Here is a 144,179-nt window from a genome sequence, read left to right on the forward strand (position 1 = left end):
TGGGTGTAATGGTCCCTGGGTAATGTATTCAAATGGATGTAATGTACCCAGGGTAATGTATACAAATAGGTGTAATGGCCCCTGGGTAATGTATACAAATAGGTGTAATGGACCCGGGATAATGTATACAAATGGGTGTAATGGACCCAGGGTAATGTATACAAATAGGTGTAATGGACCCAGGGTAATGTATACAAATAGGTGTAATGGCCCCTGGGTAATGTATACAAATGGGTGTAATGGTCCCTGGGTAATGTATACAAATAGATGTAATGGTCCCTGGGTAATGTATTCAAATGGATGTAATGTACCAAGGGTAATGTATACAAATGGGTGTAATGGTCCCTGGGTAATGTATACAAATAGATGTAATGGTCCCTGGGTAATGTATACAAATAGGTGTAATGAACCCAGGGTAATGTATACAAATATGTGTAATGGCCCCACGGTAATGTATACAAATAGGTGTAATGGCCCCTGGGTAATGTATACAAATAGGTATAATGGACCCGGGATAATGTATACAAATGGGTGTAATGGACCCAGGGTAATGTATACAAATATGTGTAATGGCCCCACGGTAATGTATACAAATAGGTGTAATGGCCCCTGGGTAATGTATACAAATAGGTATAATGGACCCGGGATAATGTATACAAATGGGTGTAATGGACCCAGGGTAATGTATACAAATAGGTGTAATGGTCCCTGGGTAAATTATACAAACGGGTGTAATGGTCCCTGTGTAATGTATTCAAATGGATGTAATGTACCCTGGGTAATGTATACAAATGGGTGTAATGGTCCCTGGGTAATGTATACAAATAGATGTAATGGTCCCTGGGAAATGTATTCAAATGGATGTAATGTACCCAGGGTAATGTATACAAATAGGTGTAATGAACCCAGGGTAATGTATACAAATATGTGTAATGGACCCAGGGTAATGTATACAAATAGGTGTAATGGACCCAGGGTAATGTATACAAATAGGTGTAATGAACCTAGGGTAATTTATACAAATGGGTGTAATGAACCCTGGGTAATGTATACAAATAGGTGTAATTGACACTTGGTAATGTATACAAATAGGTGTAATGTACCCAGGGTATTGTAAACAAAAAATGGGTGTAATGGACCCAGGGTAATGTATACAAATAGGTGTAATGGACCCAGGGTAATGTATACAATTAGGTGTAATGGACCCAGGGTAGTGTATACAAATATGTGTAATGGACCCAGGGTAATGTATACAATTAGGTTTAATGTACCCAGAGTAATGTATTCAAATGGGTGTAATGGACCCTGGGTAATGTATTCAAATAGGTGTAATGTACCCAGGGTATTGTAAACAAAAAATGGGTGTAATGGACCCAGGGTAATGTATACAAATAGGTGTAATGGACCCAGGGTAATGTATACAATTAGGTGTAATGGACCCAGGGTAGTGTATACAAATATGTGTAATGGACCCAGGGTAATGTATACAATTAGGTTTAATGTACCCAGAGTAATGTATTCAAATGGATGTAATGTACCCTGGGTAATGTATTCAATTAGGTGTAATGGACCCAGGGTAATGGACCCAGGGTAATGTATTCAAATGGATGTAAAGTACACAGTTGTTGATGGATCAAGCTCTTGGGGTGCTCAATCAAATCATTTAAATTATCTTCTAAGTTAGAAACTATCATTTTAGATGACAATTTATTCTTTATGTAATACATCTAAAAATCATACAAAATAACAAATTTACTTTACCTCCAACTAAAAATGGAAAAGTTGCTGGATAATTTTGTAAATCCTCGTAATCCACAAGACGATGTAGCTAGTATGCCTCTGACATGATGCTTTGTAAAAATGTCTATGTTCTGTAGACTCTAAACATCCTACAGTATTTAAGGGGTTAATGTGATCAACTAGCAAATTACCATGACTACCAATACAGTAATACTCTTACTGTTGTTCAAGTGATTATACAAAATATACATTTTCACCAAATTCTTTCCACTATTTTATTCAATTATGAAGGTGGAAAAAAATGAAGATGTTAAAAATGATAATTTCCTTTTTGTAATATAAATACATTCATATAAAAAAAAAGTATTGAGGAATGATTGAGGGGTAATATGGGCAAGGAAGAGAAGGGTAATTACAAGATAAACAATCATAATTCAGACAAACAAGAACTAGCACTGTACCACTGCTGAGAGTTTTTAGGTTTGAATTTTCAAGTAGAATATTTTATCTTTTACCGAGTATTATCCTAATTGTTATTCATACATCTATTAAAAAATCACCATCAGCTACAGTGTACTGTATTTTTGCGGTATTGGACTAGGTATTGACATTCTACCTCATAAGGACATAGAAATTCAAACTCAGAACATTGCATATACCATTTTCAAGATGTCAGTTAAGTTTCAGAGGCAAGCTCATAGAGAGAAAATACAGCTTACTCAGTGCTAGGAAACATACATCAAACGATTAAAAAATACTGATAATAAGAGAATATCACATCAAATGCATTCAGACAGTAAGTGACCACATCAACCTTTGCTTCTGTCTTCATGCACATGAATATTTATTTTTGAAGAAAATGATTTTCTCTACAAATTTTATTTTTGGACTCAATCCAACCCCAACCCAGTAGAAATTATGTCCAGCTCGTAATGAGTAAGAACTTTGATCTTATATGGATGTGTCTAAGCGTTAAATATTCAATGCCTGAAATTTTCATGACATCATGATCACTAACAAACTAAATCTTGGGATTGGAACAATTGTCACTATTCCCTGACTAAAGAACACTAGTTACAAAAAAACATTCTAACTGCAAAAAAATTTTGCGCTTTCCCCCAACTTGCGAAAATAGTTTTTAGAAAATTAAATTGGTTTACAGTATATTGATTGTATGTTTGCTCTCTGCGAATGATGCAGTAATAAGCACCTATGCTACTTACAAATCAACAAAGATGCTTTGAATAAAAACAATACAGATATATTTATTTACATAGCCCAGGGTAATGTCCTATTCATGAAATAAGAACCCCTCTTGCCATAAACAGAATGAAATCCTGCATTAACTTTTTAGTTAATAGTCTCGTTTATACTCTTTTCTTCAGAAGATTGGGTCAAAAATAGCCATATTTTTCAAATAAAAACTTTGGCTCCAAAATTAGGGTTCATTTCCAGAAATATTGAAGAATAGAAGAAAAAAGTGCAGAAAAATTTGAACGAGAAAGTCTGGTGGTGAAAAGGTTGAAATGGGACAGTCGCTGTGCAGCCCACATTCAAATTTCTTGTAAACAAATACTGTATTTTACATGAGGTGTAGATGTAGCCTGGGACTTTATCTAAGAAAGACGTAGTCTAGTCACGCCGAAGGTTTTCCAATCTGGCTTGTAAATCGGCATCAGCATCACAAACACCAGCAGCCTGGGGTTCTTTTGCAGCCCCCTCGGCTTGTGATATCTTTCCTCCAGTGCCAGGTAATCCTACAAATGCATGAATAAGAACACAAAAAAGTGGGTCAATTTCTTTTCAAAATGCAGCATGTTTTTCTAACAAAACCGGGAAAAATGATATTTTTAGGGTGTCCGCATGTGTAGAAAAATAGGGGGTTAGACTCAGAGTTAATTTTATTGCGCTGTTGTTAAAAAACATGTGCTTGGAGTAAAGAAAGCTGGTATCAACCCAAAGTACACATGTTAACCTTGAGATGAAAACAAGATTTACAGAATATAACAACGACCACATAGTAGATGAATAGGCTGTATAGGACCATTGCATTGCAATGCACTGCAATGTATGAACAGAATGCAGGTTCTGCCCATCGATAAAGTTTAACCTATGGATGAGAAATATTCACAAAGCAATCTTGTCCTCCATTTGTTAAGACATGTGAACAAGATCTAGAAGATCAAGTGAACATAGTGGGACTCACCTGCGAGGTCATCTGTAAGTTGTAAGCCAAGTTCATCTAAAACTTGTGAAACAATTGCATCACTGTGAGAAAAAATAAAAATATATTCTGTTAATATATTTTCAAAGGAGCAAGAAGAGAAAGCATCATATTTAATAAACCTTCAATTAAATCCATCTGTGTTAAATATTCATGTTAATCATAGCCCAATCTTATAAAAGCTTAGATTTAAGAGGAAACAAATGAATCTATCACTGTATAATTTCAGGATTATACAACAAAAGACATTTACGTTAGAGATCTCGGCACACGCTGAGATTCGGGACCGAAACGTGTGTGTGAATGGTCGGGACCAAGTCGGCACATGCCGCTGCAACACTTTTTTTCTTGCAATGCTACATCAACGTGAAAAAAATCTTCCTTGCCGTTCATCTGCATGATGACTCATAATAAATACCATAACAACAAATAGATATAATTTAAATATAACAATTATTAGTATAATTATTAATACCATTTTGAGCAGCTTTGAGTTAATACACTGTACACTCATTAATAATTGGAGAGTTGACTGTTACTATGGTAACCACTTACCTTTCTTCTTCATCATCCTCATCACCCATTGCGTCATCTATTGCATCGTTCATCATCTCCTCTTTCATGTCCATTATCTCCGACTGTTTTTCAAATTCCATCATTATTTTTTGTATCTGTGGAAGTTTGAGCTGCAAAATACAAAGACAGTGTGAAATATCACTGCCAATCTTAGGTTGTATTGACTTTCCCAAATAAATATTAAACACAGATGTAAAAGACGTGATGAAGTAAAAGTGTGCTGATTTTGTACAATTGTGATTCCTATCAGATTTGATGAGTGACTCGTGTTCACCACATATCCAATGTCAGGTAAACAAAAACAAAAAATTCAATTTTCAAAGAAATTCAAACAAGCGACCCATCGCCATTGTCATATAACTGTTTATTACAGATTTCAACAGTACACATTATTGGCAAGTAGTTTTCAAGAAGCAGTCGATAATATATTTTTTCTTGAAAAATACTCACTAAAATTAGAGAATCAAAGTTATTATCGCCACATATTTTATAGATACATAAATATCAAGAATCAAAACAATTAGGCAATTTTCAAAAAGACAACAAAAATAGCATTTTTACTAAAAAAATATATCCTTAAACATTCACTAAAAATAACAAAATGATAATATTGTAACAAAATATGAAAGCAATATAAAAAGATATTTATGAAAAGTTGATGACGTCCAGCCAGATAAACAGCAACTCCATAAACACAACATAAGGCTATTTGAGTGTTTTGTACTTTCACTGATTTTTGATGAGTTGAATGTAAAATTAAGAAAAAGTTATATTCGCTGGATTTTATTTTCACTGAATCATTCCTTCAGCGAAAATAGCGAAAATTTATTTGAAGCGAAAATAAAGTATTGTAAAATAAATGTAAAATTTTCACTGGGTTTAAACTTCACTGATTTAGCATTTCAGGCATATTTAGTGGGTTTTAAATTCACAGTTTTATCATTTAGATAATATGTTCTATGCTAAATTTTACATATTCACTGGGTTTTAATTTAGCACATTTTCCAGTCAGCGAAAAAAGCGAAATTAAAACCCAGTGAATAATTATCCCCTTTACAGTATTCTACAGTATACGGTACTAAAACACCACACAAACTGACAGAATTGGATATTTTTACAGAACGGTTCCCTGTACAAGTCAATATGAATTACAGTACTTACTTGTTTATTCATGGTCTGCATGGCTTTAGTAACGCCTTTCATAGCCTTCGCCATTTCATTATTCGACCTTAATGTCTGTACTTTGAGAGACACTGCCTGTATATTGGCTCTCATCATGATAAACTTTTTAACATATCTTCTCGTCCTCACCAAATCTTTCGCCATTATTTTAACAGCGTCCTATGGAATAAACATTAAATTGTTGACTTGTGCATGGAGAAAGTTGAACTAATTTTTACCATTTTGTTCAGTTTTGGGTTTCATACAACAAAGTGGTTGGATTGGGAATAATTATAATAAGAAGGTTATTATATGAGGATAGTATAAAGTATGCACTCAGACAGTACAGCATTGCAACAACATTGCTGATACTCAAATGCTCAACTGTCTTTGTGTATAGGCCCTGCCTTTTGAAAATGGACTGTGATTAAAATCACTTCAAAATGGTATGGATTGATAATTAGCATTGTTGGGTCTTGATTTGGACAAGTGATAGATGAGTGGACTTACTGTGGTATCCTCATACAATGTAATAACCCCCATATTATATTAATTTAGGTAAGTCCAGGTAAAAAAAAAAACTGTTTCTGCCTTGAAATTTCAAAATCATTCAAGAAGGCATTTTATTTTTCTAGAAGATATGGTGGATGCAACTGCCGAATACAAATCAAACAATGAAATAAGAGGCACTGTGAATTGCACTCAACTTATCACGATGACACTTACAAATATTGTATTTTTACCTAAAAAAATGTCCTGAGCGCTTTAGTTCTGTTGGCTAGTGGGCAGAAATTAGAATTTTCTTTCCCGGCCTAACTGTCTCAACCAGGATAATCAGATGGGTGCACAAAATTTAAAACATGTGTTACTGTTTTGGACTTGCATGCATGGCACAGTCCTCGTTAATTATCAAATTTAAGATATACATTTTTGTTTATGGTAGTTGAAACATAAACATGTCTGAGATCCAGAAGCTGATGCTTGATTATGATGAATTTTTAATATTGAAATGGTTGACATTCAGTCATTTTGTATCTGATCATCAAACAAGTACTTGTCCATATTGAGAGGTATTGCTTTGAAACAGCAATAATTAAAACAAAATGGCCACCAGTCGGCCATTTTGAATACATCTGCATACAATGTATCTATAACATAATGTATAATGAATATATAAAAATTGAACATAATTGGTCAAAGTAAATGTATGTCAGAAATATGGATCTAGAACCTCATTCATTAAAACAAAATGGCCACCAGTCGGCCATTTTGAAACCGATCTGAAAAAATAAATGACGTACATCAAGGTCCCATAATGTCCAATGTCCCAACAAAATCCATCTGTAAACAGCCGAGATCCGGTTCCAGAATGCCAGAAATGCTTGATTTCAGTACATCTTGAATCAGCCATCTTGAATCAGATCGTGAAACAAATTGATGTGCATATGTATGATATTATAATTGGTCCAGGCATGTCGAAGATATAGGTCCGGACGGACACACAGACACCGCACAGAGGTTATTAGGGACGAATAAAGAGAGAATGATGAGCTTTAGCTGCTCTGACATCACTAACTGTATTACATGACGATGTATAAGTTTGTGGCTCAAAAAATGTGTGAAATAGTAAAAAACACAAACCGACTAAAACAACAAATTCTCACCATCTCTCCCTGTTTCGCCATCTTTTTAATATCAGCGATAATTTTCTTTTCTTGCTGTTCCATCTTTCCCCTCTCCCTGTCAAGATCTCTCATTGCTCGATTCAGTGCCCTCTGGTTTTGCTTCAGGATCTGTTCCGGAGTCTTCCTACTCCCGAATAACCACTCCAACGGCATCTTATATTTTTAGATATTTGTTAATCTGAAATACTGGCAAAGAAATGGGGTATAAATAATTAGTCTTCGTACAACGTAAGTCAAAGTAACATTGCCAGGGTTGGGTAGCGAAGGGTGTGACTCACTGTCAGCAGTCTGTACTTAAGTTTTCTGTTTTAGTGCAACAAATAATTAACAATAAACGATATTTTGCTTTCATGTATTTGACTGGATAAATTATTTTCGTAATAATTAAAAAAAATTTAAAAATGACAAATCAGCTGTGATCGAATATCACTCGATGACTTCCTGAATCCTTGGTGTTGTTGTCATTATCGATTATTTTGAGCTGCCAGCTCGGCTCTTGCTCGGGTGAATTTTAATCACAACGTACCTATATCTGGCCAGATGATCCCCCAATTCACTAACGGTGTCCAAAAGCTGTACAGTAATATGATGGGTTTGATAAGCTCAAGAAATAACACGACCAGAAACGAAGATACCAATGTTTATGCTATCGAACGTCGGTGACGTCATGGTCATGAGCCTGTTCGTGTTTTCTTTACTCGTGAAACAAATAAAATTAAAAAAAAAAAGATTGGCGTGACACGTCTCTGTTAAAAAAAGTAGATAATTACAGCTTAATATTTATTTTCCTGTTTGTAATACATTCCTTAAAGTCAATGGCAGAGACGAAATTTAACACAGGCCCAGGGTTTGGCCTTTGGTTTCCCAATGACTTTTGACCCTAAAAGTGCGCCCTCAACGGTAAAATCGAGCAAAATCCTTAGCAACTGGGTCGTTTCCCAGATGTGCTTTTCCGTCCATCTTTTTATCTTTTAGGGCCTTTTATTTTAAACCTTTAAGTTGTAGAATTTTGCCATGTCATCTAGACAAAGCGGTGGATCAACCTTGTCGGGTAAGACTGTTTTTACCATTTGGTTATTGTAAGAGAGAAGCTGCATTCTCCGCTAAAGGGGTCACAAACAAGCATGTAAACAAACATGGCGGCCTCCATTGCGGAAAACTTACGATTGGGGACGGAACTCAAATATATCCATAAAATACATTATTTGTTCACGTTAAAAATATTCAAATAAGTTGATTCTCTGCCATCAGTTGTAGAAACCCATAAACCACAGACAAAATAATGTGTATTACAAATGTTATAAAAACAAATTAAATTTCATAATTTGGTTTTCCTTATTTTATAGTTGAATGTCAAAAAAAAAAAAAAAAAAGAACGTGGGACCTACTGTATAAGATGTTGAAATAGCTACATGTCATTTTAGCGAATTTGACTTGATGCCAGAATTAATAGTATCTTAATGTAGCTAAAATGTCAACAATTTCATTGTGAGAATATACATCATTTTAAATTAGTGACATCTTGAATTAGCACAATTGTGGATTAGCTAACATAATATGTTTTACAGTATGTAATATGGGGAAAATTGAAGATGAATGTGAGAAAGTCATTTGTTGATATGATCAAGCACATCACTAATTTTAAACGGGAACTGCTCAATCCCTGGGATTGCACCAAGTGCTCATGGTAATTTCAATTAATTCCGCCTCCATTCACTAAGTAAATTAATGCTTTTTTCTCTTCCCCTTCTGTCCCATTAATTCCCGAAAACTGGTGTAAACTTCCTTTGAAATGTATATGAAGATGCTTATTTGAATACAACAGTTTTTATAAACAAAGGAATTACAAACAGGGCAGACTGCTTTGTTACCAGTAAATAAACACATTACACCTCAAGGGTATGAAAAATATTAGTCATCTCATTATGCCAACAAAATATGCAAACTTGTATTTTAAACACACAGAATCACCCCTGACGCAAAAATACATTTTGAGCAATAATTAAGTATTTTTACAGTACTGTAAAATACTTTATTTTAGCTGGAATTAATTTTCTCTGAAAAGACTTTTTGGGTGTTTTGTATGGAATTGTTTTCACTGTTTTTTGACGAGTTGAATGTAAAATATGGGAAACAACGTATATTCGCTGGATTTTATTTTCACTGAATCATTCCTTCAGCGAAAATAGCAAAAATTAATTCCAAGTGACAATAAAGTATTTTACATTACATCACTCCTGCTTTATACACTCTAGGATCCAGTAATAGACAGCCTAATAACAGAGAAGAAGATGAAGCTGTGGGACCTGGTGGCAGTGGTATGGAGAGTGATGATGAGGTAAAAATTCACTTATTTCTGCAATATTAGCCACTTTACATATTTAATTGACATACAAGGCAGGAATTTACTTGTTGATTTACTTATTTGGACATGGTTTATTAATGCTCAGTGAAATTATTGAAACGTATACTGTGGAATACAGTGGCCCCTCGCTAAGTCGCGCCTCGGTAAGTCGCGAATCGGCTAAGTCGCGGGTACTTGGATGGCTCCCAAAATTTCTATTGTGTTTTGACAGCAGTTTTGAAGTACAAAGACTAATGTTTCGTGGCATAGTGTTTTTAACTAAGTTAAACCGTTAAAGAGGCAACTTAACACCCACTGTCCGTCAATTGCTGAGACGCAATGGGTGACGGCGGCCTTACTCAAGGTGTCAACAGGGGTGTCGAGTAGTGACCGTACGTACTTCTTGGCCGGTCCCATTTTGGTATACCTTTACAAAAACTCGCTACAATGAGTTGAATTCATAGAATTCTGATCTCTATTTCTCAATTGAGCAGCATGTCAAAGCGAAAGCTATACAGCCTGTTCGTACGCCATAAACTCACGGCGATCGACCGTGTCAAACCAAGTTAAGGGTTGCACGTGGTTGAGCCCACTATTCGTGGGTGGGTAAAAAATGAAAAGTAAATTTGTTTTCAAAGTTGACCAAGAGGCGGGACTGAACAGAAAAACAAGCGAAAGTGTCCGACAATGATGACACCGATAAAGCTGTTTACGTTTCTTTAAGAACGGTCTGCCGGAACTCCACTATCTGGTCCCATCACCCAATGCAAAGCATACAACTCAGATATGACGACTTTGAATTTAAGGCCAGTTCAGGGTGGTTCTTGCTATGGCAAAGAAGACACGCTATCGACACACGCAGTCTCAATCCAAGACGAAGCTCGATCTGGGAACATTGACGCTGTCGGAACTTTTCCCGAAAAACTGAGAGAAATTATCTATGAAGGTGGTTATTTTGACGAACATGTTTATAATTGCGATGAAACTGGTTTATTTTGGAAGCTGTTGCCGTCGAAGTCGCAAGCAACAGCAAGCGGCCCACATAATATCAGACCCAAACAAAATAATCAACGCAATGTTTACAGCAAACATAATCATGATTTTATTCGAATACTGCCTGACACATGTGATGATACATCAATTAACTAAACCGAGGGTTTATATGTGCTTTTTATATGTTTTTCAATGCACGACCTCCCTCTTTCACGACGTCCCTCGGTAAGTCGCGGCCCTCGATAAGTCGCGGTTTTTGCTTGGATCCCAACACCCGCGACTTAGCGAGGGGCCACTGTACTTTATTTTCGCTGGAATTAATTTTCGCTGAAAAGGTTTTTTGGGCGTTTTGTATGGAACTTATTTTCACTGATTTTTGATGAATTTAATGCGAAATATAGGAAAAAAAGTATATTCGCTGGATTTTATTTTCACAGAATCATCCATTCAGCGAAAATAGCGAAAATAAATTCCAAGCGAAAATAAAGTATTCTACAGTATATTGTTTATCATGCTACATTCGATTTATGCATGCATTGATTGCTGATACATGCAATTAAAAAAAAAATTCTCTTGATGAGCCTATTATCCTCAGACATGAATGGACTGATTGTATTACATGTTCACATGCATTGCTATTGTGATTCCAGATGCCTGACTTGTGGCCATTTTTATAGAAAATGCACCAAATCAGCCAATTCAATGAGAAATTCAATAAATGTGCCTTAGAATAAAAAGAAGAATTTCTGGAAATTTTGAACAATGCTAGGAAAATTGTTAGGGCAATTGTTGCAATTGCCCTCAATGCCTGGATGAAATTCAAACCCTGTCATAAAATTTCCTGCCACAATCTGAGTTAAATCTGAAGTAGATACATGTAAGAGTAGCTTTGGTTGTTTCTATTACACAGCCTCCAATGTACATTACTCTTAATCATGAGATACAATTCATGTTTAGTATGATTAGCAGCCAATCAGAGCATGTGTTACAGACATTCTCTGGTAGATGTGCCAGCCAATCAGAGCATGTGTTACAGACATTCTCTGGTAGATGTGCTCCAATTAATTGACATTCAGAAAGCTGCCTAAATTCATAGTCATGTAGTCAGATGAAGTTACCGATAGATGTTGCTGGGTATATTACATGTATACTCCTGGCTGTACATATACATGTATATTCAAAGAGAATTGAGCTTCAGACCTTGCTTTTTAAAACTGGCTGGAGAGCAAAAAATAGCTCTCCTGAAAAGTACTGAGGTACTGAGACGATTTATGCTCCCATTTAATTGTGTTGAAAAATAATTTTCCATTCAAAATTTGGCGTGGCTTTAAAAGAAATGTCTGGTCCTTCTGCTTACTTCCGGTTTTAATCAGATTGATCAATCCTGTACAAACTGACAGGGACTATACCATCTTGTTTAGCATGATGATATTTGTGTTTTCAGTATGACAGTGAGGAAGAGATGATCAAGCAACTTCAGATTGAAGAACAAAATAAATTTGAAATGCTTTGCGATGGTGTCCTTAACAGCATATCATTGGTTAACAACTCCATGGTAGAGGTAACATTATTTCAATTTTCTTTCTTTCTTTATATAAAGAATTATCATTCTTTATTGATATTGAATCTCAATTCAACTGCAATTTATTTCATACATTGAATATAATGGTAAGCATATTAATTAAAGTGAGGAGTTGTCACCTATGCAGACATATCTTGTTTTTTAACAAACAAGTGTCTACCCAAAGCCTTTGCATTTAAAGAGTGCATTGTTATCTCAGGTTTCAATTCCCGCGAGTGCACAGGTGACATCCCCTTTGATTTAATATTCAACTTTTTAAATTATTTAACCTATCATGAAAATGGATCTCAGACGTACATGCATGCTTTTAATTCAAACCTTCTAAATGTTGACCTTTTCATTCACCAATCTGAGAATAATTCATGGATTGATGTTAGTTATGACAATTTGTGACAAAAGTGACATAGTTTGTTGTAACCAAATCTCTATATATGTATAATTCTGGCAAATAAACTAGTGTAATAGTTAGTTAGTCCAGATACATACATGTACAACGTAGGTCATCATTTTGATGCATGTCTTTTTATTTATGAATCTGATTCAAAGTGGCTGACAAGCGGCCATTTGTCACGAATGCTATTCCAGAGCCATATCTCTGTATATATACCATAATGCAATAACCCTTAAGCACTGACTTGTAGCCATTCTAAAAATGCACCAAAATTATCTCTAAACCATTTTCATTATTCTTAAACTGAGATGGATTAGTATATGCTTCATAGTTGCTTATTAAGTATTTGTTTTAATTTTTGTTGTTGTTACATCTATGTAGTTCCTTGATGTAAAAGATGAGTTATTAAAGCATGCTTTGCCACCTGCATTGTTGGCGAAACTAACCATAGTGGCTGGAAAAATATATAGAAGGTATGTCACTTGATGGATGTCATAGAATCATAAATACATCTATTTGTTATTATGCTTTACTGTAAAGGGGTTAATTATTCACTGGGTTTTAATTTAGCTTATTTCGCTGACTGGGAAATGCGCTAAATTAAAACCCAGTGAATATGTAAAATTTAGCATAGAACACATTATCTAAATGACAAAACCGTGAATTTAAAATCCACTAAATATGCCTGAAATGGTAAATCAGCGAAATTTAAACCCAGTGAAAATTAGTCATTTTACAGTATTTTGTCTCAGTTTCTCACAGGCTTTTCAAGCTTAACGATTTAACCATGCTCGATTATCGAAATTTCTTGCTTGAGCTTTCTCAAAAATTATTTTTGACATTAAATTTAATCTTTTAATATTTCCAGTGTCATAGTTGAAAATAAAAGCATGATAATACAAACAAAGCACTTTGCATGAATGATGTATCAACTGCTGACATATTTTTCATTTTTAAGATTGGTGGTGTCATCTGTGTGTTTTCAGCATAAAATGATATGCATGTTCCAGGGCCACTGCATTCTACGAAATGCACCAGTTAGGTTTGGGGAAATAAAACAGACAATATCATCATGAATAAAAATGATACAATAACAAAAATGAATGCAGTGGCAAATTGGAATTGAAGTTGATTCTACACTTAGCTGTGACTTGATGTGATTTGTACACAGCACAACAGATTTAAACACTCCTGTGTCAGAAATGGTGCGATTAGTGAAAGTATACTCCGTACCATGGGAAGAGAAGAGTGCCGCTTTGAAGAAGTTACATTCAGATTATGAAAGTAAACACAAACAGTTGAATATTGCTGTGAGACGTCTTCAGCTCATTGATACACATGTGAGTACATTGTAACAATATGTGTAATATCAGAGGTACATTACTTGCGGTTTGCAACTACGTTGACATGATACCAAGATCCTGTTACAATCTCGCGCTCGCATAAGCGTTCCAACACAGAAAAATGCAAATGCGCATGCCCGAGGTAACTAGGATACTGGGATGTCCAGGTGGATCAAAATAGCTGCTTACGATATGACGGATTACGATAACTATATTTTCTGTATATTTTCGATGTATTACATTTTTTTACTATGAATGTGGTAATAAGTGTTTTATTGTTTTATTACAAACTGCCTATGTCATGTCAGAAAGTCGTAGCCTCAGTCTCGCTATCTACGAGAAGAGACTTGAATGGGATCCTGACATTATGTCACCATACAGTACTATGTGCGTTGCAAACCCCAAGTAATGTACCTCTGATAATATTTATATATTTTCAGAAATCCTGTGAAATCTTATACACACTGTGTAATTATTAATCTTGGTCACTGAGTCATATGAATCGATCTATAAAATCATCATTTTAATCCTTTGAGCATCAAAGTCAATTTCACCATACACAAAATAGTTTCATTTATTAGTCAGCTCTTTTTCACATGAAACGTTTCAAAAATTTCCAAATTTTTTATCAAAAAATAAGAGCAATGTCATATTTTGTCTGCTTGGTCCAAAATTAAGATTTGAATTCAGTGAAAATTACAGAAAAATGTGTGCAAATTCACGTGCCCAAATACAAGTGGGAAAACAATTTGGCATGCACGCAAAGGGTTGAATGCCATGGGAAGCATACAGTTCAGTGAACTGCTCATACAACAGTTGTTCATTTCTGTTTTGTTTCTAGTCCAAGAGAATGGAACGTGAGAAGAGAATTATGAACTGGGAGAAACTATTTGCCAAACTAACAAGCTCTAGAGGTCACGGAAGACGATGGAAATTTTTGATACAGACTTTTAGAGAAAAATCCAAAATGGGGTAAATATCGGTACCGGTACTACTTTTACCAGGACATGTATACCGTACATGTGAATAAAACCTACCAGTGTGGAAATAAAAAATATGAGGAATAGTAAAAATAGATTATTTGGGGTACAACCCTTCAAAGCTGGTTGGTTTTATTCATATTTTACTTTGTAGCACCTTAGTAGTCCTTTTTTTATTTAAGTTTGGTGTCTATACCTGCCCCTCTAAAGCTTTCTTAGAAACTATGTTTAACAAATTTTTACAACTTGATTAGCTGTTTATTGCGAGATCTTGTGTAATCCTAAACGAGCACAGCCCAAATATTTGACGCAAAAATCAAACAATTCAGTTAGTATAAATGCTGAACTTTCAGAGTGGAATATGACATTAAGATACCCGTAATTCATCAAAGTGTGTATAGCATTATTCCTACACAATGTCATTATTCCTACACAATGTTTTGACATCAACACTATGACTTTTGTTTGTCCTGTTTTTACGTTTGGTTTCACACACAACACAGGATTCTGCAGTGAACAGAAAATGGATGATTAACACAGTGACGTGAACCTAAAATACTACTTTATAATTTATCCTCTTAAGATTGGAGTATTTACAACAGTATATTGATAATATGGATAAAGAAGAAGAAGAAAAAAGTGATCACGAAACGGAAGAAGACAAGAAGGAAGTACAAAGTATGATAACTCAGTCAACGTCTGAAGATTTTAAAATTAGCTCAGTAAGTTGTCATGATGCATTAAATGAAATTTTAAAAGTTTTCACTATCATGCATCAAATCAAATTTTAAAAGTTGTCATCATAATAAATCATAACTATGTATTTATGTTAACAGGAATTCCTATAGAAATTGTTCCAAAAATATACATTTTTGTATTTTTACAGTCAATTTTTTTGTACTGGGCAAACAAAAAATGACATTTGTCCAAACCAATAATTATGTGATACTTTTCAAACAAAATGATAACCTCTACCGGGGTAATTTTTAGCTGTGTCATAATTTTTCCATTAGTTACAATGTGCCATAATTTTGAAATTGTTTTTAATTTTAGGATGAACTTGATTTAAGCAGTGATTCTGACATGTCAGATACCCCAAAGCCAACCAAAGGTGTACAGGATGACACCGATGACGAAAGTTTTGATGATGAAGATGAGAGTTCATCTCCAAATAAGGTAATAATAGATTCACAAAGAAACCTTTTATCAATTTTATTTTAAAATTGTCATTGGTTATGTAACAAAAATGTATTTTCTAGCTCAAATTGCATATTAAAAACAACATTTCTAAATTCCGAAGACTGTTTTTAACAATTTTACAATATACTGTGATGAACAGTGAAAACCAGGAAGAAGAGCCTTATCAGCCAATGAGCTAGTCATGTTAATGAGTACTGTATATGCACTCATTGGCTGTTCTGCCTAGCCTCCCTCTGTAGTGTTCTATTAACACTATTTGACAATGACTTACCTTAGTAGTTCTCGAACGCAAACGACCGCTGAGAGCGAGAGAGTCACAAGACTTCTGTTGCCCCTCAAATAGTGTTCCACTCCCCCTTGTCATTATGATAGCTGTTTTAACCTTTTCACCGCCAGACTTACTTGCCCAATTTGTCTGTACTTTTTTCTTATATTCTTCAATATTTCTGTAAATTAACCCCAATTTTGAAGCCAACAGACAAAATTTTAGTCAATTTTCAGTTTTTACTCAAAAAATGTGGCTATTTTTGTCTCAATCTTCTGAAGGAATCTGCAGACTATAAACCTGCCTACCGGTAGATGTATTTTGTAAATTTTTGATGAAAAGAGAGAACTGAACAATATTTGAGAGGAAAACACAAATCTTGTATCTTGCCTTTCAACCAGATCTCAGGTCATTCGCATCTAAGGTCTATTGCCATAGCAACCATTGTGCAAACATTGATCAGCGTTTGGTTTTCTATCTTTTATAGAAAGTGACTTTTCAAGAGAAAGGAAAGGGAGATGCAAACGGTGACGGTGAACATATTTATTTGCCTGCACCGAAACCCCCGACAGACGATAAGTGTATCTGGACACATGAACCAGAGTATGAGAAATATTTAAACATCCGGGTCTACAAACCATTGGGATTGGACCATCAACAGTTGAGATGTATGGTTTCTTTTGATAAAGTTATGAAAAAGACAGATGCATTTGAAGACCCTCAGACTGATGTTCTAGGTATGCCCCTCTCTAACTCTATCTTGTCGAAAAAATCATAGCACATTTAATCTTTTGTACTTTAATTCAATAAAAGTACGCCCTTTATGGCAAAAATGTGCATTTCCTATATACTGGGTGAATGGCAAAACTATATTAAGGTCTCTGACGAAAGAACTGCAATTTTCTATTCAAATCCGTGAATAAAAACAGTTGTCAAGTTTATTAGAAGTTACAATGAAATGATAACATATAACTGTGAGAGCTCTGTCATAAAAAAAATGATGAGGCAGAGAACAAATGGTGATAATGACCTGAATGTTATTTATTTTATCATATTAAACATTATTCATAATATACCGTACTTCCCTGAGTATAAGCCCCTCCCTGAGTATAAGCCCACCCCTCTGTTTTTAGACATTTAACAAGTTGAGGGCATCCCCGAGTATAGGCCCAGGGTGTTTTTACCGGCCGTCGACGACGGAACATAGTTCACACATTTTCTATTCTGCTATTTACTCGGGATGAACCCCGATGTTGCAATACTGAAATAATCCATATTTCTTTTGAGTAGTAGTTTTCCAAACGGCAAAAATGTGATCGTTAAATCGTGAAACCTGGTCATTGAACATCGTTTTATTTTTCCGAATAATCGTGTCCATGATTGAGTCTATCGTGAATGGGGTGTGAACGAGCAAACTATTCTTCGACATGACTTGTTGGCGACCGTGACAAGTTTAAATACTTCCTCCACCCTCAGTTTACCTTTGGAAAGATGCAAATCACCAGCTTTTAGGGAAAAAATCACCGTTTTTTGTCGAAATCAGATCGCATTTTAACATCGCGGTAATTCACTTCCGCATTGCGTTGAAAAAATTACTTCGTCAATAATCGGGAAACTTCGTCTGTACGACACACCATTTCGATTGGTTAACGAAAGACGTGACCTGTTAGGTCAAAGGAAGTTGTTCAGGTCAAACCATGATGAAAAACAGCATGGCGGAAATTTTACCGTTTTCCCACAGACCCTACCCATTTTTGCACTGTAAATTCAGACGGTTGGTAAACCGTATTGTAATAAAATGTGTGTATTTTTATGAACATGCTTATTTTTCATTGTAAAAAGTGTCGTTGAAATCAATGACGACTTGTTTCGCATTTTTTTTTCTCAAAAATACGTAATATTTCCCCTGAAACCAGCGCTGTAAACAAAAAATGTAATATGGATAATTTGTTGAGGTTGGGAAGATACAGTAGTTACAATTTTAAACCCACCAATAAATTATATTTTTTGAGGTGGTCCTCGAGTATAAGCCAACCCCCTAATTTTCCATATTTTCCATGTTCAGGCCCCTGAGCTTATACTCAGGGAAGTACGGTAGATAAAGTACCAGGTATATGTATTTACCGGTAATTTGTTTAACAATAAGGGAAACATTTTTTGAAACATGCCTTACTAATAGCAACTTTGATATCTAACTTTTAGCGTGTGAAGTCAGTACTCAATTTTAATATAGAAAGTGTTCTTTTTACACCCCCACCCTTAACTCTAACCCTACCCCTTCCCTCCAATGCTTCCCAGTTTAATTGTATATGACACTTATAGTCATCTGTAGTTATGGTTATGGGTGTGGGTACAAAAAGGGACTTTTTTCGTAAATAATTTAGATTGAATTGAGATCATTGAAAATTTATTTTACTATTTTCCAGATAGAAATGTCACCACACTCTTGTATTGGTGGTATTGAAGTGATTGCAACCCCCTCCCTTATGCATTTGTATCTTGAGAAACTTCAGAACATGTTTGGTTAGCACATGCAAAACACTGTGAATGCAATATGTATTCTAGTCCTGATACTATTCTATTTTGAATATCAAAAGTTCCTTGTATATTTCAAAAATATGATGAAGAAAAGTAACAGTGGTAGTGAATGACAATTTATTATGTAGTAATATGGTTTCACAGTAGTTTCAGTGATGTCATCCATGATATATACCCCTTAGCAGGCAATATATCGTGTCATGTGACTGCATTCCAACCAATCAGAGCATTCGTAACAGTAAAATATGATTATTCGTTCTTATAAAAATAATAATAACATTACCAAATTGTTTGTAGTTTCTGATTACACACCTTTATCAAAATTTATGTTGACAGTCATTTTCCAGCTTCATGCAATTTCTAAAATCTAATAAATGTACACTTGTACTATCAGCAGAAAACAAAGAAACAGTTGACAAGGAGGCACAAAAAGAAACCAAAGGAAAAAGCATGATTGGAAGCAAATCATCACCAAGTAAACAAACTGAAACTGATGAACACAAACCGGAAGTGCCTATTATGGAAACAACAGATCCAGATAAGTAAGCTCTTTTTATGATTTATTTTATCAGATATGCTGTAAAATTTTAGCGAATTGTGGTAAAATGACGTAATAGTGAAATGTTGATTTAGCGAATTTCTCCTGTCATTGTTGATTTCCTGTTTCACAATACTTGTCTGTCGCGTGCCAAAACAAATGCACAGTTATCACCTCAATAAAAATAAAGAAAAACCGTCAAGTCTAATTAGGAAGCACCCCAGATTTTTATGTTCCCGATTACTGTATACAAATCCCCAAGCCTTCGCTATTTTGAATTTATAATAAAGTTTTTAGCAACATCTTGAATTAGCGAATCAGTTCTCTCGCTAAATTTGCTGAAAAGACATGCTCGTGAAAAAGACATGTTTTACAGTACATTGTAAAATCAACAATTATTCACTGGAGTTTTTTGTTTTATTATCTAGTCAAATCATGATTTCTGAATTGAGTACAACACATTCAGAAATTTGTAGTTGCAGAATGCAGGATTTTAAACGCATTATAACTTCATCGTATTTTGCTGAAAGTAAGATATCATCAAATAAAATGATAAAGAGCAATTAAAAATCAGAGATATGACTTTTGACCAAGTATGATATGACAAAAATACATACTTTACGAGTATGCATTTAATTTCATTTTGTTGATAATTTGAGTTTTATCCCTGCCTTTAAGTTCATGAATTTAGCAGAGAAACAAATATTAAGTTCTTTAGTTATTTTACATGTTCACATGAATATAATTTGGCAACTTTTACTTTTGGAGAAAATACCAAAATTAAAACCCAGTGAATAATTAATCCATTCATTTCTGGTTAACCTTCACAAGTTGCTTCATTAAGTATACTATTATTGCCTTTTACTGTTATGCATGGTTCAGAATAGGAACACCTAAGGTATTTTGTTGGCAAGTGAATGTATGCATGTATTGAACAACAATGATAATATTTGCCATCCTGATGTCAGGCAAATGATTCCATATTTGGAAGTAATATACATTGTTCTTTTTGCATGTTAGGTTTTATCTTGTGACATTCCCTTTACCGGAGGAGACTGCATCAGGATTAGAAACACCTGTAGGAAACCCGGATGATAATTTGGGAATTGCAGTGCATCATGGGCAATATGATGAGATGTTAGCCATGACTACAATTGATAGATTTGATCTTGAGACATTGGTAAGATTGGTTGTTGTGATTTTAAAAATGAATGTGGTTATTATTTAAAAACACTGAATTTGTTTCCACATGGTGAACATTTAGAATTAAAAATTGGTAGAAGTAAAAACAACTAAGGTTTTGATTTCAATAACTAATTTGGTTACTTTCAGATTTTCAAATACATGTAGATAGTAATTCACGGAAACAAATTTGTGCCATACCAATCCACCATTAAAATTTTTGCTCACTTAACATTTGTCAGGATATACCAACGTATGATGTCGAGGATGAAATCGACAGCTTAGAGATTACACCGTTTCCTCTCAAGTCATTGAAGCCATCAAAGAGAGGACCTCAAAAAACAGGTCAAATGCCTCTGTCTGTCTACTATACAAGGAAACTGATACCAAGAACCTATGACAAAGAGTCTGGTGAGTGTAACTGTTGATTACTGTATCCAAGGCACAAATGGGATCCTTTAAGTTACCCTGTATGTGTGTATGTCTGTCCCATCGATACGTGTATCTAAAGAAACACTTCTCAGATTTCAAACAAATTTGGTGCATCTGTGTTCTAGGGTGATGCGCAGACTGGGGTATCTTTTGATTGATATCCAGTTGTAATTATGTGGTTTGTGTAATAGTAAGCACATATTTACATTGTTTATTGATTTTTCAAGAATCGCTTTATAGATTTCAGTGAAATGTGGTACATACGTGGTCTGGTTCTTTATGTTGCTGACAGACTTAAGTAACCGTTGTCTCATTCAGTGTGCATTCACATACAGTGTACAACCAATAGGTGATTTTCCGAACAATTGCGAGATCTTGCGAGATGCATGAAAGACGCGCGTCGAACGTCTGCCGCAAAAATCAAACGATTTGATTTTGAACTAGAATTTCTTTATTTCGCAGCTTACATTGACCGGCCGATCTTCGACAGAGGAATATTGCTTCCGAATACCCTCACTTAATCGAAATTGCCTATCATCAAATGTGGACAGCACATTATTAAGCATGGAAATGTCCCCGAAATACTTTCGCGTTTGTCGAATCCCACGCGATGTTTGACGTGACTACGACGCTATGACCTTTGTTTGTCCTGTTTTTTACGTTCGATTTCACACATAACGCGTGATTCTCGCAGTGTACGGAAAATGGTCTATTGATATCACATTCTTTGCAGTGTACTGTAAACTGCTTTGATTATGCAAGAGACAAGTTTTTGTGGATTTTGTGAGTGAAAATATTGATATTTTGTAGGAGTAAACATTTTTCTTGGGTCCTATTAGTATAACATTGAGTGTCAGCAACTTTTTGTTTTCACGAATGCCATAACATTCTATAACTGCAAGTTTCTAGTAGTAGGCAAATTATATGATTTACTGTATTAACCAGGGTGTTCCTAGAAGTCTTCAATATGTCTAATTTATAATAATATAAAATTTAAAGCCTTGAAATGTTTAAAATGTGAGAATATTTTTAATTATGTCTTATAAATATCTTTTAATAAAACAGATTTTGGCAATTCATAAATTTATGTTTGGGATTTGAAACCTAATTTTTTGTCTTATTGTGATCTTTTGAGGTGTGTTTTGTAAATGTGATCGTTTTAATATTTAAGTAACTATGCATGATTTACATGTTTGTTTCATATTTGTACCAGTTTTCTGCTAAAATAGGTAATTGTCTATAGTTTTTAAGGTTGATGAATACTGTTTCAGCAAAATATTTGGAAGTTACTGATTCCGATTGTTCATTGTTGTACATGTCTATTCTCAGTAGCGGACATCCAGACATTTTCACTGCCTGGCAACCACAGCCGGTGAAAGCAACAGTCAAACACTCTCAAAAAAAATTGGGCTAGTTATTGGGACAGTGTAACAAGATTACTCCTACATGTGCAACATATATAAGTTTCGATGTTCAGGATTGTCTCATATACATGTAGTTAAATTTGTGCTGTTTTCTACACTTTAGCTGATGGCTGTGGAGTTCCACAGCAGATTGAACAGATTCCATAGAAATACATGGTACAAAGGTGCGTTAAAAGCGAGTAAGCACCCTGATTTACCTTCTGTTCTCTTTTTTTTCCATATTTTTTTTTTTTTTTTAGAAACTGAGACTCTTCATGAAGTGATCAAAGAAGAAACTGGTATTGATGTGTACACTGTTGATTTAGATGAAATCCACACGTTTTTACAGCGAGGTCCTTTAGAAGATAGGTGTCTATCTGCTTTGTCATTGCAGTCATCAATAGGAAGTAAATTACAGGTAAAAGAAAATTGATCATGTCCACTGGGCCTGGTTAACTCCATACCGGTAGTAGTGCAAATAATTGCTATAATGTTATTATAAGGCTGGTCATACTAACCAGCGTTTGACCAGATTCCACACAAAGATGTTTGCTGATTCTAAACTTTTTGGATTTCGGCATTCCCATGATTTATCCTTGGAAGGAAAAGATGTATAATAATAATGTTATTACAAGAATACCAGACAGTGCGCCACGCATCGACCTCCACTGCGCGGCAGGTAATACTTCCACTGTACTATCTTAGTGCATACTTTGTGGTATCCTCGTAATACCGGTAACCTCATAGTATTGATTGTATCTTGTTGCAGAATATGGTACCCGTGGAGGATGTAGAAGCACTCCAAGAAAGACACAATGAAGAAATGATGATCCAACAAGAAGAGTACGAGTAAGTAACATCACTCCTGCCATCATCAAACACTCATAATCAAGTACAATATTATGATTAGGTTTTATGTAACTGTCCATATTAGTTATAAAAAAACAAAAACATTTTGCAACTGCTGGAATAACCCTTCACCAGAAAAGGGATGCGTTTCTGCAAATATGGTCAATCAAATGGCATGGTTTTATAACGGAAAATTATTTGCAATTTGAAGCACTTCAGTATGGGGGATATGACAATAGGGCTGTTATACTTTGTAAAAATTGAATTAGGGTTTATTTGTAATCTTACTCATTTTTATCCCCAACAAAGAAAACTCTTTTTTCGGAATGGGTAAGTATCTTAGTCTGTCACAAGTGAACTGCATTATTGCGTGGTATGTCTGGTGTTGCACAATATATCCATCGATGACACGATCACAACCGATCCCCATATACAGTAATGCAACATACGTTGTCTGCACTCTACCCTGTTACCATGGTAATGCACTCTTCCTTGTTACTATAGTGATGCAATTGGTGCAGCCTATTCCTTCCTCCATTTTGTAAATATTAATTAATTTAATTTGGGTAATACTGTCTACATTATATTCAGTGTATGGTATGGTATATATGACTTATTTGTAATAGCAAATAGTATGAATTTGCATAAAATAAAACAATTGTATATTTTTGTGACCAATATTACAAAGTTGTAAGTCCTGCTATACTAATTTTGTATTTTGCTAAAAATTCAGCTATATAATTATTATAAGATTGGGACCAGTGAGCCCTCTAGCAGGACAGATCAGAATGGAATTTATAAATTCAAGTTGAATTACTGTGGAATACTTTATTTTCACTTTAATTAATTTTTGCTGAAAAGGCTTTTTGGGCATTTTTTATTGAATTTACTTTAACTGATTTTTGATAAGTTTACTGTGAAATATAGGGAAAATAGTATATTTGCTGGATTTTATTTTCCCGGAATCATCCCTTCAGCGAAAATAGCGAAAATAAAGTATTCTACAGTAATTTGGTGACTGCTGGGGAAAGGTCTGCAAGGTAAAATCAAGGTTATATATGTCTGTAGGTGACTTCAAAATTTGTTTGTCATTGTTGCGTTTTATTGTGTTTAGAGGGCAGACTACATAGGGCATGCTCTTAGAGGTGCCAGTGTATTTCTCATCCTGTCAACAGAGGGTGCCGTCCTCACTCGAAGTGGTATCCAATGAGGAAATATACTTATTATGTTGATTCCTTCATTTTTGTAGGAGACGACTTAATGGCCTTGCTAGGAGTTTACAAGAAGTGCAAGAGGCACAGATTGCAGCGTTAACTGGCGGCGGCGGCGGCGGGGAAGGAATTACGATATTACATCCTTCTGTGAGTGGTGACTCCAAACCACAGTCTTCAGAAGGTGTGTATTTCAATGTACTTTGAGTCAGAGCACAGTTACTAGAAGAACGGTCAGAAATTCTATTGTTAGATATGCAAATTATTCTTTGACCTCTGGGTGTGAAGGTTAAAAGAATCATTTTCTAAACATTCTTCTAGTAAGCAAGGTCATAGTTAATATTCTACAATAATAATACCGTAGGTATTTAAATAAGTATAAATGTGGTCAGGTGATATTTACAGTTAATTTAATCATTATTCAATCATTAGGATTACAATATATTTTCAAATTTTCAGTTTTGTACTATGTGCAACCCATATTAAATCAACATAATAATGGTGTCAATGCACTTTCTCTGCCCAAAAATCACTCTCTTGGTTTTCTCCCATACTTTATTTTTTTATTAACTTTGCAGGTAGTCGAAGGAGTGCTAAAGGTGAAAGGTCACCATTTAATGGCTGGACTTCTCATACTCCAAGACCACCTGACAAACGAGATAAAGATGTCAAGTAAGTAATGAATGAATGAATGAATGAATGAATGTAGGAAACTAAGCATTGACAAGAACCAGTATACCGACACATTGATATTTACCGATCGCATGGCAGGTCAACTAGTATTAAGGAGAACATTGTTTATTAATTTATTGTGATAATGTTGCCAATAACCTGGAAACATACATGTCTATCTAATAACATAAGCAATGATCAATAGCATTTGTTTACACATTGTTATGGGTACTATTCTTTATAATGGTAATTATTTTTTGTTATTAGCATAATAGTGGTTCCCCCAGCAATTTTAATTACAGCGGTTTTAACATGTTTGGAATCAGAAATGACCTACTTGATCTTTCACGAAAACAGAAATTATTTATTTGTTGATTATTTCTATAGTAGCATAATTAAAACCAATTTAATTGGTTAACTGATATAAAAAAAATAAGTTATTTTATGGTGAACCATGTAAGAGCGATAGCAAAATATATTACAAGATCATTTCAGAAAAGACGAGAAAACATGTTTGTGTAGTACATTAGTCGATATTATATTTTACAAGCAATAATACATACAATATCTTTATTTGACATACACCCTCTATATGTGAGTACATATACATGACTCCAGTGACTTGTAAGTAAATTTTTATTTTCAAGCTATTATTTTATTAAATATTTTCTTATTGTCACACGCCACTTTAATAAACAATACTACGGTACTACTACTACTACTATGGTCCCAACAAGATGCAAATTAAATAGTAATAATATAAAAATTTTGAGAGAATGCAGTCCACAATATTTCTTTAAGGAATGATTTGATTGGCTATTAATCCCAGTTAACATGCAGGATGCACACTCTTTATAAGATATGTAAAAAGGTACACTGTCTTGGAATGTATATACTATTGTTTCACCGGGAATATCTCTCATTATTTACAGAACGCCAAGCGATTCCAGTAAATCAAAGTCCAAAGGAGGACGGGTCAGCCAGCCTTTGCCAAAATGGGGAAGTGACTTGCCAAAAGATGTAAGTATTTTGGCTGCTATATTCATTGCTTCTCCACCGCTCATATTTCATTAAAATATTATTACAGCATTGACTTCCTCCTTTAACAGGAAGTGATGTCATACCATGCATGGATGATATGAATACTGTAAATGCTTTGAAATAACTACACGTTATTTGACTCAATGCATAAATTACAAACAATTTCATTGTGAAAATATACCAGGTAGTTTTTTTAGTGAAATTATGAATTAGCTATAATAACTTACTAGCTAAAAAGACATATTTGACAGTATGTACCAGTTGTTGTACATTGCACTGTGAGGATGCTCGCCATATTAAAAATGTAAGACATGTATTACTATGAAGTGATAGAAATGTTCACTGTTAAAAACACTTCAACAACATTTTGTGGAAGTCACCATTATACCCCAGTGACATTTTACTGCTACTATATTTCCCAATTCACTAAATTGTATATTCATACATTATTACCTACTTAACTAAGAAAAATAATCTCCTTTGGAATCCTGATTGCACCGATAATAACAATCTCCTGAAGTAACATGTGATGTTTCTAGTTCTTTGAAAGGATGAGACAATTCCAGGAAGAGAGAATTCGCCATCAGCAAGAGCTGACAGCAAAGACGCAAGCAGAGATACAGGAACACATAGAACGACAAATGGCGGGACAGTATCGACTGGCTCAGTCTGCACCGGATGCACTGCTTTCAACTGACGGTATGTAATGTTTGAATTATTGATGTTGGTGTTTATGGTGTTAGATTATTCAAATACAGCATGGTTGATCAAAAGACAGTTTGATACCCATTGACTTTACTTTACCAAACGCTTCTTTTACATGTATATTTACCAAATTTTGTTATTTGAAAGAAAGGTGACACAACTTGGTTGTGAAAGGTGATTTTGATTCTTAGTGAACTCATACGAAAGATGAACCTACTTGTCCTTCACTGTTACCAATAGGTTGCCATGGTACCCAGCCAGTTATATATTCTCGTTTCTATTCTCAGTTCCATTTTACATAAATAGCATCTTGTCTTATTTAATTGGAAGAAACGATTCCAAATGAGGAGAGTGCATACTGTTACATTGAATGTTCATGAATCAGAAATGACTTAGACTGGCTGCACTATTCATAGTATCTTCAAAATAATTGTGATCTTCCAGTAAATATTTCACAAACACACAAAAAGTTCGTCATCTGAACAAGTAGACATTATGTAGTATAACTCCGTCACATGGTGTAATAAGGAAAGATTGAGGTCTGTGAATACAAGCAATTACAAACAAACATTCAGCAAAATACAATAATGAGTTTTACCCAGGCTAATTAACGTTATTGCAATGGTATCACACTACTGATTAATTTCATGTGTCTGTATTCCAATTTGATATTTTTTGCTTGAAATTTATTTAAGAGAAATAAGCAATAATATTATAATCCAGTGAAAGTATTCTTGCCCATATGATCGTCATGTAGTATTTGACAGATTAATTTACGTTTGCTGTTTTCACTAAAAATATAATTAAGTTAAAATAAAAAAAGTATTTTATAATATAATGAAGGCATTTACTATATCTAGCATGTAAGGTAACATACAGACTGGATTCCAGGCCAGGTCTTCCATGCATTGTGTGTATCCAAACTATGTATACATGTATATGGGACTAAATTGATTATGTTTGTGTATGTTGTACAGATGTATGTTTACCTGCTGTGTTTATGCCGACAAGAACAGGACAATTGTATAACCCACGGGCACATCACTACTTCCATGCATCAGGTAAAGCACTTCAGATTATAATCACAGTATGGTTGATCTTAGTGTGGTCGATTTAATAGTTTTGGGTAGTAGTAATGCTAGGTGGGAGCTTCCTCGGAAGCTGACTGGTGCTTTGTTACGTTTGCCACTTACTCATGTAGAATTTTCTTATAGTTTGTAAACTGAAAAATTATTTTATCCTGAGCTGGCAGCAATAATATTAAAAAAAAAACAGGATGACCTACCTCGCTTTTAAAATAATCTGTATGTTTACATTAAATTGATTGGTCCGACTGTTTATAGTTGTAAGTCTTTGCATTTAACCCCACAATTCCAGGAAAATGCTCAAAGTTTGTGAATGAGCAAATCCTCATTTGACAAGCACATGGAAATATGAAATTTACTCTTGATATCAAATCATCATTCTGTCATTTGTCACTGATAGTACAAGTGTACCCTATATGTATGTGACTTCACAGAGCCTTAAATCCTAAAATTTTGTAACTCATGTTTGTGCCAACAATGTTTATCATACAAGAAGTAGAGCTCACTTTCAGTGAAAATTTTCTGTGATACCATGATGTTGATGCATGCCCTGCTTTATACATGTTTTTTATTTTTTCAGGTTCGCTTGGTAGTTACAGATTAACGCAGCCACCGTCCATGTTCCAGTTACCACCATTACCAAATAAAAATGTATCCTTTGTCAGTTTGACTTGACTTGATTAACATCACAGGTTGCAGATTGATTTACCAATTTGTGCTGTTTCAAATACGTGCACTATAATAATAGTAATAACTAACTGGTATCTTTACAAATGTTAATTTTTAGTATATAGCACAATATTATAATGAATTATTTAAAAAAAAAAATTAATATCTTAACATTACACTCATGACTTCCATCCATCATCATGCATTGCCATGTTTAATTAGGATTCCATGTGATGCAAGCTACGATTTTAAAATACTTTGTCTGTGTACAATTGTGATAATATTCACATAGCTTTTGAATATTAAAGTACCACTGAACGAGGGTAAAATGTGATTCAGAGATCATCAAAAAGTTACTAAGCATTCAACCTGTACATCATCTGAAAACTTAGATGAAAAAACATCCTTAGAAAGTGTAGATAGCACAGAACTGAAAAAATGCTCAGAATTATTGGAACTTTTTTGGCATGAACTATTTTTGAAAAACATCTTGGAAATACCATTCAATACTGTAAACAAATTTATTTTCACTTGGAATTAATTTTCGCTATTTTTGCTGAAAAAATGATTCAGTGAAAGGAACTTATCATATGAGTGTCCGTCGTTGTCGTCGTCGCCGTCTGTTGTCGTCCATGTCAATGTTTTACTTTTTCGACTTCTTCTTGAAAACTACAAGCCTGAATGCTTTGATACTTGGTGTATATGTACCTTGGGTAGACCTCTCTTAGATTTGTTCACTTCATGATGATATCTTCAACTCTGTAATTTTGATGATTGTTTTTGTCATTTTTGGTGAAAAGTGATATTTTTGAATTCTTGTTGCTTCAGTTCTTAATTGAAATGTGCATTGCTAACAGCGCAGGTATCTCAGCCGACAGGCTGCTTGTTTACATTTAACTTGTCAAAAATCAGTGAAAATAAAGGTATATCAGCGAAAATTAATTCCAGCTAAAATAAAGTATTTTACAGTACCGGTAATTCAATATTTGGGACAGATGCTTTTCAGCATACTGTTGTTGAAGTGCCAGTGAATTAGTGTCACTAGTTGCGTAAAGACAAATCTCTGTGTCAGTGGCACATCATCACATCTCAGAGAGCATTTTTATCAAAGGTTTGTGTAAACTCAGTCTTATTATTTATTTCTTCCTTAACCATTTCATTGACAGAAACAAACAGCAGTAGATCTTTTTGACATCAGAAGAAACTTTCAGCCGAAGTCTGCCGAGTTTCTCACCAGTATACCACAGACTCCACCTACACAGTACTTTTCAATGTCTCAACCGATGACTCCACAAACCCCAGCACCAACAGTGGAACATTCTGCACCACCCACTGCAGATGCATATCAAAAAAGGTCTTCATCCGCGGCTGGTCTTTAGTCTCAGGGAAGGAAGGAGGGGAGGGGATGGTTGCAAGCAATTAAGAGGGTCACTTATTTAGTGGACGGAAGTCTAGATTTCAAATGTTGTATGGAATTTGTCTTTATGTCTATACTTTGAACTATTTGAACCCCAAAAGCAACATTTGCCTTTTTTACGAAATATTCATTTTTTTCAAAGATTTTGATTAAGACTTGTAAAAATACATAGAAATGTTGCACTAAGATTTTGGTGGGAAGGATTATAATGTTCATAAAGCCGGTGTAACGTCTAAGCTAGAAAGATTGGGTTTTTGTTTCTGTTAAGTTCTGATCAAATCATGGCATAACATATATGCATATTTATAATTTAATATTAATTATTGATTTTAATGAAAGGTCATACTATACTGGACTGAAGGGTCAATTAAGCCTTTGAGAAGCGTCAGTAAACAACTTTTGAAAAACTGATCACGAAATTACCCTACTCATGTATTGTAGAATCAGAGGTACATTAGAAAACATTAGAAGTCTTAATCAAGTATAAATGTCATCACAGGCTGAAGATGTATGATAAACCGTTTGTTATTTGCTATTTGATTATTATTATCATTATAGAATAAATTTGTAGTGTGTCCTAGGATTCTTGAGTACAAGAAAATCTCACGAATTTCACTGACTCACGGAATTTTCAAAAATAGGTCTCACAAAAAAAATAAAAGCGGTATACTGTGGTTTTTACTAGACAACTTGTAGTATATGATTTGCATTATTATGTCTTCTCAGCATTCTCAGCAGAAACGAAAAAAAATCGCCATGCTTTTAATAATCTTATTGGATTAGCTTCATGGTACAAAAATGTTCTTTGTCTTAATTTTTTAACAATCTGTTTTTGTGATTGCCATTTTCAAAAGCCAAATTATATACAATTTACAAAGAATAAGAATTCTTATTTCCATTTTAAGGAAGATTTTTATTTTTTCAGAATTATCTGAATTGTATATTCCCTCTGTTTATTGTACTTATTGCCACCAAAATAGCATAATTTTAATATAAATGAAGTGTTAAATAACTTGTAACAAATTACATAATATACATACAGTATAATTTAAATATGTAGATTATTTATCAATGTATACAAGGGAAGGTCTGGGAATCTGAATATCGTATCGTATATACATGTATTCCAGTAACCTGCAACCTAATTAAGTGACTCTCTATAAATAGCGCCCTCTGTGCCAAAACTATAAACTCGTTTTGTTTTTACTGAATTATTTCTAGTAGTAAATGTTTATACATGTACCATAGAAGAGAATTAGACAAGAAGTCTAACTTCGAAGGAAATTATCATTCAGGGTAATGAGTAAATTATACATATATTTATGTCATTCAAAAAGTGTGCCACATTTACTACCTTTTTTTAACTGTAAATATTTCTTTTTGTATATACATGTACTCCAATTGTGAATTGTTAAGAATATAAATAAACTTTGTCAAATTTCTTGAATGCAAAATGTTCAAACTTTGCAAGATTAAATGATGGTAGTCGTCGTGCCGCACATGTGTGATATTTTTGTTGATAAACATTGATTTTTCCACAATCCTATGTGCTCTCGTAGTGAAAATCGCATGTATGGGATTTGACCTGGGTGTTACCTGAACTAGAAGCTACGGTAATTACCGCCGGTGACTCGTTGAACCGTTCCAATCACCAAAGAAATTACGTATTTAAAGCTTGGGAACAACTCAATTTGTCTGCGCAACATTCAAAGTCTCCACCTTTGCTCATATATGAGACCCATATCTCATGCATGTGCCGTGCGAAGACCACCGTCCTTTAATTAAACAATGATACTGCTTTGCATATCTACATCAACAGTCAACAAAAGATAGTAAACTGTTTTAAAAAAGTAACATGAACTTGTGTATTGCGAATTAGCATCCAAAACACTAATAATTAGTGAAAACAAAGAATTGTGCTTTATAATTTGTTTTCAATTCTTTTCATAAAAAATCCCTCTTTTTCATTTTATCATTAAAAAAAATAAAATACCCACCGGAGGCGTGCTTCAAAACTATTTGTCTAGCGCCCTCGGTGACAAACCTCTCGCATTATGTCATTACTGTACCAGAATCATAAATAATTATTTTAAACCGTTTTTTTGTGGTTACAATAACTAAAACTGTTTTATCAGATCTTTTTCAATTAGGAGAAAAATAAGTAAAAAAAATCATGACCAAATAATGATTACTGATCAACTAGAATAATGAAATCTAAATACTGTAAAATACTTTTTTTAGCTGGAATTAATTTTTGCGGAAAAGGCCTTTTTGAGTGTTTTATATGAAATTCATTTTCACTGATTTTGATGAGTTGAATATGAAATAAAGGAAAAAAGTTATGTCCACTAGATTTGATTTTCACTGAATCATCCCAGTCAGCGAAAATAGCAAAATTAGATGTAATTCTAAGCGAAAATGAAGTATTTTACAGTAGATATCAAAAACACTAAAATGAAGACCATGTTTTAAAAAAACGGGCTACATGATTTCTGGTCCAAATTGTTTGGATGCACATAAAAGCTGCAAGAGGTAGAATATAAATACATCGTTTTTGTCTGGAAGCATTGTCATCCTATAGACCTCACATTGATTGCAGGGTTTATGGTTGATGGTAAACTGTAGACGTCTTTGACCGTCATTTACCTCATGATGGAGGTTACATGTACGTCAGAACGTATCTCGTATAAATCTATCATGAACAGTTGCACTGTGAAGTGAGGGGAAGACTCGTGTATGTAGACCCGGACAGTTATCAATCTAAGATGTAGGTGATTGCACCCGGTCTGAGGATACATGTTATGATTCCAAATTGCTCCTCTTCCGAATTACTACGTACGTTACGAACCGCGTTATTCAAATCAGAGCCAAGTCATTAATTAATTTTCTTTAAGGGCGTAATAAAAGCTCTATTCTATTCTATTCTATTCTATTCTATTCTATTCTATTCTATTCTATTCTATTCTATTCTATTCTATTCTATTCTATTCTATTCTATTCTATTCTATTCTATGGTCACATTGCTCATCTGAGATTGAATGATTGTCCTTGATTTAGTTTCCTTCGTATCGTCTAAGTGTGATGTCACCGTGACAGTTCGAAGAAAACAACGTGTACTGTCAGTGAATGCATGCCAGACAGTAACCGCAGCCTGGCAGTCAGCGCGGTCATCCAAGTTGTCACTGAAAGTGGTCGAAGCTAACTCATAATGAACCGGGATAATGAGGGGGGTAGCTGGTACTGGTTACAGGAAATAAAACCGGCATTTTAGGTTTTTTACAAGAAATAAAATGGAAGTTCCATTTTTACAGTAACAAAAATAGGTTTTTACACTTTACAGATAAAGCAAATTCCTAATTACATTTTTATAATATTTTTGACAATTTACATTATTACGAAAATAAAAACAATTGATTGCAGCTTACGAAAATACACCTTGCCGATAATCAATAATCTTTTTGGGGAAAAAAAACAAAAAAAACAAATTACTATTCATTGTTTGACTATAGAGGGCAGGTATGTTAACTGAAGCATCACCATTATATATCGAGTTGCTGTGAGGAACGGCGAGGGGCCAATGTTTGTCTTGAACGAGATTTACAGAGATCAACATATTCTGGCTTGCAAGTAGATAACATTCCTGACAAATCAATCGCAACGACCCAGTAATGCAGGTGATCAAATACCACCAAATGACTTCATAGAAAGTGACGTGTACAGTTTCTCGACTTCGTAGAAAACCGGAAGTTCCTTGTTGTTGTGATTAGGTAGTGACCTCGGTCACTCAGACGTGTTTTCCCAGTATGCTATTTTGAGTAGCTGCTCTTTGAGACCATCTCACGGAAGATTTATTTGTTCCACAGCATGTGAATTGTTTCTACATAGACACTGTTTACGCTTGAGATTGAATGTAACGTTATTGTCGAACGCACCCGCCCAAGATTTAACTTTTCTGCGAGTGCGACGAACGTGGATTTTCCAGGAGTTATACTTTTATTGCGTATGAACGGAATAGAATTGCGTGACAAAGTACTTGTAGATCACTGAATACTAGTAGATAGCCTCTGTGGACCAAATGCCGATGGGTGAGTATATGGATTAAATTCTTTCACTTCCACGGTAACACACGGAACTGTTTTTGTCCCGCATCTATGAATAATTGCATGTACGTCACTAGTGCGCAACAAACAAAACAAAACACCGTACAATGTGGACCATAGCTACAAAGTGCGGCACGTCGCGTCGATCAGGTGTCTCCCTGGCTCGATGTAGCGACACAACTGTTCAAAGAAACGTTACATTATTATTGTGTGTGTGTAATTTTTTAACAATAAGCACATACTCATCGACCTCATCGTTGTTAAGCTAATACTACGTATCTAAACATATTGCCTTTTAAGAATATTTCACGTGTATGCGAAGGTACATGTAAAGTTCGGTATACAATACGCCCACATTGTCTAATATAAATTTGCTCAGCACGTTTTTCGACCATGTAATTGTCAAAAATACCAGAAATCACACATGTTTGCACTTCAAGTTTAACAACATCACATTGATCTTATGTATTTAAATTATATTGAATATATAAACGACATTATTCCTTATTAATTTTATTCGCATAACAATGAGTTGTACACTTGTCAAATGAAAACTCTGGCAGATCTTGATTGTCTAGGTAATGTATGTACAATGAGTCACTTTTCTAGATGATCACAGATTTAGTAACCATGACTACACTCTCACATGCTTGCTTCAGATTTTCTTCGTCACTTGTTTCTTGTCGTATAATTTCTGTAAGCTGCTTTAGTTTTGCGAGAATAAATTTTGAGAGAAACTTTTAATTGAGGTCAGTCGCAGAAACAACATTTTGAAGATGTGCAGGAATTTTAATTTGAAAACACATTCTATGATTTCTGAGATAGTAGCATAGAAGAAATTATTTTAATTTGAAAACACATTCTATGATTTCTGAGATAGTAGCATAGGAGAAATTATTTTAATTTGAAAACATTCTATGATTTCTGAGATAGTAGCATAGGAGAAATTATTTTAATTTGAAAACACATTCTATGATTTCTGAGATAGTAGCATAGGAGAAATTATTTTAATTTGAAAACACATTCTATGATTTCTGAGATAGTAGCATAGAAGAAATTATTTTAATTTGAAAACACATTCTATGATTTCTGAGATAGTAGCATAGGAGAAATTATTTTAATTTGAAAACACATTCTATGATTTCTGAGATAGTAGCATAGAAGAAATTATTTTAATTTGAAAACACATTCTATGATTTCTGAGGTAGTAGCATAGAAGAAATTATTTTAATTTGAAAACACATTCTATGATTTCTGAGATAGTAGCATAGGAGAAATTATTTTAATTTGAAAACACATTCTATGATTTCTGAGATAGTAGCATAGGAGAAATTATTTTAATTTGAAAACACATTCTATGATTTCTGAGATAGTAGCATAGAAGAAATTATTTTAATTTTTAATTTAGTTCTTTACAGATTATTTCATTATTTTGAACTTTTATACAAAGAGAAAAAAACAATTTTTCACAAGTGAACCGGCCATGTAAACATTTTTTCCGTTAGAATACTATTATGTTTATCTCAAAAAAATTTTGTTTGTGACCCCAGTTGTTTATCACTATGACCTTATACATGATGTGTATATCAATATATACGTATATTATATTCACAATGCATCAGTAATTCCCAATAACTTTCATAAAAATGCAGAAATAATCCTGAAAAATATAATATCTTACTTGGTTTCAGTGTCATTATTTTGAATAATTTGTATATTAGCATTTAAATGCATATAATTGTACATCATAATTTTCATTTAAATGGCCATAAATAAAAAAAAATTTAAACTGACACTATTGTTTTTAAAATTCAAGCGTGACATGTTCAACCAGACGTAAAATCCTTCGAGAGGGAACAGAACTTCAAATTTCATGAATGCATCTATTGTAATACATTGTATAGGAATGCATCAGTATTCAGAAAACACACAATTTTAAAACTTAGTCTAATTCCTCAGGCTAACTGAAAATTCTAACAGAAATATATTTTTTAATTAAGGGGTTGGAGATTTAAAACCCCCAAAAATTTAAAAACCCTACACAGGAGAAAAAAAAACAAATTTGATATAAGCAAACCGCAAAATCTTTACTTTAATATCATTCACGACAAAACTTTAGCTTATCGTAAAGAAAATCAAATAATTTGTGTAGTTTTTTCCACTATCTCTTCTGCAAGAGTTTAAGTCAACTCCAAATCCAAAGTAGTGACCTTCACAGCGTGTGAAATTGGAGCCTTGAAATCCCAGTGAGATACTGTAAAATTACTAATTTTCACTGGGTTTAAATTTCGCTGATTTACCATTTCAGGATTATTCAGTGGGTTTTAAATTCATGGTTTTATCATTTAGATAACGTGTTCTATGCTAAATTTTACATATTAACTGGGTTTTAATTTAGCGCATTTTCCTGTCAGCGCAATAAGCGAAATTAAAACCCCGTGAATAATTAATCCTTTTACAGTATACAGCAATTCTATAAATACATTCCTCTTTTTTTAATTTCAACCCTGAATGATTCCACCAGTATGTTAGATATTTATAGTTAAGTCTTAGTTCTTTATAATCATGACAATTTTCTAATCTTCCATGTTGTAACAAAGTAGTTTAAAGTAAAGTTTATTAAAATCTGGTTTAGCCTAGATCTAGTAATGTTGTTTTTTTCCAGAATAATATTGAAATTTGAGAAGTTACAAATGTACATTGCATGCATATGTACATGTATGATGCATTTTTGACCTATTTTTCTGCTTTGTCAAGCTTACTAATACTCAATCAAATCAATATATAGATCCCAATACATGATTTGCCATTCACTATGAGATCTTGTGTATTGTGTGAAAATCGCGAACTGACCATCCGTCTGTCGCAAAAGTTAAATGATTTGATTTTGAACTTGAATTTCCTTTTGATAGCTCTTTCGAAATTTAGATTTTTTGAGAGAGCAAATATTGAATAACTTTAAAGACCGAAAAATACTCTTAAAATACTTTCGCGTTTGTTGAATTTTACGTGATGTTTTGACGTCACTACGACGCTATGACCTTTGACCTGTTTTTACATATGAACAGAAAATACTAGTTGTCTATTACTGTACTACAGTATCCCATAATGTGTTGCCATCAGCTTCTAAGATCCATTGCACTTTGCAGACATTTTAAACACCCTGGTCACCTGAGCTCACCCTTCAACCTTACATTACCATTTGCATTTACCCTAGTTTCAATCTTTACCCTCTGATACCTTTAAACTACTGTGGAATACTTTATTTTCGCTGAAAAGGCTTTTTTGGCGTTTTGTATGGAATTTATTTTCACTGATTTTTGATGAGTTTAATGTGAAATATAGAAAAAAAAGTATATTCGCTGGATTTTATTTTCACAGAGTCTTCCCTTCAGCGAAAATAGCGAAAATAAATTCCAAGCGAAAATAAAGTATTCTACAGTATGCTATAATTCAGGCCACTCCCTGTTTATCTTCTTTAGTCTATTGAACCTTTTCTTGGGTCTAGAAAAACTTGTACAGACTGAGTATGCTTGGTTTATTATATTACGGATATTGTGAACCGAGATGAAACCAAAGTCATTCTGTTTTAGTATAAACACAGGATATGAAAACACTGTTCTTCCTGGTCTGCTATCATAATCCAATCACTGTGTACTAAGGTCTCATTACTAAGAATACTGGTAGCTGCAACGCAATGTCCTTCTAGTATGGGTCGGCAAATCTAAGGCATGTACAGTATAATAATTAATACATTCAGACTGTAATCTACAATGTATGCCAACACAATGCCTGATCTCGTTTATTGGCATTTATGCACGTGATATATCGATATTTACCATTACAATCCACTCAGTTCACATGTACGTTGTTTGTTGTGAGCGTCATCATAATTGTCTCAAAATAAGATTTGGTCAAAAACTTTTCTGGATATCGAATTCATATATTAATAAGGGCTATTATTATACATCTGTCACCGTAACGTCTTAGGTTACAGCGTGCCGTAATTTTGCGGTATTTTATAGGGTATTTTCATCCTACCATATAAGGAAATGCGAATTCCAAATATGGAATAATTATGCACATAAGCGTCCTCTAATAATAAAAACAAACATGGCTGCCACCAGGGTTTGACCGACTCCACACAAAGAAGTTCGCTGATTCTGGTCTGAACATTTGGATTTCTGTATTCCCCTGATGTATCCTTGGAAGGAGAAGATGTATATTATATAATAAGGTTATTACAATGATACCTCAAAGTGTGCACTCACTCTACACCGTCGCATAAACCTCCACTGCGCGTCGGTCGATACTCCCGCTGTACTGTCTTCGTGCATACTTTGAGGTTATCCACGTAATAACCTAACATGATTAGAAATGGCAATGTCTGTGTATATGCATCTCTAAAAACATATTCCACTTATGGCAAATATCTTAAATTACCTGTATTACAGCACTGTACATCAACTAATCAGGCCAACAATAGCCCTTTGGTTATCAGGGGTGGGATATCAAAAATACCCAATTGGCTGTATTACATTGAACAGGCATGATACATTGGATTAACAAAATTATGAGTTGATCAGCGTTTTCCCCTTCATCTGCAGAGCATACAAAGTTGCAATGGTGATTTTGAATCAATGAAAGTCAATGAAAATTCAATGAAAATTTAATGAAAATTCAATGAAAACTGAAAGAACAATCGATTTTAATCAATGTATTTGAACTTGACCTTACATGCTGTTACATAAATTTGGAAAATTTCACATACATGCTACACAGTATTAAAAAAACAAAACATCAAAGACTCGTTCTTTCCCCGCAAATATTTACTTGTACCCCTTCAACTGGCCAATGAGTGTCCTTGAATTTTCATGGTTATATACCAGTACTGCAACTTGGTTTAAATATAGCATGGTATATTAACTAGTACATAATGTGAAACAGTGTGCCCTCTTAAACATTTCAAGACTCATTTTGCAGAAGTCTTGAATCACAATGGGATTTCAATAATCAGGTTGAGTCACCTTGGTAACTGCTTGAGGGAGAGGTACATGTATTGAAAGCAAAATAAAAATTGTACGTGGGTGTATGAAGTTTCTAAAGTCACAGACTGAACTGACAATGTTGTATTATAAATTCCAAGTATAGTAAGACGTTTTTCGAGATCACTACATATATATCAATCTAAAATTTTTTGTTGCGTCATCGGCATGCCAAGGAAATGCGCATAATTGTGTTACAACTAATCTGAAGATGTCAATGACACATCATATCTGGTTAGAGGCTACACTGATGACAAACATTTGTGAATATGATTTGAAATATTATATCAAAAAAGAGATGTTGTTAATTTTCAGTTATGTACCACATGCAATGGTTACTGGACATGCTGAGACACTGTGCTAAATGATTACACTCTGACAAGACGGTGGTCTCTTTGAGTTTTGTATATGTTTGATGTTCAAACCCATCAAGAGAAAACAAATATACGAATCAGTGTATCAATGTAACTGAACTTTGTTTAGATTCGCAGAGATTTTTGAGGTCACTAAAATTAATAATTATTTGTTATTAAAGATGCTATATAGATAAGTATTTTTGATCAAATTTAAATAAATGTGTTTACTTTACTGCATCTAAAGAGAAATAATAAATATATCAGTATGATTTGTTGGGAAATATAAATATTCTTTGAAAGCAAACGTAGCAGTATTTGTTGGAATAAATGATGTAAAATGCAAATGGTTCCCAGATTTCCATCCACAGCTGTTCTCAGTTTTGTGCTGAACTCGTAACAACCTTGGGAGGTGGTACGGTATAAGTTTGAATATCTTGTAAACAAACCATGCATTTTAAAATGCAGATCATATACAGCGTCGCGTAGGTCTTGTATACCGAACACGTGGAGGACTGTCAACATGAACCAGACCTTGTTTTTGAATTGTCTATTTAATTTAATTTGCAATCTACAATTTAAACAAAATCATTCAATATACCCATTGCTGTTTGCGCATACAATTTTATGCTGTACTAATACCCTAGTAACTGACATGGGTTGAATATTAAATTAAAAATTAACGAAAAATGGCAATTAATCTCATAAATTAGCTACTGTTTACTGTATGATTCACAGTCATCTTCTGAGTGTCTGATTGGCTGGTATTTTTAGTGCAAAGTTCACGACCTATAACATCCATTCGGTTGTTTCTTTATGTGATATTATGATACCTTAACATACGTGTACCTGCATGCACAATGTGCTGGTGGTCTGCCTCACAGTTACGGTCTAAAGACGTTATACAATTACTCATCTTCAATAAATTGTTGTTTGGTTCCTTCTCTGATTGGTATGTTAAAAACACTGCAATGTTGTTGCTTTTGTACATACATGTATACCATAATCCTTTCATTGGTTGGCCCGCCATGTTTGTACCGAAACAATATTTTCTGTTTGAACTTTCAGTTTGACCACCTTGCAGGAAATGGACCAGATGCTATCTGGTTGTTTATTTTTATTTGCGTCCTTGCGTTTCCATGTTTTGCTCTTTTCTTTAGTTTCAATATTGACATCTTCAATTCTACAACCACTGAAAAAAAAAAGTCTGCTTACAACCCTTTAAAAAATATAATTTGTCCTTGGATAATTCAGTCACATAAAATAATTTGATATGGTTCCGTAAATGGTAGTATATGTAGTATTTTTTGTGTGGACTCAAATGGTTATTATGTTATCCCTCTAAATATGCAAAAACTGAATACTGTAAAATACTTTATTTTAGCTAGAATTAATTTTCGCTGAAAAGACTTTTTGGGTTTTTTGTATGGAATTTATTTTCACTGATTTTTGACAAGTTGAATGTAAAATATAGAGAAAAAAAAGTATATTCGCTGGATTTTATTTTCACGGAATCATCCTTTCAGCGAAAATAGCGAAAATAAATTCCAAGCGAAAATAAAGTATTCTACAGTATGCAAAAACTGAATACTGTAAAATACTTTATTTTAGCTAGAATTAATTTTCGCTGAAAAGACTTTTTGGGTGTTTTGTATGGAATTTATTTTCACTGATTTTTGACAAGTTGAATGTAAAATATAGAAAAAAAAGTTACTAGTATATTCGCTGGATTTTATTTTTACTTGATCATTCCTTCAGCAAAAATTGCACAAATTAATTCTAAGCGAAAATAAAGTATTCTACAGTATGCAAACAATACTGAAATTATTGTGAGAAAAATGATGGTTCTTAAAAAGCATTTACAAAAAGTAAATTAAAGTTAAAAAGTATTTCCTGGCTTTATTTAAAAATCGACATGCACAATTCAAAACATAATAAATATTCATATATTTATTGTGGTTATGTTTGCACATGTTCTGTTCATACTTGTCACGTACGTGTACAATATTACCAGTATGTTTTTAAAAATTAAAAATTCTTCTGGGAGTACATGTACTCTATACGCTAGAAATACAAACATATATTTCAATATTAATACTGATTTTAAATATTAGTATTTACATGTGATTTATGATATATCAATAATTACTCATCAGTCAGCTGATACAGTCAGGTATGGAAACTATGCCGTGAGACATCTTGAGGGTTAATTATTTACTCAAAGCGAGAAGATGTATATCAGCATCCCTTTCTTTATACTTAAATTTTATTTTCACATGCTTGCTCGGCAGCCACACATCGCGAAGCATTCTTGAATTAGCATTTAATAAGCACCGTGGTTGGTACGTCACATTTGTCACATGTTATCTGATATTCCACCGGCCGGGGAACACGGCTTTATCAGTGCTATGTACACACAGATTGGCGTAATTGACAGTTTTACCTCGCATCCACACTTGTGTCTGTTCAAATCAGCTGTGTGTACATAGTACACCTACTCGAAAGCATGTCAGATATTTGAAAAAGAACAAAACAACTGCCAACGTTAGTTGTTATGATTGACTATTCTTGTATTAAGTTCAACTATTTTAAATTGTAATTATGAATTTAGGAATACGAGGTAAGACAGTCATCATAACTTTGTACAACAACTCGTGGTTCGCAAAATGTGTCCAGTACTCAATTTTATTTTTATTTCTTGCATTGCAGGAAGAAACAAGATGGCTGCCGTCAGCCCAAGTCAGATCAAAACACTGTGCAGGAAAGCAAAGGTATGGTAACCAGAAAAACAATGTGACCCCCGACCTGAGCAGTTGCTTGGTCCCTATTATCTCGGCTGAATGGATATTCAGAATAGAATGGGATTTCTAGTTCCTCTATTGTACTGCATTGTGTGTTATGTCACTTAGGAATGTAATCGTTATAGTGTAATTTTGAGTGCATTAAGAGAGGTACCGTCAAATAATCTTTTTAGAATTCTCTCCTTATTTAATATCATGGTCTCAACTTGAATTGTGTTTTATTTCTGTCCATGTCGGTTGTGGTAATCAATGAACTTCCAAATGTTATCAGGTTATCGGCAATTAGTATCCACATGTAACTAAGTGACTGTAATATTACATGTAGCTGCCTCAATCTGTATAATCTGATAACTTTTTGGTGTTAAGTACTTTAATAATAAAGATATCTATAAAGTTGATTAATATTAGATAATATCTGATAGAAATGAAAATACTCCGATGGAATCTGATAGATTCAATTATTTAAAACATTGTAAAATCCATCAAATGACATTTAACCTTTCATCTCTCAACCATTTGATCTTCAACCTTTCAAACCTCAGAGCCAACTTTTGTCACATTTTAACAAAATGCCCAAATTTTTATTTTATTTTTGAGACAAAATTAATGACTAAATTACAGACAAAATGCATAAAAATGTGTGAAATCTTGGCGAGAAAAATAATGGTGTTCTGCGAGTTGGCCATTACATTTTTACTGCTAGAAATGTTCCCTATTCTGTACTTTAAGAGCGTTTGCAAAAACAAAAACATTGCTTCTGCAGTAACTACCTGTCAAAATCTGAGACCCGAGTGAAATCAATATTTTGTGAATATTCTTGACCTAACAAAATCTGCAAAAAATAGTCTTAAAAATTAATTACAGTATTTATTACTAACATGTATCAGAGAATGAATCTTATGTGAAACGTTACAGTCTGGTAGATTATTCTGTGTTTATGTGTTGTTTATTTACACGCTTGAATGTTTTGCCCACAAGCAGGTCTGCTTGTACAGTCTTTAAAGAGATTGCATGTCACACCCCTAAAAATTACTGATATTTTACAGATACACATAAAACATTGTGTGCGTGTGAAAACTACCAACCATATCCTGTACCCTTAACACCCACAGAATAGACCTTAGTCACAAATGGTCGTAGAGATCTCTTTTAGAGCCCCCAGCTCATCCCTCAGCCCCGATACTAGTAGTGCTCCATTCTCATCTTGTCCACTGTGTTTCGAACAGTGGATGTGATTGCGGTACAAAATGAAACACTTTAAGAAGCAAAGTTGCGTGGTTCTCCTCTCTAGTTAACATAAAAAAATACAATGTCTAGTTTAAGCTGTTCTCCAAAATTCTTCAAAGCATTGTCATTAGTTTTAGATTGATATTTAAATTTTCATGAAAATTTAAGTTTTCTTTCATTTTTTGTGAAAGTCTGACAAAAAATCTTAACATAGGTGTGACCTGTACATTTTTAAAATGGTATGTGCAGTGACTGGTGGCTTAATACTTAGTTCAGACCTTATGGGCTTTTATGATGTATACATTACATGTTATAGGTGACTTTGTTGGCACATAGGAGCTCACTGTGTTCTACCTAAGCTGCATTACCCAGGGTAAACAGTGACTATATAACAATACGCAGTACACACTTCCTGAAAGTTATGAATCGATTATCATTATTTTCTGAAATAAGTTATTCTGTACGTGTGATTCTTTATCAACGAAGTCGGATTCCACTGATTCTATCACTTGATGCTAAAAATGTGAAATTTTATATTTATATTAAAAACTCAAATTGCCTGTCCATTAATCAGGTTGGAGAAAGGAAAGGTGCCTGTCCTATTTGATGGTGTAAATTCAATTTATTGAATATTCAAAATATATCAGTCATTTCTTTGTTGCCAACTTTAGTACCAGGGTAATTTGAACGAGTGTTAAGACAGTGTATGGTTTGATTTGTGTACGATTGACGTACAAATTGAAATATCTATAATTTACACAAAAAGAGAAAATGATGGTTATAAATAGTCCCACAGTCTCGCTCACATCGAAAGTCATGTGGGCTCAAACATGTATAAAATAGCACTAGCAACGGAAACAGACGAGAAATGCATACATATGTTTGAAAGAATATTATGTAAATTATTATATAGTCTCAAATTATCACCGCGCAATTAAAAAAACAAATAAAATCCCTGAAACAAGGACGTTGATGTTATTATTTTTAATCATTGCTCTTTGACTTTCCGTGCATTCACTTATGTGTTAAGGAACTGTCATGCACACTATGAAAGCCATGAATTCCACAGATATACTAAATTGATCTCTGCTTTTCCACATTAAAATATTGTTAAATTAACTGAAATTGCTATATATCAACATTTGCATGAATTATAGTTATTTCAATGGGAGTATCAAGCGTATGTGAATCATGCATGCATTGAACGCAAATCATACGCGAATCAATCCATACACTGTCTTCACACTCATGTAAATTGTAAATTTCCCTTTTGATCATTGAAATCTTATCTTATTCACATATCCACGAGGACAATTTTGATATTTTAAATTTTTTTGAACGTGATTTGGCAGCAATTTAAATTTTCTCATTCAATCAAAACTTAACAGCTTTCATTGAAGGTGAAATCAGACTATCTGGGCCCAGCAGGCCTTAATTTTAAATCCTGGATCATGGTTTTCAATTGAGACATATCTTTTTTCAATGTGTTTATTTCCTCATTACAGAAACTGTAAAAAAAAGTTGGGCAACCAGCCACTAGAATCCAGAGATTTGCGTCAATCCATAATTAGGGTTGAACAGATTAATATGGTTCATGTTAAAAACTATTTATTACAGGTAACTTTGTTTGTAAGATTGTTATTTACAAATACATTTTTATTTTCAGTACAAAGATGAGACAAAAGTGATTGAAGATCTGCGACCTGTATTTCAGAGATTTCCGACGTTGAAGTTACTCGTGGAAAATTATGGTAGGTGATTATTTTTTTATTTAAATTTTTTTCACGAATTTTTTTCAGACAAAAGGAAATAAATAAAGAAAACGTGACTTAAATGGACAGAGCAAAATAGAAAAAAATAACTGGTTTTGTGTGTTAGCAGATGACTCCCTCTTTCAATAGTGACTGGCAATAGTTGAAATACACAGTTTAATCAACAATTAACTGTGAATAAGAAGATGTGGATGAAATCAAACATAACCCCAATTGACGACTTACCTTATAGAATGCATACCAGTTTGTTATGAGTCTGCCTCAGTTGAGGAAGTAAATATCGGTTAATTTGTCCAGTCAAGTAAAACATAAACATGCTGTCTATTGTTACGATATCGCAGGTGAAGGGGTACGTAATATGGGATGATCTTTGTCAGGGCAAGGACAGTGCTTTCAAAATCACTACAAAGAAGTATTGTGGCAATTCTGTTTGAACTTGCCACTTCAGCAGTTTGTGCGATTACATTTTCATTGTTGGTGAAAGCTAACATATTCCCACCTGGTGAATCACATTCTATTGGTTAGAAAACTAAAGTGCTGAGACTCACTTGCGAGAATTCGAAATTATTTCATTTTGTTGGGAGTTAAGTAAACTGTTAAGTAATCTTACCAACTACAATGAGAATAAAAAGGAATTTGCACAAATTGAAAAAAGTTATTTCACATAAGTTCTGTTACTGTCACTTGGAATTAATTTCAGCTATTTTTGCTGAAGGAATAATTCATTGAAAATAAAATCCAGCGAATTTACTAGTACCTTTTTTCTTATAGTTTACATTCAACTTGTTCAAAATCAATTAAAATAAAACACCTAAAAAGGTCTTTTCAGCGAAAATTAATTCCAGCTAAAATAAAATATTTTATTGTAATCTGTATTTTTTTCTCAGTGATTACCTCATCATCAAAGCAAACATACTGGGTACTTATCTTCCTGGCCTTGGTACCTTGGATCCTTGGTACATGTACCTTGCATCGTGCACAGTCTATTATATTATAACACCAAAGAATGCAGAAGCAAACACGTCCAGATCAACAAAAAACACTCAGTTATTTATTCTTGAGATCTTGATTCAAAAATGATTATGGATAGATTCATAAATTTGAGTATATGATTTAAAAAAGGCAGAAAAGGTATAAAATCATTCCCTTGGTGGGGGGGGGGGTCTGAGGGAACTCATTTTCCAGGCATAGTCTTTGAAATTGTGATAAAAATATTTGATTATTTTGAATGGGCATAATTTTAAAAAAAATGCCTTGAGGTCATTGAAATTATGAAGAAAATGTTATTTTGAAAGGAGATCAAAGCAACTAGGCATTCACCTTTACGGTCTCATTAATTTTGAGTCCTGCTATATCTGTCTGATTATAAGCTGATGTTGGTGAAAGCTCATTTCTGCTTGCAGGTTTACATCATGCCTATTCACATCTGTAGTGTTCAATAAGTTTTCCTCTGGTGGAAATGTAAAAAAAATAGACAAGTTTTGAGTTCCAATATTACCTTAAAAAATTACTAGCTCTGGTGTAAATACATTTCAATTTCGTCTGCTTGGGGGTGGGGTTGATTTTGCTGTGTAAACGTTCACCAGCTCATCAGAATGATCTCAGAATCAGGGAAACCAGTGAACAAATTCCCCGAGCAAGAAATCAACAACCCCCCTCCCCCCATTATTGCATTGGAAACCAACTGATGCCACACTACAACTCAAAACTTGTTTATTAGTCACAGAATTCTGATGTAAAAAGATGTAAATGTATAGATAAATAACTTTCTCTAATTTTTGTCTAGGATCATACTACCCTGAAATTGGTGGTTAACGTTACAACTGTCATTTATGTGTCAATGTTGTCATGATTCATTATTATTTTTTGTCTCATTTCAGTATTTACTGACGGTAGTGAGAAGACTCTGCTTAATTTAGCAGGCACTGTACCGGTCTGTTTTCAAGGTAAATTTTATTCGTATTCTGGTCAGTCATGTGAAAACTTTGATCACCATACACTTGTCTGTGCAACAATTTCTCTATTTTTAGCTCCGCTGTCGACTTTGTCGAGCGGAGCTTTTCATATGAGTGGTTGTCCGTTGTCGTCCGTCGTCGTCGTCCGTGTGAATGTTTTATTTTTTCAAATTCTTCTTGAAAACTACAAGCCTGAATGCTTTGATACTTGGTGTATGTGTACCTTGGGTAGACCTCTCTTAGATTTGTTCATTTCATGATGATATCTTCAGTTCTCTAATTTTGGTGAATATTTTTGTCATTTTTGGTAAAAAGTGATATTTTCAACTTCTTGTTGAAAACCGCAAGTCTGATTGTTTTGATACTATACATATTGTTCATTTTCTAATGATATCTTCTGTTCTTTAATTGAAATGTGTATTGCTAACAGCGGAGCTATCTCAGCCGAGAGGCTGCTTGTTACGTAATTTTCTATATATTTTTTTTTGTTGACCAAATAAAGATAATTTTCCATTAGCTAAAAGCTTGATCAAAATTGTCAAAACATTCTGGAAGAATGTTTGTGGGTTGTGAATAGTTACAAAATTTGAATTTGATTTTAATCGGATCAAGTGTCTCAAGTTTGTATGAAAAGCGAAAACAAGTACGGTAATTGCTGAAAAATAAATAGTTTTTGCAGTACTGTATTTGCGCTATTAGTAGCACACGTGCTTATATAAATGACAGAGGCAGGTCTGTCACAAAAATAAAATACTTGAATATTCCAGTATGTATTTATTGCAATTTTTTATTTATATGCACTTCTTTTAGAGATGTTCTAACAAATACAGTAATTCATAATAGTAATTTCTGTATTAAAGCGGGAGGTCGTCACCTGCGCACACACGGGAATTGAGTCCCAAGCAACAATAACAACACACATTAAAAACGCAATGGCTCATGAGTAGACGCTTGTTTGTAAACAAAGACACGCTATGACCATTTGACGCATGTGCAGGTGACAACACTGCTTTAATCTGAATAAAAAAATTTACCTTACCATTATCAGTCAGTATTATGACTTGGTTAACTGTTTATTCTTCAAATGCAGGTAACAATTACAATATACCAATACGTATATGGTTCGAAAGAACGCATCCAGAAGATGGGCCGATTTGTTACGTAGAACCGACTAGTGATATGTACGTGGAACCGTCACAGTATGTGGACAGAGAGGGGAAAATATATCTTCCTTACTTACATGAATGGAATTATGTAAGTATATATATATATATATATAATTCTTATGTTTATTAACTTTTTATGTGTATCATATTTATTATTTGTAATTTTTTTTTTTTTTTATACATGTATATAATATCTACATTAATTGGTGTTCTACCCAGAATACAAACAGGGTCACGGTCTCGTCACAATGATTTGGTCAACCACCACACCGACCGCCACACCGCCACAGTCATTATCCTGACTGCCACTGTGCCACTGACTTTTTAAATCAAAATGATAATTTGCGGAAAAATCATGTGTAGTAGTTGTACTACTCTTGATGTAATTAATAAATAATATGCAAATTAGTAAGTAAATTGTAACCATCATGGTGGTTTAAATTTCTGGGATGTTTGTTAGTCTCATAGCGACAGACATAACGCGTGTAAAATACATTGTTTGTTTAAGTTAAATTCAAACACGACTACGCGACAACCACCGCACTTTAATTATTATCAAACCTACTTTTTACCTTGCCCGTACCATCAAAGATGGAAGGGAAAGGTATATTAAGGGAAAAATTTTGTTCGTCGTCGTTGTTGTTGTTGTTGTCGTCATCGTCGTCGTTAATAATTGTTATTGTGTGCATAATAACTTTACTAATTCTATTCCAAACTTCATCAAACTTGGTCACCTTATTCATCAGTATAAAGTCTTCCCTGAGTTTGAACAACAGATGTCCTGTATAAAAATATCATGCAAAAATTGAGAAAATCTGATAAAATATTTTGACTGTTTCTACTTGACTGATCACTGGTGATACATATCAAAGGTCACTGATCTCAGTGGAAATATGCATTGTTGTATGTGTTCAATGAAGCAAATGATTTATCTTGTAATAATATCCTTGGTAATGTATCTCAGAATCCCATACTGTGTTTCAAAACCAACTCATGGAGAGATTGCACAGTCTGATACACATTTGCAAACCTACCAATAAAATCTTTACAGAAAACAAGATGTCAGAAAATAAATATAAGCACTCCTATGAACTGGGTGCCAAACTTTGATCAAGATCTGAAGCTAATAGAAAATCTGTTTAGTTCAAAGTTATCAAATCAAAAACAATACATAAAAAATACATAAAAAGCAAAACATTTCATCCACATTTTAAAAAGAAAATTGTTCTAAAATATATGTATTCTGTATTTGACAAACAGTTCATTCGACAAATGAAAACTTACAGGAATACGTTTTAGCTATTAGAACAGAATGATAGAGTTTTTATAATACTAGTTTAAAAACGCACTTCAGAGATTGCAGTGTTTGAAGATGTAGATTTTCAGGAGGCAACAGTACTGTTGACTTTTCCCTCCACTGGACACCAACTAACTATTTAAGTTGATTTGCATACAAAGCAGAGCTTGCAACATGATAGCTATTCATAAAGGGTGTTTTTTTTTTTACTTTTCATATAATACAGTAGTCACACAATGAGGCAGGCAGTTCATATTTGTCTCAGTGAATCATTAATTTTTGACAGACACCTGTACAAATATAAGATTTTCTGTTATCTTGCATGTTATATGAATCTATTCACGTCTAAATGCAGCACTTTTTTTTGTGCAGCATTTGTTTTTATACTAAAATATCTGAATTACTTTGAATAAAGCTGGAAATTATGTCCCTTAAAATAATTAAACAAATAAGGCACCAATGTTTTTGTAAGATATTTACATCTTTAAAGGACATACGGTAGACTGATTCCCCACTGTTGGTTCAACCCCAAAACTTGTTTGTTTTCAAAATTAATTATGACAATGCATATTTATATTGAAACAAAATATGTTAAAGGGAATTATATTATATAACAAAGGGCAAGGTCACCAGAGTTCAACTATGTTTTCATTTAGTTTATAGAGGGCTTTACTTTTGCTGTTGACTATTTACCGAGTACAAAAATTTGTCTGCGTTATGATAGATAACATATTACACAGTTTGTGGTAATAGAAAATTCTATGGTTGTGTTTTCTAGCCCGCGTTCACCACGGCCGGTCTGTTAGGCGTCATCATAGCAGCTTTCAGTGAAAAGATGCCGGTGTATGCAAGAAGTAGTTCTAGACCTTTGGAGCAACAGAGAAGACCATCTACAGTCAGCAGTGTATCAATAGGTATGGTACATATACTCAGATTTTATTTAATTTAACAAGACAATGAAAGTTTGTATCAAATTTGAGTTTAGATGACTACTGGTACTATGCATGTAGAACATGGCTGGTGAGGGAGAATTTCCAGTGCATGTAATGGAATACCAACTTGTGTACAATATAGTAAATGATATTGCAATTTATTCAAAGTTTTCAAAAGCAGTATATCACCATCTTAATGACAATATATGACAAGCTCAAAAACATATTATATAAATGTTAGTAATATCACAGTTAGTCGGCAAAAAAAGGCATTTTTTGGACACAGTATCTTACTAGGCTGGTGACCCCATATTTCGTTGTTGTTTTTTTATTTTAAATATTGTAGTAACATAGTATAAGCAAATCAAATAATCTTAATCCTGTCACCACCCCTTCCTTGTTTTCATCACAAATTCACAAAATAGTCCTGTTTATAGTCTGAACTGTCCTTCAGAAGGTTGGAAAAAAAATATGTACTTAATAAATTTTTTCTGTTGGCTCTAAAATTGGGGTTAATTTTCAGAAATATTGAAGAAGAAAAAACAACATGGAAATTTGTATGGTGAAAAGGTTAATGACCTAACAATATTTTTGTTTCTGATAAACATGTTTTTTTTTTCTGGTTTCTGCATATTATCAAAATAACATCATTACAGTATTGGCCATGTTATAACCGAGCTGTGACAAATATTCAGGTCATGTCCTCCTTTTCGTTTTCAAATCAGATTTTTCTTTCTCTGTATAGCGTCACTTAATTCCATCTCTTCAATGGATTCTAACGATAGTGATTACGTAAGACGTGGCTCATCCAGTATCCTTGGTAACCAACCATATTTAGAACATGCAGAACAATGCAAAGGATTCATACACACAGCGGTTAAAAATGTAAGTGATCTTCTTTTTTTCTCCAAACTTTTTTTTTTCGTATCCTATACAGTTAGGGATTGGTCAATGAAAGTGCAGATATGTCTGTTGAAAATGTTCCCTTGTTTCAATACCAGGGGATTTCATCTAAGATTTAAAATATAAAAATTGTGCACCAAATTTTGACGCGAAAATGATTGTATTAGAAATGTTGATGCTCAGCGTAAAATTTTGTTTTATTTTAGTACAAACATAAAAACGCTGTGAAGCGGGATGTACATGAAACACTTGCCGATTATAGAAATCTCAATCCAAGACTAGACGATAAAGGTAAGAATACTGATATTTAGTAGTCAACCCAAATATCATATACTTTCCTACAATATCACCTTGCGATATTTCTTTTATATAACTATACTCTAAGATCTATCTATATATTTCTGCACTACGATTGGTTCATGGTTATGATTTGACCCTTGACCTCTTCAGCTGACTATCACCAACAACAATTTCTTGCTTGACTTGGCAAGGTGATACCACAAAATACTAGAAAACATGATTAAATCAAAACTAGTTATTAACTAAAATGGCACATTTGCATTGTGACTCTTAAATGTGCAAATAGTTAATTTCCAAACAGAAGTTTCGTGTTCGATGCACGTTTAGGGAAGAACAACTAGGGGAATAATGTATTGAATGAACGTGAATAACCCCAACATCACTGAAAGCGAGTAGAAGTTGCTGTTACACCAAAAGCTTATAATGAATGTAAACAAAACGCCTAAAAAAAAGCGCCACAATTGTCAAACGTTCATATTCAAATTTATCTAAACATTATTTTTTTGCTGTGACGATTTAATTTCATTCCCTATGTATAATTCCAGTAAATTTATTTATTCCAAAATTCTACGAAAAGAAATTAACAAAGATATCAGATATAAAGGTTTAATTGTTTCCAGATTTTGATGCATTTTGTCATGGTGAGCAAGCTGCTATGAATTAACATTTGACCACAACAGTCATAGCATTAGCTGGAACAAGATAATTGCTTTTCTTGTGGAGTGGGGGATTGTATATTTCTAGGCAGACATTTTTGTCTTCCAGCTCTAGTAGGCCTTTATGATAAGTAGGGCTTAATCTTCGGAGTTGAGAAAATTCCCATTTTCAAAGTAAAATTTGATAAAATAACTTTATTATTTCTAGCAAACTTATTTCTTGCAATTTTTTGATCATCACACAACTCACATGATTCCTTTTAAATTCCAAGTGTTTTTTGTTTACAATATATTTAACAAACGTGTTAAATTGTTTTGGGCAGACTTCGTCGAATGGTGGAACAAAACTAGTAACATGCATTTATAGTTGACAAATGATATTACCATTACTGGATTCTCTAATCTTCAGAATATTTTGAATTACATTATAATCATTGCAAAACAATTAATATATGATTGTAGACAAGACAGAAAAGTATCCTCTTTCAGACTATGCATTTGTGAAGTTAAAAAAGTGTTTAATTTACAGATTCAATGACAAAAGTGTCCTATTCAGAAACCGATGGGGACCACTAACGCAATACTTAGCGTATTAGTTTATATTGTTATATGTAGCTGTTGGCTGTTTTTGTTTTGTTTTTGTACTTGTCTATGTAAATTTATATGTTGAATAAAAAAAAAAAATATTTAACAAACCATTTAAAACACTGAAAGAATTAAAAAACAATGATATCACATTTTTTAGAGGTTCTGTTGTAGTGAGCGTATTACAATAACCAAACAAGAAGTGAAGAAGTCTTAATACTGTAAAGGGGGTAATTATTCACTGGGTTTTAATTTAGCTTATTTCGCTGACTGGAAAAATGCGCTAAATTAAAACACAGTGAATATGTAAAATTTAGCATAGAACACATTATCTAAATGATAAAACCGTGAATTTAAAACCCACTGAATATGCCTGAAATGGTAAATCAGTGAAATTTAAACCCAGTGAAAATTAGTCATTTTACAGTACCTGCAAAAAAAGTAGCGACATTATAATTTATTCTTTTGTTTTTATGATAACAGAGGACAGTAATGGCCGCCTCATAAAGACAATGAACTTGACTGGCACTGTGCCAATTACTTACCAAGGTAAGACAATATCTATTCAAATTAATAAATTCTCAAAAAAAATTCCATAATCTTTTTAAAATTATTAACTGCTGTACATAGCCTATGGGAAATTATTTTCAATTTCTCCAAAATTAACAAAAATTTCAGACAAATTAAAAAAATGTTACACCAACATTTGTTGGGTATTTTTGACGTTCAACCAGCAACCTTCAGGCACAATCTTTGTTTAACCCTTTGAACACCAGAGTCAACTTTTTTCAACTTTCACACATCAAAGGTGCATAATTTTTTGGCAGATTTTTAAAAAAAATGTTGATCCTGTAGGTAATAAAAAATTATTTCTATTGGGTTCAAAATTATTGAAAAAATTGCATAAAAATATACAGGGATGAGAATTTTCTGCGGATCCGCGGATTTCTAAGCCCCAGGGATCGATTTTCTGAAACGTCTAAAATCGAAGAGAATATTTTAGGGGCATAAAGATATTAGGAACAAATTTTGTTGGGCATGGTTGACAAGGAAGTGACTTTGACCGTGCGAAGATGAAGTGGTAACTGAAAAATTGAGAAAGGGAAAGGGGCAGTGTCTGTATTGTAACGATTTGATCAACTACGATTCTCGGACCCCGGCTACTTTACTTTCAACTGAAAATTAAAATTCTCTCATGGTACCTGAGAGGGTAAGTTCTGTAGTCTACTGTAAACTTTAAATCAACACAAATGTTATGCTGCATTCCATGCGATATGCGTTTTTGTTTACATGGAATCTGAACGCGTTGTCGACGCGTTTTCATTTTGATAGAAACAAATGTTGACGAATTTCACTATCTAGTCCGGAAAAATCAGTGGAACATTTTACTGGGGTTCTAGAGAGTTACTGACCTAAACTGGGGTTCTATTCAGACATCTGAACTTGAACCTCTGTATTCTGAAGGTGATTTCCCGTTCAACTGCGAGATCTTGCGAGATGCATGATCGAAGCGCGTCGAACGTCTGCCGCAAAAATCAAATGATTTGATTTTGAACTTGAATTTCTTTATTTCATGACTCACATTGACCGGCCGATCATCAACAGAGGAATATTGCTTTTGAATACCCTTACTTAATCGAAATTGTCTATCATCAAATGTGTACAGCACATTATTAAGCATGGAAATGCCCCCAAAATACTTTCGCGTTTGTCGAATCCCATGCGATGTTTGACACCACTACGACGCTATGACCTTTGTTTGTCCTGTTTTTACGTTCGATTTCACGCATAACGCGTGATTCTCGCAGTGAACGGAAAACGGTCTATTCTGAGGGTAGCCAATTTCAAAGCCAAAATCTCTAAAAAAAATTAAATTGAGAAGGAAGTAATAAAATGCGTCAAGGTAATTGCTATCAGAGATGTACTTATCGGTTTATGTTTTTTTTCAATAATATTTGTTTCATTACAGGCAATGTTTACAATATACCAATTTGTGTGTGGATCCCAAGGGAGTATCCCGACTGTCGGCCGCTTTGCTTTCTCCGACCCACTCCTGATATGGCTATTAAAGCATCGCCGTATGTGGACCCGGCTGGAAAAATTTTATTACCATATCTGCAGCACTGGAAACATGTAAGTATAATCAAGGGCGGATAAATATAAGGGATCTTATGTGACTTTGGTGTGAACTTAAGCAGCACATAGATTCAGATTGGTTTAAAATCAAGGAGACCTTAGACGTAAATAAATCAGCTCTTATTCTCATGATACGATGAACGTCATATCCGTGTTCTCTTTTTGACTCCCGTGTGCGAAGCACAAAAAGGGAGTCTTTGCAGTTAGTGTGTCTGTATGTGTGTGTGTGTGTGTGTGTATGTGTGTGTGTGTGTGTATGTGTGTGTGTGTGTGTATGTGTGTCCATCTGTTCCACTGATATCTCAAGAACCATACATCAGTTTTTGATGAAACTTGGTGCATAGATGCTCTGGGCCAATGCGCAGATTTGATTAGGTTTTGGTAAAAATCCATGCATATTAATTACCTAATTTGCATTATAATTAGCTGATTTTTAGCTGTTCCATGACTGTTCCACTGATATCTAAAGAACCACTCATTGGATTTTGATGAAACTTCTCACACAGATGCTCCAAACTAATGCACAGATTTGATTAGTTTTGGGTAAAAATCTGTACAATATTAATTACCTAATTTGCATAATGATTAATCAATTTTCGGCTTTTCCACTGATATCTCAAGTACTAATCATCACATTTCAATAAAACTTGGTACATAGATGTCATGGGACACTGCACAGACCTGATAGTTTTTAGGATAATATCAGCATATATTAATTAGCTAATTTGCATAATTAATTAATTTTCAGCTTTTGATATTTCAAGTAGAAATCATCACATTTCAAAGACACTTGGTACATAGATGTCATAGGACACTGCACAGACCTGATAGTTTTTAGGGTAATATCAGTATATATTAATTAGCTAATTTGCATAATTAATTAATTTTCAACTTTTGATATTTCAAGTAGTAATCATCACATTTCAATGACACTTGGTACATGGATGTCATAGGACACTGCACAGACCTGATAGTTTTTAAGGTAATACGAGTACATATTAATTACCTAATTTGCATAATTAATTAATTTTCAGCTTTTGATATTTCAAGTAGTAATCATCACATTTCAATGAAATTTGGTACATAGATGTCATAGGACACTGCACAGACCTGATAGTTTTTAGGATAATATCAGTATATATTAATTAGCTAATTTGCATAATTAATTAATTTTCAGCTTTTGATATATCAAGTAGTAATCATCATATTTCAATGAGACTTGCTACATAGATCTTCTAAGATTATGCAGAGACCTGATTAGTTTTAATTGGATTTTAATTACCTAATTAGCATAATTAATTAATTTTCAGCTTTTGATATTTCAGGTAGTAATCATCACATTTCAATGAAATTTTGTACATAGATGTCATAGGACACTGCACAGACCTGATAGTTTTTAGGGTAATATCAGTATATATTAATTAGCTAATTTGCATAATTAATTAATTTTCAACTTTTGATATTTCAAGTAGTAATCATCACATTTCAATGACACTTGGTACATAGATGTCATAGGACACTGCACAGACCTGATAGTTTTTAGGATAATATCAGTATATATTAATTAGCTAATTTGCATAATTAATTAATTTTCAACTTTTGATATTTCAAGTAGTAATCATCACATTTCAATGACACTTGGTACATAGATGTCATAGGACACTGCACAGACCTGATAGTTTTTAGGGTAATATGAGTACATATTAATTACCTAATTTGCATAATTAATTAATTTTCAGCTTTTGATATATCAAGTAGTAATCATCATATTTCAATGAGACTTGCTACATAGATCTTCTAGGATTATGCAGAGACCTGATTAGTTTTAATTGGATATTAATTACCTAATTTGCATAATGTTCCACTGATATATAAAAAAACACAAATTGGATTTTAATGAAACTTTTAAAGAGAACTATGCAGAAACCCAATTAGTTTTTGGTAAATATTTATGCTTATTAATCTCCTAATTAACATAATTAATTAACACTGATATCTCAATTACTGATCATCACATTTGAATAAAATTTGGTACATAAATGCTCTAGAACAATAGACAGGCCTCATTAATTTTGGGTTAAAATTTGTTCATATTAATTCTCTAATTAGCATAATAATTCATAATTTTTTTGTTCTGTTCTGTTCATATTAGTTACCTGATTTACATAATCAGTTTTCAGCTTTTCCATCAATATCTCATGTACAAGTAATTTTTAATTAATTTTTAATGTGTCTTCAATACTCTCAGCACACGGGAGTTCTTTCTAAGCTTTCTTTGATTTCTTTTTGCAGCCGAATTCTGATCTCCGTGGTCTTATTCAAGTCATGTCGGTGGAGTTTGGTAAAGACTGTCCAATATATTCAGCAAACGCATCACAGCCGAGCCAATCGACACCTCGTGAGATACAGCAACCGACAGTGTATCAACCACTCACAAGACAGTTACCACAGACACCTGCTCAGCTATCATCATCTTCGGACTCTTCAACGTCTTACATGTCGCTGCAACAAACGGGTGCTGTGGGTCATTACATGGCCTTAAATGAGCAGCCACCACAGCCGCATAGTTCCTATTATAACATCCAACCAGGAATGGTGACACCGGAGTACAAACCAGGACAGCCGCAGAGTGCACTGTTGTTTGGGCAAATGGCAAACAGACCACTACCTGCACGTAAGTCAACTTTCCATTTGGAATTTATTTGTGATTATTAATTTATGTCGCAAAATATTATATAAAGCTATAAATTTATTCTGTAGAAGTTGCACTAAAATTTTGTTGGGAAAAAATTATGTCCAAATTTTGGCAGGAAAAATTATGTACAAATTTTGGCGGGAAAAAATTGTCAAATTTTGGCGGGAAAAATTATGTCAAATTTTTGGCGGGAAAAAATTATCTCAAAATTTTGGCGGGAAAAATTATGTCATTCAAAGTTTAAGATACAAAACATGATGCCCTAACTTCTTCTCACAATTGAGAACAATTAAAATGCTAATTAAAATCAATAATTAAAATTTGCTGAATGTAAGCTTATAATAAATATACAACAAAGAGAAAATAAAAAGTTCCCAAACTAGTTTCTATGAAATAATGACTGGTTTTCAAATATTGTTAAGATCTATATTTGAATTGAAAATATATACAAGCTTCATATTTCAAAATTTTGTTTTTCAGACAGTCAAATGCCAGTCACAGGCATTAACCTTTTCATCACCAGACTATCTTGTCTAAATTTTTCCATACCTTTTTCTTATATTCTTCAAAATTTCTGGAAATAAACCCTAGTTTTGGAGCTAACAGTCAAAATATGAGTCAATTTTCAGTTTTTACTCAAAAAATGTGGCTATTTTTATCCCAATCTTCTGCAGACTATAAATGGGACTATTTTTCGAATTTGTGAGAGATTTTTGGAGACTCTCCCTTCAAAGTGTGCTAGCACATTCTAAAATGCCATGCCAGAATTTTAACTTCTATGTAGTCGCAACAAAGTTGAAAATCATTAAAGTTCTTTTTTTTCAATTTATTTCAGTTCCACCAAATGCAAGCCCCGAGCAGCAACGAACCAGAAGTGTAGAAGTTGAACGCAGGGCTCAGGAACTCAAACTCCAAGCTCAGCACGCCAAAAAACTAGAAGAAGAAAAAAAAGAACTTCAAGAAAAAGCAAGGGCATTAGAAGATAAGCACTGTTGCCCCATTTGCATGGAAACTACGCGAGATGTTGCATTTCAGTGTGGTCACATGACATGTAGGAAGTGTTCTGAACTAATACATAAATGTCCAATATGTCGAACTGCAATCACACAGAGAATCAATCTCTATCACTGAAATGTCATCCAATCAAACAATGGCTTTCATAGAGTGATTTGTAACATACTTAACTATTGAACAAAAGTGTGTCAGTTGGTTACAACAACAACAGCTGCCTAGACATCCAATCAAACACTGGCTTTCATGGAGTGATTTGTAACATACTTTAGTATTGGACAAAAGTGTGTCAGTTGATTACAACAACAACAGCTGCCTGGACATCCAATCAAACATGGGCTTTCATGGAGTGATTTGTAACATACTTTAGTATTGGACAAAAGTGTGTCGGTTGATTACAACAACAACAACAACAGCTGCCTGGACATTCAATCAAACATTGGCTTTCATGGAGTGATTTGTAACATACTTTAGTATTGGACAAAAGTGTGTCAGTTTGTGATCTTGAAGGAAAATGAGATCTTATACAAAGGGCTGATAAATAAGAGCATACAACATCCATGTAATGTGTCGTCAGGAAATGGTGATCTCGGTGAAAAATGAAATCTTGTGGATTAAATTATTCAACCTACATAGTTATGTGATGTGATCACATGCCACAAGTTTTACCATCACTGATAACAGTTTTCTGTTTGTAATATACCGGTAGTTGTTTATTGAGGATTGTGCTCAGAACTAAGTTATTTATATACAGTGATATAGTCAAACCTTAATCATGAACTGTTTTTCACATTTTTTATTAATTGCTTTTTAAATTTGTAATGTTTTCTGAAAATGACATAGAGCATTTGTTCTATACTGTTTTTTAGCTCCGCTGTCGACTTTGTCGAGCGGAGCTTATCATATGAGTGATTGTCTGTCGTCGTCGTCGTCCGTGTCAATGTTTTACTTTTTCGACTTCTTCTTGAAAACTACAAGCCTGAATGCTTTGATACTTGGTGTATATGTACCTTGGGTAGACCTCTCTCAGATTTGTTCATTTCATGATGTCTTCAATTCTCTAATTTTGGTGAATATTTTTGTCATTTTTGGTAAAAAGTGATATTTTCGACTTCTTGTTAAAAACCGCAAGTGCAATTGCTTTGATATTAAATATATAGGTACTACATGTGGACCTCTCTCAGATTTGTTCATTTTGTAATGATATCTTTAATTCTATAATTTTGGTGAATATTTTTGTCATTTTTGGTAAAAAGTGATATTTTCGACTTCTTGTTAAAAACCGCAAGTGCAATTGCTTTGATATTACATATATAGGTACTACATGTGGACCTCTCTCAGAATTGTTCATTTTGTAATGATATCTTTAATTCTCTAATTTTGGTGAATATTTTTATCATTTTTGGTAAAAAGTGATATTTTCGACTTCTTGTTAAAAACCGCAAGTCCAATTGCCTTGATACTACATATATAGGTACTACATGTGGACCTCTCTCAGATTTGTTCATTTTGTGATGATATCTTCAATTCTCTAATTTTGGTGAATATTTTTGTAATTTTTGGTAAAAAGTGATATTTTCGACTTCTTGTTAAAAACCACAAGTCCGATTGCTTTGATATTACATATATAGGTACTACATGTGGACCTCTCTCAGATTTGTTCATTTTGTGATGATGTCTTCAATTCTCTAATTTTCGTGAATATTTTTGTAATTTTTGGTAAAAAGTGATATTTTCGACTTCTTGTTAAAAACCAATAGTTCAATTGCTTTGATATTACATATTTAGATACTACATGTAGACCTTTCTCAGATTTGTTCATTTCGTGATGATATCTTCAATTCTCTAATTTTGGTGAATATTTTAGTCATTTTTGGTAGAAAGTGATATTTTCGACTTCTTGTTAAAAACTGTAAGTCCGATTGCTTTGATACTATACATATTGTTCATTTTCTGATGATGTCTTCAGTTCTTTAATTGAAATGTGCATTTCTAACAGCGGAGCTATCTCAGCCGATAGGCTGCTTGTTATATTAATTGATGTACCAAAGCATTAAGGATATGCACAAAAGATGCACCAGTTTCAATGTTAGAGGCAATGTATTGGTTGCTATCAAAACACCTAAACTTGTGTTTTATTACATTAAACTGATAGTTAATGTAATGTTCCTAATACTATGAAGAGTGGGGGGGTGTCATCTCAGCCGCGTTTTGCACATTTCACCCTCCTTCGTATATGTTGCTGAATATACTATGGGACTTTTTGACTACATACGGTTACAACGACAACAACCTATTGGCAGGAAGTAAGAGCTAGTTTTGGAACTTTGCTCTGGTGAGGGTCAAGGCTTCCAATGTAGTCAACTGTTGTTCACATGTGGAGTGCGTATATTATAGTTATACTGCGAAAAAGTGGGTTTTTTTTGAATTTTGAATTCTATCAGGGTTGGTGACCACAATGCACATGTCTAACTCTTTTTGTGTGAACCTCAGATTACTAGTCTGAGTGTGAACAGACAATGTCACAGTGATCAGAACGAAAAAATTATCAATATGAACAGATCCCACCTTTTTAGGTGCGTGTCGTCATAAGGTCACCATCATGGTTTCAGGTTATCGAATAGCGTATTCAGTAGACCTGTCACGGATATGAAGAATTTGTTCAAAAAAACTGTCAGATTTCTAGTAAAAATGTTCAGTTTTCAACAGATATGAGTTCAGTAAACACTGAGCAAAGAAAACTGTTGGCAATCAGAAAACAAGCTAGGCAGCTAAAACATGCGATATGCAGCACTGAGTGTAATCACTGTTACTAAAAAAGTAACCGTGGTGTAGTACAAATGGCATTTTCTTGTAATGAAGAACGTTATCTGTAACATTATTCAAGAAAATGTACAAATATTTAACTATTTTATAAACATCCATATATATTCATTTTATCATTGTGAATAAATTGTCTAATGACCTTAATATAAAGGTGTTTTTTTTTCTTTCTTTTTTTTATCTGGCTTGTAACATTGGCTCTGCGAGTATGTGTGGGGACATGGACATAATTTCCCAATGTCTACAAGGCTTGATCAAAATTATACAGATTTATTTCGAAAGTGGTGAGTTTTATTGAAAAAACAAATGTCTGAAAACGTGCAGCTCATAATTGAAGCGGAAGGGTCGTCACCTGTGCACGTGCAAGAATTGAGTTCCAAGCGACGATAGCAACACATGCTTAAAAAACACAAAGGCTCACGGGCAGAAGCTTGTTTGTAAACAATGACACGCTATGGTCATTTGACGCACACGCAGGTGACGACTCCCCCGCTTTAAAGTGTCACAAATCAGTAGAAAAGATTTGGTGAATACTTTCTTTGAAGTGTTCAGTGAAAGACAGGTTTACTCTTGTTTATTGTTATTTGAAATCAATCTCATTAAAATCTACTGGAAATGAGATGATTTGATTGGCTAAGGCAGTACCAGCCTCCATTCCAACCACTGTAATAATCTGCCAAATTTATGAAATCGCTGTGCAAAACATTAATTTATTATAAATTTACAAATAGTTTGGTTTATAAATATTTTAATATGTACATTCATTACGTTGTACCTAGGGAGGTGAACTTTTTGTTAGAAATGCCTCCACCTCTCTGTTTCCGGCGAAAATGGGGAAAAAAATTGGCTTCTCGTACGTCTGTATTGTTTTGAAGCATTCGCCATAGAGGGCGCTTTATTTTATATTGCTGATACTCAGATTCCTGGCAAGATGGTCGACTTGAGGAAAGATGCGCTCATTTTAGACAGCCAAATACTAAATCTAGTTGCCTCCGTAACTACTAAAAACAAGAATAATTGGACTGCACACCCCTATACTTATTGTGTTTGACACACGCGCCTTATCTCTAACCCCACCAGGTCAGGTTGGAAATTTCATGAGAAAATGCTCGAGCCTAAAATTGCTTTCCCGTGATTAGCCAGGGGTGTCAGGGTTTTCAGTGACTCGTGCATTACATTTCTGCAATTAACCTTTTGATATAAATTGCGCCCTCTGGCGACAAACGATTTCTGCAGCATTAATGACATGTATTTGAAAGCAATGTATTAACCCCATTTGTCAACACTAGGTTACGCGTCAAATTACCAAGTGGGTGAATCTCTGCTTGCTTTCTATTACCAACCACGTGATATGTGCTAATATAACGGCCATTTAGGACAACATTACAGTTTCAAATATGTACAATTTTTATAAATAAACCAGCTTTTTTTCGAAATTTATTGCTATAAATGTTTCCTGGTACATCGGTAATAAGATAAAAAATGTTTGAACTAATAAAAGTACGATTTTTTTTAACGTTGATTGCCATTCGTGTCCCAAATAATTCAGATTGCAAATATCAAATGGCACGGAGCTGTCGTGTATATTTCATATTTTGTGGGAACCCCAGACTTCATATAAATGAGAGGTCATATGGAAATATTTGTTCTGTGGGTGTGGGGCAAACGATTTGCACAATTACAGATTTTCACTAGTTTTGTAAATTGGCGAATTTGCACTTAGAAATACGTATTTTCATTGTAATATGTCGCGCATGCGTAGCGTGACTACCTTTTAACGCACTTGGATCGACCATTGATTGGTAGTAATGTAATATGGAAAGGTTCGACAATAACAGCTCTAAAGCAGACGATTTCTACTGTTTTGGGTACGGGGGGCAACATGCCATTACTGCCACCAGTACATCAGACTTGCCATCAGACTTGCATGGTTCGTACCCAATCTAATAAAAATAAGATTCTAGTTTTGTTTTATCTTATTTGGATCTATTATTTATTTGTTCATAGTTTTTGTTGTTAGAGATTCGGTAATTGCGAATGCCTAAACAAGGCATGTTATATGGCGATAGTTAAAAATATACCGCATCACAAGTATGCAACAAAAACATTAAAAAAATTACAAAACAATTGAAAAAATAGTAAAAGTAAAATAAATATATAAAATGCACGCCGTGCAATACATCATATTTAAATCAGATTGGGTTTGTAACCATATGGCAATCTTGTTCAGTGGAAACAGTTGCCTCAATGTGAAACCATTAAAGTGAAAGACTGTTTCAACGCTTTCGTAATCAGTTATTTGTCTTAGTTTCTTCATATGCTATCCTACTAAGTGACAAGAAAGTCGGGCGACATTAACAAACAAACGTACAGAATGGGCGAAAGCCGACCGCACTTAATTTGCGTTATCAAATTACGGAGCTGCGTATTTATTTCAAAAACAAATAAAAAATGGGTAAAAATTTCGACTGCGTTTTTATGGTATGGTAAAAAATAGGTATCCTCGGGGGCGGAGGTACGTCACAGACGTTCTACGTTGCTAAGACGCGCACCACTGTACCACGTATTTCTACGGGCTTTGTGCGCGCTGCTGTGGGACGCCGGTGGAGCCGGTGAAAATTCGAGAAAACAACACAAACTCAACTTTGAAGTAATCCTGAACAAACAAATTCATATATGTTACACACATAGGGCTAATCTTGTTACACTGTTCAGGGAACTCTCAACAACCATTGCAAAGTACCGTTTTCTGCGAGTTTTTGGTCTTTGTTTTCACCGCGAGGGTTGCCAGGCGGTAGAAAATGCCCGGATGTCCGCCCCCGAGGATACATAATTATGTGGACTTGCTTGCAGCCTGTTGCGATTCCGATGAAAAAATTCTTGAAAAATAAATATAAATTGCGTAAACGAGGGGTGAACGCGAAAGTCATGTGACCGCGACGGGACTTTTTTTTATTTACACTTCAAGAATTTTTCATCGGAATCGCAACAGACTGCAAGCAAGTCTAATAATTATGCTACAATTCCGACCAGTTTAGTAATTTATTTGGCGTCGCCGTGACATGGCAGAGAAAGCGGCGACTTAAAAACGTGCCGATTTCTACAGACTCGGTAACTTAAGGAATAAACTCTAAAGACACTTTGGATGTACAGTCGTTCGTCTCAACATATTTATTGACAGAGTACAGATAAAAAACATATCTATGCTGGTTTCACCTAAATGTACCAGTAATTACAAAAGCGTGCTAACGATAGAGGGCATGATTCTAGGTAGTTTACAGATTAAACACGATTAGAATGGGAGGTTTTAAAATTCGTTTTAAGGGCGGTGGTCGTCGTGCCGCGTTCTGTTCGATATGGGACTCATGTGTGTAAAATACATTGTTTATTTACATGAAATTCGAACACGCGCTGCGCGGCGGCGACGACCTCCGCGCTTTAAACATAGATAGTATACTACTATACTGTCTTTAGTTTAAGAGATTGTTTTTCAAAACTATGTTCAGAAGCTTTGGTGTCAACTTTCTGTGAGATTAAATTCTCTCCCACCCCCGGCGTTAGACATTCATGCTAATTTCAAAATATAGCGGCTATGGTTAATTTCAATCGAAATACTTTTATTTTAAAAACACGTGCATGTAAGTAAAACTTTGTAAATACAATTAGTATGTTATACATAAATGTGCTGTCGTTTTAAATCAAAACAATTCCTTTAAATCCCACCCCTGGTTCGTCTTACACCCACCCACCCCCATCACAGCTATGGTTGAATCCAGGTTTTCTGTCGAGTATTTATTGTGCGGAGTTTGTTCGCCGTATTCTCTTTCCAGTCCAACCCGTGGTGATATTATTCAAATTACATGACACTTGCTCCGTTCAAAATTATGTGCTTACTGGAACGTCTGCAAGGAGAAGTGGGGGTGGAATTCAACGGTGAGGGCGCTCAACTATGGCTCCACCTCCACTATCTGCATATGAACATGTTCTTCGGGGTTCTCGTCTCCATGATCGTTGGTGTACCGCCGACAGTTCACGTCGTACATGTACATTACCAGTCCGATCCCTGCAACCATAATTCCAACAGTGGCAGCTACCATTGCCGAGACGATATCCATTGAATATTTCTTTTCCGTCTCTAGAAATAAAAATCATAACTGTTACCAGAGGCACATTACTTGGGGTTTGCAACTACGGTGACATGATACCAAGATCCCGTTTCAATCTCGCTCTCGCATAAGCGTTCCAACTCAGAAAAATGCGAATGCGCATGCCCGAGGTAACTTGGATACTGGGATGTCCAGGTGGATCAAAATAGCTACTCGCAATATGACCGATTACGACAACTATATTTTCTGTACATTTTCGATGTATTACATTTTTCACTATGAATGTGGTAATACATGTTTTCTTGATTATTACAAACCACCTATTTCATGTCAGAAGGTCGTAGCGTCAGTCTCGCTATCTACGAGATGAGACTTGAACGGGATCTTGACATGATGTCACCATACAGTACTATGCGCGTTGCAAACCCCAAGTAATGTACCTCTGCTGTTACTAAATAAACTCACCCAAACATTACGATATTGCATTTAACACACTTTTGAAACAGCATTTTTCGGAAACTTGTTCTTTGGAGATCGATGTGTTACCCAACTTCCCCCAATAAACAACAACAACAACTTTGTTTTTGCACTATGTATTTTGCAATCCAGAATGATAACCACGATAACAAAACACACTAAAACGCAAAGACTCGGGGGTAGACGCTTGTTTGTAAACATTGACACGCTAGGGCCATCTGACGCGTGGCAGGTGTCGACTCCCCCCGCTTTAACGCTACTGGGAAAACACGGGGAAAACGCTTTCGTGAAAGCGTGTTCCGGTGCCTCTAATTTGTACTTGTTCTTTTATTGAATGTTTCCTGCAATATATCAAGAAATTTCAATGCTTTTACAAATGTAAAATGTTCACATGTTTTACTGGTTACCTGCATCCGAGCTATAAAAACGCGCATGCGCTGTGAATTACTGTTACGTTGGCATGTACTTGTATAGTAACGTAATTTCATCGAACAGGTACTGACTTTATTACGGACATCATTGAAACAAATGATCATATTTCCTTGAATCTTTGCAATATGGTTTTATTTGACGCTATTTTCATAAAACCCAAATAAAAAAATACTTTTGCCACACTGCTTTTGCAGAAACTGAACAGTTATTTTAGCTATTTAGCATTATATTTCTATGATAAAAAGTTTTCGCCATATCATAATTTGGTTTGGTTATAATTGGCAAAAAATTCATACAAGATGGATAATTATCAGAAGATATTTATCAAACTATTTATATTTTTAGAATACTAGTAATATGGATTACTACAAACAGTTTAGACAGTTTTCCTTATAAAAATAACTTGTACCGGAAAAACAAATATAAAAGTTGATGACGTTTGTCCAAATCATTATTGATGTAATATTTTCGAAACAAAAATATGTTTTAAACTTTTCATCCATTATTATTAAGTCGAATACCCGCAAATCTATCAACTTACACCGGTGAGAAAACTCTTGTTTTCACTGAATTGAATGGACGCGCATGGCTGCACTGACGCCATTATTTTGAAAAGTCGCCCATAATATGTATCTAGAGTGTGTTACTGATAGACTCGTTTAAAATCACATGAGGGCTGAGAATGAAAAAAAACAGAAAGGGCATTTTAAAGAGCGGTAGCTGTCGAGCCACGAAAGTACAAGATTTGTGTTGACAAATAGTTTTTTTCCCATAACACAATGCAATGTTTTCTCAATGGCTATCACGATTGGCAGTTCTCATTCAGTCGCGTTGTGTACTAAATACCACGGGGGTTCGTTACTACGTGCTCGCTATTTGGGTCAGCAGATAGTAACCAGTTCCTGTGCCCCTGAACTAAAATCTTGCCATGACTGACTTTCATTGTGTCAATATGTTGAAACAGAAACAAATGACGCATCGTAAAATGGAATTACCCCCCTCCCCTCCCACCAATATTCAAAACAAACTATGAGTACGCTGGGAATACGGTGATCCATCTAATAATTACATTGCATATTCTATTCTATTCAGCGTAGAATTCAAGGGCCAGGTGACCGACTTACCTGCAGCCACTGCATACACTGAGCCAAGTATAACAATTACTACGTATTGCCAGTTACACGCCATCTGTGGGAACGAAACATAAATGACACAGATTATCACCGATACTATCGGACACAGAATGTTTAAGGACTTCAATAATTTCATCGTTTTAAAACGCCGCCAAAGTGTGCACCAAATAAAAAAGGGATAAATAAAAAAAAAATGAATGTAGTCAAATTTTGTTGGATATAAATTTGATTCTCATTTTTCTTCAACAAACGTTCACTGTTCCATATATATTTATTAATGCCCCGGTCCTGGGTCTTCTGCGTTGTCAGAGCAGAAGTTATTCACATTCGGTTGCCGGCTGCCCTCTCAACAACGCCATGCATCCACCCACAGTCACTGTGATTCACCTCATAGCAGAACCGAATTTCAATAACGTCCACTCTGACAACGTCCTGCGCTAAATTCCCCTTCCCTAATGTTTGGTATGTGAAAGCGTTACAAAGTTACGAGAAAGTTTGACATTTTAAAAGCCCGCCATTGAAATGATGACACTGAAACGAGAAAATGGTCAAAAATAAATCACTAGCTGTCGGGTGCTGAAACATGGAACTTTGAAGTCTAAAATATGAACACTGAGTATTTTACAAGTTTTTTTTTTATTATTTGGTCATGTTGTGGGATTCCTATATCAATTTATCTCCGACCTGAACTGAATGCTAAGTTCACGTAATCACATTACGGAAATGTTTAAATAAATCAAAGCAATCGTGTGAAACACGGGAGAACAATATGAACAACCTTCCATGGTTGAAAAGTAATGAGTTTATACTTTCAAATCTAATGTGGTCTGTTGTTAACGACTATAATGAGGATTCTTTCGAAATACCAGCTGCCAAACCACCTGTGATTAATGGTAGCCGTGCACTTAATTCCAGACATGGAGGTAACAACCTAAAGTCTCAGTCAAACACCAACCGACTTGAATACTGTTCCACGATTCCGAGTTAACTGTGGGGACGCGAGTTCTAATTACGAAGTGATTGAGTGAAAAACACATGATTGTTTATGAACCAAAGCCAAGGCCCCAGCTTTGTGCTGGGTCCACCATGGAAGGTAGAAGGACACTACCTTCCAGGGGTTTACCTCGTACCATTGAACTATAAGTGGTTTGTAGCTCCATGGAGCTAGAAAGGTCCATGGGTTTACTATTGTTATATACACATCGGTCCGGCATAAAGTATTCACTTTGACAAATTAAACAACTGGTTCTCGACATACTTACGTTGATAGGTAGACCCAGTAAGGAAACAGCTGTATAACTTTCACGTTGATAGAGGCAGGGAGCTGTAATGAGCCAGTCAAAATAAACGAGAGGCAGTAACGACCAAGAGAGTCTTGGGTGTGACGGTAGCGTTGAAACGTACAACGGGCACAGTGAAGGGTACTTTGCATAAGAATGGGAAGGTATACAATGGCTCGGAATGTCACATGACTAATTTAATCACGCACAGTGCTTCCCTTCTGCTTGGTTGCGTAATTTTAGACACTGAAAAGAAGTTGCCGAATTATCGTTATCTAAAACGAATTTGACTCGCGAGATCATGACTGTTTAATAATGTAATGGGCTTTATAGAATACAACACTCTAAGCGACCAGGCTCTCTCTCTCTCAAATTACTAGATGCAATACCCTCATTATTTTGGGTTCTAAACCCATTAAACATGGGCCACAGTCCCTTTAGATAGATAGAGGGCATGGCCTTACTGTGTATTAATAAACTTCGACTGTCACGTAGTATTTCAAAAAAGGGCTTTCATTTTTAGCTACATATTGGGCATACACGTTATCTTGATTTTTTTTCGAAAAAATATTCAACCTGTTATCGCCACAGTCACTGCGCCTGATTGTGCTCGATATGTTCATATGCGAGGTATAGCACGTGTAAAATACATTACTTATACATGAAGTTTGAGCGCGCACTGCAATACGACTGTGTTGTCTCGAATCGCAAAGTACATTTGTAATACAATATTCCATAACGAGAAAAATAATGTGTCCCGATTAAATGAGATGCTGAATTGTTCAAGTTGCGGATATCGAGTTACGAACATCGAGTTACCACGTCGATTTTTGCGAAATCACGCCCAAAATGTAAATCGATGTTAAATTACCAGCTAACAGAACTTCGAGTTACGGGCAACCGATATTCTCGTTTTTATTGAACGTTCAAATTTAAAAACTCGAAGTTTATTTATCAGTTAACAGAACATCGAATTACGGGAAATATACAACGTTAAACAAAACAAAAATTCTATGTTGCCCGTAAATCAAAGTTCTGTTAACGTCGAGTTACAGTGTGGGTGTGGTTTCACAAAAATGATCATTTTGTAACTCGATGTTCGTAACTCGAACAAATCAGCATCTCCGATTAAATACGAGATAATGCACTACCGTGACGCAAACGAGCATGCGCTTTGTTTTAATAGTACGGACCAGTAATAGAAACACATACGCGTGAATGCTTAGATCGTTATTTAATTCAAAGTGCCAAGGTTATCACAATAGTGTTGTTTATATCAAAATTGCAATGTTGCTCACTATATATTACAGAAAGTTACAAATCAAGGAAGAATATTGGAAACCAAATCAGTCATGGCAGTTATACGATGATTAATCTCCCGTCAGGTCAAAAATTAAGTTTTGCTTCTCGTCATCCGAGTTTGAAATTTTGCGTACTGGTGAAGTGCGCCACATACGGTACAATTGAAAAATACTAGTATTTCTTTACAGTTTTAGAGAATGTTTTGTCGATCCAAAATAAACTCTATTGGGAAGCATTACTTAATATGAATATTATACGTTGAACTATGAACCCTATGATTGAAGATAAAAAAAACGTCACCGCATAATTTTAGAAACAAGCATTTTGTTGACCTCACTGGTTTTTGTAACATGTATGACGTTCCCAAAATATCGTTTGGATGTCCAAATTGATCGTTAGTTTATTCAAGTTCCATGATTGCGTAATCTGGCGTCATGTTTATTCCCATGACTGATTCCACCGCTGACTTTCCTGCAATCCATTCTGGCGATTCTTCCGGGTATTTTTGCGTATATTCTCTGCAGTGAACCTGCCATATATACATAACTATGCCAATTAACGCTACCATGACACCCACTGTACCAGCCATCATTGCCGAGGCCAAGTCGAACGACACTGACTTCTGTTCCTCTGCAACGACAAACACGTTTTAGGAGTATCAGAGGTACATTACTTGGGGTTTGCTGGTAGCGTGACATGATACCAAGATCTCGTTTCAATCTCGCTCATTACTGGGATGTCCAGGTGGATCAAATAGCTGCTCACGAGAGCTATATTTTATGTACATTTTCGATGGATTACATTTTTTTACTATGATAGTGATGAGACATGTTTTATTACAAACCATATATGTCATGTAAGAAGGTCGTCGTAGCATCAGTCTCGCTATCTACGAGATGAGGCTTGAATGGGATCTTGACATGATGTTACCGTACAGTATTATGCGCGTTGCAAACCCCAAGTAATGTACCTCTGGTGGTATATATATATATACATCGATGGTCATTTAGACGATGTTTTCCTGTTTTATTCCGGGTGAGGTGAAATCCCTTCCAATGTTTTAATCAGTGAAAACGGTTTCATGCGATAATGAGTGAATGAGTGAATGAGTGAATGAATGAGTGAATGAATGAATGAATGAATGAATGAATGAATGAATGAATGAATGAATGAATGAATGAATGAAAAGTAGAAAAGTCAATGTATCAATAAATTACGAACACAACGTTTCTGGAATAAGCCATAGTACTAATATTCGGAGACAAATCTCACCTTCTGCAAGTACAACATACATCGTGGAAAGGACAGCGAACACTGAGTATTGCCATTTAGCATTCATCTGTGAAGAAAAATAAAAATAATAACCGATTAATAAAAAAAATAATATGATATACAAATGTAACACGAAATGCATATGCGAATACATATTTCTTTTCCGTCTCTAGAAATAAAAATCATAACTGTTACCAGAGGCACATTACTTGGGGTTTGCAACTACGGTGACATGATACCAAGATCCCGTTTCAATCTCGCTCTCGCATAAGCGTTCCAACTCAGAAAAATGCGAATGCGCATGCCCGAGGTAACTTGGATACTGGGATGTCCAGGTGGATCAAAATAGCTACTCGCAATATGACCGATTACGACAACTATATTTTCTGTACATTTTCGATGTATTACATTTTTCACTATGAATGTGGTAATACATGTTTTCTTGATTATTACAAACCACCTATTTCATGTCAGAAGGTCGTAGCGTCAGTCTCGCTATCTACGAGATGAGACTTGAACGGGATCTTGACATGATGTCACCATACAGTACTATGCGCGTTGCAAACCCCAAGTAATGTACCTCTGCTGTTACTAAATAAACTCACCCAAACATTACGATATTGCATTTAACACACTTTTGAAACAGCATTTTTCGGAAACTTGTTCTTTGGAGATCGATGTGTTACCCAACTTCCCCCAATAAACAACAACAACAACTTTGTTTTTGCACTATGTATTTTGCAATCCAGAATGATAACCACGATAACAAAACACACTAAAACGCAAAGACTCGGGGGTAGACGCTTGTTTGTAAACATTGACACGCTAGGGCCATCTGACGCGTGGCAGGTGTCGACTCCCCCGCTTTAACGCTACTGGGAAAACACGGGGAAAACGCTTTCGTGAAAGCGTGTTCCGGTGCCTCTAATTTGTACTTGTTCTTTTATTGAATGTTTCCTGCAATATATCAAGAAATTTCAATGCTTTTACAAATGTAAAATGTTCACATGTTTTACTGGTTACCTGCATCCGAGCTATAAAAACGCGCATGCGCTGTGAATTACTGTTACGTTGGCATGTACTTGTATAGTAACGTAATTTCATCGAACAGGTACTGACTTTATTACGGACATCATTGAAACAAATGATCATATTTCCTTGAATCTTTGCAATATGGTTTTATTTGACGCTATTTTCATAAAACCCAAATAAAAAAATACTTTTGCCACACTGCTTTTGCAGAAACTGAACAGTTATTTTAGCTATTTAGCATTATATTTCTATGATAAAAAGTTTTCGCCATATCATAATTTGGTTTGGTTATAATTGGCAAAAAATTCATACAAGATGGATAATTATCAGAAGATATTTATCAAACTATTTATATTTTTAGAATACTAGTAATATGGATTACTACAAACAGTTTAGACAGTTTTCCTTATAAAAATAACTTGTACCGGAAAAACAAATATAAAAGTTGATGACGTTTGTCCAAATCATTATTGATGTAATATTTTCGAAACAAAAATATGTTTTAAACTTTTCATCCATTATTATTAAGTCGAATACCCGCAAATCTATCAACTTACACCGGTGAGAAAACTCTTGTTTTCACTGAATTGAATGGACGCGCATGGCTGCACTGACGCCATTATTTTGAAAAGTCGCCCATAATATGTATCTAGAGTGTGTTACTGATAGACTCGTTTAAAATCACATGAGGGCTGAGAATGAAAAAAAACAGAAAGGGCATTTTAAAGAGCGGTAGCTGTCGAGCCACGAAAGTACAAGATTTGTGTTGACAAATAGTTTTTTTCCCATAACACAATGCAATGTTTTCTCAATGGCTATCACGATTGGCAGTTCTCATTCAGTCGCGTTGTGTACTAAATACCACGGGGGTTCGTTACTACGTGCTCGCTATTTGGGTCAGCAGATAGTAACCAGTTCCTGTGCCCCTGAACTAAAATCTTGCCATGACTGACTTTCATTGTGTCAATATGTTGAAACAGAAACAAATGACGCATCGTAAAATGGAATTACCCCCCTCCCCTCCCACCAATATTCAAAACAAACTATGAGTACGCTGGGAATACGGTGATCCATCTAATAATTACATTGCATATTCTATTCTATTCAGCGTAGAATTCAAGGGCCAGGTGACCGACTTACCTGCAGCCACTGCATACACTGAGCCAAGTATAACAATTACTACGTATTGCCAGTTACACGCCATCTGTGGGAACGAAACATAAATGACACAGATTATCACCGATACTATCGGACACAGAATGTTTAAGGACTTCAATAATTTCATCGTTTTAAAACGCCGCCAAAGTGTGCACCAAATAAAAAAGGGATAAATAAAAAAAAAATGAATGTAGTCAAATTTTGTTGGATATAAATTTGATTCTCATTTTTCTTCAACAAACGTTCACTGTTCCATATATATTTATTAATGCCCCGGTCCTGGGTCTTCTGCGTTGTCAGAGCAGAAGTTATTCACATTCGGTTGCCGGCTGCCCTCTCAACAACGCCATGCATCCACCCACAGTCACTGTGATTCACCTCATAGCAGAACCGAATTTCAATAACGTCCACTCTGACAACGTCCTGCGCTAAATTCCCCTTCCCTAATGTTTGGTATGTGAAAGCGTTACAAAGTTACGAGAAAGTTTGACATTTTAAAAGCCCGCCATTGAAATGATGACACTGAAACGAGAAAATGGTCAAAAATAAATCACTAGCTGTCGGGTGCTGAAACATGGAACTTTGAAGTCTAAAATATGAACACTGAGTATTTTACAAGTTTTTTTTTTATTATTTGGTCATGTTGTGGGATTCCTATATCAATTTATCTCCGACCTGAACTGAATGCTAAGTTCACGTAATCACATTACGGAAATGTTTAAATAAATCAAAGCAATCGTGTGAAACACGGGAGAACAATATGAACAACCTTCCATGGTTGAAAAGTAATGAGTTTATACTTTCAAATCTAATGTGGTCTGTTGTTAACGACTATAATGAGGATTCTTTCGAAATACCAGCTGCCAAACCACCTGTGATTAATGGTAGCCGTGCACTTAATTCCAGACATGGAGGTAACAACCTAAAGTCTCAGTCAAACACCAACCGACTTGAATACTGTTCCACGATTCCGAGTTAACTGTGGGGACGCGAGTTCTAATTACGAAGTGATTGAGTGAAAAACACATGATTGTTTATGAACCAAAGCCAAGGCCCCAGCTTTGTGCTGGGTCCACCATGGAAGGTAGAAGGACACTACCTTCCAGGGGTTTACCTCGTACCATTGAACTATAAGTGGTTTGTAGCTCCATGGAGCTAGAAAGGTCCATGGGTTTACTATTGTTATATACACATCGGTCCGGCATAAAGTATTCACTTTGACAAATTAAACAACTGGTTCTCGACATACTTACGTTGATAGGTAGACCCAGTAAGGAAACAGCTGTATAACTTTCACGTTGATAGAGGCAGGGAGCTGTAATGAGCCAGTCAAAATAAACGAGAGGCAGTAACGACCAAGAGAGTCTTGGGTGTGACGGTAGCGTTGAAACGTACAACGGGCACAGTGAAGGGTACTTTGCATAAGAATGGGAAGGTATACAATGGCTCGGAATGTCACATGACTAATTTAATCACGCACAGTGCTTCCCTTCTGCTTGGTTGCGTAATTTTAGACACTGAAAAGAAGTTGCCGAATTATCGTTATCTAAAACGAATTTGACTCGCGAGATCATGACTGTTTAATAATGTAATGGGCTTTATAGAATACAACACTCTAAGCGACCAGGCTCTCTCTCTCTCAAATTACTAGATGCAATACCCTCATTATTTTGGGTTCTAAACCCATTAAACATGGGCCACAGTCCCTTTAGATAGATAGAGGGCATGGCCTTACTGTGTATTAATAAACTTCGACTGTCACGTAGTATTTCAAAAAAGGGCTTTCATTTTTAGCTACATATTGGGCATACACGTTATCTTGATTTTTTTTCGAAAAAATATTCAACCTGTTATCGCCACAGTCACTGCGCCTGATTGTGCTCGATATGTTCATATGCGAGGTATAGCACGTGTAAAATACATTACTTATACATGAAGTTTGAGCGCGCACTGCAATACGACTGTGTTGTCTCGAATCGCAAAGTACATTTGTAATACAATATTCCATAACGAGAAAAATAATGTGTCCCGATTAAATGAGATGCTGAATTGTTCAAGTTGCGGATATCGAGTTACGAACATCGAGTTACCACGTCGATTTTTGCGAAATCACGCCCAAAATGTAAATCGATGTTAAATTACCAGCTAACAGAACTTCGAGTTACGGGCAACCGATATTCTCGTTTTTATTGAACGTTCAAATTTAAAAACTCGAAGTTTATTTATCAGTTAACAGAACATCGAATTACGGGAAATATACAACGTTAAACAAAACAAAAATTCTATGTTGCCCGTAAATCAAAGTTCTGTTAACGTCGAGTTACAGTGTGGGTGTGGTTTCACAAAAATGATCATTTTGTAACTCGATGTTCGTAACTCGAACAAATCAGCATCTCCGATTAAATACGAGATAATGCACTACCGTGACGCAAACGAGCATGCGCTTTGTTTTAATAGTACGGACCAGTAATAGAAACACATACGCGTGAATGCTTAGATCGTTATTTAATTCAAAGTGCCAAGGTTATCACAATAGTGTTGTTTATATCAAAATTGCAATGTTGCTCACTATATATTACAGAAAGTTACAAATCAAGGAAGAATATTGGAAACCAAATCAGTCATGGCAGTTATACGATGATTAATCTCCCGTCAGGTCAAAAATTAAGTTTTGCTTCTCGTCATCCGAGTTTGAAATTTTGCGTACTGGTGAAGTGCGCCACATACGGTACAATTGAAAAATACTAGTATTTCTTTACAGTTTTAGAGAATGTTTTGTCGATCCAAAATAAACTCTATTGGGAAGCATTACTTAATATGAATATTATACGTTGAACTATGAACCCTATGATTGAAGATAAAAAAAACGTCACCGCATAATTTTAGAAACAAGCATTTTGTTGACCTCACTGGTTTTTGTAACATGTATGACGTTCCCAAAATATCGTTTGGATGTCCAAATTGATCGTTAGTTTATTCAAGTTCCATGATTGCGTAATCTGGCGTCATGTTTATTCCCATGACTGATTCCACCGCTGACTTTCCTGCAATCCATTCTGGCGATTCTTCCGGGTATTTTTGCGTATATTCTCTGCAGTGAACCTGCCATATATACATAACTATGCCAATTAACGCTACCATGACACCCACTGTACCAGCCATCATTGCCGAGGCCAAGTCGAACGACACTGACTTCTGTTCCTCTGCAACGACAAACACGTGTTAGGAGTATCAGAGGTACATTACTTGGGGTTTGCTGGTAGCGTGACATGATACCAAGATCTCGTTTCAATCTCGCTCATTACTGGGATGTCCAGGTGGATCAAATAGCTGCTCACGATATGGCGGATTACGAGAGCTATATTTTATGTACATTTTCGATGGATTACATTTTTTTACTATGATAGTGATGAGACATGTTTTATTACAAACCATATATGTCATGTAAGAAGGTCGTCGTAGCATCAGTCTCGCTATCTACGAGATGAGGCTTGAATGGGATCTTGACATGATGTTACCGTACAGTATTATGCGCGTTGCAAACCCCAAGTAATGTACCTCTGGTGGTATATATATATATACATCGATGGTCATTTAGACGATGTTTTCCTGTTTTATTCCGGGTGAGGTGAAATCCCTTCCAATGTTTTAATCAGTGAAAACGGTTTCATGCGATAATGAGTGAATGAGTTAATGAGTGAATGAATGAATGAATGAATGAATGAATGAATGAATGAATGAATGAATGAATGAATGAATGAATGAATGAATGAATGAATGAATGAATGAATGAATGAATGAATGAAAAGTAAAAAAGTCAATGTATCAATAAATTACGAACACAACGTTTCTGGAATAAGCCATAGTACTAATATTCGGAGACAAATCTCACCTTCTGCAAGTACAACATACATCGTGGAAAGGACAGCGAACACTGAGTATTGCCATTTAGCATTCATCTGTGAAGAAAAATAAAAATAATAACCGATTAATAAAAAAAATAATATGATATACAAATGTAACACGAAATGCATATGCGAATACAGGATAGTGTTAATCAAGGAAAAACAGCAGCCAACCACAATAAGCCAACATTATGAAGTTTGCTCGACCGGGCACTCATTTCAAGGGCACCAATGGTAATTCTGCGTTTCAAAGCGAAGTGATCTCCGCGCGGAGGCGGGCCCTAGAGCACCGCTGAGGGCGCAACTCACGCGATCTTGTCAGGCTACACGTGCATATTTATGAAGTTCCAATAAATATCAATCGCGTTTCTCTATGTATAAAATAGATATCATTTTCCCTTTCCAACGGAAGTGGGTGAATGATATTTCGTGAACTAAATATTCTCAACACGCATACCCTCTCGCCATATTTGAATCGTTGACTAACGAGGTATGATTTTGGCAAATCTTGTCCCAGATGGGTCTCGGGTTTTGGCCACCAGGCCTCACATCCGTACGTTTTGGTTTAGCGAGTATTCCACCTCTGTAAGTAGAATAAGTTGCATGGTGAGTCCGCCGACACTGGAAATTAACCAACCCCCTGACTTTTCACGAGTTTAATAAAAGTACCACACTCGATTCAATTGTCCCCACTTTCACTCGATTTGTCGGAATTTAACCGTAGAATATTTGAAAAAAAAAAGGACTCGGAGGTTACAGACAGATGACCCTCATTGGGTCATACACCCCCTCCTTTACAAGTTCTAAAGAATTCAACATGATTGTCGTAGAGTGTGCAAAAGGTCGACAATCTGAATTAATTATGTACAGTAAAAGTTGGACTTTGGTTCAATATAGTCGACTCTGGATCCGCATACCACAAAGTTACCGACATGAGTGTTTACCAATTACTAGTACGCGGCCGATCTCTTATTTTTTTGTTGGGAAATTGAGAATTGAAAAAAAAAAATGTGCGTGAACATTTTGAAGAACAAATATTTAACGAAATGCTATTAGAAAAAAATGTATCGGTTGCTTGTTAGCACAGTATTTACTGTATTTATGAAGCTTTAAGATCGGCAGTAAATTACTCAAAGTTATCAACACTATCAATAAGTTAAAATATAAACTAACCGATGAACACTCTCTGTGTCGCAAATCTGAACGAAAGAAAGAATGAAGACTTGGCGTCATAATATAAGATCATGTATTATAGTATATTTCAGTTATTGTCCGTGTCACGGCGCAGGTTTGTCGTTTTCTATTTTCCCATAAGCAATAGATCGGCGAGAAATAATGACCTTTACCCTCGACCAATAAAAACACTACTTTGATTCCTTCTCTCCCGTCTTGTGGTACGAGCCGATATTTAGATTATTCACGCCTAAATAAATCACCAGACAGACTCAGTTATAAGCAAGAAATGGTGTTTTCATTTAGACTAAAAAGTGAACGTACACACCCGTGAAGGAGTTTATTAACTGCCAAATTGTTGAGGCATAGTCTTGGAAAAGCTCTAATTTTTCAGCCTCCAGTCTCGAAAGAGGTGTGTATTCAGCCTAGACTAGTATTACTAGTCTGAGATTAAGCATTTCGCTGTGGAAAACCATCTTTCAAAATCAACACAAGTGCTCTCCAAGCATAACAGAGAGTCGTTATTTCTATCAACTCAAAGCATAGTTCAAGTTTGAAAAATCTAATGTTTCGGTGAGAAAACTGTACAAACGTACCTGTCCAGAATTATATTCTCTAATTGGGCAATTTTTCGACAATAGTTTTGAAAGAAATAACCATTTTTGCATTTTGGCTGTTCCTTGAAGGGTTGGGTTTTGACGGCGCATTCATATACCGTGTAGTCAGCGCAGCCTTCCTGACCCCCACCCTACACAACCACCCATCCACGTAAAAAAAGAATGTGACATGTACAAGTGACCACTGCGTTGATTTTGACAACTGATTGTTACTGAAATGCGAATATCAAGTTTAAACATGACATAAATCGCGATCGTACTGTTTAAATCATAGTCTTTCAACAACGTTGTTGAAAGACAGTATGCACGTATACCAACATACTTACGATTGCTGGGTATTCGATTTTGTAAACTGATTACAAAACGGTTATTCGTCAGCGCGATATCTTGCAAGGCCGCTGGTGTACGAAGTTTAGGGTGCGGTGTGCCGAGCGCAGTATTTCTATTACTGTTATGACGTACTCTAAAATTGTAATGGCGGGTAACATGTCCAGGTTAAAATATATAGGTTGTTGACTCAAGTAGCCATAAACGATACCGTAGCGACTGGTGTAGAGGGCAAGTGCTTTATTTATTGACCCTTATTACTGACATGGGTAAATTTTTACCACGGGCCATAACGTTCGCAAGTTGCCCCCCCCCCCCACCACGGGGGGGTGGAATACTTGCAAAAATACTGACAGGGGTGTGTAGCTGTTTGTTTGAAACCCCTACCCTGTATCAGACAGAAATAAACTCAAATTGCCCACCCTTTTCAGACAAACTGTGGATATTTTACACCCCTTTCCAGGCAGTAAGCATAAGTGGTAAACAGCGAATCAGGTTTCAGGTTTATTCATTCCGGGAAATGGGGGAGGTCAGCTATTTTTATTTTACCTAGATGGACTGACGGGAATAGACTTTGGCGATCGAAATGAAGATACAGAAAGAAAAAATCAGCTTCATTCTCCTGATTATTGGATAACTCAAGCTCGAGAGACAGTCTTTAGAAAATATGAACCCATTTTGAGACAGAAATAATGAAAAAAGGATACCCCTTTTCAGACAGACAGGGTAAAATAACATACCCCTTTTTCAGACAGAAGTGGTGAATTCGGGACCCCTTTTGGCGGCACATATACATATACGACTTCAATGTGAGTATCCTCCCCCGGTTGTTTCAATGTAAGTTCTAAGGTAAAACTAAATTGACAGAGCTATAATGTAATCCGGTTCACTGTTACCTGCTAGGGAGAGACGTGCTGATGGGACAGTTCAGTTTTGGGATTCTATGTACAATACGCTAGAAGTCAACTAGGGCGGACATCCGGGCATTTTACCGCCTGGCAACCATCTCGGTGAAAGAAAGGCCGAAAAACTTTCAGAAAACGGTACTTTGAGATGGTTGTTGAGACTACCCTGAACAGTGTTAACAAGATTACTCCTGCGTGTGCAGTTTTCTTGAATTTAGCTATTTAAGTTTACCGGCTCTTCGTGAATGATTTTAACATAAACTCGGAGTATAAACACAAGTTATACATTTGTCAAATGTTATTTTGTGATCAACATGGGTATACAATTTTTAGTAACCCAAATACAAATATGGCGTAGCAACCCCGCCCTGCTTTATTCCAAGTAAAAGCTCCATCCGATGACGCAGATACCTTTTTTTAGATCTACCCGGTGATTCTCAGCCAATCAGAATGCTTGTTGTAGGACTTTGTATACACCTTGATGAAATGTCCTGTTTCCGAACCGGAACCGGAGCCGGATGCAGCTAGGCCACAACTTGGGCCAAGTTGCACATTTTACACGTTTTCACAATGTTTCAAAACATTTATATCGATAATGGGACATCAATAAAAAAATCTAAACATGTTTTTAAGTTGCTACGCTAGGGAAAAAAAACAGGGCTTAAACGACAGGAGATATATTAGCTCTGTGAAATACCATGTTGCGTATATTGTTCGAGTTGAAACCGAAATAGTCGTTCAACTCAGGAGCCAATCATGATCAGCGACGGTCTTACAGTTAGATGACAATTTCGATTTCAAATACCTCGGAAAATTGTTCTATGTTCGTATGCAATGATTTTTTTTTTCATACAAAAACAACAAATTCGGCCGAATTTTATTAGCGATCGGCTTAATCTTACCCCAATGGATCGCTTAGCTGTAAAAGTTTTTTTCCCCGATTTGTAGAAAACTGAAAAACGCGCTTCACAACTTGGTTCTTTATTTAGTTCATATTCAAGATGGCTGCCCCTATATAGTAAATATCGGCAGATTAATCGCATTTATTTTATTATCACTTGTGCGCCAGCTGACTGTGTTCATCTCCGCTGTACACGAACTCTATCCGAACACTGGCAGTTTGGTATGCGCAAATGTTGCAGCGCCCTCACATGGCAGATTGAAACGTTTGAGAAAACTCGAAAAGGGTAAAATATGTATACGCGGCCACTCGTAACGTATAAGTAATACCTGTTCTAGAACTTCTATAGCATGAAGCATTGCAAAATAAAGCATGATCCCTCTTTCCCAGTACAAAATCTATATATTTTAATATAACTTACATTTTTGAAGATTCTATAAAAATGTATATGTTAGAATTTTGCAGTTGATATCATTATCAGTTTAAATTGATAATTACAATTTTGCAATCAATCTTCATATATCAATAAGAATTGTTGACAGGACATACTTAAAGGGCGGCAGTCGTCGCACCGCGTCCTGTTTGACATGGGATTCATAGCGACGCATACAACGCGTGTAAAATACATTGTTTATTTACATGAAATTCGAACACGCGCTGCGCGACGACCACCGCACTTTAATTTCTTCAGTATAAATTATACCTCCCCACAATATATATTTATCGATAGGCAGTTTGTGAGGTCACGCTAGATTTTAAGTCGATTATGACTTCTCACCCGCACTCTTCTGCATCTGAAGTCATCCCCTCGACGAAATGTATCGACCTGTGGCCTCGGCATTATATATGATTTCGTGTCGAACTTCATATCCAAGAAAAGAACCCTCGTACCCGGGCTTTACCCTTTACTCGAGATGGTTTGCTGCATGTACTTTTAAATCACTCAAAACAGAAAGGCATCACCACACACGACACGATAATAACCGACGTTTTAACTTTCCACACAACTCTTCACAGTACAAATCGCTGACAAATAAGCCCGGCGAACGCCCCATACCTTAAACACGGCACAAAATAGGCACTGCAGATTTTTCTGAATAAAGAAAATGACTTCTGAGTTTTAAATCTGTTTAGAATACTACAAACATAATCAGAGAGTGAACGCGAAAGTTGGGTGGCCGTGTTCACTTTATCACAGTCCTTCTATGAGAGACTGTGACTTTATTCATTAATATGTAAGATATGTAAAACATGGTGGTATGGGTAAAATAACATAAAATAAGATGTTGTAATACAAAACACTTTAGATTTGGAGTCGTTATGTGATCGAATTACACATATTGTAATGTACACTCGCTGTGTATGTCGCACGGGACCCAAACCAACCACGATGCGGCACAGCGGTTCTGGCGCAGCTTGGTTGCGCTACGTAGAAAACGAAAGTTTACTGTTTATACGACTTTAGTGGCGCAATGTAGCCAGCGTCTTTGTTCAAAATGGCTACCACAGACGAGCTGTCATCTCCGCAGTACCAGGCCTGACTATATTTTTCGCTGTGCCTCACACACACAACATGATTGTGATTATGAAACGTAAGTATGTTCTTATTATTAGATGTACGTAATTGTGTCGTGATTGCAGTTAAACTGTCACTTGGCCGGCGTTCAATACAATAGTAGATGTAAATACTATGTAATATCAGGTCGTCACTCGGCTGAAGCTAGCAGACACTCCCAGCAGACAGTGGAAGCTAGCAGACACACTAGCAGCCACAGTCTATAAGGCATAATAATGCTTTGAATCATAGTTTATCACATCTTTTTGCATCACGTAATCATAGTTTGACATCAATATATTAATATAAATGGCTAATATTCATTTAAACCGAGAAATTATAACAAATGTACTCACTCCCCCTGAAAGTGTATCTCTATGTGAGTGTATATAAACACTATTCCCAATATTTTTTGGGAAATATTGAGTGTGCACCTTATCCACATATATGGTATGAAACATGTATTGACTACAATTTGTGATAGGTGACATTTAATAATTAGCAGACAATTTTAAAATATGGAAATCATAATTATGGTAGAACTGCTCTTTTTGCTAGCAGACACTAATTAAATCACAAATTACAGTTAAAATATTGAGTGTGCACCTTAACCACCTATGTGGTATGAAACATACATGTATGGACTACAATTTGTGATAGGCGACATTTAATAATTAGCAGACAATTTTAAAATATGGAAATCATAATTGTGGTAGAACTGCCCTATCTATTTGCTAGCAGACACTAATTAAGTCACTAATTACAGTAAAAATATTGAGTGTGCACCTTAACCACCTATGTGGTATGAAACATACATGTATGGACTACAATTTGTGATAGGTGACATTTAATAATTAGCAGACAATTTTAAAATATGGAAATCATAATTATGGTAGAACTGCTCTTTTTGCTAGCAGACACTAATTAAATCACAAATTACAGTTAAAATATTGAGTGTGCACCTTAACCACCTATGTGGTATGGAACATACATGTATTGACAACAATTTGTGATAGGTGACATTTAATAATTAGCAGACAATTTTAAAATATGGAAATCATAATTATGGTAGAACTGCTTGTTTTGCTAGCAGACACTAATTAAGTCACAAATTACAGTTAAAATATTGAGTGTGCACCTTAACCACTTATGTGATATGAAACATACATGTATTGACAACAATTTGTGATACTGTGGAATACTTTATTTTCGCTGGGATTAATTTTCGCTGAAAAGACTTTTTGGGCATTTTGCTTGGAATTTATTTTCACTGATTTTTCATGAGTTTAATGTGAAATATAGGAAAAAAAGTATATTCGCTGGATTTTATTTTCACGGAATCATCCCTTCAGCGAAAATAGCGAAAATAAATTCCAAGCGAAAATAAAGTATTATACAGATAGGTGACATTTAATAATTAGCAGACAATTTCAAAATATGGAAAACATAATTATGGTAGAACTGTCCTAAACTTTTAAGTGTTAAATCCTTAACTTGAAAAATTTTTTTTTTTGCCAATTTATTATAAAGATGCAAAAGAACTTTCCAGATTCAATGAGAAATAAATATACATAACATGTACTAATAAAGACTATGGTTCGCCTCTAATTTTGTTTGTTTGTTTGTTTGTTCGAGCCAGTAAATTTAAATTTACTTGGAATTTGAAATATATACTTTCGGCACAATAAAAAGTATTACCAAAAGATAAGGTTCTTGCTGATAGTCTAAAAATAATGTATGTCCCCCTCACAATATCCTGATTTTGTACCATTGCTATCTTGTTTTGGGCAACCACCAAGAATGGCATTTATTATGGCATAATTTTTTATTACATACATGTATATTCATATAAATTAGATATATTATATGTATTAGCGTAGCATGCGCGTTAGCTGTGCCGTCGTGACTGTGCTGCTATTGGTTGACCGATACAATTGGACTGGCAGACTTCCAACATGGTGATTTTGAATGAATGCTGATTTGCCTGATATTGCAACAATGTTGCAAGAACCTGAGTGGTTGCCATGAGAGTGGTCTTGAATTTGCATATCATGCACATACATTGGCATTTCAGCTAGCAATGTTATTGGCTGTTACTAGGTAAGTGTTTCAGTTTTTCTGCTTATAAGCAAGAACTTTCAAATCTCCTGGTCCTTTTGATTCATACACTCTATGGAGAACATGATGAATGAAAACTGGTCAGTAGTAAAGCATAGTAAGAGGAGCAAATGGAGTCGAGGTGTTAGTGGGAAGACAAATAGATCATGTTTCCCACCAGTAGCCGAGAAGAGCCTGGTGAGTTTTATTTTAAATTTTTAACAGATTATTGAAATAATCATAAACTCTAGTCAGTCACAAAAAAGTATGGTTGCAGCATCTATTAAGGAATTCAAATTCCAATACAGACTTTACGATATTTATGGAGAAATATGCAAATCGATGTTAATCAAAATTTAGTGCATTATCAGTAGTTAATTTATCAACATTTTATATCAAGTTTTGGAAAATCAGCTTTGACATTATTTGTTTCATTGGTTATCAAATTTGTGCAATTGTACTAGACTGCTGTGAATGCATTAGTTATTCACTGGGTTTTAATTTTATTATTTTTTGCTGATAAGTAGATCCCGCTGAATTACTCTTACAAAAGTTTCCTATAGGGTTCCTATAGGACGAATTCCTGTAGAATGCCTATATTTTGACAAGGATTTTGTGTCAAAATATTAAAGGAATCCTACAGGAATTTGTCCAATCGGATTTTGTGTCAAAATATTGTAAATACTGGCGCGAGGGCTGGTGAGCAAACTCCCCCCCCCCCCCATGCAAAATATTGTGCTGCAACCTCTGTTGAAATACAATGAAAAAAATGACAATTCTTGAATGACACAAATAATAATTCCCCTACTCTGGCACTTCAAAAGACTTGATTTCCTTTTATGAAAATTATTCTATATTAATTCAAAGAAGTAAACAATCTCTACCAGTATTTACAAATGTACAAAAAAAATGATGTATATGTACAACATCCAGACAATCGAAAATAAATGTAGGGATATGCATATTGTGTTTTTGAAAAACAAAACACAGATGCTTCAATTCAAATAACTGGGTCCCTAATATGTGAGAGAGACTTCATTTTTATTTATTTTACCATACAATTATTCACATGGGCTACTAACTGAGTAAATATGGTGAAAATTTATAATTTCTATAATTGAGAAATCAAGTGAAATTATATTTAACAACAATTCTATTCGGTTACGAAATGAATTATCTACATTTGTACAAATTTAAAGGTACATTGTATGTTGTTGTTTTGTTTTTAATTTTAAAAGTTTACAAGTCAAACTGCTACTACATGTATTCCTTTTATTGAGTGCATTCTTCAAAAATTGGCTTTCACAAATTAAAGAATTTAATATGAAAAATCAAACATTAGGGTATAACGTTGAATTGTAATGCCACTATAAGAGAATTTTACCCAGCATTGGATAACTATTATGCATAATTATATATTAAAACCACTAAAGTTGAAATATGAAAAATACCATCAATGTGTGATAAATAATCAGGATATATTTGTAATATTAAATGGTTATAAACATCTGCAAAAATATCATAATTGTCTTTAAACTTAAGGAGAAATGACATACTTTTGAAGTCAACAGTCAGCTTGTTAATTAATTCAGTGTTACTAATCCTTAAATACAGTCAAAGAAAACCAACTAGATGAGATTGAGGGATTGAAGAACAACAAAAATTCAAAAAAAAATACGAGTCACAGGCAAAAATGCCGGTTGAGGGTGGCGGTCACCATACACCACCACGTCCCGCCATGTCTCAAACTTCAGTCAACCAAAGTACCGCTGAATGTCAAATATCCAGATACAAGTAGTATGACGAGTCATGGGAAAAATACGGGTCAAATTGTACAAAAACTGGAATGAAAACGTAGAAAATTCGTTGTTTTAATGATCCAAACTGTACATAAACTTGTATTTCAAAAGGCGTTGACGCAGTCAGTAAAAGGTCAGAAAGGTCATCTGTTATGCTAATTTTTGTGTTTACGCTGCTCTATTTGGATATGTTTGTTTTCATGCGAAATAAAAATTAGTTTGTATTCAATTTGAATTGTGTTCCGGATGTAATTTTTGTATGCATTCAGCGTACAACTATATACTATTTTTATAAATATTCATGTTCAAGGGCCATAATCATGATCTAATAGTAGATGCAAGTAAACTCTTTTTTTACTAGTTTTATCGAATTGTCAATATACTGGTATAATATAATAGCAATAACCCCGCCAAAGTTGAGTATACCACTTGATATTGCACAATTCACTCCATATATGCACTCGTCTGTGGCTTATGTATATATGTCTTGAATTGTGCAATTATCTCGTGGTACACACGCCTTCGGCTGGGGGTTATTGCTTAATTATTAGTCCGCTGCAGACCATGCTCTATGGCACGATGTGATGCATGGTAAATTAAACAACAGACTTGATAGATGTTTTTCATCATGTTGTGTGTTCTGAGAATATTCAGTTTTAATTATTTTATTTGATTTAAGCCAACCGTACAACACCCTCTATGACTGCACAATCATGGCTAAATATATACAATATTAGCCACAACTCATTATGAAAAGTGCAGACCAGTATCACAGGCATGATGGTATATGACATCCACATGACTATTTGAATTTTATTTTTCTGATTGCAAATCCCACTCTGTAATTGGTGCACACTTACAGCCGTTCTGATAATTATTAATTCATTAATACCTGGGGTTACTCAACACTCGGCAGTTGTTTTGTAAATTGTGCTATGTCAGGTGGACTCAGATGGTTATAACAATTTAAAATAACACTTTGAATGCATGTACAACATATAACCTGTTAATATATGGTAACCAATGCGTGTCGTTTTTAAACAGCGTTTTACCCGCATCTTGCAAGATAATGGAATGATTCCAATTGTGGGCGTGCCAATACAATGGCGCAATCAAGTCTAGATTGGAAAAGTGTTTTGCAAAGTTCTAACATATATTGCTAACTGACTGTCCGAATAATTCTCAGAACGACTGTAACATTGTGATGTGACTTACAGTATGAGCTATTAAATTCAAATATTTTAATTATATTATATATTGCACAAATTATGACAATAATATTTATTTTTTATTTTTAACAGTTTGTCATGCTATATGGTGACTCGCTACTGAGGATGGCTGTGGAAGGTGACGTCACATTACCTTCCAAAAGTGGGCTAGCATTAGGAGTGAACTGCACTCCTGGTGGTCAATATCACTATATCAGCCAGGAAGTGACAGATTCTATGCCACCTCAACAGCCTAAGATAGTTTTGCTTTGTGCTGGAACTAATAACATCAGTGTTTCCTTTGATAGAAGCCAAAGGGACTATCTTAAGCTGCTGAGAGTGGCTAAAGAGAAGTTCCCGATGAGTAAGGTAATGCATTTTTTATCTTCACAAAACAAAAACTGGTCAAAACAAAAACATATAAAATACAAATACAAGTTTGAAATTTTTATGAACTTAAGTCACAGGGTTGTTATCTATATGCTTCTATGGCTATAATATTGAGGTGGTGACAAACATGAAGAATGTGTGTCCTTGAAACAAATTCTAATTATGTTGAAATCCATATCATGAATGATTTTACTTCATTATTTGTAATTATATGTGTGAAAATCAATGTAATTTATAACTAAACAAGAATACGTTTTTAACTTATACAGATAGCAGTAGTAAGTATAGTCCCCCGGCTTGACTACCTGGGAAGCTATGTAGAAGATTTTAATTTGAGATGCAAGGAAGTAGCACTCAGTCATGGTGTATCGTTCATTGGCCTATCAAGTCAATTTCCATCTAGTGCAGGTCATCTGTGGAGCCATGACGGATTACACCTGAGTAAGTATGGCCTGCGACAGCTTCTACGTTGTCTAGAAGCTGCTGCATTTAGGATGGTACAGACATCTGAAGGGACACTGTGTTTAACAGATTCTGTACTACGTTTGATAGAGGCTAGATATTGTGCTAGTAGTTCCAGAATTACTAGTACTGATTCTGGTGTTGGTAAAGCTGTTTTCCCTCCTGGTTCGTTCCCAGCTTTGTGCCAACCGACCTCTGTCATTCCCCCATATGTTTCTAGAGTAAGACATGTGTGTTATTCTAGTGCTACATTGCCTACCATTACGGTAGGTACTCCAACTTGTGACAGCATTGCTGGATCTCATCCATCCTATGCTGACATTGTGACTGTTAGACAGTATGTTTTACCATCTATCAGTTATTCCTCTCTGCTTCGTCCGAGCGTTGGAAGGTCAGTTGGAGCCTCCAACACTCGTTCCTACCCTCCGCCTTGTCCGAGTGCTAGAAGGTCAGTTAGACCCTCCAACACTCGTCCCTCCCCTCCGCCGTGTCCGAGTGCTAGAAGGTCTGCTAGACCCTCCAACACTCGTCCCTCCCCTCCGCTGTGTCCGAGTGCTAGAAGGTCTGCTAGACCATCCAACATTCATCCCTCCCCTCTGCCTTGTCCGAGTGCTAGAAGGTCAGTTGGACCATCCAGCACTCGCCCCTCCCCGCCACCTTGTTCGAGTGCTAGAAGGTCAGTTAGACCCTCCAACACTCGTCCCTCCCCTCCGCCGTGTCCGAGTGCTAGAAGGTCTGCTAGACCCTCCAACACTCGTCCCTCCCCTCCGCTGTGTCCGAGTGCTAGAAGGTCTGCTAGACCATCCAACATTCGTCCCTCCCCTCTGCCTTGTCCGAGTGCTAGAAGGTCAGTTGGACCCTCCAACACTCGTCCCTCCCCTCCGCCTTGTCTGAGTGCTAGAAGGTCTGATAGACCTTCCAACACTGGTCCCTCTCCTCCGCCTTGTCTGAGTGCTAGAAGGTCAGTTGAACCATCCAGCACTCGTCCCTCCCCGCCGCCTTGTCTGAATGCTAGAAGGTCTGATAGACCTTCCAACACTCGTCCCTCCCCTCCGCCTTGTCTGAGTGCTAGAAGGTCAGTTGGACCCTCCAGCACTCATCCCTCCCCGCTGCCTTGTTCGAGTGCTAGAAGGTCAGTTAGACCTTCCAACACTCGTCCCTCCCCTCCGCCTTGTTCGAGTGCTAGAAGGTCAGTTAGACCTTCCAACACTCGTCCCTCCCCTCCGCCTTGTTCGAGTGCTAGAAGGTAAGTTAGACCTTCCAGCACTCGTCCCTCCCCTCTGCCTTGTTCGAGTGCTAGAAGGTCAGTTAGACCTTCCAACACTTGTTCCTCTGCTCTCCAACGTCCAAATACAGGAACCTCTACTCCTATGTCTTGTAGTCAACTTTTTCTTTCAAGATATTTTAAGACTGACATAGGAAATGGGTTCTCAGCTGCAATCAAGCCACCCAGGTGCAGCTCTTTGTACAAATTGCATGATTTGAAGTACAAATGCAAAAACAGTACTTGTAGAGTTAAAAGGGTAATTGACATTCATGACGGTTTATTGGGTGGTGCCCCTGAATCAAAACAATCACGTTTTGTGAACAATAGAAAAAAAATTAGAGACTACAATTGTTTAGCAGAAGCTATATGGGTACAACTTCCTTTAGATAGTGAATATCCGGACATAACAGACAAAACATTTTGGACTAGAGTAGCTAAAACTGCTGCATGGCCTACAAACAAAAAAACAGTGAAATATTTACAGGAGATATGGAGAGCAAACAGAGGGAATATCCAACATCTTCTATCATCCTTAGTCAATACAGTGGATAACAAGGAAACAGACCTAAATAACAAACATAAAAAGATTAATCTTAACAATAAATCTTCATTTGATAAATCACCCAAGCTTTCGAATGAGAAAAAAGAAAAACAGGCCAGACCAAAACGAAATGCTAAACTACCAGAAAAGTTTCGCCGTCAATCATGGTTAAGTAATGAAAAAAATTCAAACAAAAGTGAAAAGTTATATTGTGTCTGTAAAACAAAATATGATAAAAAAAAAACAATACATCAAATGTCAAATGTGTAATGAATGGTATCATTATGATTGTTTGCAATTGAATTCTGGTTTTAAATCTGGAAAAGGGATTACATTTGTGTGTGGTTTAGAAAAATGTAACGATAGTAGTACAGTATTTGAGATTAATGGAACAAAAATGCCAACTAGTGAAATAAAAGAAAATATTAGGAAAACAATAGAAGATAAATCACCAATACTAAATGCAATAAACTCAACAGATTCAACCAGGGATTTAGTTCTATTTGTAAATAATGACCAGTCTCAATTATGTAATAGCCAGGAAAATATAATTATAGATACACAAGTACAAAAACAAATGTCAAGCAAGGTTGGTCACTTTATAAATAGTAACAATAACAATAATACAAAATATGAAATTGAAAATAACATCAGTGATGACCAAGAAAAGGAAAGTGGTAGTTATAATGCAAAGCTTGGAGAAATACCAAATGCAGAATTAAATGACAGTAGTGTCAAGTATGACACAGAATCTAGTGATAGTGAAAATGAAATTAACCAACATGAGCAGGAGAAGAAAATTTATTCTCCTTCACATGAACCAGCCAATAAATTACTAATTAGAGACTTTATATCTCCTAATACAATGAGACATGTGTTTGGCTGTGACATGCCTTCTGGATTTGTAGAGAATGATATACCAAAATCATCCTCTTTCATTTTCCCCCCAAATACATGGGAACATCTTCGAAAACATCAAACTGGGAGACTATTTCCAAAAGGTGAATGGCAGTCAACAATTGAAAAGGGTATTGCACAGTCAAATCCATACTGTGCTATAATGTTTAATTATCACAAAGTCACAACAACAAATTCCCCAAATCCAAAGGGCTGCTTTTTCCAAGCACGAGGTCATTGTCAGTCGCAACACTGTTCTGTGACAGTGACAATAAAAATGAAAAAATTATACAAATGTGAAATATATTATGAAGGAAAAATGAAGCATGATCCAACAGAAAATATAGCTCGACCCATTCGTGGCGAGAGAAGACGTGAGTTAGAAAACAAATTTGCAGCTGGTACAAAGCCATTTAAACACTACATAACAGAAATGGAAAATTTAGATGGAAAACAGATTCTTTCAGACAACAGAAATACAACTGGTAAAACTCAAAGTGTATTTCAGAAAATTTCAAGTGAAGCCAGAACCAGTAAAAGACTACATAATGATGAAATACAAAGTATTCTGACAATGAAAGATGAAATGGCATCTAACCAACAAAATTGTAAAGTTAAAGGGTTTATACAACATTTTAGTGTCTCACCACTTTTTGTTGTTTGTTTTACTGAAGCAGGTGTCCGGTTTTGGCATGATTTGAGTAAAAAGGTTGTGGCTTTCTGGGATGCTACTGGTGGATGTCTTAAATCAACATTATCATCTGGGCGTTTGTTTTACTATGAACTAACAGTTGCAAATCCAGTTGGTCAAGGGCCAGATCTCCCACTTTCCTTTATGATCACTGAAGCACACAGCTTACCATACATATCATTCTGGATGCAGTGTTTTCGTCATGCAGAAAAAACAATATTTGGATTTCATGAAATATCACAACCATTACAAATTAACAGTGATGAAAGCTGGGTTTTTCTTTTGGCAACTTTAGAAGTTTTTAATCAGGAAACATTAGAAGCTTTTCTACAAAGAGCCTGGCGTATAGTCAATGGCCAATCAAGAAAGGATGACTTGCAAAAAACAATTCCTCATGCATGTGCAAGTCATTTCATGAAAAAGGTTAAACGTTCACTCAAAACATTCATTAGTGAAAAATCAGCAAATCTGAGCATCATGTATTGCATGAGTCTTCTTTGAAATTCTCCAAACTTAGATGATTTTGATGAAACTTTGTATAAAATAATGGTGCTTTTGCACAGTAAACAACAATCACCAACATTAGAACAGGCATGCAAACATTTGGAGTCAAAAGTCAGGAACATTGATAATTTAGGTGGGGTCACCATTAAATATTGCATTGAAAAACCAGATAATCTTTCAAAAAAAGAGACAAAAACTGTTTTAGCCCAACAAACTGAAGAGGATTTTCTTACAACATTCAATTCAAATTTCAAACAACATTTCAATGAGATCAAAGAAAAGGCAAAAATTGAAGCTGAAAATCAACAACATACAGAAATGATCAAAACAAATGCATATTATTCACCCAAATTAGCAGATTTTATGTGCAAATATTACTTACCAACATGTCCTTTTTGGTCTGGGTTATTGTTGGGAGATCTGACACGTCATGAACAGACAAATAAATTAACTAATAAAAACTATAATTTCATTGACAGGGGAAATGCAAGGACAATAGGTCATAGTGAACGTAGAATGGGGATTTTAAAGAATATTCAACTTGGCGGTAAAACACTTAGATTGGATGAATTTATTTCTGATGTATATGGGGATATAAAAGGTCAACAAAATGCATTTACTAGCAATCTTCTCGTTGGTAAGAAACGCAAAATGCAAACAACAATTAGAGAACAATGGGATAGCAAAAAAAGAAAAAACCAAAGAACATTTTCTTATCAAGCCACACCACCAAAGTCAGTAAAGGTTTTTTCGCAAAAATTAAGACAAATTAAAAGTACTACGTCAACAGATACATTCAAGAAATTTATTAGCAATACAAAACAATGTTCAGGACCAAACGATTTACATCGTTTCAACAGAGAACTTGGCCAAGAGTGGCATAATACACCTGATTTAATAAAAGATGAACTAAATCATTTGTCACCTTCAACACCAGATCCAAATCATTCAATTCAAACGATTTCGGCAAATAGTAATGTAGTTGTTGGATTAGAAAACTTTTCTAATAATTGTTGGTTTAATGCTGTTATTCAAAGTATTCTACACTGTGAATCAGTAAAGAATTCCCTGATGAAAAATCAATCAACACTCAGGGATTTCATAGAAGTATCACAAAATGAACGATTTTCGTTTGACAACTTGCATCAGTTACTAAACAAGATGTTAACAACTTCCAAAATGTCTCTAACAAAAACAGATATGGCCAATACACTTAGGTCTAGCAGTCAAATAGCGAGATTACAATTAAGGAAGCAACATGATGCACATGAATTTTATATTAACTTCATTGATAAATTCCTCAAGTACAGGGGCTTACAGACAGAAATGATAATAACACGAGAAAGAACTTGCAACACATGTGGGCATAAAACAAGAACAGATGAAATATTAAGTTACATACAACTAAACTTCCCAACTAACCGAAAACAAGATAGTTTTACACTACAAGATATTTTACAGCGTTTATTTGAAAGAGAGGAAATTCACGTAGACTGTGAGAGTTTGCAATGTAAAAATGAAAATCGAATAATTACGTCACAAGCCTTCATTAAATCAACATCTAATATTCTTGTCATATTATTGACCAGGCACAGCTGGAATAAAAGAACAAAACGGTTATCTAAAATCAAAAATGAAATTGAACTGGAGGACAAAATTGATCTTTCTCCTTTAATGAAAAACCCTATTAGTGAAAATAACTACATAATAAAGTCAAGTGTATCTCATGCTGGCCCTACAGCCAGTTGTGGTCACTATGTCTCAACATTATATTCTGAAGATAATCTTCCAATCATGTGTGATGATACTGACACTTATCACATTACACAAATTCCTCCAAATTATCATGAGTACATAATATTTTTTGAAAAAGATATAAAAGAAAAAATTTCACCCATACCTCACTGGCAAAACACTTCATTATCAGCAATGCAAAATTGTTTGGCAGTTAAAAATATAGCAGCAGAAATAAGCCAAAAAACACACAAAGATGATACCATGAAAAAAATAATTCATGGAGATTTTAATATACTGAAAACAGTTTCAATGAACCTAGGTGAACCACTTGCAGATGTATCTACAATAAAGTTTATAAATCATGTTTTAGGAGACATGCTAACATCACAAAGTAAAAAGAAATTTGTTATTAAACTATTACAACATTTTAATTGTCTGCACTGTCAAACTGTGTCAACAAGTGGTATTAAAGAAATTACATCCCTGCCTGTCAACAATTTCACAAAAGACTCTGTTAAAAATGCAATAAATGAAATAAGATTAAAGCCTATGAATCCAAAATGTAATTCTAACACATGTACAAAGCCAGATAAATTTAGAAGTTTTAAGCCTAGTGCAGAACCTTACATTTTTCAAGTAGGACAAACAATAATACTTTATACAAAAAAAACATCAACTGACTTCCAACTAACAGCAAATCTTGATCTTTCCGCGGTTGTTGATGAATTCCCAACTTTTATAAGTAAAAGGACTGTATTTTCAATGAAGACCATTGTTGTTTGTAAATCTGTTAGTTCTGGAAACGTACAATACAATACTTATATTAAAAATGTTGGGAAGTGGGAACTCACATCTATGTCCAGCCCACAGAATAAATCATTTTGTACATTTAGTAAACTTCACACTGACTGTTTTGAGGCAGAGGAATGCATAGCATTTTATGACAGAATAACTCAGAGTAAATATTCATCATCCGATATTAAATTCAAACATAGCTCTGATAATGATATGAATAGTTGTGGTAAAAATAAAATTGTAATATCAATTGGAAAGAAAAAGTATGAGAAAATGTTGGAGGATATGCGAGATATTGATGATATTTTAGTGGTAGGGATAAATATACAAAAACAATGTATCTTTGATTTAATAAATGGACATTGGCTAGATGACTGTTTGATTACATAATACATAAGACTTCTTGTTGAAGGCAATAATAAACAGAATACAATTTTAGTCCAAGATGCTTGTTGGGCACTCCAAAAACTGTCAAGTTCATTAAATGCTGGGTTACCAATGCCCTATAGACAAACAAATTGGTTCAATTATGAATATATCTATATACCTTCAAATTTAAGGGGATCACACTGGATTATATTTATAGTCAAAATTAAACTACAGGAAATTTATGTAATTGATCCTTATGGCCCACTTGATAGTAATGGCAAACACCTTTTAGAACAGCTATTTAAATACATACAATTTATACATCTATTAAGATATGGAAATAAAAATCATTTAACCCAATGGACTGTAAAAGTCTTGTCTCAAAATAAATTATTCATAAAGCAGAATGATACACAAAACTGTGGGTTGTTAATTTGTGCATATGCCAAGTGCATATTGCTTGATGCACCATTGTCAGTAGACACAAGTTTAGAGATGCTAAACAGCATGAGAGTTACCATGGCATATGAACTAATTACACAGAATATCCTAGTTAGAAAGCAAATTACAAGTGAAACCAATATTAAAACCATTCAAACAACAGGTAAAATAGAGCAAACAAAATTGCAAGATAGAAGATTTTCACTTGATAAACAAATAGTTAATATACCTAAACTATATAAACGGTCAGTCGAATGGGTAGAAACATCTGTAATTTGGAGATATCGGGAGGTAGATAGAAGAGTAATTAAAAATCCAAGCAAGAGAAGTGACTTCCTTGATGGATTTATAAAACCAAAAATTATCCGTGAAAATTTCAAAATTTCAGAACCACTTACACTCTCAGTTAAACTTGACACTGGACATGCATACTTATATGATGGCAATCATCGAATACGTATTGCAAAAGAATTAAATATAAAATGGATACCAATAGTGATTTCAACAGTATTTCTTAATGACTTAACAGATATTCATGGAAATGAATGGCAGAAAGTTCCATCATGGAAAGGGTGTCTGCTCCAGATACAGCAATTGCCAATTACACCTTCCGATCTTGGATTTGATGCTTGTGCCACTTGTCCATTAGACAAATAAATAAATAAATAGCTTAGTTTTACAATGTTCAGTCATGCCTACCTATAACGTGATCGGCTTGATTAAAACTTGATCGGCTTTACTATCCAAAAGCTCCAAGTTTGAAATACAAGCATCTGAGAGCGCTGGAAAAACCAGCAGCCTAGGGATGCAAGCATCCCTAAGTAACCAGTACTAAAATTTGTAGCTGTTGAAAAACAGCCACAAATTTTAGGCCGTCCATAAATCCCAGAATTACCTTTGGTAGAAGTCTGATTTCAAAGATTTCTTATTTCAGAATTCTTTCTTTTCAGAATTTAAAACCATGGTAATCATGTCATCACCCCATCCATCCTTTCCTGGGCTGCAGGTATCACACAATGTACAGCTTTGTGGGTATCTGCTATGGCATCAGACACTGTTAAGACAAATAGGACATGACAGTAGTCCATAAGCATAAATGTTTTGGGTGAGATCACATCATCTGAAACTTACCCACAGTAAATTGGACCTGCTTTTAAATTTTGTTTTTTTTAACATTACAATTTTATATCTTGCAGATATTTTGTGCCTTACTGCATTCATCATATATTCTTGATCTAATTATCAGGGAAAATGTATGCACTCCCAGTACAGGAAATATCATAGCATAGGATTTTTTGTGATAAGTCATCAGTAAAAATTACTTATTTTAGGGAATTAACAAACAATTTTGAAAAGACAACCTGAAAAGCTCATTAAAATTTTGGCACAATTATCACTGAGCTTTGAATTTTTTTGACCTGTCAATAATTATCACACACAAATAATCACAGTTTATATTTGGTTAGTGAATATGTTTGTTTTTTTTAAATTCAATTAGGAAAATCTATTGTCATTGTTTACCACAATGAAATTTGTTTCGACAAATCATTTTTGGAAATGAATTTTTTTTAATGTTTTTACAGAAAACTTTTAAATAAACTCGTTTGAACTTCAATGAAATGTGTTGCATTCCATTATTATAACTGTTACCAGTGTCATTGTCACAGTCGTCATAACATGTTGTGTCATAGATGAGTCCCATGCGTACAACTTACGTAAAATACATTTTTTATTTAAAATTTGAATGTGAACCGTATGACGATTGTGACATTATGAGTGAAAGCAATGATTCATATATAGGCACTTTCACCCCCACATATAATACCACAAGTACACCTCAAACAACAGCACCTTTATTATATTTCTGCGACCGAATACAATTCACCAATCTTTGAAATGTCACATACAGATGTGTTCAAAAATGTTATTGATGCATTTGTATGTCTTCCTTATTTAGAAAATTATGTGTCACTTTAACATCACATTCTTTTGTTAGTCCCCGTTCGGACGTAGTCCGAAAACGGGGACTTATGGTTTGCCCTGTGTGCGTCCGTCCGTCCGTGCGTCCGTGCATCCGTGCGTCCGTGCGTCCGTGATCACCTGTATCTCGAACATGCATGGACCGATTAAGTTCAAACTTCACTCATACATCACACATTATATGGGACATATGCACATGCATTTTTTTCATGATCCGATTAACGATAGCCGAATAGCGGCCATTTTAAGGCCGAAAATGCATCAAAATCGCACATTTTCACCATTCCGGACCCGGATCTCAGTTATGCATGGACAGATTTTGTTTAAATTTGGTACATACATTAAACATAATAGGACCTTGATGCACGTCTTTTTTTTTTTTGGATCGGGTTCGAAATAGCCGACTGGCGGCCATTTTGTTTTAAAGAATTCAGTTCTGGATCCGTATCTGAGACATGCTTGGATTGATCGAGTTCAAACTTCACACACACAAGGTACATCATGTCACAAATATGTATGTGCATTTGTTTCATGATCTCATTAACGATAGCCAAATGGCGGCCGCTTTAAGGTCGAAAATGCATTGAAATCGCACATTTTCACCATTCCGGACCCGGATCTCAGTTATGCATGGACGGATTTCATTCAAATTTGGTACATACATTAAACATAATAGGACCTTGATGCACATCATTTTTTTTTTCGGATCAAGTTCGAAATGGCCGACTGGCGGCCATTTTGTTTTAAAGAATTCAGTTCTGGATCCGTATCCGAGACATGTCTGGATTGATCAAGTTCAAACTTCACACACACAAGGTACATCATGTCACAAATATGTATGTGCATTTGTTTCATGATCTCATTAACGATAGCCAAATGGCGGCCACTTTAAGGCCGAAAATGCATTGAAATCGCACATTTTCACCATTCCGGACACGGATCTCAGTTATGCATGGATGGATTTCATTCAAATTTGGTACATACATTAAACATAATAGGACCTTGATGCACGTCATTTTTTTTTTCGGATCAAGTTCGAAATAGCCGACTGGCGGCCATTTTGTTTTAAAGAATTCAGTTCTGGATCCGTATCCGAGACATGCTTGGATTGATCGAGTTCAAACTTCACACACACAAGGTACATCATGTCACAAATATGTATGTGCATTTGTTTCATGATCTCATTAACGATAGCCAAATGGAGGCCGCTTTAAGGCCGAAAATGCATTGAAATCGCACATTTTCACCATTCCGGACCCGTATCTCAGTTATGCATGGATGGATTTTGTTCAAATTTGGTACATACATTAAACATAATAGGACCTTGATGCACGTTTTTTTTTTTTCGGATCAAGTTTGAAATGGCCGACTGGCGGCCATTTTGTTAAAGAATTCAGTTCTGGATCCGTATCCAAGACATGTCTGGATTGATCAAGTTCAAACTTCACACACACATGGTACATCATGTCACAAATAGATATGTGCCTTTGTTTCATGATCTGCTTAACAATAGCGAAATGATGGCCATTTTAAGGCCGAAAATGCATCAAAATCACGTATTTTCACAATTCCAGAACCGGATCTCAGTCATGCATGGATGGATTTTGTTCAGATTTAGCACAATGTGTTGTACATATGCAGGTGCATTTCGGTCATGATCTGCTTTGAATGTATATGTCACTCAAATATGAACGGAACGGGGACGTGTCATTGACAATGACTTGTTCACTTCAGACACAAGAACACTATTAAATATTGCATAATGCTAAAGATTCTTTATTGCGATTTTGTGTTTTAGTTTCATTAATTATTATTAAAAGCAGGGAAAAAATGTATAATAATATTATGAGGTTATTATGAGGTTGATGCAACGGCATACCGTCTGAGTGCATATTTTGAGATATCCTCAGAATAACCTTACTATTATACATCTTTTCCTTCCAAAGGTACATAATGGGAAAGCTGAGGTCCAAAATGTTTAGAACAGAATCAGCGAACTTCTTTGTGTGGAGTCAATTCAAAGTCTAGTGGCAGCCATGTTTGTTTTTATCATTAGAGGACGCTTATGCATGTAATCATTCCATATTTGGAATTTGCATTTCCTTATATGGTAGGATGAAAATACCCCATAAAATACCGCACAATTACGGCATGCTGTAACTTCTGGCATTACGGTGACAGATGTATAATAATATTATGAGGTTATTACAAGAATAACACGAAGTATACACAACAGCAGTATGGTGATCATATCGACAGAAGTGTAGCAGAGGTTGATAAGTTACCGTAATGCTAGAGTGCATATAGATTGCGATAATCTCATTAATATAGTGATAATTAATGAGTGGAAGCTAAATGACAGTGCACACCCGATATTTTTAATTAAATTGGTGATTTAAATTGCATAGATGGGCAGTTCTACCACAATTATGATTTCCATATTTTAAAATTTTCTGCTAATTATTAAATGTCACCTATCACAAATGGTAGTCAATACATGTATGTTTCATATAACATAGGTGGTTAAGGTGCACACTCAATATTTTTACTGTAATTAGTGACTTAATTAGTGTCTGCTAGCAAATAGATAGGGCAGTTCTACCACAATTATGATTTCCATATTTTAAAATTGTCTGCTAATTATTAAATGTCACCTATCACAAATTGTTGTCAATACATGTATGTTCCATACCACATAGGTGGTTAAGGTGCACACTCAATATTTTAACTGTAATTTGTGATTTAATTAGTGTCTGCTAGCAAAAAGAGCAGTTCTACCATAATTATGATTTCCATATTTTAAAATTGTCTGCTAATTATTAAATGTCACCTATCACAAATTGTAGTCCATACATGTATGTTTCATACCACATAGGTGGTTAAGGTGCACACTCAATATTTTTACTGTAATTAGTGACTTAATTAGTGTCTGCTAGCAAATAGATAGGGCAGTTCTACCACAATTATGATTTCCATATTTTAAAATTGTCTGCTAATTATTAAATGTCACCTATCACAAATTGTAGTCCATACATGTATGTTTCATACCACATAGGTGGTTAAGGTGCACACTCAATATTTTTACTGTAATTAGTGACTTAATTAGTGTCTGCTAGCATATAGATAGGGCAGTTCTACCACAATTATGATTTCCATATTTTAAAATTGTCTGCTAATTATTAAATGTCACCTATCACAAATTGTAGTCAATACATGTATGTTTCATACCACATAGGTGGTTAAGGTGCACACTCAATATTTTTACTGTAATTAGTGACTTAATTAGTGTCTGCTAGCATATAGATAGGGCAGTTCTACCACAATTATGATTTCCATATTTTAAAATTGTCTGCTAATTATTAAATGTCACCTATCACAAATTGTAGTCAATACATGTATGTTTCATACCACATAGGTGGTTAAGGTGCACACTCAATATTTTTACTGTAATTAGTGACTTAATTAGTGTCTGCTAGCAAATAGATAGGGCAGTTCTACCATAATTATGATTTCCATATTTTAAAATTTTCTGCTAATTATTAAATGTCACCTATCACAAATTGTAGTCCATACATGTATGTTTCATACCACATAGGTGGTTAAGGTGCACACTCAATATTTTTACTGTAATTAGTGACTTAATTAGTGTCTGCTAGCATATAGATAGGGCAGTTCTAGCATAATTATGATTTCCATATTTTAAAATTGTCTGCTAATTATTAAATGTCACCTATCACAAATGGTAGTCAATACATGTATGTTTCATACCACATAGGTGGTTAAGGTGCACACTCAATATTTTAACTGTAATTTGTGACTTAATTAGTGTCTGCTAGCAAAACAAGCAGTTCTACCATAATTATGATTTCCATATTTTAAAATTGTCTGCTAATTATTAAATGTCACCTATTGCAAATTGTTGTCAGTACATGTATGTTTCATACCACATAAGTGGTTAAGGTGCACACTCAATATTTTTACTGTAATTAGTGACTTAATTAGTGTCTGCTAGCAAATAGATAGGGCAGTTCTACCACAATTATGATTTCCATATTTTAAAATTTTCTGCTAATTATTAAATGTCACCTATCACAAATGGTAGTCAATACATGTATGTTTCATATAACATAGGTGGTTAAGGTGCACACTCAATATTTTTACTGTAATTAGTGACTTAATTAGTGTCTGCTAGCAAATAGATAGGGCAGTTCTACCACAATTATGATTTCCATATTTTAAAATTGTCTGCTAATTATTAAATTTCACCTATCACAAATTGTTGTCAATACATGTATGTTCCATACCACATAGGTGGTTAAGGTGCACACTCAATATTTTAACTGTAATTTGTGATTTAATTAGTGTCTGCTAGCAAAAAGAGCAGTTCTACCATAATTATGATTTCCATATTTTAAAATTGTCTGCTAATTATTAAATGTCACCTATCACAAATTGTAGTCCATACATGTATGTTTCATACCACATAGGTGGTTAAGGTGCACACTCAATATTTTTACTGTAATTAGTGACTTAATTAGTGTCTGCTAGCAAATAGATAGGGCAGTTCTACCACAATTATGATTTCCATATTTTAAAATTGTCTGCTAATTATTAAATGTCACCTATCACAAATTGTAGTCAATACATGTATGTTTCATACCACATAGGTGGTTAAGGTGCACACTCAATATTTTTACTGTAATTTGTGACTTAATTAGTGTCTGCTAGCAAATAGATAGGGCAGTTCTACCATAATTATGATTTCCATATTTTAAAATTTTCTGCTAATTATTAAATGTCACCTATCACAAATAGTAGTCAATACATGTATGTTTCATATAACATAAGTGGTTAAGGTGCACACTCAATATTTTTACTGTAATTAGTGACTTAATTAGTGTCTGCTAGCAAAAAGAGCAGTTCCACCACAATTATGATTTCCATATTTTAAAATTGTCTGCTAATTATTAAATGTCACCTATCACAAATTGTAGTCAATACATGTATGTTTCATACCACATAGGTGGTTAAGGTGCACACTCAATATTTTAACTGTAATTTGTGACTTAATTAGTGTCTGCTAGCAAAACAAGCAGTTCTACCATAATTATGATTTCCATATTTTAAAATTGTCTGCTAATTATTAAATGTCACCTATTGCAAATTGTTGTCAGTACATGTATGTTTCATACCACATAAGTGGTTAAGGTGCACACTCAATATTTTTACTGTAATTAGTGACTTAATTAGTGTCTGCTAGCAAATAGATAGGGCAGTTCTACCACAATTATGATTTCCATATTTTAAAATTTTCTGCTAATTATTAAATGTCACCTATCACAAATGGTAGTCAATACATGTATGTTTCATATAACATAGGTGGTTAAGGTGCACACTCAATATTTTTACTGTAATTAGTGACTTAATTAGTGTCTGCTAGCAAATAGATAGGGCAGTTCTACCACAATTATGATTTCCATATTTTAAAATTGTCTGCTAATTATTAAATGTCACCTATCACAAATTGTAGTCAATACATGTATGTTTCATATAACATAGGTGGTTAAGGTGCACACTCAATATTTTTACTGTAATTAGTGACTTAATTAGTGTCTGCTAGCAAATAGATAGGGCAGTTCTACCACAATTATGATTTCCATATTTTAAAATTGTCTGCTAATTATTAAATGTCACCTATCACAAATTGTTGTCAATACATGTATGTTCCATACCACATAGGTGGTTAAGGTGCACACTCAATATTTTAACTGTAATTTGTGATTTAATTAGTGTCTGCTAGCAAAAAGAGCAGTTCTACCATAATTATGATTTCCATATTTTAAAATTGTCTGCTAATTATTAAATGTCACCTATCACAAATTGTAGTCCATACATGTATGTTTCATACCACATAGGTGGTTAAGGTGCACACTCAATATTTTTACTGTAATTAGTGACTTAATTAGTGTCTGCTAGCAAATAGATAGGGCAGTTCTACCACAATTATGATTTCCATATTTTAAAATTGTCTGCTAATTATTAAATGTCACCTATCACAAATTGTAGTCCATACATGTATGTTTCATACCACATAGGTGGTTAAGGTGCACACTCAATATTTTTACTGTAATTAGTGACTTAATTAGTGTCTGCTAGCATATAGATAGGGCAGTTCTACCACAATTATGATTTCCATATTTTAAAATTGTCTGCTAATTATTAAATGTCACCTATCACAAATTGTAGTCAATACATGTATGTTTCATACCACATAGGTGGTTAAGGTGCACACTCAATATTTTTACTGTAATTTGTGACTTAATTAGTGCCTGCTAGCATATAGATAGGGCAGTTCTACCACAATTATGATTTCCATATTTTAAAATTGTCTGCTAATTATTAAATGTCACCTATCACAAATTGTTGTCAATACATGTATGTTCCATACCACATAGGTGGTTAAGGTGCACACTCAATATTTTAACTGTAATTTGTGATTTAATTAGTGTCTGCTAGCAAAAAGAGCAGTTCTACCATAATTATGATTTCCATATTTTAAAATTGTCTGCTAATTATTAAATGTCACCTATCACAAATTGTAGTCCATACATGTATGTTTCATACCACATAGGTGGTTAAGGTGCACACTCAATATTTTTACTGTAATTAGTGACTTAATTAGTGTCTGCTAGCAAATAGATAGGGCAGTTCTACCACAATTATGATTTCCATATTTTAAAATTGTCTGCTAATTATTAAATGTCACCTATCACAAATTGTAGTCCATACATGTATGTTTCATACCACATAGGTGGTTAAGGTGCACACTCAATATTTTTACTGTAATTAGTGACTTAATTAGTGTCTGCTAGCATATAGATAGGGCAGTTCTACCACAATTATGATTTCCATATTTTAAAATTGTCTGCTAATTATTAAATGTCACCTATCACAAATTGTAGTCAATACATGTATGTTTCATACCACATAGGTGGTTAAGGTGCACACTCAATATTTTTACTGTAATTTGTGACTTAATTAGTGCCTGCTAGCATATAGATAGGGCAGTTCTACCACAATTATGATTTCCATATTTTAAAATTGTCTGCTAATTATTAAATGTCACCTATCACAAATTGTTGTCAATACATGTATGTTCCATACCACATAGGTGGTTAAGGTGCACACTCAATATTTTAACTGTAATTTGTGATTTAATTAGTGTCTGCTAGCAAAAAGAGCAGTTCTACCATAATTATGATTTCCATATTTTAAAATTGTCTGCTAATTATTAAATGTCACCTATCACAAATTGTAGTCCATACATGTATGTTTCATACCACATAGGTGGTTAAGGTGCACACTCAATATTTTTACTGTAATTAGTGACTTAATTAGTGTCTGCTAGCAAATAGATAGGGCAGTTCTACCACAATTATGATTTCCATATTTTAAAATTGTCTGCTAATTATTAAATGTCACCTATCACAAATTGTAGTCCATACATGTATGTTTCATACCACATAGGTGGTTAAGGTGCACACTCAATATTTTTACTGTAATTAGTGACTTAATTAGTGTCTGCTAGCATATAGATAGGGCAGTTCTACCACAATTATGATTTCCATATTTTAAAATTGTCTGCTAATTATTAAATGTCACCTATCACAAATTGTAGTCAATACATGTATGTTTCATACCACATAAGTGGTTAAAGTGCACACTCAATATTTTTACTGTAATTTGTGACTTAATTAGTGTCTGCTAGCAAAAAGGGCAGTTCCACCACAATTATGATTTGCATATTTTAAAATTGTCTGCTAATTATTAAATGTCACCTATTACAAATTGTAGTCAATACATGTATGTTTCAAACCAGATAAGTGGTTAAGGTGCACACTCAATATTTTTACTGTAATTTGTGACTTAATTAGTGTCTGCTAGCAAATAGATAGGGCAGTTCTACCATAATTATGATTTCCATATTTTAAAATTTTCTGCTAATTATTAAATGTCACCTATCACAAATAGTAGTCAATACATGTATGTTTCATATAACATAAGTGGTTAAGGTGCACACTCAATATTTTTACTGTAATTAGTGACTTAATTAGTGTCTGCTAGCAAAAAGAGCAGTTCCACCACAATTATGATTTCCATATTTTAAAATTGTCTGCTAATTATTAAATGTCACCTATCACAAATTGTAGTCAATACATGTATGTTTCATACCACATAGGTGGTTAAGGTGCACACTCAATATTTTAACTGTAATTAGTGACTTAATTAGTGTCTGCTAGCAAATAGATAGGGCAGTTCTACCACAATTATGATTTCCATATTTTAAAATTGTCTGCTAATTATTAAATGTCACCTATCACAAATTGTTGTCAATACATGTATGTTCCATACCACATAGGTGGTTAAGGTGCACACTCAATATTTTAACTGTAATTTGTGATTTAATTAGTGTCTGCTAGCAAAAAGAGCAGTTCTACCATAATTATGATTTCCATATTTTAAAATTGTCTGCTAATTATTAAATGTCACCTATCACAAATTGTAGTCCATACATGTATGTTTCATACCACATAGGTGGTTAAGGTGCACACTCAATATTTTTACTGTAATTAGTGACTTAATTAGTGTCTGCTAGCAAATAGATAGGGCAGTTCTACCACAATTATGATTTCCATATTTTAAAATTGTCTGCTAATTATTAAATGTCACCTATCACAAATTGTAGTCCATACATGTATGTTTCATACCACATAGGTGGTTAAGGTGCACACTCAATATTTTTACTGTAATTAGTGACTTAATTAGTGTCTGCTAGCATATAGATAGGGCAGTTCTACCACAATTATGATTTCCATATTTTAAAATTGTCTGCTAATTATTAAATGTCACCTATCACAAATTGTAGTCAATACATGTATGTTTCATACCACATAGGTGGTTAAGGTGCACACTCAATATTTTTACTGTAATTTGTGACTTAATTAGTGCCTGCTAGCATATAGATAGGGCAGTTCTACCACAATTATGATTTCCATATTTTAAAATTGTCTGCTAATTATTAAATGTCACCTATCACAAATTGTTGTCAATACATGTATGTTCCATACCACATAGGTGGTTAAGGTGCACACTCAATATTTTAACTGTAATTTGTGATTTAATTAGTGTCTGCTAGCAAAAAGAGCAGTTCTACCATAATTATGATTTCCATATTTTAAAATTGTCTGCTAATTATTAAATGTCACCTATTACAAATTGTTGTCAATACATGTATGTTTCAAACCAGATAAGTGGTTAAGGTGCACACTCAATATTTTTACTGTAATTAGTGACTTAATTAGTGTCTGCTAGCAAATAGATAGGGCAGTTCTACCATAATTATGATTTCCATATTTTAAAATTTTCTGCTAATTATTAAATGTCACCTATCACAAATAGTAGTCAATACATGTATGTTTCATACCACATAGGTGGTTAAGGTGCACACTCAATATTTTTACTGTAATTAGTGACTTAATTAGTGTCTGCTAGCAAATAGATAGGGCAGTTCTACCATAATTATGATTTCCATATTTTAAAATTGTCTGCTAATTATTAAATGTCACCTATCACAAATTGTAGTCAATACATGTATGTTTCATACCACATAGGTGGTTAAGGTGCACACTCAATATTTTTACTGTAATTAGTGACTTAATTAGTGTCTGCTAGCAAATAGATAGGGCAGTTCTACCATAATTATGATTTCCATATTTTAAAATTGTCTGCTAATTATTAAATGTCACCTATCACAAATTGTAGTCAATACATGTATGTTCCATACCACATAGGTGGTTAAGGTGCACACTCAATATTTTTACTGTAATTAGTGACTTAATTAGTGTCTGCTAGCAAATAGATAGGGCAGTTCTACCATAATTATGATTTCCATATTTTAAAATTGTCTGCTAATTATTAAATGTCACCTATCACAAATTGTAGTCAATACATGTATGTTCCATACCACATAGGTGGTTAAGGTGCACACTCAATATTTTTACTGTAATTTGTGACTTAATTAGTGTCTGCTAGCAAATAGATAGGGCAGTTCTACCATAATTATGATTTCCATATTTTAAAATTTTCTGCTAATTATTAAATGTCACCTATCACAAATAGTAGTCAATACATGTATGTTTCATATAACATAAGTGGTTAAGGTGCACACTCAATATTTTTACTGTAATTAGTGACTTAATTAGTGTCTGCTAGCAAAAAGAGCAGTTCCACCACAATTATGATTTCCATATTTTAAAATTGTCTGCTAATTATTAAATGTCACCTATCACAAATTGTTGTCAATACATGTATGTTTCATACCACATAGGTGGTTAAGGTGCACACTCAATATTTTAACTGTAATTTGTGACTTAATTAGTGTCTGCTAGCAAAACAAGCAGTTCTACCATAATTATGATTTCCATATTTTAAAATTGTCTGCTAATTATTAAATGTCACCTATCACAAATTGTTGTCAATACATGTATGTTCCATACCACATAGGTGGTTAAGGTGCACACTCAATATTTTTACTGTAATTAGTGACTTAATTAGTGTCTGCTAGCAAATAGATAGGGCAGTTCTACCATAATTATGATTTCCATATTTTAAAATTGTCTGCTAATTATTAAATGTCACCTATCACAAATTGTTGTCAATACATGTATGTTCCATACCACATAGGTGGTTAAGGTGCACACTCAATATTTTTACTGTAATTAGTGACTTAATTAGTGTCTGCTAGCAAATAGATAGGGCAGTTCTACCATAATTATGATTTCCATATTTTAAAATTGTCTGCTAATTATTAAATGTCACCTATCACAAATTGTTGTCAATACATGTATGTTCCATACCACATAGGTGGTTAAGGTGCACACTCAATATTTTTACTGTAATTAGTGACTTAATTAGTGTCTGCTAGCAAATAGATAGGGCAGTTCTACCATAATTATGATTTCCATATTTTAAAATTGTCTGCTAATTATTAAATGTCACCTATCACAAATTGTAGTCCATACATGTATGTTTCATACCACATAGGTGGTTAAGGTGCACACTCAATATTTTTACTGTAATTAGTGACTTAATTAGTGTCTGCTAGCAAATAGATAGGGCAGTTCTACCACAATTATGATTTCCATATTTTAAAATTGTCTGCTAATTATTAAATGTCACCTATCACAAATTGTAGTCAATACATGTATGTTTCATACCACATAGGTGGTTAAGGTGCACACTCAATATTTTTACTGTAATTAGTGACTTAATTAGTGTCTGCTAGCAAATAGATAGGGCAGTTCTACCACAATTATGATTTCCATATTTTAAAATTGTCTGCTAATTATTAAATGTCACCTATCACAAATTGTAGTCCATACATGTATGTTTCATACCACATAGGTGGTTAAGGTGCACACTCAATATTTTTACTGTAATTAGTGACTTAATTAGTGTCTGCTAGCAAATAGATAGGGCAGTTCTACCACAATTATGATTTCCATATTTTAAAATTGTCTGCTAATTATTAAATGTCACCTATTACAAATTGTAGTCAATACATGTATGTTTCATACCACATAGGTGGTTAAGGTGCACACTCAATATTTTTACTGTAATTAGTGACTTAATTAGTGTCTGCTAGCAAATAGATAGGGCAGTTCTACCACAATTATGATTTCCATATTTTAAAATTGTCTGCTAATTATTAAATGTCACCTATCACAAATTGTAGTCAATACATGTATGTTTCATACCATATAAGTCGATAAGGTGCACACTCAATATTTCCCAAAAAATATTGGGAATCGTGTTTATATACACTCACATAGAGATACACTTTCAGGGGGAGTGAGTACATTTGTTAGAATTTCTCTGTTTAAATGAATATTAGCCATTTACATTAATATATTGATGTCAAACTGTGATTACGTGATGCAAAAAGATGTGATAAACCTTGATTCAAAGCATTAGTATGCCTGATAGACTGTGGCTGCTAGTGTGTCTGCTAGCTTCCACTGTCTGCTGGGAGTGTCTGCTAGCTTCAGCCGAGTCAGGTCGTCGTATCATGTAATGTCATAATCGAAAAGACCGGTGCCCATGTAATAAGGTCAAGATAATGTGTATTATGTTGATTGCATATCGTAGTCTCAGACAACTAGAAGAAAAATAAGTGGCTGAATAAAAGTTGTCCAAACGATATCAATGGTAATCGTAAACCTTGTTGCAGTACCTTGGCTCTTTGTTTTGCAGCTCTGCTAGGACCACAGTCACTTGGGTGCTGAAAATCAATAAATACTAATTTTTTTTTAAAAAAATCCCCCGCTACACGTATATAAATAAACAAGTTGTGAAACATGGCACATAGTAAATCGACACCCTTCGGTTTCAAATTCTGATTTCTTACCTTAAAATGCGAAAAAAATTTTTTAGAGGGGGTCAGGTGTTACGTTAATAACCATTGTCCATAATCGCTAACTTGGTTTTATTCAAAACCGCACAAATCTCGCGTTTTCTGATGATATCCGACGATTTCATGAACGAAAATGGCCAGCAGCCAGAATCAAGGGGGATTCGCACAGACAGAGTTCTGGGTAAATCAAGGAAATACTCGCTGTTACTCGCCTGATTGGCTGAAAATGAGTATGCGCACTTGAAATCGTCGAATCCCCTCTAAAATTTTTGTTTCGCATTGTTTATTTATATACGTATAGCGGATGATTTTTTTAAAAAAAATTAGTATTTTTTGATTTTCAGCCCCCAAGTGACTGTGGCTAGGGCACCGTCCCTCAACACGGTGGGGGGGGGGGTCTAGAGTTATTTCGTCCATCGTGAGGTAATCCCGTTAACGGGGATCCAAGACGAACAAAATGAGCCTAGTACAGGTAATAAAAACGAAAAAAAAAAAAAAATCCTGAGGATTGTCTGGTAATGTTGCCTCGAGCGAGACAGGAATATTGAGAAAAATACATTCTTCAAGAGAACAGGTTTGTGATGATGATAGTATTTTTCTACCATCTAACTGCATTACATATCTGACAGCTTTACATATTTATTGGTTTCGTTCTGTAGGGCCGTTTTTTTCTTCTCCAGGAGATATGAGTTAACAATTATTATTATACATCAGTCACCGCAGCGCCATGAGTTACAGCGTGCTGTAATTTTGCAGTATTGCACTGGGTATTTTCACATACCAATATTTGGAAACGTGAATTCCAAATATGGAATGATTACGCTGAATCTTTGTGTTGGTACAAGTATTTTAGTCCCGATCACTTCACTGTAGAGGGAGGGAGAGAGGGGTATTACTCAACTTCTTTCACAACTTGAATGTGTATGCAGAGATGGCTATCACTCCTTGCACGATCATATATATTATTTGAACAAAAATATTTAATTTGCAAAGATAATCATTGACGTGTGGTTTTTGTTATATTTCAGATGTATGTTACTTGTGAATTGAACATCTTAGCTGATTAAAGGTTATATTGACTTTCTGGTAGATGTGCAACCGCCTTCTAGAAGAAGCATGCAAGAAGGAACCAGGAAAAGTGAACACACTGAGATTTCAGTGGATGTCAAAGCATACAAGTGTCAAATTTGTGACAAGAGTTATCCACAGAAACACCACTTGGCTCGTCATATTAGAGCACACAATGATGAGACACCATACCAATGTCTGCATTGTCATAAAGAATATAAACTAAAACAATCCTTCACCTACCATATGAGAACACATACTGGTGAGTCACCGTACCCTTGCCTATTATGCGATCGGTCGTTCCGTTCTCGGCAATCGCTCGACTACCACGTACAAGCACATTCAGGTGATAAACCCCATGCATGTGAAATTTGCAACAAAAGATTCTCCCGCAAAGGTCATTTGAAATACCACCAGAGGACGCACACAGGTGAGAAACCATTCCCTTGCTCGTTGTGTGATAAAAGCTCAAGGTCCAAACAGGCTTTGGAAATGCATATGCGAAGTCATACTGGTGAGCGTCCGTTTAAATGTAAAAAGTGCCATAAATGCTTCACACAAAACAGTGCTTTGGATAATCATCAAAAAATACACACAGGTTTGAAACCGTTCCAGTGTGAGCTCTGTGAAAAACGATTTGGTCAGAAAGGCAACTTGGAACATCATCTGCGAATTCATACCGGGGAAAAACCATTCCAATGTGAACTATGTGCTACGCGATTTGCACGTAAGGATTACCTTGAGCAGCATTTGAGAAAGCACACCGGGGAGAAACTATATCGATGTATTCAGTGCTCAAAATCTCTGAGTTCAAAGCAGTCACTGGACTGGCACATGAGAACACACACTGGTGAGAAACCATATCAGTGTGAATTATGTGAACGGAAGTTTGCCTTGAGAACAACATTGAATCACCATATGGTAACTCACTCAGGAAAAAAACGAAAGAAAAGAAACAGTTCAAAAAAACCAACGAATTTCTTGCAAATGGAAATACAGCACAGTGAACAACCTTTTCTTTTTGCCCAGACTGAGAAAATATTTTTCGAAATTTTTTTAAATACATCAAAATTTAGAAAACAAAGCAAATCTTTGCCATCGTTAAAAGGACTCGTAAAGAAAATTATCTCGTGCTACCACCTGACTCATTGTGTGATATGTCCGTTGACCACAATCTGCTTAACGGAACATTTCCGTAAAAATGTTTTTGAGACTGAAGGGTATGAAGAGTTCAGGCCTTTATTTTTTATGTGAATGTATCGATGTCCCATTTCTGACACGCAAACTAGAATTCAGGGAAAATAAACAGGATTTTGTGTCAATACATTTATGAACATGCTACTACATAATACTGTAGAATACTTTATTTTCGCTTAGAATTTATTTTCGCTATTTTCGCTGAAGGGATGATTCCGTGAAAATAAAATCCAGCGAATATACTTTTTTTCCTATATTTCACATTAAACTCATCAAAAATCAGTGAAAATAAATTCCAAGCAAAACGCCCAAAAAGCCTGTTCAGCGAAAATTTATTCCAGCGAAAATAAAGTATTCCACAGTATGCTACTTGTATATACCGGGCTTTCGTTAACTTCTCGTCAGTCGCCAATGGTGAATTTAATTTACAATTTGGTGCAATAAATCGTGTCACTTTCGCCATCACTGGCTAAGTAATAGTAATTAAATGAATAAGCATGAATAATTCTGCTGAAAGTGTCATAATTTAAAAGCATGTCACAATAATAATCATCAGGGAAAAAAACGTTTGATATAAAGTCACTGTAGCACATTTCATTCTCCAATTTTTTTGATGAATTATTGATTTTTACCTCTCCCCATTGGCGAAGTGGAAAATAACTAAGGAAAATAATGTAGTATTTAGCCATTGTGGTTAATAGTATTTTCTCCTCAGTGAAAGCTATTATGTGTAAGTATGGATAATTGCAAACTTTAGATTTAAGTTTATACATGTAAATTCAAAATCATGGTGATACAGTAGAATCTAATAAAGTGGCACGGGGCAGAGGTGTACAATGACAACTTATACACCACAAGCTGAAAGAAATCCAAAAACGTGGCAAAGCAGCTGGTCTGACTACAACACTACTGGCACAACATAAAAATATAGGAGGGTCCTCGGAAACTCTTCACCGAACAGATGTTGTAATCATGGCTTTTGAGTCCGACTTTTGATACAAAGTGAGATAGCCTATATGATACCAGTTATTGCGGTTTTTGACTCCCATGTGCGAAGCACAAAATGGGAGTCTTTGCAGTTAGTGTGTCTGTATGTGTGTATGTGTGTATGTGTGTATGTGTGTATGTGTGTCCGACTGTTCCACTGCTATCTCAAGAACCATACATTGGTTTTTGATGAAACTTGGTGCATAGATGCTCTGGGCCAATGCGCAGATTTGATTAGGTTTTGGTAAAAATCCATGCTCGTTAATTACCTAATTTGCATGATAATTAGCTAATTTTTAGCTGTTCTATGACTGTTCCACTGATATCTAAAGAACCACTCATTGGATTTTGATGAAACTTGGTACATAGATGCTCTGAACATATGCGCAGATTTGATTAATTTTTGGTAAAAATCTGTGCATATTAATTACCTAATTTGCATGATAATTAGCTATTTTTTAGTGGTTCCATGACTGTTCCACTGATATCTAAACAACCACTCATTGGATTTTGATGAAACTTGGTACATAGATGCTCTGAACTAATGCTAGGTTTTGATTAGTTTTTGGTAATAATCCGTGGATACTAATTACCTAATTTGCATAATGATTAGTCAATTTTCGGTTTTTCCACTGATATCTCAAGTACTAATCATCACATTTCAATGAAACTTGGTACATAGATGTCATACGACACTGCACAGACCTGATAGTTTTTATGGTAATATCAGTACATATTAATTACCTAATTTGCATAATTAATTAATTTTCAGCATTTGATATAAGTAGTTAGCATTACATTTCAATGAAACTTGGTACTTACATACTCAAGGACTATGCAGAGATTGATTGTTTTCGATAAATATTTGTGCATATTAATCACCTAATTTGCATAATTAGTTAATTTTCAGCTTTTCCACGGGTATCTCAAGTACTAATCATCGCATTTCAATGAAACTTGGTACATAGATCCTTTAGGACTATGCAGAGACCTGATTAGTTTTAGGGTAAATAATTGTGCATATTAATTACCTAATTTGCATAATTAATTTTCAGCTTTTCTACTGATATCTAAAGTACTAATCATCATATTTCAATGAATCTAGAATTATGCAGACCCAATTAGTTTCCGGTAAATATTTGTGCATATTAATCACCTAATTTGCATAATTAACCAACTTTCACACTGATATCTCAGATACTATACATCACATATCAATGAATGTACATGGATGCTGTAGGACAATAGACAGACCTGAATAATTGTGGGTTAAAATCTGTACATATTAATTACCTAATTTGCATAATTAACCAATTTTAATCTTTCACACTGATATCTAAAGTACCGTAAAATCTCCAAAATTTCGACTGGTTTTAAATAATTTGTGTTAGAAATGTGACGTGTTTTTAGAGTCAAAATTAAGGTGCATTTTCGGACGGTCGAATTTTTCAGAATAGAAATCAGCAAAAAAAAATGGGGATGATAGACAGTGTGCTTCATTAGTTTTTAAAAAATGCAATGTCCGTCAATTGACGTAAACTTCCTCATGTTTCACGGTAAAAGCAAAGGTCGTGGCCGAGTTGTAACTCAAAATCTAAACAAAGTCATCAATCAGTGAGTATTATGACAAGCAAAACAAAACATCAAGACGCGGAGAAGAGGTCAGCACAAAACTAATAGGTCAAAAGACAAAGCTGTCTCGCACTACCTAGGACAAGTAACCTGTAGAATGCTGTGTGGGTAATATTTTTATATTGATTTTTGTTGCATTTGCAGCAAATAGTTACCAAACAATGAGAAATCTATAGGATTGGATATACCTCTCAGCTGGCTTCACATGCATAGTTCAAGACTGCCTAACCGGTGCTTATACCAGGATTTAGTTGCAGCACTGTGGTCTGTGGTTACAGCTTCATTTTCCGTGTAATCACAAGAAATTGACATTACAATAGAAAATAAAAGACTGGCACTCCCATACAATTAATAGCAAGTGAAATTCCTGGAATTGAAACATAGATTTTGAAGTCACTGGTGTAGGCATTGAATAACTTCAAGTTGGCATAAAGACGAGGTAGTTTATTTAATCAGTGCTGAACTAGAGGTTGAAATTATAATTAAGTTCGTTGTCATATAATTTGTTTATTTAAATTTCTCCTGAATTCAAATAGAATACACTGGTGAAAGGAATTTTTTGAGGTGTGGTTACATTTTGTATGGAGTGGTAGGGTTGGGTGTCATATATTTTTTTTCATTTTCAACTCTCGATGAAAAGTTTTCAAGCATACGGTGTGAATCAAATTTTCACTGTGCTGTGTCAAGTCTCAATAGAGTATGAGGGAAATGACATTTTCACTGGAATTTATTTTAGCGGAAAAATGTTCACAGTGAAAGGAAGTATTCCACATCATTACATATATAGTTTATTTTGATTCGTCCTTGAAATCAAAATCGGTACTTTCACACCCCATATGCAAATGAGGTCTGAGAGCGAATAAAGTAGTCCGTTCAAGAGTAGCGTTTTTCGAAACATAGCAGAAATAAACAATATTTAGAAGTACGATACTTTACGTTTGGGTACATGAATATATTTGCCGAGTGAAATGAAATTTGAGTGTGGGCACAAAGTTACTATTGGTAAAATATGAAAACAAATTCTGACCACCGTTTCCATGGAAACAGCCAACAACTGAATTGTTTAATACCTTCACGCCAAATGTATCACACCCTACATTTCTATGATTAAAAAGCATGGACGTAGCTCATTCTAATCCGCTTGAGTGTGGGCAACAATTTACTGAGATTTTGTTTGGCTTGGCTAATTTTGTTTATAATTGACAGGCAGGTCGTACCGTCACTAATTGGCAAAACAATCCTGGTCCACAGCTACCATGGCAACAGCCAAAAACTGTTTTTTGAATACTTTCGACCCCAAATTTATTACCTCCCACTAGTCTTGTATTCATGCCTTTTATTTTGGCTACGTTGCACACCGGTAAGAGATCACCGACGCCGACATTGTTACACTGTATCAACGTAATCCCGACGCAACTTTGAACTTTGAATGAACTGTAAATGCTGCCTGCAATCTAGAAAATACTATCGGTTGGAAATAATAAATTGAAGGGATTGTTCAGTTACTCTGGCCTGGGGGGGGGGGGGTCGGCAGATTCCATTTTGTCAGCTGTAAATCTCAGTTGACTCACCTCTATCAACAACAAAAAGTGGGCGATCCCCTAACATTATAATTTAAAACATGCTGACCCCCCCTCGAAAAACAAAGAAACATTAACAGTTTTGGCTCTCACATGATTACAAAATGTATGATGTGCATTGAAAATATCGTGGTTTGCCGTATTTTTTAGTGTTTGCATTTAATAGACCAGTCACCTTAGGAAGGGAGGGGAAGCATAAAGCCAAAAAACGACTACAGAAAAGGCTGCAGGAAGTAGGGAAATCTATGCTGCTAAAGATAGTAAATAAAAACAAAGCTGTGGAGTACTCACTTGATAAACGCCCTTATAAGATAGGAAAAGAGGATTTGAATCTAGGCGGTTTGAAAACTAATTTGGATTTAATATATCTTTCATATCTTATAGACCAGGAAAGCTTTACACCTGAAGCACAGTCTGTGCTTATGAAAACAAAGGACACTTTGATTTTTGTATAAATTTGTGTTGAATTTTGGTATTTTACAGAGCAAAATATGCATATTTAAAAGTTAAAAAAACAAAAAAACTATTTATTTATATACATGAATCCATTTAACTTTTTTGATTTGCTGAACAAAAACTGTCACTGCTCTTTGTACTAATTGCTGTGTTTTTCCGTCTCCAGCTACAATTGGATAAATCCAGTAAATATCTTATACAATGGTGACTTCAGACTTTAAATAAAATAATCTGATATCACATGGACTTGGGATGTGTTCAAAACTTAACTGTACAAGTAACCTGTAGAATACTGTGTGGGTAATATTTTTTATATTGATTTTTGTTGCATTTGCAGCAAATAGTTACCAAACAATGAGAAATCTATAGGATTGACTATACCCCACAGCTGGCTTCACATGCATTGTTCATAGTTCATATGGTGCTTACACCAGGATTTAATTACAGCACCTAGGCGGTATGTGGTTACAGCTTAATGTTCGAGTAATCGCAAGAAATTGACATGACAATAGAAATTCATTAAAGACTGCCATTCCCATGCAATTAACAGCGAGTGAAATTCCTGGGATTGAAACATATATTTTGAAGTCACTGATGTAGGCAACGAATAACTGCAAGTTGACATAAAGACGAGGTAGTTTATTTAATCAGTGGTCAACTAGAGGCTGAAATTATAATTAATTTGTTTATTTCAATTTCTCCTGACGTCAAATAGAATACACTGGTGAAACACGGTAGTAACTGTGGGTGAAAGGATGTTTTGGGGTGTAGTTTACATTGTATATGGAGTGGTAGGGTCGGGTGTAATGTGTTCATTTCCAACTATTATGAAGTCACGTAGAATTTCACTTAATTTATTTTTGCTGACATGTTTTCAAGCATTACATGTGAATCTAATTTTCACTGCGCTGTGTCTCAATATAGTATGAGGGAAATGGCATATTCACTGGAATTTATTTCAGGGGAAAAATGTTTTCAGTGATAATGAAGTATTATGACAGATACCCTCCCCGTGGCTATCATTGCGTATGGAAGTTATTTTCACGAGTGATGCGGTGTACCCTGCTGCCGTACTTTCACGAGCGAAGCCACGGGGAGGGTGTGGGGTTCTGTTATTATACACATGTCCCATATTTGATTATTTCATATTAAAAAAAGAACGTGCAACAAACCGGGATAGAAATTTAGATCGGGGAACCCAATTGCCCATTAATATGCTCCAAGACAGTGCTGCGACCTAGCAACGCTTGTCAGTGTAGAACGCGTGTCGCTGTACGTGTGAAAATAAAATAATCAGACTTCTAATTTAAGTCATTGTCCGAATAAATAACTCGTGGATGTTTAAGCGCGGTGGTCGTAGCACAGCGCGTGTTCGAATTTCATGTAAATAAACAATGTATTTTACACGCGTTGTATACGTCGCTGTGAGTCCCATATCGATCAGGACGCGACACGACGACTGTCGCCCTTTAGTTGGGACCACGACAGAACCAGAACTTAAACTGGGCGACTACGATACACGGTTGATGTTGAAGTTAAAAGTTCCTCCACAGATCTGTACATTGGCAAACATGCCGTGCAACTGCGGTACTCCACTGACGGAATGACTTTCGTTGAAATCGGTCGTCGCTGACTCGTGAGCTGCACACTACAACCTCGTTCGTGATGTTGCTTGCTTGTCGTGGATAGACTGAGTCTTGGTTACCGGTTAAATTTTGCTAATTTGGCGTTGGTAATCTTTATTTGGAACTGAGTAACGCCGGAACGTCGCCAGCAGAAACCTCATGGTATATCGATGTTGATGGTTGCGGCTCCATATTAATCGGAGATTTTACTGCGGGTCCAGGCAGCGGGTGGATCTTCCGAGAGCCCTTCAAGATTTATAAAACTCAGATTCCAAGTGGTCAACAAACATTAAGTTCTCCCAATCCTAGTATTCTATGTGATGTACATCTAACATGCCAAAAATGCTGGTGAACGATTTGAACCTGACAAAAATACTTGAAATAGATACCAGGAATTTAAGGGGAGGGGGGTAAAAGAAAAGTTATATAACATTTTATTATTCAATAATTTATTAAAATACACAAGTTTGTCCAACTCCCTGTGATACAACACCTCAGACATAGCTCATTGTCCTCGGCTGGAGTGTGGGCAAAAAGTTACTATTTGAATTTTTGATATCTTTTTTCATTAATGAGAAAGTTGACCCCGAAGTTAAAGTAACGTAAAGTAAAGTGATTTTTTTTTGGCTTGGCTGATTTTGTCACGGTTCATACTTGACAGGCAGGTCGTACCATCACTAATTGGAAAAATAATCCTGACCCACCGCTACCATGGCAACAGCCAAAGTCTTGTAATAGCAGTGCCCAAATGATCATGCCTTTTATTTTGGCTACGTTGCGCACTGGTAAGAGATCACCGGCGCCGACATTGTTACCACTGTCAACGGAATCCCAACGCAGCTTTGAACTTTGAATAAAATGTAAATGCTGCTTCCAATCTAGAAAATACTATCGCAAAACAATTGGAAATTATACATTTAACGGTTGAATACGTCCTAACAATAAAATAAAGTGACTTCTAATGACTGCCATGTTATTTTGCAAACCTCGTATAAGGTGCCCGGTTTTAGTTATAAACAGACGTTAGCTTCATGTTCATGTCCCTTCCATGATAACAGCCGAAAACATATTGCTTGTTTTTTATCGGTTTTCATTGGCAACCGAAGTATTTTTATTTTGTAAACAAATTTTCGTCTGCTATTTTTATTCAGTTCAAATCATTCAGCAACATTTTTGGCATATTAGGTGTACATCACATGGAATACTACGATTGTGAGAACTTGATGTATGTTGACTGATTTTTATCATAGTACGAAGTACCAGGAAGTTACTCAGTTCCAAATAAAGATTACCAACGTCAAATGAGCAACATTTGACTGGTAATCAAGATTCATGTAATCCATGGCTAACAAGCAACATCACAAGCGAAGTTGTAGCATGCAGTAAGTCATCCCGTCAGTGGAGTACCGCAGTAAGACGGCATGTTTGCCATCAGCATTGTATTCAAACGAATCACGTGGTGTGCCGTTCTCTTTCAAACCCGGGATTCGATCAATAGGGGAGTCCCATTAAAAAAACACATTGCAAATCATGCAAGTTCAACATTTTCAAACCAATATACTAAAACAGAAATGCTCAGAGATGTAAATGAAGGATAGATATTACTTTTCACTATACACATCTCTGTTGATACTATCCCTCACATATTCTACTCCCAATTACTCCTGCGTAAAATGGACTAGCCTCTTCATGTTGACATTCAGACTAAAATCACGTGACAGGCTGTTAAAATTGGCTGTTGCATACTCTTTCGCCGGTCTGGAAAATGTGTTTAATTAACTCACATTCAAGCAACAATGCAGATTTCCCAGTGGGAGTGAGACTATTCAAACTCTGCCACTAAAAAATAGGGGTGTTTTCAGCAAAAAACGAATAACCTGGAATACACACAATATACTGAATTTCGGAACAAATCGTGCATTTCTTACAGCAGCAGAATACCACAGAAATATCAGACGAAACATGAAAACACTATATATTGTATTTCAGCCTGAACCCTCTATATTGCAATTCAAGGAATTAACCCCATATGTGCATCCATTTCCCACCTTGGTATCACCCACCCCTGAAAACAAACTCTTAATACCACGCTGAAGCGTTTGGTAAAAACTTGTGAATGTTCGAAGTACAGGTACCCATTGGACAAAAGATACATGGAAGTTTAGCAAACGATCTCCCCGACCCAGTGCAATGTATCCGGTTAGAATCAAAGCTCACGTGTCCCTTATTTGAGCACCGTACCGGTGATTTGAGGGACCAAATTCTGCCGTAAATTCGCCCTTGGATTAAAAAATATAATGGGATTTAAGAAAATAAAATGGGACTTTTAAGGTGTATTTTGGCGTCATTTTTCGGACATTTCAATCAATCCTGCCGGCTAAAATAGAGTCTAAGTTTTACCGTAGTCATTGACGTCTGTCTATTCAAGAGTACACGTGTATGATTTTTATCGTGACTAGCGTGAGCGGGTAAGCTTCCTTTCGAGAATGAGCTGTTATCACTGTGAACAATGTTAAATTATTCTTCAGATGACCAGTTTATTTTTTAAAAACAACTAATTTTTTTATTTAAAAAAAATCATGCCGTTTTCGCATCATCCAGCTTTTTGATTGGTTAATTAGCGATTTGACCTATTTGACCTAAGAGAACATGGCGGATATCCTACAGCATCAAACGTTTATACGAGACCGGAATCATTCGCTTACGATGAAACTAAGTTGACTTTTATTTGTATTTCATAACCATTCAACAAATTTATTTTGTGTACATTATTATAATCACTACTGAGTACAGTAATAATCAACAATTCAGAAACGCAGCATGCCGAGATTTTTGTGTTCGTTTTTATTTGAAACTTCGTTTATTTAGAATATATTTTCGTTACCAATAAAATAAAAATCTCTCAGTCAATCAGAAACCCGGATTCATGCCTTTGAGGAAGGTCCCGTTTGAACGCTCACATCGGTTTTTTTTTCGTTTGGGGGAAAACTAAAACTGGTCGCAATTTTCGAATAAGAATGAGTCGGCAATTTTTAGTGGAGTCGAAAATTTGGAGGTAAATAAAACACCGAAACCCGGCAAATAAATAGGCGGTCAAATTTTTAGAGGGGTCGAAATTTTGGAGTTTTCGCGGTGTTAATTATTCCATTTCAATGAAACTTAGTACAAAGATGCTCTAGGACAATGTACAAACCTAATTAGTTTGGGGTAAAAATCTGTTCATATTAATTCCCTAATAAGCATAATAATTCATAATTTTTTGGTTCTGTTACATTGCGCAGACCTCATTAGTTTTACACTCAAATCTGGTCATATTAATTTTCTGATTTGCATAATTAGTTTTCAGCTAAGTAATTTCGAATTATATTTAATGTGTCTCCAATACTCTCAGCACATGGGAGTTCTTTCTAAGCTTTCTTTGATTAAAGAATCAGGCTAAAATATTTGCTCTATTAAAAGTATATCTCCAATAGACGTGTCCGAAACCAACTGAATTTTCAGATTGTATTGTTACTGTTACTTACAGTATGCATCCTTAATCTGTTTGCACAATTTCTGCATACATTATTGAATTTTTGGTTAAATGAAACTTTTGTGACTAAACAAGGACTTTTTGGGTATATTCTTGGAGTTGATACCACTAATAAGTGTTATTTAATTTTTTATACACATAGATGTCTGTATTCTATAACTCTCACTGTATTGAGAAAGATATTGTTTGTTTTGTTCAATTGTGAATGTATTTTAAAGTATAATTAAATATATTTTATTACGGGGTTCATAGAATTTACCTTTAAAAACTTTGTACTGACGATTTTCCACAGTTGAACCATTAGATCGTAGACAAAGAAACATGTGATAGGAGAATGACTGAAAACTGAAAGCCTCATGGTATTTTAATTAAGAAACCTTATACACTGTAACCTCAATATACTGAACACCGTTATAATGAATTTCCTGATATAATGAACACATAGCGTGTCTCCTGCTCACAACAAACCCAATGTATTATGTGCTTCATTATAGTGAACATTTCACTATAACAAACTAATTGTATGTCCCCCAAAGAGTTCGTTATAACGAGGCTGCAGTATACTACACAGTGAGCACAATATTAGAGGGTCTTACTAAGGACTTGATGATGGTGTCAAATTTTGATGTTTTGTTAAGACTGATGGCAGAATTTACAATAGTTGACGATACGAGTTGTTGATCACCTAACGTTATGTCATGATCGAGTCAACAACATCTTACATCATAGATAAGGACAATAGCAAACCAATTTGGAAATATAGTGCCCTCTTGTGTTTGTTTACATTATAAAACGTGTCTAGTAGTATATGGGCCTTGCCCAATTTTTCAATAGTCAATAGCGCTCTCTACATCAAATATTTCAACTTGATTATTAGTGCACTCTAGTGTTGAATTAATGTTATCAATTCTTGGGGGTGGATATCCAGGCGTTTTCACTACCTGACAACCATCACCAGCTGAAAACTTTCAGGAAACCACTTTTGACTAGCACAAAACAAATTTATATATGTTGCACATGTAGGGAGTACATGTGCAACATATATAAATTTGTTTTGTGCTTTTTCTCGACTTAAGCTGTTTTCATTGGCTCCTTGAGCTTAGAAATACATTGTACAGTGGGGTACATCCAAGCAACATGGCATGTTCCATGACATAGTTCAGCCCTGAGAAATACAGTATCTTGCAGTAGTATCTATGTTTGATTTTCTGTAAAACATAGGAATACAGGTAAAGGATCGTTGCAATAACATATTTCAGAATATTTCATGTTATATAATATTGCATATATAACAGAATAGGTTTATTATAATTATATGTTGTATTAAATATATTGAAACAATATTATGTCTGAGTAATCTGTTTATACTTTGTTCATGAATGATCTGAATCTGATTTTGTTTACAGATCGTCTTAAGATTTTTGATCCCAAAAGACTTCTTGATCAGCCAAAGTATGTTTATTTAACCATCGCCTCGCTATATTTAAGTGCACCCTCTCTGGCAATACTAGAGATATTTTCTTCAATGTATTGTCCAGTCAAATTGCTCATTATATCTACAACATTGGAGGATTTTTCCCTAGGCAGAGATTGGGCAGACATTTTACACTCAATTAAGAATAGAAAATCCAACTTATTGGATTAATTCAAATTGACTTGCTTTGTGTTACTTATTTTTTTTACTATACTACACTCAAGGCCACATAACGAACACAATCCTAGCAGAATTAAGTGGAAATGCTGCAAAAAAATGCATTTGTGATACTTTGCATGCCTTAGTGGCGTCTGCAATTAGAGTTATGCCTTTACCAAGGTCAAATATGCAAGTTTTCTGTATAATCTCGCACTGGAAGATATGTTCACATCATGCTTGCGAAACCATGTGATTTGGATGATGCCCAAATAAATATCTCTTGAAAGTTGGTGTTTTTCTCACACTAATATAGAACATGAGCTAGGTTTAGACAGTTTTTACCATATTTGGTCATATAAAGTATGGTACACACACATACAAATCATTAAACTATTATACCATAGAAACATCTCTGTAATTCACATAAGTGCATGCGTCACTAATAAGAGCATATACCCGATACTGTATTTGTATTTTAAATTACATCTATCCCGATTTCGTTTTTAAAACTACGACCATTTTTGATGACAAGACTTATATTAGTTGTGGGTTCATAGCTCTTCTTGTATCTGTCGTTAGTCTTTGTGATGGTATTTTAGTCATTTCTGCTATACTTGATGTGCTTAAGTTGTTGTTATGGGATATTAAGATTTTATCGAAACAGAAGAGCTATGGCTCCTCCTCAAGTCTTGCGTAACACAAACGTGCAATGGCAATTGGTATTTTTTATCTAAGGATCATTATATTTATGCTCATCGCCAGATTTGCATGGCAGTCGTTTGCACTCTTGAATTCTCTAAATTTCGTAATCTACGTGGAGAATTCTGACTTGCCTACGAATGACAATATACACGCATTAAGTGGTCTTCTGGGACATGCCAGACAACTTATTTCGCAACATTACTCAAGATCATGCAGATGATAGAATCTAGTGCTATCTGTGTGAGCCATATAGTACCGTATGCATCACTGCGCTTTGGGGATTTAAAACATTTCCAAATAGACGTGAACACATCTCTGAAAAGGAGTATGTTTCGAGAGAGATACTTTTTTGTAGTTCTTCTGAATGGCTGCATAAAAGCATAGTTTGAACCATCTCTTGTTGGTCAGAGTGTCCTTCATCTCATCCTTTCTGCTGATCATGATAACATCAGATGTATGGGACGAAATCTGAATCTGAATGGTGTTTCTATTAAACCTCAGACTAGTAATACATTAAATACAATACAATACATTGTATTACTAGTCAGAGATTAAACAGAGCAACAATGACACCGGGCAGGTCAAAACGAAAGGTTATGTCCCTGTACCTTGTACGCCCCCTGGTTTTACACTTGAAAATATAATCGGTATTACCGCTATCGACATGCAAATGAGCAAACGCACATAGCCACGTTTTCATTCAATGTGTCTTGTTTGTAAACCTTTCACATTATTTTAAGTAAATAAAATATTTCTCAATATAAAAAAAAACATAGCCACGTTTGTTTATGTTGTGCTGTGTTCCCTCAGATACTTTCATATGAGTGTTCAGAATACTTCATATTGAATATTATAAAACATGGGTATATACAACAAATTGCTTTTAGTACAGCGAATCTGTTAGTTTACAATATGTGTGACGTACCTGGCCGACCAGTATTTTCATTGGCTATATGCACATTAATGTGTTATGTAATAATAATGTTTATTTCCAAAGTACCATAGGCCACCAGCCCCAAGTACACTCAAAGATACATCAATAGTGTATGTGGTCACAGGTTACACGGTAACGGATAAAGAAAGATTAAATACAATACAGTTAAATATCATTAACGGATATTTCCTCTAACAACCCTTTTCCATGTCACGAAAGGAATACAAAAAATATTTAGCACAATTTCTAGCAGTTTGTGAATTTTTGTTGGTCATTAAGTTAATAAACTGATGTAGTGTATACATTTGGAATATAGCGCTGCCTCAGCTCATCGTAGGTGGGGCAGACAAGTAAAATGTGAAACCCATCTTCAACCCCACCACGACAAACTGGACAAATCTTGTTTGGTCAAGTCATGTTTAGGTGGCGTCCTTTTTTCAGTCGTTAGACTGTGTGATGATTTTCTGAATTTTAACATAGCAAGTTGAAAAGCTGTTTTCATTTCAATTACAAGATACAATTCTAATTCCAGGTTAAGTGTATATGATGTTAATCTTTCAAATGAATATTCAATACTACACCTTTGTTGGACATCGATGTCGAAACACCGCTGACGAAACAAACCAAGACGCACATTTTCATCGCCGGCACCCTGGTTGTACCACAACTACCCAAATCGGTAACTAAAAAGTATTACTTGTAATGATTTAACCCAGCATTCTTTTTTTGAGTCAGCTAGTGTACGTTGATAATTTTATTTGGGTTCATTTTGAGTATTTTCAGCCAATATTTCACCAAATACATAGTGGGACGGCCAAATCCCCTCTATTACTGTTGCGTGGATTAATGGTGTATTAGACATGTGAAGCAAAAATTTATAAGATATTGTGTGTACATTTTCAACAGTTGACCCTAAATCTCACTTCCGCATTGCATTATTGTAATAATTTTTGTGTCAAATATTTGAAAAAAAAGAGAGATGGGCACTGATCCAATTTTGCATATAGTAACCATAAATGCATGAAGTGCTTTTGTAGCCTGATTCGCTAGATGTTGTTGACACATTGACCAGGAACTATGTAGTCAGAGTTTTGTTACCAAATAAGCGTAATACAGCGCTACTACAATTAATCTCATTGCATCGCCACTGCTCGTATCGTCGTAACGTTCCCCATTTCTGAAAACTATTACATTGTTTTGTTTTTATAAATAAACACTCAAATGATAATTATCACAATATGATTTCAAATTATTAAGTAATCTTTGTAATTCAATTGCATTATAGGACATCAAAACTAAATCATCCGCAAAAAGAAGATAACATAACTTAATTAAACCAAAAGAACAACCAATATTATCACCTAGAAGTGCGTCTAGCTGAAGTTCCTCGTGAAGGTCATTTATAAAAAGAAAACAAAACAAAAAAAAGGTAGACTAGATACATTCTTGACGCACTCCAACAGGACAGTTAAAGAATTCTGTCAGACCATCGCTTGTTATAACACATGATTTTACTTATAAATACATAGGGTTGAGAATGGAACACATTTCACCTCTAATACCTGCTTTATCAAGTTTGAAAAATGAAGCTACCCGATTGACCTTGTCAAATGCTTTTTCGAAGTCGATGAAAGCGAAATGTCCCCGTTTGGTTGTAAGATATTTTTGTATCAGTGTGTGTATTTACATAGCCTATTGTATAATATTCTAAAATTGAAAAACTCATCTAATATTGGTAGTAATGTGATACCCCGATTATTACAAGCCTTATTATTAGAACCATTTATGTATCGGGAATATAATACTCTCACATCATTGCTTAGGAAAATGCTTGTATCGAAAATACTGTTAAAGGTGCCATGTTGTTTATTGACATAATTCAAATCACATGAGCCAAAAGTCATGAAAAAGAAGATATTTTCATTGGTTCAGATAAAGAATTTATTTTATACCAATATAATTACTGTATTGTTACAATCGCATATACCCATCTTCTTACATAACATTTATGTGGAATAGAATAGAAATGTTTCTATATCCATTGAAATTTGTGCATTTTACGGTCTCTTTAAATTTAGTTTGTGCTATCACAACAAATACTGTAAGCATCAACAAAATGTAGGAACTAATTTACCCAAAATGTTATATTTTTTTTGTGCACTACCGTCACGTACTTACTGTTATTTGTTATAACCTGAATATTATACATCTCGGAGCGTGAAATTGGGAAATCATACTTTTTCATCAGTTTTCATCCCGCGTATTAAAACTATTTGTAATATGTCTGCTGTCACACAACAATATTGGAATTATACAACAGTAATTATAATACTGCTCAAAGTTAAGAGAAAATTCGAGCTATGTCTATAATATATTTGTCATAGCAGAAAAAAGAAGGAATAAAAGCCTCATTAAATATTGATTAACATTTCAACATATATTCCTAATCCTCACTATACGACTAGCTCAGTTAACCAGGTTGCTGATCATGATGGATGAACAAGGCTTGTTTAAGTACAGTTTACAATATTTGTGTTTCAGTGGCGAATTGACACTATGTTGAAAGTCATTGACATTCGCAGAATTGGAACCATAAGCAAGTGATATAGCAAATTCAAGTGGCATATGATCAGAATCAACCCGAGCTCCAACTGTAAATACATTGAACAATGGAAACGTATTTGGAAATGACAAAACATAGTCAACAACACTTGTCCCAACCTCTGAAATAAAAGTAAAATTCCCACTACCAGTGTTTTTATAAACCCTACCATTCACAATTCTGAGGCCAGTGCTAATGCAAAAATCCAGAAGTTCACTACCATATTTATTGATTTCATTATCCATCGACTCCCTTAAAGGTATATCATTACTTTGCTCTAAATCATCTATTGGCAAATACATTGTATTTAGATCAACACTATCACCATAGTTACCAGTTCTACTATTTAAGTCGCCTACAATTATGACATTACAACCAAATTTTGCAGAATATACAATCAGATCTTTTTCTAATTGCTCAAAGTATTTTTCATGTGCAAATATTGAACCCTCGGGAGGTCTGTACACTGTTGCAAATACAAGTATTGTGTGATCATTGCTTATAATCCTAGACCAAACACAGTATGGATCTTTAGAAATATGCTTAATTTTAAATTGACCTATGTTCTTTTTACGAAAAAACACAGAAATTCCACCGGAGGCTCTTCCATATTTTTTTCTTTTTTAGACCACTAACATGTAGTTCCTCATACCCTTCAATCTTAAAATCAAATATGGTACTCACCCAAGTTTCTACCAAACAAACACAGTCAAATGATTTTAAATAATCTACAAAATCATGATCAGCCAACTTTCCTATTAAGCCATTTACATTCCATACTAAAAACTTTAGTTCAGCGTCACTCCCCATGCTATTAAGGCCATGGCCAAATTCCTAGTCATTAACAGTATTTGAATTATTGGACGCAGTAGGAGTTGGCATGGCCACTACAGATACTCTATTGTGTGTCCCTTGCTGCTTTCGTAGTGAGTCACTGGTTTCCAACGGCTTGATAGTTTCTGTTTCTTCATCATACTTGTACACAGTATTGTCAATTTTAATTTTGTCATAAAGTAGTTTTGCTGATTTGCCTTCTTCCCTGGCCTCCATAACATATTTTCCAAGTTTCCCACGCAGGTTCCTGATTCTGGGGGTATAATCCTCGCGTATCCAATATTTCGTACCCTTTAGCACACTGGATGCTCGAAGGACTTTTTCTCGTTGCTTATATCGAAGAAATCTTGCAACTACAGGTTGTGGACGACTACGTACATGAGTAATGCGATGAACTCGCTCAAATTCCATCTCTTCTGCATGCATATCCAATTTTTCCGAAATAAAACTCCGAAGAGCATCTTCTGTCTCCTGCCAATTTTCAAACCCACTTTGAGGGAGCCCATGAAATATGAGATTATTCCTTAACAACTGTGCTTTCGTTTTATCATTTTCGAATTCAACTGTGTAAAGTTTATCACGCAAATACTTAACTTCATCGGTCAAAAGCTGTATTCTTTCACAATTAACTTTCACACCGGATTTCAACTCCCGAACTTCACTAGATAACTGCTGTATTCCATCATCTACCACTTTAATCTGCTGCCTCATGTCTTTTTTGAGATCCCGGGTTTCAGCAATAATGTCAACAAGTGTAATACCATCATCTCCACTCGAAAGAGAGGACACAGACTGACGTCCACGCGAGTCATCCCCATTTACGGACTGGGATCCAAATACCTCGGTGATTTTCTTCGACTCCATTGAATTAGTTTTCTTTTTTGTCCCTCTTTTAGGTGGCCCTGGATTTAATTCGATATCCCCAGACAAAATTAGCAATAAAGATATCAGCGCTACTATCCACTTACACGTGTTCTTCAGTGGGTGTCGGCCATCTTGGATTCCTTTGCAAAACACTTCGGGCATAGCGATATTTCTCTCATTCCACAGACAAGCGAATTCTGAACCAAAACAGTCCCCAGACGAGCCTGCATTCGTATATCGTACTCCATCGACGTTCATCATTGTGTTATTTAATACTTGTTATGCAAATCATTATTATGTTATTTAATAATTGTTATGCAAATCATTATTGTTATTTAATAATTGTTATGCAAATCATTATTGTGTTATTTAATAATTGTTATGATTGTTATGCAAATCATTATTGTGTTATTTAATAATTGTTATGCAAATCACTATTGTGTTATTTAATAATTGTTATGCAAATCATTATTATGTTATTTAATAATTGTTATGCAAATCATTATTATGTTATTTAATAATTGTTATGCAAATCACAAGGGCCGAGCGTTCGATGTATTTGAAATACAACATCGATGTTTAAATATGTCTCACGCAACAACGGTAGATTTTTATATTATTATTTTTTTATTTTGAAAAACTTATTAGTTTTCTATTTGCCGCAATTACCAGTCGGCATTTTTGTTGCTAACACCGTGGGCAATCGCGCGTCTACAAATATTTGTATAGGTGTACCAAATCACTAAATAGAATTTAAAGTAGGTCACAAGCCTTTGACAAAGTGTGGGAACATATGCAATAATAACATAATCCCATGGCCTCGCCCTGACCTTTATGAGGTATGGAAGTTATTTTCAGTTATCTGCTGTAATGTCAACCTTACTTTAGCATTATTTAATTAAGTGGACTAGAATAGAAACATTTCCATGTCCACTGCGTCGTTACACTTTGTGCATGTTTTACGTCTCTTGAAGTTTAGCCCCTGCGATTACAAAAAAACTTTTTTAATTGTTATGTATTATGTGTCTCTTGTGAATAATTAGAAATATTGTGTATGATCATCTGACAAAACGAGTTTTGGTTGTGCAGCTGCTTAAAATATAACATTGTTGTTGATTAACCATTTTATACATATGATAAGTTCATCCACAAAGTAACACCTTGGTAGTCGCTTTTGATTGCTTTGTATTTTGTATTGATCTGTGTTTATACAGACATTAAGGTACAGCCAAAACAAAAATGTCTGGTAAAAACTAGGATAAATAGACGGGTCAGTTTGTTTTGTTTCTTTGTTCTCGTTGACTCATTTTACAAATACACGTACTCACTTCTCATTAACATTGAACGTTTGACATGAAACTAGAAAAAGCTGATTATAGTCGTCTTCCAAAGTGAATATTAACATGCATTGCCATAGACGCACAATTATTGTAATGCATTGATAGAAGTTTCAAATTTACACAATTACTTGCCTAATATATATGTATGGAAAACAGAAAGTTGCTCCCATTGAACACATCTTTCAGATTTCTCACAAAGGAGCCGGGCAATAACACATGATACTACACCAATTTACTCGTGATCTTTATACTCCAACCCGTTGCTCCTAATATAAGTATGATGACACATTGCCGTGAATACCCGGATATAACGCAAATGGGAATCAAATTATGTGTACTGTAACTTTTGGGTAATAATTATAATTAACACAGCTGTGTGACATGGACAAATGGATTACATCATCCATGTTAATATATATGTTAAATTAATCCATATTTAAGCTGCATATATTCTATTTACTTGTGTATATGTGTGAAATCAGCTTCAGGGTCTAATTCATTTCGCTTGCTTTGTTGATTTTCAGAATGTGATGGATCTATGACTTTACCAGAACTGAGCCGAAATGAAATAACATGTCTCCCAAAGTAAGTGGGTCGGTAGTTTTTAGGTTTAAATAGTCAACAATTCAGTGTGAATCAACACACTCTAACACACATTTTATATGTATCATTAGTACAGTGATTTGTTATGTTATTTGTACTCTTATATCATATTAATGTCATGCCTTCATGTCTTGGCCACATGGAGCAAAACACGCATGTGTCCACGACAGTACTGCTGTAAGCAATAGGATTACAAACCAAAAGAAATAATGCTTATAGCGAGTTCTATATTTATATTTAGGTTTATATATGAAAGAATCTATAAATTCGGAAGGATCTAAACACCTTACAAATTTAAAAAAAATAACTGTAATAGGAATTCCAGTTTATTTGTTTTCACGATTTGTGTTTCGTGGACTATGCAGTGCGGTGAGGACTCCTTATCTGTGGAGTACTGGCCTAATTTCATCTATAGTATATATGTATGTTATTAGTGGCGGCAACTTGCCAGACATGAGTGACACCATGTTGCATACGTTCAATGCATGCGTGAACATTTAAACTCTAACGACCGCATATCATGCTGTAACGCTGTAACGTGTTATGGTTACGTCAATTATATATTTAGTAAAAAAAACTGCTTGTTACACGTATTGATAGAGAATTGCCGGTACTATTGACAACTAAACTGCTGCCTTCGTGAGAGAAACGATGTAATATTTCCAATAAATAAATGAATGCGTGTGTGATTGTAAGCATAAATCCTTATAAATAGAAAACTTCGACAAAATCACCATTTTGTGTTAGTGTCAATATTCTATTATTACTTAGGTCATCATTATGAAGTTACAAACGCACAAGTATATCATGGTCACCATTGTAGCCATTGTCGGCACTAGCCTGCTGCCACTATACCTGGATTGCGAATCGCTACTGACAGCTATTCGACGTACTCCTTCCTCAATGCCATCAAGCAGGTAAGATCCAAGGGTTGTAATTAGGTATGAACAATTACCGTATTATACTTCGAGTCTGAAATCAAGATATCATGTTACAAAAACTCGGATAAATGTTACATTTACTCATAAAAAGTGAAACTCGTTATGAAGAGGACACAATATCGAGAACTCGGCCTAATTAATTTGGCTGACGATGACATTAACCTTCTATCCTAAGAAAAAATAATTTTACATCTCAAAAAATTCGATGTTACCGACCTGGAACAGTATTTATTTGTTCTCAGATGAAATTGGAACAGCTAACAACCTGGCTAAAACTCAAGTATGTGTGTTTGTCTTCTAGAATACTGGTAAACTCCAATAACAGCTATTATTTGAACACCATCAGTCAAATTCACGACAATGCAAATGTCCTCGAAAGAACGGGAAGAGAAGGTATCGGTGGGACAATTCATCGTTATGACATGTGCGAACCTGCAAAGAACTTTATATTTGTCAAGACCGGCAAAACCGGAGGGAGCACAGTTGCGGCCACGCTCTACAGATATGGCCTTAAGAATAATTTAACAGCTGCTGTTCAGTACCCGACCGGATCAAAACTCTCTGTGACGAAATCAGAAATACATGTCGAGAGATACCTGTGCAGCAAAACATTTAAAGGACATAATTTCATCGCTAATCATATCAATTATTATAATTACAAGACATTGAATGATTTAATACCAAACGCAAGATTTGTAACCATACTTAGATTTCCATACACACAACTTGAATCTTCTTTTTATTACAACAATGAACACATCAAATTAGATATAGCGAGTGCTATCAATCCATTCGAAGTGGTACTTACACGTTTAGACATCAAGGAATACCACGACATATTAGTGCGCAAAATACAACACGGACAACTGACTAAGCTGGGATATTATGCAGCGATCAAGAACAATCAACCTCATTTTAACCCAACTGAACTTGACGGTAAATTACAGGAGTTGGACAAGGAGCTGGACTTAGTAATGATAACAGAATATATGGATGAGTCGTTTATTCTCTTGAAAAAATTAATGTGCTGGACAACTGATGACGTTGTATATCATTCATTCAAAGTGGCCAGTAGAAGACGTCTACCGTTAACAAAAAACATGACAAAAGTACTCTCGTATTGGTTAGCTGCCGATATGTATTTATATGAACACTATAACCGAACACTGTGGCACAAAATAAATACATACGATGGTGACTTCTATGGAGAATTGCGCCAATTCCGTGACAGACAAGATTACATTGGCAGGAAATGTGCGCAAGATACTGAAGACGATTTCTGCAAACTTTTCACGACAGACGTCCCTGTTCTCAAACGTATGGCTGCCGCCAAACAATACAAAAAATACTGTGGAGAGGATTATGATTTATGACAGATGAAAACACCACATGCGACTGACGCCAGCGCCGGCAACTGAAAACGCATAGCATCTTAAAATATTATTATTACTTTTCTTAGTGATGCGTATATTGATAAGCCATTATAACATTTATCCAAAAATTCACTAAATTTGTTATATGGCTAAATACAATGTTAGTAATTGTAAGTTGCAGAAACTACGGGTCAGTGGTTGCTGACTGTACGTATGTGGTTAGTACAAATAGTGTTGAAAGGATATAGCTGAAACTATTGCGCAGCATACAACAAAGCATCATGTCAGTTGTGTGAAACCTTTCGATAATACACTGTTCTTGTTGGTCAATAAATGATCATCGTGATTTAAACGGTTACTAGTAAGCGTTGTGATAGCTGACGCGCCTCTAATTGATTTCACATATGCTAAAATTGCAACGTTTGATTGATTATTATTATTATTATTATTATTATTATTATTATTATTATTACTCCAGCATTGAGTAAAACGGCGTATACACGTTGCCCAATTACACGCCAATGAATAATTCAACAGCAGTAAAAGTGTTCGCACACTGGCCTAAATGCAATTAATGTATTCAATTATATAGACTGTATATATTCTGCAATGGTGAATTATTGCTATACTTTATATTACTATACTTTATTACTGGGAATCCCTAGGTAGACAGACGTACAAAATATATAGGGGGGGGGCAATGGGGATACCTGGTACAGGTAATAGGAAATAAAAAAAGGCATTTACACGAAGTAAAATTAAAGTTTCATTTACAGTGAAAAACAGATTTTTACACTTTACAGATGAGGCAAATTCGTATGGAATTATGGAAGCTAGTATGGCGCGGAACGGGCATTTTTTCTCATGGCACTGCTAACCGCGCGGGTGTGGCTGTATTGTTTCCTCCAACAACAGCTGTACACATTTTATCACAATGTGAAATCATGCCTGGCTATGTCCTGCACACACACGTAGTATTAAACAATAATCCTGTACACATTATAAATGTATATGCACCCATAAATGGCGCGGAACGAATGGAATGCTTTAATAAAATAAAACAATTTATCCCTACTTTAAATAACGATCCACTGATTATGGGAGGAGATTTTAATTGTACAACCGATCCTGACATGGATCGCAATAGGGGACGGGAGCCTGACATGCGTACTGCTAATCTCCTTACTTCAGTTATTCGTCGTCACAAACTAATTGATACGTGGCGTCACCACCATGGGAATGCTGTTAATTTTACTTGGGGGCGTAGTGGTACACTTGTTCGCCTGGACAGAATGTACATTAGCAAGTGTATGCGTGGGAAAATCAAGTCTGTTGAAATTAGTAACGGGGCGTTGGCTTATTCTGATCACTCTCTTGTTAGTATATCAATAACAATTAACAATGGTAAAAATAAAAGTCCTGTATGGTGTATGAACACACAAATTTTACAGGATGATGAATATGTTAAAGAAATTACGGATTTCTGGCTGGAATGGCAACTTTGTCGTGAAAACTATTCACATATTCAAACTTGGTGGGACGTTGGAAAGAATAAAATACAATTAATTACTCAACAGCATTGCGCATTCAAGCAATATAAACACAAACAAGCAAAACAAACATTGGAAAGGGACATCCGAGCTATGGAGCGCGATATCACCCAGAATTCGCCGCCCACAAAATCATACATAGAAAAAAAGAGACTCCTTTCAAACATGGTTCAACATGAGAATAAAGGTCTCATCACACGAGCGCGGCACCATTTTCTAAATGAAAATGATGTGTGTAATACTTTCTTTTTCCAAATAGAAAAAAAAGAATGGAAACAAAAAAGCTATTTTTCAACTCAGGCGTCATGACAACAGTCTCACACAAAATCAAGCTGAAATCCGCAAAATAGTACGCAACTTTTACACTAAGTTGTATACTACAGATAATATTGATATAGATGCACAGAATACCATCCTTGAGGGCCTGCCAAAGCTGAGTAATACCGACCGCGATGACCTTGATGAGCCTATTACGTATGGCGAACTTACTAACACCGTAAAGCAACTTGCGCATGGGCGAACTCCCGGCATTGACGGGATTCCGAACGAGTTTTATCAAAAATTTTGGAATCTTATTGGGAAAGACCTCTGTGACGTGTTCAGTAAAGCCACTGAAGAAAATGTGTTTCCACTTTCTTGCTCTAGAGCAGTTGTTACCCTACTCCCAAAGAAAGGTGATATTACACAACTAAAACACTGGCGACCTGTGAGTCTTCCTTGCAGTGATTATAAGATCTTCACTAAAACACTAGCAATACGTCTGCGCGGGATCATTGGTTCCATAATTCACCCAGATCAAACTTGTAGTATTCCAAACAGGCATATCCATGACAACATCAGTCTATTACGTGACAGCATTGACTGTGCTAATATGACTAACTCTCCCCTCGGCATCGTGGCTCTAGATCAAGAAAAAGCATTTGACAGAGTAAATCACGCTTATCTATTCAACACACTTCATGCTTTTGGGTTTGGTGACAAGTTTATTTCTTACATTCATCTTATATATTCAAATGCTCAGTCCCTTATCCGTATAAATAGTGCTCTCACCCCTCCCGTCATGCTGTCACGTGGTATTAGGCAAGGTTGCTCATTGTCCACAGCCCTTTATGTTATTGCCATTGAGCCACTGCTCCATAAAATCAGAAATGATGGAAATATTAAAGGTTTAACAATACCGCATCTCAATAATGAACACTGTAAACTTACAGCTTATGCTGATGATATAGAATTTTTTATCACACATAAACAAGAATTCGCATCACTTGCTGCATGGTTGCGTATTTATGAACGCGCGTCAAATGCGAAAATCAACCTCGAAAAGTCGGAAGGTTTATGGGTTGGTAGCTGGCGCAACAACACGTTTTCTCCTCTCAATATTAACTGGAACAACACCGGGTTAAAATTGTTGGGCGTTTTTCTCGGGAATGATAAAATGTATACCAAACAGAACTGGACTGAGTTGGTTTCAAAGATAAATAGAAAAATTGAATTCTGGAACCACTTTGTTCACAGTATGTCCTATAGGGGGCGCTCTATGGTAATTAACAACATTATGTCATCCCAACTACTATACCGCTTTACTAGCCTAGTGCCACCCACTGATGTTGTTTTGAATATACAAAGGTCGTTACTTGACTTCTTTTGGCAAGGTCGCCATTGGGTTGCTGCTAAAACACTTTATCTTCCTCTGGAAAAGGGGGGACAAAATGTTACCCATCTCCCCACACGTATCAGCGCCACGCGACTTAATTATATTCAAAGATATCTTTATGGCAATACTGATCATTTTTGCTTTAAGTTCACTGACTACTTCTTCATCCAAGCAAGCAAAATGTCTTATACTAGGCAGCTGTTGTGCACCACGAATAGCCTTCCTTTAAAACTGAAGAGCATACCACCATTCTATCGTGAACTCCTTCAATGCTGGAAGTCTGTAGATAAGGTGCGTAAATTTAATGACAATAATCCGATTGATATTTTTAATGAACCACTTTTTCACAATGCATTTATTAATCATCCTATTAGAAAGGAACCTTTTGCACTCCGTCACTTTGTGGACGCTGGTATAACCAAAGTCTGTGATCTGGTCCATGAAACAAATCGAACGTGGCTGGAAGCTTCAAACATCTCAGATAGAGTAAATATACATTCTGAACGCATTCTGCAGCTCAGTCTCAAGGTTATTCATGATTCCATGCCTACCAAATGGAAGGATACTGTGAACAATTATTTCAAACGAAAAAACAAGCGTGCTCATGCTCTCTCTCATCTCAGTTTTCAGCTACACTTTTCTGATGAGCTAAATCTAGCGCTTTATAAACTTGAAAAAGGCGCAATATATAAATATTTAATTGAAGTTCTCAGTACTAGTGGTCGTCAACAACAACCAAGAAACGTATGGTGTGACATACTTAGTCTGCCTGAAACAACTAAACCAAATTTTCAGGACTGTTATGCAGCACCAATTACGACGTATGACGGAGATATGCAGTGGCGCATATCCCATGGCGCCTTTGCAACTGGTAGTTTCCTTTTCAAAGCTCGGTTATCAAGCTCGGATAAGTGTATTTTTTGTGGCGAGGTGGATACACTTGAACACATCTTTATAGAATGCCCATCTAATAACGAGCTATTACATACTTTCAAAATAATCACATCTGGTCTGCTTCAAACAGGCTTTCATATGCCAATCTGGTGGTTTTTAATTCTGCCACCGCGTCGTTCTAAGGGTTTTCTTTCCCGACAGGCACAACAAATGTTTTGCCTATTAACGAGCATGGTGAAAGCTGCAATTCACACCAGTCGTCGAAACAAGAGGCAACAAAAAGGTGTCAGTGATTCTCTAGAAATTTTCAAAACGAGACTTATTTTGAGGATCAAAACGGAATATGAATACCACCGTTTTAAAAATCAGCTACCTAAATTCGAAACATTTTGGGCAGTGGACGGTGTGTTATGTGATATTCAGAATGATGCACTTCAAATTCATCTGTAAACCTAGGTTTTACTTGTCCACTTCGCTGTTTAGGGCTTTTGCCCTATTGAGTCATATCTAGTCTTCTTTTATCCGCTTTGGTAATTGTTGTGGTACTCCCTGGTTTCGTGATATTAGTCGTGTCAGAGGATTTTGTTCTCATGGTGGATATCAGTCTACACACACAAACACTGATTTGCCACCCTCTTGGCTTGTCATTTTCCTCAACACACTGATCGCGCGGGTGACCGCGGTGCTTTTCAGCGCTCCCGGTTTGTTACAGGTTTGGCCTCATGGCTTAGTAGTGTCGGTTTTCAGCTTTAAAACATATTTTTTATGTCCTGGGTACGACGTTAAAATTGCATCCGGTTGCGGAGTTTTTGTACTCGGGAGAATGAGGTTACCCTTTGCCGCAACTACCTCCAGGTCACCCTTGGGCAAGGTGTAGCACCTGTGAGCCTTGGGTGCCAACTTCCCACATAACAAGTTCGGTTGACGTCAGTAAGGGCATACGGTCGTAAAACTCCTGCACAAATAGATCCGCACAGGTGGACAATTTTTCATGTAAATATGTAGATATTAGTTCCAGTTGTACTTAGCATTTGGCAGGGGGGATCGTAACCTCTTGTGGTGAGAACCAGTGTGACTGGCCTGCCAACGGGGTGCTAAGGATTTCATTGGAAAAGTTATCAGTTACATCCGTTAATGTAATTTCGTTTTACATACCCGTAAATCAAAAATCACAATAGTCTACAAATATTGTGTAAGCTATAATATAATGTGTACATATTTTAATACATACAGGTACACTCACATAAATACACACAAATTTGAAGAAATATTAATTAGAGAATTCATTATATATGTATAACCTGGACAAAGAAAATCATTATTTGTCAAACTTCATGTGGAAATCCTAATAAATTAGATTTAAAGTTCACAACTGGCGGTTTAGCAATATTGTCAACTTGTCCATGGTGGCTGAAGGATTTGAAAACAAAACGAAATGATTGAAAATATTGTATTCACTGACATTTATTTTTATGCACATGTATACCATATGGTCCATAGTATCTTTGACAACACTTTGAAATACAGACGAATAAAACAGCTGATTACATGTTACACCTTGCCCGTCTCTACGATTTTACGTGTTTTATTTATTTAAATTACATTGTTACGAAAATAAAACAATTGATTACAGCTAACGAAAATACCCATTGCTGACCTTATATATAGCATTCATTGTCGAACCTATCGGACAGGTGTATATGAATCGGTGGAGGCACTGATTGGACGGCATCTACGGTACGGCATGCGACCTGATTAATTGGACAGGCGTATATTAACTGGTATAGACACTGATTGGATTGTAGCTACGATGTGGCTCGCGACCCAGTTAAACGGGCAGGCGTATATTAATTGGCGAAAGCACTGACTGATTTGTAGCTACGATGTGGCATGCAACCTGATTAAACGGTGCTTAGCCACGCGGTAATCAGAACCCCACACAACAGACGTTTTGTCAGCATTATATTTTGGGCTAATCTGCACTGGCTCGGAAGGTTGTAAATGATTAGCTAGTTTGAATTTGCACAACAATACTGGCAATGAACGTGCATTCAACGCCACAAGTTTTTTTGTTTTTTTAGCCAATCAGAATTCATCTTCCGAGCCAGTGCAGATCAGCCGTATATTTTAGAACCTATTGACAATTGCCAATCCTAAACCAGGTGTGACTAATCTTGATTTAAATATTGCCAACATTATACAAAACCAAGGTGTCCAATCCTAAGTCAAGTGTGGCCAATCATAGATCAAACATGACCAAACAAGTACTAATCTTGGTGGACTTCCGGGCATTTTCACTGCCTGGCAACCAGCACTGTGAAAACTAAGTGAAACAAGATTACCCCTACATGTAATAAAACATATACTAGTACTGGTATATTTTTTTGAAGTGCTTTTGATTCTTATCGGCTTTACCATGTACATTATGACTCAAAGTTATGTGGAATTCGTGTTTGTTCATCATTTGTTAGCTACTGTGCAAAGTGTCAGAGGTCGTTTGATCAGATAAGATAAGATAATTTATAACCGACACATCTCTCGAGTGAGGTCACATGGATCAACCCATTATATGGAAGGGGTCATACTAGTATCCACCTTGGGAGATTCAAATTTATATGTCGCAGTCATTTTGGTGGGTCAACATTCAAGTTCACTAATTTAAAAATATAGAGTTGTCCGTTAACCTTTTAGCAACGTTCATCTGTTTTATATATAGGTGGTTTTTCAGGTTTGTTCGGATTTCCGTTCATTTTCTTAGCAGTTGGGACCGCGCCCAATCATAGTTTTGTAATGTTAGTTCCTCGTATCTACCGCAACCAATCATCAACTTGTATTTTTTATATGACACACATGATATATGAGCATCATACTTATTATTCTCGCATCGTCAGTGAAACAAACCAGTATACTGGTAACCGACAACGTTAACACACGTGCGCTTCATTCAAGTAGACCGGTAAGTAAAAGTTATTCCATTAAATTATCCGTATCGCTCAAGGCTGTACCTTTCTGTGTAGGAGATGGTTAAGTTGGACTGTTGTTTGTGTATGATTGGGTTTGACTGAAGACAGGATAATATCACTTTGTCGTAATAATATGATAGATATATAGCCACAGATATAGATATGTATCATCAACTCCATTACTCAAAATACTGTAAAACATGTTTTTTTAGCTAGCATGTTATTTTAGCTAATTTAGCTAATCTGTAATTTCACTAATTCAAGATGTTGCTAATTTAGAATAAAGTATATTCTCACAATGAGATTGATGGCACTTTAGCTAAATTAAGATTCAGTTAATTCATGCATGGAGTCAAATTCGCTAAAATGGCATGTAGCTATTTAAGCATGTTTTACAGTAAATGACATAACAAATATTTTGAGACAATCAATGTGTAATTATCCGTGTGAGTTTGTTTTAAAACGTGCGTGTCACCCTTTCGAACTCAGTGATGCACCTGCGTCACAAAAAAATACTCGCTATTGTTTAACTAAATAAAATTTTCCAAACTTATTCAAAACCCTACTTTAAAACAAAATCTTTGACAGTTTGGATTTTTGAAACTATGTTAGTTCATTTTGAAGTGGTTTACGAGTTTAGTGAGTTTTAACATGTATACTCGTGTAAGTTCTTCTTCTCCTAGTTACTTGTCAATGTAACGGAGGTCATTTAATCAGATAAGGCAACTTGATGATAACATAGCCCTGGCGGCAAAGTTATATACGACACATTTATCTGATGAAATACCATACACGCCGTGATACATCGTCACTTCAAAAAAATGAAATTTATAACTCAGGGTAGAACTGTAGTTATAATAAAGGACACCAATATCTGGTTATAGTCAAACATTTAGATGTACTAGTAAAAGAGTTCGTTTTCATGAATTCAGCAATGAGTCATCAGTTTGTATTGGTATTACGTCACATTTCACCGAACAGCCAAGTATACTACAGTGCTCCTTTAATGGACACATGGATCAAACCATTATATGGGAGGGGTGTTACTAGGACGCACCACGGTCTTCCATTGCCTGTAAAACAAAACCAGTATACTGGTATTCGACATCTAGCACACACACTTCAATCAAGGAGGCAGGTAAATAGAAAGATAGAGTGATTATTTTAGTTTTATACAACTATCATTGTTTTGGGAATTTGGTCATGTTCCAGAGTTCTTTGTGTTTCATCGGGCTTGTGTGACACTGGGACATCAGAAACATGTTACAATGATATGGTAGTAGGAAGTTAGCCACACGTGTGCTATCACGTAGTCTCTGAAACGCAATATATATTCTGTAAACAAAAGTGTGCTCTATATGTAAATTGTATAACACATATTTTGTGACAATTACTGCATAATTATCCCATCTTATCGTTTTGAAACTTCCCCGTGTTCCATTCCAACTAGAATAATGCTCTTATGCCACAAATAATTTCTAGAATTTTGTGTTCAATAATTACCAGATGTCTTGTTAACTTTTAGAACAAAAAATAATTTCAAACAAATCCTATGTTTTTTTTATTATTTAAATGATATTTGCTTATTTTGAAGTGGTTTTGATTTTTATGAGTTTTAACATTATGACTCAGTTTTTTGCGGAACTCGTGTATGACCTTACTGTTCTAGTTACTTGTCGCTGTATCATTTGATCTGATAAGGCAACTTGTTGATAACATAGCCGTTTCTGCAAAGCTATATACGAAAAATTACATACCTTACACGCCGTGATACACGCCGTATTAAGTTTCATACGACTATCATTGTTTGGGGAATCTGGTTATTTTCCAGAGTTATTTTTGTTTGATCGGACTTGGGTGGCACTGAGATATCAGAAGCATATCACAATGTCGAATTAAAAATTACCAAATGGATTAGTAATTAGTGCGGAAAGTCTCACGTTAACAAATACAGATTTATTTTCTCAATTTACCCCCCTCGCATCGAGTGCAAACGCCCAAATTCTG

The 144,179-nt window shown here is 35.0% G+C and overlaps 7 protein-coding genes and 2 long non-coding RNA genes across 10 annotated transcripts in view; 5 read left to right on the forward strand and 4 right to left on the reverse strand.

Moving 5' to 3' along the window:
* Nucleotides 1-3,220: 3,220 nt before the first annotated feature.
* LOC100378068 (charged multivesicular body protein 2a-like) lies at nucleotides 3,221-8,061 on the reverse strand. Its single transcript, XM_002734468.4, has 6 exons — nucleotides 7,913-8,061; nucleotides 7,366-7,572; nucleotides 5,702-5,881; nucleotides 4,520-4,650; nucleotides 3,947-4,008; nucleotides 3,221-3,497 (listed from the first exon to the last, which is right to left on the reverse strand). Exons 2-6 carry the CDS (start codon nucleotides 7,537-7,539, stop codon nucleotides 3,373-3,375), a joined length of 672 nt encoding a protein of 223 aa, XP_002734514.1. The 5' UTR covers nucleotides 7,540-7,572; nucleotides 7,913-8,061; the 3' UTR covers nucleotides 3,221-3,372.
* A 229-nt stretch (nucleotides 8,062-8,290) lies between these two features.
* On the forward strand, nucleotides 8,291-32,080 carry LOC100378962 (uncharacterized). 2 transcript variants are annotated; one of them, XM_006816113.3, is made up of 21 exons: nucleotides 8,291-8,437; nucleotides 9,642-9,724; nucleotides 12,168-12,284; nucleotides 13,078-13,169; nucleotides 13,868-14,036; nucleotides 14,881-15,011; nucleotides 15,603-15,741; nucleotides 16,073-16,195; nucleotides 16,972-17,221; nucleotides 19,417-19,564; nucleotides 20,581-20,740; nucleotides 20,985-21,153; nucleotides 22,838-22,995; nucleotides 23,347-23,426; nucleotides 24,676-24,821; nucleotides 25,216-25,309; nucleotides 26,242-26,329; nucleotides 26,890-27,049; nucleotides 28,033-28,116; nucleotides 28,721-28,791; nucleotides 29,976-32,080. In XM_006816113.3, the coding sequence occupies exons 1-21, from the start codon at nucleotides 8,401-8,403 to the stop codon at nucleotides 30,186-30,188; spliced, it is 2,712 nt and encodes a 903-aa protein (XP_006816176.1). In that variant the 5' UTR covers nucleotides 8,291-8,400; the 3' UTR covers nucleotides 30,189-32,080. The 2 variants fall into 2 exon arrangements, with proteins under 2 accessions (XP_006816176.1, XP_085362643.1); XM_085506517.1 differs by having other exon boundaries at nucleotides 19,420-19,564.
* Nucleotides 32,081-33,760: 1,680 nt separating this feature from the next.
* LOC102802857 (uncharacterized) lies at nucleotides 33,761-62,136 on the forward strand. Its single transcript, XM_006816114.3, has 12 exons — nucleotides 33,761-34,311; nucleotides 42,434-42,495; nucleotides 45,419-45,503; nucleotides 47,405-47,470; nucleotides 48,570-48,733; nucleotides 50,721-50,856; nucleotides 51,620-51,759; nucleotides 51,984-52,068; nucleotides 53,802-53,867; nucleotides 55,288-55,451; nucleotides 57,747-58,128; nucleotides 58,985-62,136. The coding sequence occupies exons 1-12, from the start codon at nucleotides 34,302-34,304 to the stop codon at nucleotides 59,278-59,280; spliced, it is 1,656 nt and encodes a 551-aa protein (XP_006816177.1). The 5' UTR covers nucleotides 33,761-34,301; the 3' UTR covers nucleotides 59,281-62,136.
* Nucleotides 62,137-65,579: 3,443 nt separating this feature from the next.
* On the reverse strand, nucleotides 65,580-69,559 carry LOC102802971 (uncharacterized). Its single transcript, XR_438279.3, has 3 exons — nucleotides 69,394-69,559; nucleotides 68,123-68,186; nucleotides 65,580-66,118 (listed from the first exon to the last, which is right to left on the reverse strand). It is a non-coding gene; the product is annotated as an uncharacterized LOC102802971 (long non-coding RNA).
* Nucleotides 69,560-70,630: 1,071 nt separating this feature from the next.
* LOC146735658 (uncharacterized) lies at nucleotides 70,631-75,619 on the reverse strand. Its single transcript, XM_085506518.1, has 4 exons — nucleotides 75,429-75,619; nucleotides 74,158-74,221; nucleotides 71,986-72,052; nucleotides 70,631-71,343 (listed from the first exon to the last, which is right to left on the reverse strand). The coding sequence occupies exons 2-4, from the start codon at nucleotides 74,170-74,172 to the stop codon at nucleotides 71,114-71,116; spliced, it is 312 nt and encodes a 103-aa protein (XP_085362644.1). The 5' UTR covers nucleotides 74,173-74,221; nucleotides 75,429-75,619; the 3' UTR covers nucleotides 70,631-71,113.
* A 1,046-nt stretch (nucleotides 75,620-76,665) lies between these two features.
* Nucleotides 76,666-80,215, reverse strand: LOC102803108 (uncharacterized). The gene is made up of 3 exons (XR_438280.3): nucleotides 80,197-80,215; nucleotides 78,068-78,134; nucleotides 76,666-77,378 (listed from the first exon to the last, which is right to left on the reverse strand). It is a non-coding gene; the product is annotated as an uncharacterized LOC102803108 (long non-coding RNA).
* Nucleotides 80,216-83,489: 3,274 nt separating this feature from the next.
* Nucleotides 83,490-113,600, forward strand: LOC102801145 (uncharacterized). The gene is made up of 2 exons (XM_085506193.1): nucleotides 83,490-83,595; nucleotides 112,237-113,600. Exon 2 carries the CDS (start codon nucleotides 112,325-112,327, stop codon nucleotides 113,528-113,530), a length of 1,206 nt encoding a protein of 401 aa, XP_085362319.1. The 5' UTR covers nucleotides 83,490-83,595; nucleotides 112,237-112,324; the 3' UTR covers nucleotides 113,531-113,600.
* Nucleotides 113,601-132,767: 19,167 nt separating this feature from the next.
* LOC144351291 (galactose-3-O-sulfotransferase 2-like) lies at nucleotides 132,768-135,111 on the forward strand. Its single transcript, XM_078009000.1, has 3 exons — nucleotides 132,768-132,779; nucleotides 133,569-133,714; nucleotides 134,040-135,111. Exons 1-3 carry the CDS (start codon nucleotides 132,768-132,770, stop codon nucleotides 135,109-135,111), a joined length of 1,230 nt encoding a protein of 409 aa, XP_077865126.1.
* A 6,979-nt stretch (nucleotides 135,112-142,090) lies between these two features.
* LOC100366303 (uncharacterized) overlaps nucleotides 142,091-144,179 on the forward strand; it is a 6,193-nt gene continuing 4,104 nt past the window's right edge. Inside the window, exon 1 of the mRNA XM_002734475.4 lies at nucleotides 142,091-142,165. The gene's annotated coding sequence lies outside the window, so the exon portion shown is untranslated. The remainder of the gene's footprint in view (nucleotides 142,166-144,179) is intronic.

The sequence above is a fragment of the Saccoglossus kowalevskii genome, chromosome 12 (genome assembly GCF_978046115.1).
Source record: "Saccoglossus kowalevskii chromosome 12, keSacKowa6.1, whole genome shotgun sequence".
NCBI lineage: Eukaryota > Metazoa > Hemichordata > Enteropneusta > Harrimaniidae > Saccoglossus > Saccoglossus kowalevskii.

What these genes read in the sequence shown, in the direction of transcription:
- LOC100378068 (XM_002734468.4), bottom strand. Translation starts at nt 7,539, where the DNA reads ATGCCGTTGGAGTGGTTATTCGGGAGTAGGAAGACTCCGGAACAGATC. An exon ending in GAGGATGATGAAGAAGAAAG is followed by an intron (nt 4,009 to 4,519) that starts GTAAGTGGTTAC and finishes TTTTTCTCACAG; the next exon opens with TGATGCAATTGTTTCACAAG. An exon ending in ACTTACAGATGACCTCGCAG is followed by an intron (nt 3,498 to 3,946) that starts GTGAGTCCCACT and finishes ATGCATTTGTAG; the next exon opens with GATTACCTGGCACTGGAGGA.
- LOC100378962 (XM_006816113.3), top strand. Translation starts at nt 8,401, where the DNA reads ATGTCATCTAGACAAAGCGGTGGATCAACCTTGTCGG. An exon ending in AGAGAAAAATCCAAAATGGG is followed by an intron (nt 15,012 to 15,602) that starts GTAAATATCGGT and finishes TATCCTCTTAAG; the next exon opens with ATTGGAGTATTTACAACAGT. An exon ending in AAGATTTTAAAATTAGCTCA is followed by an intron (nt 15,742 to 16,072) that starts GTAAGTTGTCAT and finishes TTTTAATTTTAG; the next exon opens with GATGAACTTGATTTAAGCAG.
- LOC102802857 (XM_006816114.3), top strand. An exon ending in CACTGTGCAGGAAAGCAAAG is followed by an intron (nt 42,496 to 45,418) that starts GTATGGTAACCA and finishes TTTTATTTTCAG; the next exon opens with TACAAAGATGAGACAAAAGT. An exon ending in AGTCAGCAGTGTATCAATAG is followed by an intron (nt 50,857 to 51,619) that starts GTATGGTACATA and finishes TTCTCTGTATAG; the next exon opens with CGTCACTTAATTCCATCTCT.
- LOC146735658 (XM_085506518.1), bottom strand. An exon ending in GTATGTTGTACTTGCAGAAG is followed by an intron (nt 71,344 to 71,985) that starts GTGAGATTTGTC and finishes TTGTCGTTGCAG; the next exon opens with AGGAACAGAAGTCAGTGTCG.
- LOC102801145 (XM_085506193.1), top strand. Translation starts at nt 112,325, where the DNA reads ATGCAAGAAGGAACCAGGAAAAGTGAACACACTGAGATTTCAGTGGAT.
- LOC144351291 (XM_078009000.1), top strand. An exon ending in TCCTCAATGCCATCAAGCAG is followed by an intron (nt 133,715 to 134,039) that starts GTAAGATCCAAG and finishes TTTGTCTTCTAG; the next exon opens with AATACTGGTAAACTCCAATA.